Source organism: Hyalella azteca, unplaced genomic scaffold, assembly GCF_000764305.2.
Source record: "Hyalella azteca isolate HAZT.00-mixed unplaced genomic scaffold, Hazt_2.0.2 contig11277, whole genome shotgun sequence".
Classification (NCBI taxonomy): Eukaryota; Metazoa; Arthropoda; class Malacostraca; order Amphipoda; family Hyalellidae; genus Hyalella; species Hyalella azteca.
Genome location: NW_025941278.1, coordinates 258091 through 381632, shown reverse-complemented (window position 1 = coordinate 381632; position 123542 = coordinate 258091). Strand labels below are relative to the sequence as shown.

General features: G+C 37.2%; 7 protein-coding genes across 14 annotated transcripts; 4 read left to right on the top strand and 3 right to left on the bottom strand.

Annotated features, from left to right (window-relative positions):
• Positions 1 to 2259: 2259 nt before the first annotated feature.
• LOC108678801 (calpain-A) lies at positions 2260 to 11489 on the top strand. Of its 2 annotated transcripts, none has more exons than XM_018167278.2 (11): positions 2260 to 2400; positions 2865 to 2978; positions 4178 to 4315; positions 5349 to 5480; positions 5776 to 5969; positions 6493 to 6667; positions 6987 to 7159; positions 7328 to 7508; positions 7839 to 7950; positions 8216 to 8373; positions 9151 to 11489. In XM_018167278.2, the coding sequence occupies exons 1-11, from the start codon at positions 2302 to 2304 to the stop codon at positions 9370 to 9372; spliced, it is 1698 nt and encodes a 565-aa protein (XP_018022767.1). In that variant the 5' UTR covers positions 2260 to 2301; the 3' UTR covers positions 9373 to 11489. The 2 variants fall into 2 exon arrangements, with proteins under 2 accessions (XP_018022767.1, XP_018022766.1); XM_018167277.2 differs by having other exon boundaries at positions 2260 to 2406.
• A 543-nt stretch (positions 11490 to 12032) lies between these two features.
• LOC108678800 lies at positions 12033 to 38345 on the bottom strand. 4 transcript variants are annotated; one of them, XM_047882777.1, is made up of 5 exons: positions 38204 to 38345; positions 21745 to 22343; positions 17914 to 20624; positions 17542 to 17755; positions 12033 to 17253 (listed from the first exon to the last, which is right to left on the bottom strand). In XM_047882777.1, exons 2-5 carry the CDS (start codon positions 22151 to 22153, stop codon positions 15728 to 15730), a joined length of 4860 nt encoding a protein of 1619 aa, XP_047738733.1. In that variant the 5' UTR covers positions 22154 to 22343; positions 38204 to 38345; the 3' UTR covers positions 12033 to 15727. The 4 variants fall into 4 exon arrangements, with proteins under 4 accessions (XP_047738733.1, XP_018022762.1, XP_018022765.1 ...); XM_018167273.2 differs by having other exon boundaries at positions 17914 to 20615; XM_018167276.2 differs by having other exon boundaries at positions 17914 to 20225.
• A 12905-nt stretch (positions 38346 to 51250) lies between these two features.
• On the top strand, positions 51251 to 55378 carry LOC108678788. The gene is made up of 3 exons (XM_018167255.2): positions 51251 to 51843; positions 53888 to 54010; positions 54300 to 55378. Exons 1-3 carry the CDS (start codon positions 51267 to 51269, stop codon positions 54962 to 54964), a joined length of 1365 nt encoding a protein of 454 aa, XP_018022744.1. The 5' UTR covers positions 51251 to 51266; the 3' UTR covers positions 54965 to 55378.
• A 1068-nt stretch (positions 55379 to 56446) lies between these two features.
• LOC108678793 lies at positions 56447 to 62410 on the top strand. The gene is made up of 6 exons (XM_018167261.2): positions 56447 to 56485; positions 59058 to 59308; positions 60178 to 60291; positions 60655 to 60785; positions 61172 to 61312; positions 61551 to 62410. Exons 2-6 carry the CDS (start codon positions 59104 to 59106, stop codon positions 61659 to 61661), a joined length of 702 nt encoding a protein of 233 aa, XP_018022750.1. The 5' UTR covers positions 56447 to 56485; positions 59058 to 59103; the 3' UTR covers positions 61662 to 62410.
• Positions 62411 to 62783: 373 nt separating this feature from the next.
• On the bottom strand, positions 62784 to 78204 carry LOC108678821 (E3 ubiquitin-protein ligase CHIP). Of its 3 annotated transcripts, none has more exons than XM_018167310.2 (11): positions 68914 to 68978; positions 68566 to 68585; positions 67907 to 68004; positions 67258 to 67377; positions 67002 to 67080; positions 66549 to 66676; positions 66156 to 66366; positions 65675 to 65895; positions 64732 to 64788; positions 64495 to 64611; positions 62784 to 64017 (listed from the first exon to the last, which is right to left on the bottom strand). In XM_018167310.2, exons 1-11 carry the CDS (start codon positions 68961 to 68963, stop codon positions 63892 to 63894), a joined length of 1227 nt encoding a protein of 408 aa, XP_018022799.1. In that variant the 5' UTR covers positions 68964 to 68978; the 3' UTR covers positions 62784 to 63891. The 3 variants fall into 3 exon arrangements, with proteins under 3 accessions (XP_018022799.1, XP_018022800.1, XP_047738737.1); XM_018167311.2 differs by having other exon boundaries at positions 66165 to 66366; XM_047882781.1 differs by lacking the exons at positions 68566 to 68585; positions 68914 to 68978 and adding an exon at positions 78180 to 78204.
• Positions 78205 to 80438: 2234 nt separating this feature from the next.
• Positions 80439 to 86374, bottom strand: LOC108678792 (urea transporter 2). 2 transcript variants are annotated; one of them, XM_047882782.1, is made up of 10 exons: positions 86144 to 86374; positions 85725 to 85850; positions 85285 to 85404; positions 83845 to 83999; positions 83288 to 83537; positions 82463 to 82610; positions 81938 to 82122; positions 81556 to 81705; positions 81329 to 81376; positions 80439 to 80900 (listed from the first exon to the last, which is right to left on the bottom strand). In XM_047882782.1, the coding sequence occupies exons 1-10, from the start codon at positions 86165 to 86167 to the stop codon at positions 80724 to 80726; spliced, it is 1383 nt and encodes a 460-aa protein (XP_047738738.1). In that variant the 5' UTR covers positions 86168 to 86374; the 3' UTR covers positions 80439 to 80723. The 2 variants fall into 2 exon arrangements, with proteins under 2 accessions (XP_047738738.1, XP_018022749.1); XM_018167260.2 differs by having other exon boundaries at positions 80834 to 81128.
• Positions 86375 to 92093: 5719 nt separating this feature from the next.
• Positions 92094 to 121021, top strand: LOC108678822 (allatostatins). The gene is made up of 3 exons (XM_018167312.2): positions 92094 to 92187; positions 118448 to 118669; positions 118931 to 121021. Exons 2-3 carry the CDS (start codon positions 118475 to 118477, stop codon positions 120101 to 120103), a joined length of 1368 nt encoding a protein of 455 aa, XP_018022801.1. The 5' UTR covers positions 92094 to 92187; positions 118448 to 118474; the 3' UTR covers positions 120104 to 121021.
• Positions 121022 to 123542: the final 2521 nt, after the last annotated feature.

The window sequence follows — 123542 nt, the reverse complement described above, 5'->3', positions numbered from 1 at the left end:
CTTCTGATCGTGATAATTCCTGCAAACAATCAATCCTTCATCTTTTAGATATCTGATCTGCGTGATCACTTTTGTGAATCTGAATGAGCGTAGTTTTTGATTTTTTGATTTTTTGATTTATTTATTTATTCACACAGGAGCACACGTTACAATGAAAACATAAAAAGAGACGTGAAATAAAATAGCAAGGCTTCCAGGTGAATGCCCATAAGCTAAAAAAGCTTCGCAGGCAAAACAATAGGTATGTCTCGAATGCAGGATTTTTTCAAAGATCTTATTAAGAAATGGCAAGGTTGATATTGGACGATAATTACAGACATTGTGCGGGTCACCGGATTTAAAAATAGGTATGACGCGAGCACGTTTCAGTGAATCGGGATACACACCACAGGATATACATAGGTTGAAAATATGAGCCAAAACTGGTGCTACAGTGTCAGCTACAAGATACAACATTCTTGGATGAACTTCATCGATCTGAAGTGGCTTGCCCTTGCACAACCGTAAGAATTTCTTAATTTCAAGTTCAGAAGTGGGGAAAAGAAAGCAAGATGCCTCACAGATAGGAATTTCATGCGACACATTATTGTTCACTGGACCTAAGTTTTTAGTTAGTTAGTCTGAAACTTGAAAGAAAATCGCTTGGTTAAAAAATAAACCACTATTTGGCATGAAGACAGTTTGGTTGGATAATGAAGATTGAATATACGATGAACTTTCAAAGTAATTAGAAAGTATTGCTTTTCCGCAGTTAATAAATCTTGTGTCTCAGTTTAAGGAAGTTAGTATGCTGGTAAGAAAAATACCAATTAATACAATTGTTTTTGATTTGTATTCACCTCATTTTAAACAACATAAACAAGTTGCACATTTGCGTTCGCAAGAATATATTGACGAGAACAAGACTTCAGTTCCTGACGGAATATTTAAAAATTAAATCTAAGAAAACTCGGAATCCAGGTCATATCATGAATATTCTTTGAGGGTACACATGAACGTAGAAAAATTTAATCTATTGACAGATCAAGAATTGACTGATGATTGTTCTGGAGATTGTAAATGTCACAGCATTGCTCGAGCCTTGCCAACGGATCAATAAGCAAATAAACATTTCTAGGTATTGCACAAAACCTTACCAATTTGTCACTTGAAATCAGCAGGAAGTTTATCTGGCATATATATAAATATATATATATTACCTGAGACCCTGTATTTGCTTTACAATACGTTAATTTCATAAATCAATCGAAAAATATTAAAACTGCAGTTTTTCGCACCAGAAAGTTCTAAGGATTGCCAAAATATATAAAATTAAAAAAAATTACATTTCCTGAATAAAACTGTTTACCATCATTGTTCGATCCAAATCAAAGTGATTTTTCTATCCAAATCTTAAAGTGATCTTACACAGGATAGAGGCATCTTCACACGTTCTATTTCATTAGCGCTTCACTCTGCTAGACAATCGATGGGGCAAAGCGCGGCACAATCTCAAAGGTGCTGCGCGATCGACTTGCTCCCGGAGGTGGCATAGAAATTGGTCTTGGTCAAGTACACTTGACCATGAACCATTTCTATGCATTCCATGACAAGTCTCTTCAATACCAATCATTTACACTGTGCTAATTACAGACTGTTATTAATTTATTAATGCATATCTAATTGATGACAATTACCAACCAGGATTATTAAAGTAAGTAAATGTTGCGTTTGAATATTATTGCAATCTATTATCATTGTGTGCTCATAATGTCTTGCAATTTTTTTACCTTCTCGAAATTCTTCAATTATTAGAACGTTTGACAGACAGCATTACAGTAACGTGAGGTACTCAAAATTTCTGACAAAATTATAATATATTTCTAATATACATGCAGTTATAGTTTATCTTTTCTTGCCTACACAGTACACATTCATTTTTATTGTCATTGATTCAGTAAATCAATAACCTAGAATGAAATGAATCCTGCGAAAGCCGGTACCGGTATTCTGTCCTGGAAAAATGTGCATTTCTTTAGCAATCAATCGTTTACAAAGACCTCACTGAGCTACTTGAAGTTCTGCATCATGAATAATAGGGTAGAGGCAAAAATATTTAAATTAATAAGTGCTCTCAATAGTTAGTAATGATAAAGATTCAAGAATATTCACGGTCTCAATCACATCTTGAACTTAGAGTGTGGTTTAACAATTCAGATATTCTGTGCAGAATATAATAGAAGACATCAAGTTTAAAGATATTGTAAATAATATAATAATATATAGAACATAATAGAACACATTAAGTTTCAAGGAGGTACGATGGGAATTTGTTCGTCAAGTTTACCGTGGGAGCAACCGACCTCGGACGGTGGCTCGTATGGTGACGACAATGAGAGAAAACCCAATGTTTCGAAAATGGTGAGAGTGAGTATCAGTGCACATTAAAAACATTATAATTATATTATCATTACTATTATTATATTCATGATTAAAATTTCGTGATCTATTTACAGTTATATCATTTTTTATTGAAAATTTTCATTTATGAGGGTTACTATTAATGTATATTGTATACTGATATGGGAAATAAATTCATAAAGTCAATTCGACATTTACTCCTCCACAGTTTTACGAGAAGCTCCTGGCTATGCACAAAATTATTATAAATATGTTTTTCTTTTAACTCCCTATTGGAATACTAAAACCCGGAAACTCGAAAAGAACATCTAAGCTTCTTCATCGCTTAATTTAAAACAAAAATGGGGAATAATTCTCTCGGTTATTTCATAGCTTCATCAAATACATTATAATTTCTAATATTCATTTTGATAAGAGTAAAAATTAAATTGTTTAAATAAATACTACGTGATATTTCCACCCAGGGAGGAGGCAACATACTTCCCAGCGACACAGCTGATGTCCGCCCCAAGACTGGGGAGGAAGGGGAAGAAGAATTACCTCAGGGGAAATTCGTGAACGGGAATCTCGGTGTTGTGGTGGGTAATGGACTCAATAATCCAATAAATTGTTCCTGAAAATGTGATAAAAGGTAGAAGTTTAATAAAATCGATTATGCAAGACAGAAATATTTGGAATAGTTAGTCACTCAAGAAATCGAGTCAGTTATCACCAGTAATTTATTAAAGGTACCAGAAATGATGCATCTAAATCGGAGTTAAACAACTTATAATATTGTTTGCTGCTAGCCGAATTGATAAAATTTTAATTTTTTCTTGCCGGGAGAGATTTTAAATTCCAAATCTAATAATTGAGATTAGCAATGCGATAACCATCAGAAAATCTGAACTTTTTATGATATAAATGAAAATCAGTTTTTCTAATAATATAAATTAATTCATGTAAGAACTTTCTGTTCATATAACAAAGGTGCACACGGGCACATATATATTTAGAGAATTCCCCATGTACGGTGTGATATAACAAATTTTAGTCAGACCAACCTGAAATTTAGTGAACAATAATTGAAATTTGTATATTTTGAAAATGATTAAAATTAATTAATTAACGACATTCTGCACAAGGGAACACAGCAAGGCACGTATTGGTCGAGGGTTGCTGGTAGTCAAGCAACGGTCTAATACACAAGCCACAGCGTTTGTGACCTTATTGATCACTCAGAGCGCTTTTTGTTGAAGGCTACCTGACCTATGTACTGGATAAAGTATGATCATAGATTGATAGACCACACGCCAAAACTTCCGTACTCTAATACCTCGTGCTATTGGAAAATTGTGTGGTGAAATCGGCAAAAATCTTTCGCAATCGGGATAAGGACGCTTGAAATTTCCCAACTTCTGAACACTTCATGCATCCGGGAATGTTTGATTTTCTTTTAATTTAATGAATATGTCCACAGGCCTGTGTCCAATCCAATTAACTAAATTTTCACCAGCTAAACATCACCGTTAGGTCATAATGAATGTGTGTACCAAGTTTCATTTAGCTACGTTCATTACTTTGAGAGATTTTCCTTGTTCACTAAATCTGAGGAAACTGGCCGCGGTCCGGCTGCGAATCCGGCCGTAAAATTTTCCGACACGTCATTGACTGAATGCCCAAGACATGATAAAACAAAACAGTTTTATATACCTTTATTAAGCAGTATTATCTGCGTTAAACTAATGAACGGATTCAAACAGCGACCAGTTCCGAGATCCTGTGTTTTATTTACCAGGAGCCGGATTACGTGGTGCAGCTGCAAAAAAACCTCGCCGACGGGGAGCTGTTCGAAGACCCTGACTTCCCAGCGGTGATGGAGTCGGCGTTCTTCTCGAGCCGTCGCTCCACCACCATTGAGTGGCGGAGACCGAAGGTCAAAGCGAATCTTTTGAATTTCTATTATTATTTCATTCATTCAATATTTATTGCAAGCCAAAATTTTTGCTAGTCGTTGTCCGGGATGGAAAATTCTTGAAATTTGATAATCACATTTTTCCAAATCCCGTCATGCTGAATCCGATCATTCCGAACCACATCATCTCAAATCCATGTAATAATTCTATACTAAACTACCGTAACTAAACATTGCCCTGAACAAATCTACATTTAGCTCGGAACTCACAATAGATAATTTTTCTTTTCGAATGAAATCACGATTGTCGAAGTAAAAATCATATTTTAATTTTTAAGTCTGTTTCTCCCCCTCCATCTTTCAATTTTGCGGGATTTCACCATCATATAAATGAAATTCCTTGGAAATGTCCTGAAACGACAAGTATCACGATCGCGTACCGAGACAACCCCTGTAAATTTACGGTTCCTGGCTTCAAGCTCTCACATATATATATACATAAAAGAAAGATTTCCTTAACGAATATATTGTTTATTACTAATACATTAAACACGAGGCATTCGTGATTATCGATGACTATTATTTTGTGCTCTTTAAAAAACACCCCGGAAATTGTATAATAATCGAATAAGCTGGCTCTCATTCAGCTCAATCAATCTGTTCCTTGTAAATTGGACCATCCTGTCCGGCAACCCATGCTGCTCCCAGCATGGATTGCTCCAGCATTGAAACAGCTCCATCATTTAAACAGCCCCAGCATTTAAACAGCTCCATCATTTAAACAGCTCCATCATTTAAACAGCTCCATCATTTAAACAGCTCCATCATTTAAACAGCTCCATCATTTAAACAGCTCCAGCATTTAAACAGCTCCATCATTAAACAGCTCCAGCATTTAAACAGCTCCATCATTTAAACAGCTCCAGCATTTAAACAGCTCCATCATTTAAACAGCTCCAGCATTTAAACAGCTCAATCATTTAAACAGCTGCATCATTTAAACAGCTACAACATTTAAACAGCCCCGTTGTGATGTCTGTTTCCTTCTGTTCAGGAGCTGGCAGAGAATCCTCAACTGTTTGTGGACGGCATCAACAGAAGAGACGTCGTACAAGGCTCGCTAGGAGACTGTTGGTTCCTGTCATCTTGCTCTGCTGTAGCCAGAGAAAAGAAGCTCATTGAAAGAGTAAGTTCTGCAACGTAGGTGGAGAAAGTGAAACTAATAAAAAACTGAGAATTCGACAGAAGTAGGGTAATTCATTGGTTATTCCTTCAGAATTCAAACTATATCATACATGAATCGCCTTTTCCATTCTCGAATTACCATTCCACGACACCCTTTCATAAAATTATGACAAACGATAATGAGAATGACGATAATAATGATAATGATAATGATAATTACGATAATTAAAATGATAATGATGATAATTAAAAGGATAATAATTAATAATTATAATGAATACCCCTCTTTTCATCAGGTGTTGGATCCAAATCAAGCACTGCACGGAGACAAGCACACAGGTCTAATCGTCTGCAAGTTCTGGCGTTTCGGCAGCTGGGCGACGGTGTGCATTGACGACCGCCTACCCACGCGGGGCGGCAAGCTGCTCTTCGCTCGCAGTTCCGATGACAGCGAATTTTGGGTGGCGCTCCTCGAAAAGGCCTACGCAAAGTTAGCCTATTCGTTTACTTTTTGAATATGAATATATTGTTCTATTATCTTTCCAGAATTAAGGTAGGTGTTCAATCAAAATTATTTATTTAAGAGTGAAACATACATTTTTTTACCGAAGTAGTAATTGCGTCCCATTAAATTCTTGATCGCGGGTATCCATGGTTTAAGAGATTTAATATTCTCATACAAACACAAGTGGCGACTGTCTCGTCTAAAATTTTACCCTTGTTTGAAATTGCTTTAGCTAGATTTGTCTATTTTTCATACTCTTTCTGTTTCTATTTTCACTCTAATATTTTGTATTTTTAACGTTAATGCCTCTACACATGTGAGTATTTTTGGGCAAAGATAAAATACAGTATTGAAAACGAATTAATCAAAGTATGAGTAGGTTACGCGAAACATATACGTTAGTTAGCAATTACGTTGTTAGAAAAAAAAGTTAGTTATCAGATAAATATAAGTATCAATTATTCATAATATTCAGAAGCTTTGCATCTGATACACTAACCTAAAACAGACTTCACGGTTCGTACGAAGCCATGGAAGGTGGACAAAGCATGGACGCTATGGTGGATCTCACTGGAGGTCTCGCCGAGCGCCACGATTTCGACGAGAAAGCAAATCTTCAGAAAATTTTCAAGCACATGTACAAGCTTTTGCGCAATGGAGCTTTCATTACCTGCTCACGAAAGGTGAGGATATCAGATCCTGAATAAAAAATACAAAGAAGAATTGTGTAAGAATTATACGATTAATTTAAAAATAAGCAATTTTGGCAAGGACCTTCCTGTACCATATAACTACAAACACGATACATTTTTACTCATATTCAGCTGGCTGTATAAGCTGATATATGAACACTACGACTACTTTTCGGGAATCCAACATCAACACAGTTTCATGACTTTTTTAATTTCGATTCAATGGAAGTGCGAATAAACACAACAATTTTTTAACATTATTTTTGGAGTGATTTGCGATTTACTTTAAAATTATCCGAACTCAAAAAAGGGCGATTGGCGCATGGCGTACAAAACAGACGAGAACGGCCTCGTGGAAGGCCACGCGTACACGGTCACGGCGGTGACACGCGTGCGTCACAAAGACCTCGGAACCGTCAACCTCGTCAGGATCAGGAACCCCTGGGCCAACGATGCCGAATGGAAGGGAACATGGGGGGAAAAGTGAGGCTTTCGTTAGATCAATTAATCAATGAAGTTTCTTCTGAATCTGAAGTGTTGGTTTTATAGATTTTTTTTTTAGTACATCAGTGTACCTGTTGTGCTCCAATAATTGTGGGAAAGTTTCATTAATAGGAAGAGCATTATATAAAATTTTGACTTGGTACACAGCGATCGCGTTTGGGAAGGCGTGTCAGAGACGCAACGAGCGAAGCTGCGTCAGCAAGAGCAGCATGGCGACGGCGAGTCGTGGATGTCGTACGAAGATTTCGCGAAGCAGTTCGAGGAAGTGAGCATCTGCATGATGGGACCGGACTTTGACGCTGACGGCGACACGGACAGAGTTGAACGGGTGATGATTGTGACAAAATAATTTCATTTTGAAAAAAAAGTATCAGAGATAAGAATTAAAAATGTCATTACTTGCAACATTTTCATTAAACTACCGTGATCGGTTTTCCTGCTCGTTAAAACCGCTTAACAATGTTAACAACCTGGCGAATGATATATGTCTAGATTTGTTACTTCATCTTTTGGCATAATTTTTGCGTCTTATGAATAACCATGAGGAACTAGCTTTTTCCAAAACGATGTACCTACAGTCTTTTTGACAATTGGAGTATTTAGCGAAGAAATAGAAGACATTTTTCTTTTTTGGCAAATCCGACCTGGACATCATCAGACTCGCGACATCCAAGGATCTTGGCGAGCAGGAATTAACGCGGGGGGCTGTCGTAACAACTTCGAGCTTTTCTCCACGAACCCGCAATATCTACTTCAAATTATCGACACTGGTGAGCGTGCTGACAAAAGTTATCTTGAAGCATATTTATTACGGGAAAACTGAGTCCGATATTCTTTCGCAATTGTTTACGTTTTTTAGCTGAAGAAAAAGCGAGCTCAATACAATATTATAAATGATTTTCTGTGGTATTATAGCACAATCTATATCTTATTTCATAAAGATAAGAAATGTGAAATTCCAAAAATTTTCTCTCGTTAACAAATGTTTTTCAACTAAATATGTGCGTTATGTTAAGCGGTGGTTTTTGTTCGTAGGCAGTAATAGTTTGAACGAAGAAGACCTCGATGACGAGGAAGATGATGCAGAAAACAACGGCAAAGCCAATGTCCTGGTAGCGCTAATGCAGGAGCACCGACTATCCATAAAGGACACGGGAGTGAAGATGTACCAAATCGCCGTGGTCATCTACAAGGTACGATCATCTAGTTGTGGTAAAGTGCGAATTGTCATGGTCGCATGTAAGCTCCGATCGACTCCGAACTATGGTACGATGCAGATGGCCGGGTTCATCAACGAGGTGCGATCTATTCCAAGTCGGGGTACGTTACGGTTCGACACTCAGCGGGCTGGCACTAAGTCAAGTGCTGTATATTTGCAGATTCGAGCCTAATTTGCTTGTACACGGGGATAGTGCAGACGGCTAGTAGATCTGACAGTTGCCAAATGTCTGCTGCTTTGTGTCTATCACGCAAGTAAGATTAGACACGAGGCAAGTTTAAGGTGCCGCCGTGCCGGTATCTAGTCGTTACCGGCACGGCGGTAGACATTTGGCAACTGTCAGATCTACTAGCCGTCTGCACTATCCCAGTGTACAAGCATTTAGCTATGTAGCTAGGGCAAAATTCTGTTCGTTATCGTCGAATTGGCAGGGTGGTTAAAAATTGCAAGATTGAATCCGTGAGCAGTAGGCTTGAGAGCCAGCTATCTGTGATAATTCTGTGATACCTGGAGTCGGCAGGGCAAAAATAGCCCTATCATGGGCAATTTAATGGTCCAGAAATTGCTTATCTACTGCTGTGTTATCGTCCACAGTGTGATCCACTTCAAAATGAGCTTCCTTTTATTTTCAGTTTAATTTTGTTCTATTTGGCAATAAAATTAACTCTGGTAGGACCAGAGTTAATTCTGAAGCCATAAGAATAATATGAAACTCTGCTCTGAAGCCATAAGAATAAAAACAATTTTGCAGACGGCTGACCCCGACCACAGGCTCCCGAAGAAGCACTTCATGTACAACTACGAGGTAGGAACGTCAGGAGTTTACATCAACTACAGGGAGGTTCTGGCCAGGCTCGATCTGGAACCTGGATACTACGTGATCATTCCAGCAACTTTCGAGCCCCAGTGCGTCGGAGACTTCATGATCCGTGTGTTCTCTGATGGCAATTTCACTTTAAAAGAACTAGTGTGATGAGATATAAGTGTTGAGGATAATTTGCAAACAACAAATTATACAGTTAAAAGACACCCGAATAGCCGAAATTGGATACATGCACGTGATATTCCTAGAAGTGCTAACTGACGGGTTTGTTGCTATTTCAAACTGATAGTTTGTTATTTTTTTATTTTTTTTTATAGTTCCCAGAATTTCTTGTTGTCGTGTCCCTCTCTAAAAATTACCGCGTACCGAGAACAAGGCATATTTGTTGCAAAAAATTAGTATACGTTGCATTTTATTTATTATCCGCTAATGATGATCGCGTCGAGTACGAATAATGTTTGAATTTAATTAACGGTTGCCGATGGAACCTGGTTGAAGACGTAGAGCGGAAGAAGAATAATCTAATTCCAGCCAGATTATCTTTTGTTACTTAGTGAACATTTTTTTATGTAATGGATTACTAAAAGTAGTTCGTGTCGATTGAGTTTCATGACCTCGAAAGTGTTCGCGAATCACATTCTGGAAGCTACTGCGTTAATGATTCTACTTATGAAAGTTGAAACTTTTCAAATTATTTCAGTCTGAATTATTGAAATCAAACTTATAGTAGTGTGCCATTTTCAGAATTTAACGCTAAGAGTCTAATAGTCTAAATCGAGGCTGGATGCCAAATTGTATCTTAGTGGATAATTTTTAGACTTAGCCAAAGGTATTATGTAAAGATAATAATTTGATTGCAACTAACATTACGTAAGCACAAAAAATATAGAACGCGTTGATCACAATTCACTTTAAATTTATCACTTCGTTAAGAGTCGACATTGTTTCTTCATTAGTTGTCTTAGTGATCATCAATGTAAGCTTACATTCGCCATTTATTTACTTCATTAATTTAACAGGCATCATTCGTTTATCTAAATCCTTTGATTTGCATTACACGTATTATAAGAAGACTGACTCAATGAAATTTCTCTAAGCATTGAAGAATACGTCATTTCAAACGATGATTATTCAAACATATATATTCGCTACGTAATGTTTATTGTCAATAGAATAGCTGGGATGCGAGCTCTTGTAGATGACGAGCTAATGCACAAAGAGGGACGCTATTGTGCGTCCAGTCAGTTCAACTACAAATTAATGTATATCAGTTATTTACGGTTTTCGATGATTTTTATAGTCAAGAGGTGATTTAAATCATAACTATGAAGATCTATAATCGATAAATTTTCGTTTATTCTGAATCTTGCTCTATTATCGCATGACATTTAAAGATTCTCGTCTGACATTTGATGATCATAACGGCGGCGTTTTTGTGCTCTCAATCTCGACCAGAAAATAAGATTGTTTCACTCGAAACTGATGCGGAACACGAAACTTTGTCAATTATGAATCAACCGACACCTTGCATGATAATTTAATCTGTGATACCTTCTACAGGCTAGAGGCAACTTTGTCTCTAGCTAGAAGTAAGTGAATGGAAAGACTTTGTTTACTAATAATACTGTGATCCATCCTATACTTCATACCATGTTGACGGGTAAGATTGTGAAATGCTGGCCTAGTGTATCAATGATGTTAGATGTTATTAGTTGCCTATCTGCTGGCGTGCATATCAAGTTATCAACAGCGTTTTCTAACGATTATCTGCTGACGTGCATATTAACAGCGTTTTCTCACGATTAAAAGCTTTTATCAATTTTATAAATACCCTATCTGCAATAAAGTCAGTCACCACTGGACTCATTTCAGCGCCTGTCAGCAAAAACTATATAATTGTGGTCTATGTAACTTTGTGGCTCAGATATGTAACTTTATGGCTCTGGGTAAAACACAAAATGTGTGGAATCTTGTTTTCAGGAGAGTATATAATTTCGTTTGTAAGATATAACGTTTCTATAGAATAAGTATTAAAGTAGTAGCTTTTCTAGCGCTTCAGAAAATCTATTCTATTGCATGACGCAGACCTGTGAAGTGAATACTGTAAACTCGAGTGCCATTGACGGTAGGCACGCTAAAATAATCAAATTTTTTCCATCATTCTAGTAAGCGTGTTCGAGCAGTTTTCCACGCAAGTGTTCCGATTTTTATCAGGTCTTTACCATGGAGTCTAAACACGAGCGTGTTCTTCGACGAAAAAATTTTCATTCGGTTCCATGCTTTTATTTCATGGCAATTCCTTGCAGATTTTCGGAATTTTCCGGTTGCTTCCATCAAAATGAGCATCTACCTTATATTATTCGACCTTAAGGCGTACCCGAAACCATGAAATCAGTAGCCCGAGACCGGTTTTAAGCTAACCTCAAGTACTTCGAGACCATGTTGACGCACGTCTTCAAATAAAATTTCGAGGAAATGACGAAACTAAATTTCTAGGAAATACTATTCCGCGTGATATGTATACAATTAAGCCTTATCCTCGTGAATACATGACCAACCACTTATTTCTCAGAGAGCAATTAATATACAATGAAGATTACGGTGAAAATGTCACGTAATGTCGTAATGGAGTTAGAATTCGTTTCAAAACTTCTTTGCACCTGAGAATTCTGTAAAAAACAGGTAGCAAAAACTTTGCCTCAGGGCTGACTGTCGTCCAGAGTTGCAGCAATCGCCTAACAAAGATGACATCGCTCAGCTGATGATCAAGACCGAGTGATGAGGTATGAAGGTAGGATAAAAACAAGACGAATGTTCCATTATTCATTGGACACGTCGACAGAAAGATAACATGGGAATATTATGACAAGACGATGTCCTCAGGTGGACAAAATAATATATCAAGCATTGAGTAAAAGAGTTTAAATAATAATAAAGATAACAAGCAACCACAACTGAAACAATTAGAAAATCCAATACTTGGCTAGCAAAAAAGAAATGCACTGTGAAAAAACCGGTAAGAGCCTCATCGATGCTTCAAGCTGTGAACAATAATAGCTAATGCGTGATAAGAGAATTAGTACATCCATTGAAGTCCGAACTCATTTCCCGGCAGAGATTAAATAACTAACACATGTCACGGTCATTGACAAGACAACCGCAAGTCCAGACGAGGTAGGCAAAGTTTGAATCATTTCGTGATCTTCAACATCCGACTATCGTCATACGCCCTTGTCAAGAAGCATCCGTACGATGAAAAGTAATGAAACAGTTATTAATTACGTATCACTGGAGAATTAATACAAAATATGAAACGCCCACCTTGTGATACTTCAACGGTTGAAATAATATCAACAGCTGCCTTACTACTGCATCCTGTCATCAAACAAATTCAACCTCCTTCAGCTATCGAGCCTCCATGATAGTGTTGATAAAAATTCCTCAGCATAATAACAAAACGCTAAAGTTAGGAGACAAAACACATTGAAATTCGATGAAACAGCATGACGTGACGATCGACAAAAAATTTCAAGCCTAATCGAGAACGAAATAAAGTTCAAATCAAAAACAGTTTTCCGAATTTGAACATGAAGTTATGAGACCGTTACGAGGAAGAAAATAAAACCCATAACAAATTGATTCATGAGCATAGGGACATTTAATTAAGTCACTTATGTGGACGGACGGACGAACGCGTATGTAAACCACTCCAAGATTCGAGTTGTTCACAGAACGAAACAAACAGCCTTTCTAACCGGTCAAGGACACGTCGACTAACCCAGCTACATCTCACTAACAGGTGAATAATACCTCATTTGTTGTAAGTATATTACTATTTACACAAGAACATGAGACTACAATTTGAGGACCAGCCCGAGTATTATACTGCTTGCACGTGCTTAACCAATAGTGATGTTACGCATTACCAAGTTTCTAACAGCACGAAAAATATCCAGTCAGTCTAAAAGCATCTAAACAAAAGCATTCCCTGCAATTTGAAGGAAATAATATCAAATGTATAAAAAATATTAATTAAGAGTAAGTAAAACCAGGAGTGCTCACCAATAACCAAACACATTGCATTTAACGAATTGCTAACTTGAATACGTGCTCGAACTAGTCTGGCTGACTAGACATGCCATTAGGTGCAAGCTATCCCGCACATCACATCATCCGATCACGCACATCGGACACCACGAAGCAATTATATTGGTAGAAAACGAGATGAAGCTTTGAATAACTCACATTATTCACTACTCGGTGTAAGGAAGCCAACCATAGATGATCAGCCGCCATCATTTAAATATTAATAATGTTCACCGATGGCTAGTGTAAACAAGCATAGTATCTAGAATGAAATTCACCGCATTTGACAATTGAATTCAACCATATTAAAATTTAATTTGTTCAAATCAATCAAGATTAGTTGGAGCGCAAATTTCCCTACCAATGTGCAACGCTTCTAGCAAAGCTTAATGAAATCCTTCATTCCCATAGGACTAAATTACATAAAAATGCAATCAATCTGAAAATGGACCCAGCTTTACAAGAAACAAAACATCGCTAGAGATCAGCTCCTCTAAGTTTATAGATGAACGTAAGTAAGAGGTTCACGGCTGCATCAAAAATTTTATTTACAGACCAGCTACGAGTTTCATGGAGAGTGCACGATTATCTACCGAAATATTAGGACTCAAAAACATCAGAAAAGCTAAAACCTGCAACCATTACTCAGAAATAAGAAGCACACACCAGTGAGCAGCAACACCCAAGGTTCAGACGTCCACTGAAGAAACATCATCCGAGTGACATTAAATAAGTTAAAGAGTTCAGAAACTTCCTTTAGAGCGGATAAAACCAACGGTCATAGCAAGCAAAATTAATAACATGCCAGTGTGAAATAAGAATGTGCATTGCCAGAAATGATTTTGGTCATTCAAACGCCAGGCAATAAAATAAAAGTATATAGGTACATATATTCACCCACATTATTATATCAAGTTGAGCACGCAAATTTATATAGCGATTCATAAGCAAACTCCCGTCTGGTCATTGATCATAAAACAATATAAATTTAAATTACTGTACTTCCAATTAGTATTCCCTTCCTTGCACACAACGGCATGTGTGTTATAATGCTACGCTATCAAGTGTGGACTTAATTATTCTTAAGCACACGAACAGTAATCGCCCATTCGAGAAAAACTTCAAAGAACTACATTCGTAAAACATAAGACGATTTTGGTCACTAAATTATTTTTCTGACCTTCACAATTCTATGTCTTGAGAATTTCATCGAGTGATATTTAATTAAATTGGATAGCTAGGGCAGGCGCTAACAGCTACGATTTACACTCGATCGTCCAACGATAGTAAAAGACGAAAAATAAGGACCAGGTTGCTGAGACCTTAGGAACTATTAAAGGTAAGTATCAATTTATACAGCTTAATTTAATTCTTAGATATAGATCACATTCTCCTGCTGACATACAAAAATTAGGAAAAATTAGTTAAGTTCGCCTCCAGCAACCAGAATAAACTCAGTAGAGTATAGCCTATACAAAGATAGCAAAAAATGACTGAAGTCGTGGAGTGCTAAACAAAAGCAACGAAACTTGAGAAAAAAACACAGCCAGAAAGCCTTACTTTGATTTCATTTCCATTAATAATTCTGTTGTACGCGGAATCAAAAGCTGAAAATAACTCTTGCAAAGGCTGATAATGATAAACCTTTGCACTACAGATTATATCAAGTCTGAGCTTTTCAACTTCAAAATACTACTGAACGAGCTCGTCTGAGTTGCTGGAGGCGAGCATCATCTCGATGCTGTCATCATGAATAAGTAGGACAAACTAGATACAAGATATCAACAGAAAATTACATTAGATACCAATTGCTAATGCAACAAATAGCTATCAGGTGAGGTCACCAGTAAGGAAGAGGCAAGTGATACGGCGATATTTTCACTTGCAGTAAAGGTAGGTATATTCTTTGTAATTCACAGTATAATTTGAAATAACACGGTTGAAACGACACTGTTAACGTCTCTTTATCTAAGTAATGCACATGGACCTAATGATAAAGGGTCATAATTGGAGTGGATGTAAAATAATCTAATAGAATAATTCTATTAATTATCAGGCACTACTTTATCTAACACTCGTTCACAAAACACTAGGAAAGTCTGGAGCGTTGCAAATGTCTCAACAATCAGCAACGAACCAAACGACTTCACGACGCAGAGGGAAAATCAAATTATAACTAATGAGGCACTCGAGATATTTAAACCACACACTGGTAATAATAGCCAGTTTCAATTCTAACAAAATTCACTCTTACTGGGAAAGCTAATCACAGTATTCACATTAAATCCAGTCTCGATTGTCTTTGTCTTCAAGTTAGTACACTTGTATAATGTAAGTTAAACTACAAGAAAAGTTTGATAATCACTATCAACTCACTTCCTAGTCTACACGTTTGAGATTTTCAATACTAATTTTCCCACTACTTGCTGACGCCTTGCTTGCCTTTGAACTGTTTCTTTTCTTGACGCTTGTTATTATTTGATTTCAACTGACTCAGAGATTGAGCATTTTCAATCGATTTCCTCTCAACTGAAGTTGGTTTGCCATCTAAAGATGACTTTCGAGAGTTGTTCGCGGAAAATAATTGGCGGTCTTCAGCAGCAGGTTTATCTCCTAGCTCTTCGTGACGCTCGGTCGATGATGCTTTCTCTGAAGAAGAATTTCTCTTGTCTTTATTAATTCGACGACGGTTAGGCAAAAGTTGGATGGCAGATGGGGCAGTGCCCTCGGCAAAGGTATCAACTCGTCTGTAGAATAAGATGTACGGAACACGAGGAGCGTAAAAGCGTTGCAACTCGGCTGAAACGATAGGTTTCACACATGAATCATCGTAATGAAGCCAACAATGATAGCCTGGATGATAAACATTGCAAACGTAGTGGCCTTTGTTGGCGTCCTTGCCGTCGTGATAAATGACACTCACGAGTTTATATTTCGTTTGTTCGCCAGACAGCTTCTTGCGTTTTTGCGGGGAGATGAGATCCTTGCTTATCTCGAGGTCGATCGAAAGAGAAATGTCTTTGGTCACCTTCTGCAGGCCGCCGTCTTTGCTGTAAACAAAACGTTTTAGCTGAAGTATCAGTACTTGGGGAAGCTGTTCCAGCAGGTAATGGCTGCTGACAGCGAGCTCTTCTTGAGTGTCCGTGCAAGTGTAACCAGCAACATCGGCTTTACTCACGAACTGGTTCAGTGCTTCTTTCACACTTGTTACAGCTTCATCTTGGATATCCAAAGGCAGTGTAATGAATGGCTCCAAGTTGTTGGTAACAGGCGAGTTCCCTTTCTTGATAATGGCGCGTGACTCACCCCAGAATATTTCACTGATGGGCGAATGCGAGAACTGCGTAGTTCTAGTGATGCAAGCCTTGTTTTTAGGCCCCATGGTCACCCAGTCATCGTTGTTGTCATCGGCTTGACCGTTGGGAAGAACGACAGCAGAGGGAATTTTTTGACCACTCAATTTTTCCTTTTCAAGAGCAGCCAATTTGATGCACTCGTTGAATTCATCATGACTGGCATTCAGAAGAAAAGAGAGCATCTCTTCAGCATCCTGCTGATAGCCTTCCTGAAACTGGGCGCCTGTCTTCTGCAGTAACATCTTCTGCACTGAAGAAGGCTCAAAAGGATCACCAGACTGCAGCTCCGGTAAGTTAACAACGTTCTGGCCTGCTTTCTTGCGAGCGCGTACGTTAAGGTTGACAGCGCTGGTGTTCATTGGCCTAAATTCGTTTAAATATGTTATGATGCTATGTGAAATTGGCATTGTGTGGGGAGTAATGAGGGAACCAACACGTTGCTGCATTTCGCTGTAAAGGTTGACGAACTGAGGGACAGCAGTGAGAGATTGCAGAACTGTGTTGGAATAACACCAGTAGTTCTTGTTAGTCAGGCCCCGAGGTTGAAGCATCACGTTACTGCTGTCAGCCTTATACTCTGACAGGAAATCTGTAACGTTGAATTTAATTAGAAATAGTCTAAAATAGTTGAGAAATATTCTTATCACTGAAATGTCTGAATTACACGTTAATGGTGACAAATAGTAACCAATATAACCAACTGAAACCTTTTCTTCCAGTATTTAAGAACTTTAATAAATTGCATGCTTAAATATATTCTATTATTAGAAAACACAATAACTTTAATTTAGTATAATTACACCAGATTTCATGCTTTCATTTTAGCTAATGTGAGTACGGTGATCATAATTATAGAAGGCTACAAATTTATACATACCGCCAATTTTAGTCTTGTCCATTTTGATAGCTGTGTCATCGACGGGGGGCGGTAAAGAAACGGTGTTGTCGAGCAGCTCGGACGCTGCGGTGGATGCAGGCCCAGCAACAACAATGGCCGAGCACGTGGCAGCAGGAGCAGGCCTGCTTGAAGGCGTTTGCTCGTCTTCCAACTCCAACGCCCCGTTACGCATTATTGGATGTATCACGGCAGTCTGCTCGGTAAACAAAGTATGAGTCACATAATGGCACAACTCCCATGTTATCATGCTATGGTTCAGATTTTAAGAAATAAACATGGGGATGTATAAAAATTCGAATATACACACACGCACCCATTAGGTCCCATTATAAACAAACAGAAAGAGCTTACCTTGACAGTTCGGCCAGACATGTTGCCCTTGAAAGTTGCCTCCCAGTTTTTGCTCTTGCCCCAAGCTGAAGGAGCAGCTGGTTCATTAGCATTGGCAGCTGATGAAAGATGAGAAGATTCAGAGACAACGGTTCGTTGCTGGTCCTCCTCTTGCACTTGCTGTTGTTGCTGTTGCTGCTGCAGCCGTTGCTCTTGTTGAATCCGCTCACGTTGTTGCTCTTGTTGCTGCGGCTGTTCAAGTTGGTGCGGTTGGTTTTGTTGCTGTTGAGGTGGCTGCTTCTGTCGTGGCTGCTGTTCTTGTTTCTGCGTTTGCTTTTTATTCGCCGAAGGAAGAGGAGGCTTCTCAGCTGTCCCTGCATGAACATGCATCACAGTAGGAGCGCTCTCGCTGGACAGAGCTTCAGACATCACAGCAGTTGCTACAACCGAAGTGACTTCAGCTGAGCAAGGCGAGGCGTCTGCAGAGATGGAGGTTGCATGAGGTGAAGATACCAACTTCTTATCGGAGGACAGCAACTCTGATGATTTTACGGAAGAATTTTCCAACATTGGACTCGTTTTGGAACCTGAAGCTAATGAGGGAGAAGTGATGCCCCCGCTAGACTTTTCTGCAGTTACTCCGCCTTGTTTTACTTCATTGGAGTGCATAGGTGCCAGTCGATCAAGATTTTTTTCAGGTATTTCACCAAAGTTGAGAACAGAATCGCTGCCAGACGCCATAACGGATGTGGTATCAAAAACAGGATTTGACGATGTTATACTGATATTTTTGAATGGCGCACATGAGTTATGATCAGAACGAAGCTTGAAATTTTCACGCTGATTTTGACTTTTCCGAAGTTCCTCAGTAATGCTCTCAGGAGAAAACTCTCCAAAACTAAATGAAAATGAATAACTTTGCTCATGACTAGTTTCGAAAATTGGGATGATTTCAGAATCATTGGCCTCGTTGCAAGGGCTGCTAGGTGTTACCTCATAAATTTGGGAGTTGCCATTTGGAGCTTCAGAAGTTTGTGCTGTGATGAAATCACCCCCGATTAAACTTGCAGCGTCGTTCCCAGCTTGGCTTGTATCAACTTCAATGTTAGCATATTCATGAGCTAGCTCTTCCATCAAAGGAGCATGAATCGACTGGTGGCTTGAAGTAACATATGCCGCATACACAGGAACTGCCTCGTTCTGCGAGTCTCCAGCAGTTGTGACTACATATGAAGCAGTATTTGAAGACAATTCTAGAGTGTCCGAAGTTGCAGAGGTGAAGTTCACAGAACAGACTGGTGACGCTAAGGAAGACGCAGTCATATTATCAACAGAAACTTCCTCTTGTGAGAAATTATGCATGCACGATGAGTTATTGCTCTGATAAATCATTCCTGTATTCACTGAATTGGACGAAACAGTTGTGTATGCATTATCATGATGATCAGAAGGAACACAAGACTGAGGGACCGTCACGAAAGCAGTCATATGGTCAGTATAAGAGGCAGATGTGCCAGTATTGGGCACATCAAGATGGTACGTCATAGAGACATTTGGGAGCATCGTGCCATGAGCCGGTATCGGCATAATGTTCTGCGTTCTGGACATGTTATTTTCGCTGATGTAATTCGACGGAACATTAGCTATCAACGGAGCAGTGACGCCAGCGATACCTGTAGTCTCACATGGCGAACTACAGCCGCTGTCTCGTGCAGTGTCATCAACCTGAGGAACATTACTGATCCCCATAGGTACGCCAGGAGCAATTGCAACAACGTTGAATGGAAGCATGTTCGAATACACATAACCATCATTTCGAGGTTGATAAGGTATTGTAGGAGTCATAAAAATGGGAGCTCCTTCAAAAACATTCAGCGAAGCATTGTTGATGTTTTGTGAATCAGTTATCATCCTGCGCGCTCCGTGGACATCTCGGTCATTACCAGGGGCATTTGAAGAGAAATCAGACTCGTTGAAATCACACATCTCTTCATTGATGCTGTTCCGGTCCACTCCACTGCCTATAGATGAGCGGTCGCCTTCACTGCGTCTGGGTAGGCGTTGAGCTCCCGTTTCTCCTCGATGAGACGGCAAGCCCCTGCCACGGGTCATGGCTCTGGTGGCACTCAAGGCTGCATCGCGCGAGGCTTTGGCTCCATGCGGTTGTCTGGAATGTGCTCCGGGAGATGGATAATGAGGTTCATGTTGAGGCTGTACGTACGACATGCCAAAGGGGTAATTGGAGCCAGGCATCGGAACGGCATGATGTAGGCTCATGCCAGGTTGCTGCATCATCGCGCCTGGATTCGCGAGAGGTGAAGCTTGTGCAACGCCTGTGTAGGAACCAGGTGAGTTAAACAGTGAAAGATTTACGAATGAATTGTTAACATGAACCATGGCGTTGGCACCAGGGTTTTGATTGGTTTGCACCTGTGGTGGTTCATGATGACGGTTATTCGGTCCCAATAGATTGTTAGGCACAAATGAAGTCCTGTTTAACATAGGCTGATGTGGGTATCGTGGCAAGGGGTGTTGGTGAATAGAGGAAGTGTCGGACATGCTTGAGATGGGAGGGGTGGAAAGCAGAGGAGACGGAGCAGCAGCGGAAGCTGAAGTCCGAGGTAGAGGCAAAGATGTGCTGGTGGAGGTAGTGGCACTGCCCACAAGGGAGTTGGTCGAGGACGAGTCGACCAACCCAGCATGACCTTCCTCTCGAGCACCACCTGCACACACTAAACCAGCTGCACTACTCGCGTGTGCCTCTGACTTGTCCAACCCACGTCTTCCTTCCCTCTTAATATAACCACAACTCCTGCCTGCCTCTGCTTTCCTTCCAACGCCCATGGGGTCACACATAACGAAAAATTGTGCCAAGTTTTAAGTTTTAACCACTTCCCTGATAAATGGCTATTAATGGTTACTAAGGGTAAACTTTCAATAACATTACTTTTTCATTTGACATTATACATATCCAGTTTAAGCAACAGTCGTCAAGGTCATCAAATAGACAAACTGATGGTCTGAGTAAAAATATAATAAGGCATTATGAAAACAATATGATTGATCATGGCACTTGATACCAAGAAATGAGATATTTCAAGAATTATACAAGATGATATGCTGTATATATGGCCGTATTATGAAAATTTCTATTGGTCCTTTCCATCGAGATTTTAAACAATGTACCGTATCCCCCCATTGATTTCAGTTACTAGTGAGAAGAAATGCTTGGAATTATATTTTTGTACAACACAACTCATAGTTGTATTTTAGCAACATCCAAATTGAAAAGCAAGTCACAACAGGCTGTGATTTAATTACAGAGCATAGTCTTACATTGCTACACTCCTGCCGCTTGCAAATTAACACAGGCAATATCAGTAACAAACAAAAGAAAAACCTAAGTGCGAGTCAGCCTTCAGAAAAATTTGAATTATGATGACTTTAAATCATGCAATTTCTTGGCTTCATCAAGGAAGTGGTTAAAATAACTAGCCAATTAAAAAGGTGAAGCCTAAATGAGAATTTCTGTTTGAATTCATGACCCTGAATGCTTCACAATATCAAATTTAAAAATGAGAGCATGGGATATCCACCAAAGTTTTCAGTGTACACGCAGACTCAAATCAATCAATAAACTGTCAATTTCAGCTATATACAATAATACCATATATACCAAATTATCAAAGATGGTCAACATATGAATTTTCATGCTAAATTTTAAAACTAATATGAATCCAGACCTACTCGTGAGTCATCCTAGTATAATCAATTCAACAGCAGCTAAAATACAAATATTTCGTCAAGATTATACAACAACCTACTAGCTATGCAGATTCTATCAGTACTCACCCTCAGGATGCTGCTGAGCATACAGATCTGGTCTGTGGAAGTACTGGTGCTGTAACAAGGCAGGCGAAGGATAGTGGTAATACGGCGGCATATTCGCCACATACTGCATGGATGACGGGTCGTAAGTTCCGTAACTACCGCCATTGGTAACTGTGTCTTGGTTTGCGTGTTCATGATACTGGTCCTGATACTGCCGGTCATACTGCTGCTGGTAGGAGCCGTTGGGGTATCCATTGAGAGCTTGAGCGTGAACCTGGTAGTTAGGGTTGCGTGTGTTGATAGGAACGTAGGCGGGGCTATTGGCATTCAGGACTGAACTGCACACTGTGTTTTCGTCCGCGCGATATCCGTTCGCGCGAGGTTCGGGTACCTCAAGATCGCCGGACATTGAGTTAGTTCGACTAGCCATGGTCGTGGGAAGTTAAGAACGGCAAGGTAAACTTGAATTTTCAATAATTTAAAATCTTGGGTTCGACATTGGTTCCAGCAGGCTCAGCAGCTGAACGCGTTCGCTCGTGTACGAGGATGTGTTGTGTGTTAGTGTATATATGTTTGTGTGAGCTTCCTCACTGCAGGAGAATGCACCCGCAACAGAGATCCTGAAACAGATAAAAACTCATTAGGATATGTACTTTGTTGCTTAAAAAATGCTCCAAAAACTGATGCTTATTCGAAGAATTCAAAGCAACTTGAATGCAGTCAGAGGAACGCGTAGATTTTAGCAGTGTAACCACACCAATTTATTCTTCACCGTAAAATTCTTCAGAATACATAAATGGCGTATATAAATCATTATGAACGATGCGATAACACGTTAACCGGCGCTTTCGTTGCGTTCTTGACAACACATAAGCTCTTATAACATAATAAGGAACATCTTCGGTCAAATCTTCAACATTTTTAGCAACATTCACCGCACCACTTTCCGACACAACTAGAAGAATAAACAGTTTTCTGTTCTGAACAGCACAGGAGATAGATTTTAAACACATGGTACGTGTTGTCCAGAAGCCACGAAGTATCGGAAATAAATTTATATCCATGCGACGGCAAATTCTTCGTAGCAGCAATTCATTGGATGCGACAGCAACAATTTTCTTCAAATAAATTCTTTCGAAGTTAGAAATAAATCAACAAACTAGAGCTTCTACACTTACTTCGAACAATTTCTTTTTCTTTCGTTGCAATCAAACTGTTCTCAAGTGGGTTTTCTTTTCCGTACGAACACCAAATTTAAAGTTTCGAACAAGAATTATATTTGATTCTAAATCCATTTATTTAAGGATCACCAAAGAACGCGAGCACTTGTATCAATGATACAACTACTACTAACACTTCGCGAGGCAGGTAGGTGCGCCAAGACGAGCGGTACGCAGCGAAGTCTTAGCAGCGATAACCGCACAAAACTAGCGCCTGCAGCAGCGTACTTGAGCTAACACGTGGCCGCGTGTAAAATTCAAAATGGTCTCCCGCGAACGAAAGAAAGTTAATGACGACGACAAACCGCGAATGAGTCGATAGGAAAAAATAACATCGCCCAATAGAAATCTCTCGAAAAATGTGGCATGCCAGGGAAGTGCGCAGAATTGGGCATCAATATATACTTAACACAGGAATAGCGGCTGCTAAGTCGTAAGAGTTAAAGACAAGGGTGCCTCAAAACAATCAACCTACATTACATTCACATGTCAAACAAAAACTGGTTTCAATCGAAACCAATCGTCATACAAACGATTAGAACAATTTGGCCGGAGCATAATTTTCTCCAAATATTCGGAAACACGCTGATGAAACCAAGAGGAATATTACTAGAACACATTCTAATCCACTTTCAAGACTTGATTATTATTTTCAATCGATTGAACAAACGTGGTGCAACAACTTAGCGCACGTAATCAACATCAATGCGGCAGTTATATAAGTGACTCACGAACTTACCGGTTACTCGACAGAACAAATTTCGGAGGAAACTATAGTATTCTATGGAGTGAACAATAGGCACAGCACAAGTACACGTTTCAGTCACCGAAGCTGGACTGCAAGTGAACGATTTCTTGTTAATCTCCTCCAAGCGCGCGGAGAGGCGACCACGCGTTAGGCATAACATGCTCACCAGAAAGGTCGTGAACAAAGATCTGGATAGAATCTCAAGAAAATGACCGTAAAAGGTACTAGCAAAAAAAACGTATTCCCGCCCACTTTGAAACCAGACTTTGAAACACGTGTGAACAAAGAAAAACATGTCATTAGATAATGTAAATTAGATCGGAAATGATTAGCGTTCGCGACTACATCAAAAACTTTTACGAGCTCTTTAAGCGATTAATATAACAATTAATGTTGCATTGAGAAGAGAGAACAATTGTTGCATTGAGATTTAATTTCTTTCGATAGTATTTTTGAATACTATGCGTCTATACATAATTTAAATCACTTTTCCTGTTAAGTTTGTGTACTTACATACATTAAAATACGATTTTTCAAGTGTACGAATATTTATTTCCCCCCACTGTATAACAAAGTAACTGCAAATATTTCAGCCACGAGGAAGACAAGGTCGGATTTGCTCACATTGATCGAATTGGTAGGTCTCATTTTCCCGCCGCATAGTTAGAACTAGCTTCCATGCCGGCAAATGACATCAAACAGTGACCAAATAAATGGAGTATGAGCGTTCGATGAACACGTTCTTATATTTAAAACAAAACTTAACTAGGCAATGAGAGAAACTTTAGCATACATATGTCTAGTACGGTAGGTATACAAAATATATACACAGCAATCTAACTGAATTTATTTCAAGCCAGAATATAGTGCTGGAATTAGTAGTAGCTACAGTTGATGCAGAGAAAAAATATAAATGAATCCTAGAACGGAAGGAAAAATATTTGTTAGTAATCAAAAGTCTTTGTTCGCTGAATGATTGGGATCATGGTTGAACTGGTATAAGGTTGACCCATGAGAGCCTTATTTTTAAATGCAAGTGATGTATTTAGAATTTAGAAAACATTCACAGTAGAAAGACTCACTCAAGAAATTCATTCAAGTAAATAAGACTTGAGTTAGTAGTTTAAAACTTTTACTAATATTAAAAATTACAAATATATCACAATGCAAATGAAGTAAAATTTTGATATGAATAGAACAGTTGACCAATCAAAAAAAAAAAAACTACAATTTTGCCACACTCAATCTTCTAACATTTCAACTGGAAATGCATCTATGAAAATGCTGACATTGATACACATGTCACTATCAGCCTAAAGCATGAAAATGCATTCTGTTCAAAATTCCTGGCACAGATTAGGATCCACAAACCTATGTATTTTTCACACATGATAATTAGCAACCATTTACTTTTCTAGAGCAACAATATAGTTTTCTCGGGTTTTCAAAGTAAATTTTTATGAAAAATAATCATCTCTTGGTACGAGGACAGTTTACAGTCATATATTCATTTATATAAATAATCCCTTTAATCATTCTACTGTTGAGTAGTGAGATTTCAATGGTTAGACTGAACCATTTCTGATGATATCCCAATGAAGCTTCCCATAAATTCAGACAAAAATTCAACAGTGTAATCATGGGATCTACATGATTCTCTCTCATGGAATTACTTAGGTGCATGTTTAGGTTGAGTTTCTAATATCAACATCCAAGGTTTGTGACATCTTATTTCAATGGTTATGCAGGAGCTAATTGCTGATTTCATGCGTTGCTATTTTTGAAAGTTTCACTTTTTTAGATTAAAGATTGGAGCTTGCAGACCTTTATTCTATTTCATCACACTTAATGTCATTTGAATTGCTTCATTTTTCATGATCTGACTGAATCTTGGTGCTCCTATTAGTTTTATTAATTGCATTCATTTTATTAATTTCATTTATTTGATTAATGAATCAAATCTTGTGATCTTGATCCATCTTGATTTCCACCCCACAAAACCTTCTCCAAGGTATGGCAAACATCACACCTACATGTGTAGGTGTGGAAAAAAAAAACTCAACCAAAATTGGATAAAATCCTACTTTTACCAAGATAGTCACTTCAAAGTCATACTACAGTCATTCCTTCAGGAATGAAATAACACAGCTTAAAAAGTCAAGTATTTTGGTTTGATTAGAAATATTGCATGCGTTATTGTTCCAAGAAAGTTCCAACATAAAACAGTTCAGTATGGTGCTACTACCAAAATATCCTGTAGTGACTGCACCCAGAACATTTTTTAGAAATCTAATATTTGAAGTCATGCTAGACTTCAATAAAACTGTGTTGTTATTTACACAAAAATGCAAAAAAAATTGCTTCAACCAAAAATTGTTTTGCATACAATAAAATTTCCCTTTTTTGGCAATTTCTCAAGTATCAAAGATTTGACAAATGTGTGCACAGCTAGGCAATGAAATTGAAGCCAGAAAATTACTTTGTAGCTGATAGAAATGCACAGGTTTAAAAATCAAATTACTTGATTGCTTTTCTCACTGCAGCCAAAGGTATTGAATCATGGCTCTAAAAACCCAGTTGTGCCATAGAATGAAGTTTTTCACATCAACTCAAATCTGCTTGAAATACATTTTATATCCAGTCATGTATGTAGCCATGATGGTGTGGAAATTATATAAGTATGTGAATAAGGAGCACTGAGGTTCTAGGAAAAGTTGTATTTTTCCAGCCTAACAGTTGCATGGAAGTTTGTCTAATGTTGGTGCACTGTATGACAGGCAGCATGGTTAAATTTTGGAGCAAAAACATATAAGAAACGGAGCTTTTGGGATATTAAAACTACAAGCACTTATCAAAGAATAACACATGCCCATGGCTGCACAAACAGGCACAAATTAAATTTACTTTCAAACCACTTTGTAAAGCTTTTCCATTATTTATGGCGCAGTAAGATTAGGACTCCAGGAATTTTCACCAATCTTATTACTAATAAAAATGCATGCTCATATGTTGTTCTTGATAAATAGAGTTTTGCTGAACTGAATTTTTTATTAACCCTTAACGGCCGGCGCAATGAATTGTTTTGTAAAAAAAATATCGAAGTTGATTTTTGGGCTTTACTGACTCATAATAAGAGTAATGGATGATCAAACCTAGAAAATTCACTTTCACTAAAACAATATTAATGGTGTACGAATTAGTACAGTCAGGACCACACATGCACCAAAGGAAACATTGAAAATACATATGTTATCAGAAAAAGAGCTTTGCTGTTGAATTAGAACCAATTCATTTTCTTATGCACATATTTGACTGCAAAAATACATGATTATTTAGAAGTTACTTATCATAGTAGCATCTTATCGACTTGTAAATCCTCTTTTATTCACACAGTAAATCACAGTAAAAAAATAATAAAATGGCACCTGTTACAAATTTCACAGCCAGCACTGAGGCAATATCCCAAATAAATATGCTCCTTATAACATAAAGCTGCAGGAAAAATATGAGCAAATTTGATGTAGACAGAGCTGGGCAGTGATACTTTGAAATGTAGCGGCCGCTACCGCTACCGCTACATGCTCTAAATGTAGCGGCGCGCTACCGCTACCGTTACACCCACTAGATCGTAGCACCGCTACCGCTACTGAAAATGTAGCAGCCGCTAGCGCTACTGCCCACCTCTGAATGTAGATCAGCTGATGTGACATTCCAGCGATTGTGGAATGCAACAAAATGATTTGTCTTGTTATTGAAACAGAGATGCACATTGCATTTTGTGCATGCAACATTCGAGCGATTTGCACAACCTTCAAACGGCGAATGCGACGAGCTTCTGCAACAAAGGGCCAGTGGCCAACTTGATCATATCGAACAGAATTCTGAGAGACAACTGTTACATGCATAGTTTTTCGCCTCTTACTCTCAGGAGTTTCACAAGCTGAAGGCCTTCCTCTTTTATTGATTGATTTGCCTGCTTCCATGAGAGCAAATGCTACGTGAAACTTGAAGTCTGATAGTGCAAGGACACTTTTACGTGGCATGTCTTACAAAATTGTATCTCGCTTATATAAAAGCCAGCTGTTGACAAGAGCCATGTCGAACATGTGGAACAACATCTTCAGGTAGTATTTCTTTGACTTCAATGGGGTTCTGGTGATGGCAATCAGCTGATCTGCCTTGTCTACTCCACCCATTGACCGATTGTAGATTTGAACAATGTTTGGAATAGTGACTTTGATGACCTTCTGTTTTTGGTCAAATCTATCAACTTCAGAAGTAAGAATTTGAGCTGGCAAACGATGACAGCATGTTCACAACACGGTTGTCACACCACCGTACATAGAAATATCGCATGTTTCGCTGATCAGTCTCTTCTCTTCAAATGCTCCTCTTCCTCTCTTCATCAATTGTTTACCTTCTTTTTTAAAAATTTTCATTCCAGGCACGCGATTTGCCCGAACTGTTCCACAGCAAAAGATTTTTCTTTCTGCCAAGTGTTGCTGCAAAGGCACCAAAGTAAACCAATTATCAATGGGCACCTGCATCTGTTCTTCACTGAACCAATGGGCACCTGGGCAAAACGTTGGATCTGAAACACTGTCATCATTATCGTAGTTTTCATCAACATCGCTCGTATTAGCTGCTAATATGTCCATCCTTTCAGCAATAGATGCTTTCTTGGCAGACAATCCATAAAAGAACCAAGTAGCCATATCTAAAAAAAATAATTATGAGAAGGACTGCCAATCTCAAAACAGAGTTTGGCATGCTATGTCTATATGGATGTTATGCCTAAAACAGTAATATAGTTGCATTTATCTGCATTTAGGTGTAAAAAAAACAACGATTACCTTGATACGACGAACTGAACGATTTTGCCTATTTGTGTCTGGTAATGAATGGTGCTGTCCGAACTGAACTAATTTGTACTCACCAAAAAAGGGCGTCCACAATATAAATATAAGCTCCAAATAATTTAGCTAGACCTTATATCACACATATGAATCATGCTCATCTCACTGGTATTTTTTTCGTTGGGATAACTAACCTCCCTGGGAGTCCATGATGGACAAAAGTTGACAAGATGAAAGGTCGTCTGTCACGCTACAACTTCCGTGACATCAGGTTGCCTATTGAGCACAATTCCCCTAATTGAGCGATGTGGCGGTGTCTGGCATGTTGTTCTGGACTGTACCAATGCGTTCACTTCGGACTCAGAATCCACTCGCTAATATTTTCTCTATAGTATAGCTTTGAAATAGACTGAACGAATTCGTTCACTACGGCCGTTAAGGGTTAAAAAGGAACTTAGATGCTTAAAACATGAAGTCTTTCTGCCTATATTGAATACCTATATAAATTTAAACAAAACATTTTTTCATATATATAGCACCTTAGGCCAGGGTAGCATTCCATATTAAATGAAAGAACATGAGCTTTCAGGAAATTCAAGCTTTCTGTCATAATGTAGAGCACCACATGTCGCTACCATCAAGTAGAGTAATAAGGGACAATTTTGAGCATTTTTCCTCTAACAACTTCTTACAATGAAACATTTCATTAATAAGTTTTTGCTCATTTTATATCTCTTTCCTCTTGTGCTCATTTTATAGCCCTCCCTGAATTTTCTGCTGACATAATTATCAAGTACCTCCAGGACATCAACATGCTTGACAACATTTAATGCCCCCAAAGACTGCTGAATGGGGGCACCAATACTTCAGTAGGTGACATGCCTCATCTTAACCAAGTAACCAAGTAAGTAAATTGATGAAAATGTTTAATGTTTTCTGAGCGTTTCAAGACATTCTACATTGATGGGTTCGGTGAAAAAATACTGTAAAATAGGGTTACTTCGACTCCCGGGGTAACTTTGACCACTTTTCGTTTTTATAACAAAAACCCCCCAAACTCAAAAACTATTTGACATAGAAAAATTTTGTTAATGGGCATTAAAGGCCTAATACTGAGGCTACATAACACAATAGAAAGATTTAAAAAGTTTGCATATCTAATAGGTTAAAAAATTAAAAATGTTACCCATGAAAAAGAGCTATTATTTAAAGCTTGTCTGAGTACCCCCTCCAATCTTTTTATTTTTTGGTAAAATAAATCCAGGTTTTGATGCATTGTAGTAGAAATCTTCTAGTTACATATGCAAATGACAAATTTTAGGAAAGTGTCATAGTTTGCAAATGGGGGCACTGCCCCCAAATGGGGGAACTTGGACCACCTAATGTCAGCCCTGACGGGGTAACATAGACCAGCTAGGAAGTTAATATAAAATTACCATATATAACATATTTTATGTTTGACAGCCTATTTATGTATTTTCTTCATGTCTCAGACTCTACAGAGTCTTATATATGGTAATTTTAACTTAATTTCCAAGCCAGTCAATATTTACCCTGTCAGGGCTGCCATTAGGTAGTCACATTTCCCCCATTATGGGGCGGTGCCCCTAGACTCCTGCGTCTCGAAATAATTTTCTCGAAATGAACCGGGACAGACGAAACGAGACGAGAAAATTCCGGGAAAAAAATTACGGGACAGAGGGTAAAATTTGTCCCGGAATAAACGTATGAACCGAGACAAGACTTCTGTCCCGGACTTTAAAACTTGTGTCCCGGTAAATTATGAACCGGGACGAGACAGTACTTAATAGTATTAAATATTATTTAAAAACCAGCATGATACATACATGATATAAATTACAGAATAAAACTGTACGAAAGTTTTTGGTGTAATGTTGTCAACCTCAGCCTGTTACTACTTACTAGTATACGTCAACATGTTTGTTGTTACCAGAGGTGGGCTGTCTCGTCTCGTCTCGTCTCGGAATAAACAAAATGCCAAACGCAGGAGTCTAGGTGCCCCCATTTGCAAACTATGACACTTTCCTCAAGTTTGTCATTTGCATATGTAACTAGAAGAGTTCTACTACAATGCACCAAAACCTGGAGTTATTTGGAGTTATTTTACCAAAAAATATAATTGATTGTACCACCTGGTCTAAGATACCCTAAGAGCTGGGGTAACAAAGACCATCACTTTTTTTGAAATTACATAAAGACTATGAGAGGCAGGAGCCAGCAATTTATGGTGAGTGAAACTAGAGTATAGACCTGGTTTTAGCATGTTTCAATTCAAGTTTAATTTAGCTAGTAAAAAAATGGCATCATTTATAAAAAAGGTGGTCCAAGTTACCCCATTTTACGGTACTATGAATTAACACGTTAGGAGAAATCTGTTTTTTTTTTTCATTCAATTCTATGTTTTTTTCAAGTATAATCTAGTTTTTTTAAATAGTTGCTGGCACTGCCGCACTGGTAGTGGTATTCTTGTAATCATAAGTGGCAACTTGGGAAATACTGTAGTTGGCTACCGTTTGAATAAGTTAGGTGTCAGTAATGTGGCTGACTAGATAAAAGTATCACTAGTCGCTACGCAGTTGCAGACTTCCAGTAGAATGAGTCTGAATGACTAGTGACTACAAATCTCCAATCAGTTCAATCAAGAAAATATGTCAATTACTACTTATACATGGAATCAGGAATGATCATGACTAAATATTACTTACTAAGGTACTATGCTCTGCAAATAAAGTTAGTTCACACAGTTATCTGTAATCCGGGACAGCAGCCGTGGGTAATAAAATTGACTCGTAAACAGGCCCTGGGCCCAATGCCAACCATCAGCATGCAATATCTACACATAGCCTCAGTGCCCTCAGATCAACGAGCTGTGGGTAACTCCAGCTAACAGTAAATTTGCTTTGCACAACACAGCCACTGCTTCACAGCGCTGGAGCACAACTGGCTGGAGCGCAACAGGCCCGACCGCAACAGCAGCGCAGGTTAGGTTACGTTATGAGTAGCTGTTGCAGTAGGGCCTGTTGTGCCCCGGCCAGTTGTGCTCTGGACTGTATGCGCTCCGGCCTGTGACTGAACGGCACTGTTGTGGTGAGCGTTTTGTGTCAAAAGCCGTGTAGATGCTCGGCTGTGTTACGCTCGGGAAGGTATATGAATCGCACTGTGGACTTGGGCTATGCTGACCTCTAGCTATCCACCCCGACAAACTGGAGAAAGATCCAGGCATGATGAGGCATCCAGCACTTCAACTCTCTAGTCTCTACTGCCGTAGGTCACACTCCGGGTCCAGAGAAAGACAATTGTGCATAAACAGATACTCATATCATGACATAACCTTAACAACCCATTGTTTGTTAAATTAAAAACTCATAAAACAATTCAACTGATTTTTTCCTTTCTAATTTCTATTTGTTTATAATTTTCTTGTTCAAAAATTTTATCACACCAATTATATCATTGACTTAGGGTTTGTTTAAAGAACTTTGAAAGCCAAGGTAAAGGAAATTCTGGTAAATTTTAATCCACTGAATCAACTCTTCTGAGATGAAGTTTAACTGAAAATGTTCCACGTATACTTTTGTTAAATCAAAACCAGTCTTGACCTAATAAAATTAAGCATAGTTTTTTCCCCTTCAATATTATTTAGCAAACTAAATGCTACTACCACCTGTACATGCAAGAGTTTGTGAAATTACAACCAACAAGGAGATAATTAGCAACTAAATTATGTATTGACATAATTTTTTGTGTGTTGTCAGAATTTTCATTGCTATGACTTCATTAAGGGCATTGAAAGCTAATTTCTAGCCTGATGGAACATACGGAACACAAATACGGAACATATTTGAACGAAACTTTGAACAAACCTAACCCCCAACAATGTCGTTTAGCTTGTGACAATTCTTTTTTATTTTGTCTTCGTTTGTGACTTATACCGCTATTTGTATGCAGGTCTTCGTCAATTAAAATTTAAAAAGTTGCCTCAGGAATGCCAGTAGTTTCTCCATGTATCCGTATAACTTGCAAAGAAGGCAAAATCGAACAAATTTTCACAAGCTAAACAAACCTAACCTGGGAGGTTAAGTTGGTATATTGAGAAAAAACTCACAACTGAAGGTGACAGAGAAAAATTGTCACCAGCTAAACATTACCTTTGGCATGTTAGGCATGTATATTCAAAGTTTCATTCTAATCTGTTCAGTAATTTAAAATAAATTTCTCGGTCACTGCAAATTTTGACACAAATTGCCATATAAATCACAAATGAAGGCAAACTAGAAGATTTTTCACAAGCTAAACATCACCGTTAAGTCCTGATTAATATGTGTACCAAGTTTCATTGAGCTGCATTCATTATTTTTGGGAAATATTCTTAGATCTTTGATCACTGAATTTGGATATTGGCCATAGGACCAGCTGTGACACCGGCCGCGAGTCCGGCCGTAAATTGGTCCGAGACCTGACGTTTCTAATGAACTACTGAATAGGTTTGAAGGAAAGTTTGAATATACATTTCTAACCCCTCAACAGCGATGTTTAGCATGTGACATCACAGTTAGGTTCTAATGAATATGCGTACCAAGTTCCATTGAGCTGCTTCATTAGTTTGAGAGATATTTCTTGATCATTGAATTGGGATATTTTATTTGGAGACTGGCAGCAAGTCCGGCAGACCGTTTGAGCAGGGCTCACTTACCTCGATGTGTGGCATGGCTAATTGCTCTCAGTATATTTCATCTTTGTGGTTCGATATTCCATATGCTACGACATGAGGATTGTGTCATTGCAAGCACTTTCATATCAAATACAATAATAGCGAATCTTGTTACTAATTATTCAACCAATAATTATTGCAAATGATAATAGAAATTAAGATCCAATAATTCTTTTCTATTTTATTGAAACTCAATTTTTTATCTAAAAATAATTTGGAAATCATGTTATATCTATAAATGTTTTTACGTAAATTTAGCCCTCCTGTCTCAATTCATTTAGCCCTGTCTTAATTTGGCATGATTTATTATCATTTAGAAAAAAATTTCAGACATCTGTTGAGATTATTTAAAAATATATTATAACAACGAAATTCTTATTGAATTGAAAAATTGTTTTCTATTTATTTTTACAAGAACTCGGTCCATGACAGTGGAGTTGCATCCTCTTTTCTCATTTACTTCAAGTGAAGTGTCAATAATCTTCAACAAGTTAAGTGTAATTAGCCAATGACTTTATCTATTTTTATCATTTTGAACTGATAATAATAATATAATTATTGAAATAATTTCTGATAGGTTATAGAAATACTTCTTTGCTTTTCCTCAAGTATTTTTTAATTTTACTGGGTATTTCGGTTTAAAACTTATGTAAATGATTGTGAAGTGCAATACAGCTTGCCATCTTGCCTGATCAACCTGTCATTTACTAAATAAAAGTAAAAAGCATTAAATTTATGAAGAAATACATGTAACTGAGGTCAAAATTATTATTAGCAAAAATTTTTCTGTGCAAACCAGTGTTTGTTTAAGGAAGAATGTTGCTTTCATTAATTTATAAATGATCTTGAAGATTAGAGTCATTTTGCATCCCGTCAGTAAGTTAAGACTGTGTTTGCGGTCCATGAATATTTTGCAATTTGCATTGATATACCGCTTACACGACGACTGCTGTGAGCGCAATCTTCAATGCGCAGCTGGCAGCCGCACTGCCACAGGCAGTGTTATCTAGACTGTCAGCGTGGTAGGTTGTCTGCTGTCGCGTCTGGTTGTCTGCCGGAGGCTGCGAGCCGTTCCTCAAATTTAAGTTTGGCGTTCACAAAACTCAAATTACCAAGGTAATTTAAATTGATATGTAATTGCACCATTTTCAAACATTGCTTGTACAGCTAATGTTTTACTCAAAACATTAGCTGTACAAGCAATGTTTGAAAGTTGTAGGCAAAAATAGACATTTTTTACAATTTTACAGTAATTTAATCACTGGAATAAATTAGGAAAATGTCATAGTACAAGGGGATAGAATTGATTATAACTCATAAGAACAAACACTTTCATCCCATAACCCATTCACAGGTTGCTTCTGCCAGATTTTTCAGAATTGATTCCAATATGATTCATCACCTGCCAGGCTGCCACTTGGCTGAAATTTTTGGTTAAAGCAGGTGATCAAGCTTTTTAGATCAAGGTTAAATAATGGACCACCATTCCTAGAATTTGAGCCAGCAGCATGTGCAGCATGAATAGCATGTCAAGTTAATTCTGATCCAGTGTGAAATTCCAGAGGGGTAATATATTAACTGGTAAACATAGCAAATTGGGAAGCAGGACCCAAAAATCTGGAACATCCAGCACACTTCCACTTTCCGTCCATCATCATCACTGATGAGTCTCTGCAAGATGCCACAGCTGTTTCATTGAAAAAAACAGTGCTTGCATCATCACAGTAACAAGAATGCAATCAATGCTTGAACGCGTCCAACATAAGTAACAAGAATCCAATCAACGCTTGAAGGCGTCCAACGTACTGTCACAGGGATCCAATCATCACTAGAATGTGTGCAACGTCACAGCCACTGGAATCCAATCAGCAATAGAAAGCTAGAAGGGACCGCCTCAAATGCACACAATGTTAACGCACTGATGCTAACTTAATGCGTAATGCTACAATTCTTATTTCACGAGTGTAATACAATAGCGTAGTTATGTCATTATTGATGGAAATCACAAAGAATAACATCTTCACTATGTACACTCACTCACAAATACATGAAAAACTGCCTATGATTCAATCTACAAATACAAAACTGACCACCAATGCAATCAGCTGAGACATACAATCTCCTTTCATTGCGAACAGCTGAACAAAAAATGTAAACAAAGAAGGTAACAGGGATACCAACTGCACTGGCAACCAATGTGAAAACGACATAGATATAGTCATGTGAAAAAATTAATGATATGAATTCTTTTATATTAAAAATTCATCAGTAACAGACATTCAACAGAACTCAGAATGATTTAATAACCTTCATAAATATTATACTGCATGCAGAATCAATTGTGTGCAACAGTGGCAGGAATCTAATGATGGTTAGTGGTTAGTTCTCATTAGCAATCGGTGGCTGACGGTGGGTGAGGTAACTACAGAACATTACAGTCATTACTGCAGATTAAGCTCCCGAACTTCGAGACGATAATTGAGTGAAAACTGTACGTGATATATTGTGAGCCTTCACAAGTTTTAATAATGAAGAAATCACAATGTTCACAGAATCTAAAGGAAAGAATCTAAAGAATCTAAAGAATGCTAAATTTATGACTTTCGAGTACTTTATTGACTACCTATTGAGTCTATTCTAGTCAGTCAACTGTGAAGTGTCATGTTGTTTGTTGTGCATTGCCTTTTCTTCGAGAAGTTTCTCCAACTGCCTATGAGTTTCTCCTCAATTTGAAAGCTGAGGTAATGAATAGGTGCCATATATGTTTTTTTATATTTAATTTGAAACTATTATGTTGGGAGTAAATAGTATTTCCTTCTGTAGATCCATCCCTCTTGCTTATCTGAGAGTGAAGCGTGCAATTAACAATCTTGCATGGGACCTTCTCTGTGTTGCCCGACGGCTGACTTGACGTTCATAGGATCATAGCTATTAGCTACTGTAACTGAAGCCAATTTCTGAGTCTGACGGCCTGCAAACCTGTTTCTAGTTGCCTAGAACGTTTTTTTTAAGGCAGAACACTTTTTTTATGTAAACCACAAATTATAGAATTCCAGCCTGTTAATAAATCTGATCTAGGGTAAACGCAGTATATTCCGTCACATTAAGGATGCATCGAGAAATGAAAAACTATAAAAAAATAACCGTATGCGTTACTCAAGTTCTGTTGGCTATAGGTGACTCTCAAAACACCATACTACGCGTCGGCAACAATGAAACGTCACAAAATGTTGCCATATTTATGTAAAAGCCTTTAGAATGCAAACCTACCAAATCCCTATATTCTGTCACTGTGTGTGGCAATATTTGGCACATGGTGAGGCGTATTCCGTCCGCGCTTCAAATTCTACTGATACGTAATGCCGTCATCCACGTGTTCAAATTCCATTCGCTGTGTGAGCTGTATTGGAATACATTAATACAACACAGCTTTGAATTAGAACACTAATGAATATTGAACACTACTTAATTATGCTTTTATTTAACAACTATTAAGCTTTTAATTAAGCAAATTTTAATTTTGTACAAAGCTAGGAACGATCTGTGTGTGTCCAATTCAAGTTGTGATGGAATTAGTTTTCATGTGTCTAAATCCATTTCTCAACTTAATCATCTATTAATTTATTTACCACTTGGAATCAGTGGATACATGTATACTTAAAGGATTCCTAATATATTCACAGACGTATTTATAAGTCTCAAACCATAATATTCTTCCTATACAAACAGTTATTCACTATTTTGTACTGCAAGGTCAACTGTCAAATTTGACACATTTTTCGATGATGTCACTGGGTAGCGTGCATTGTCTCTTTGGATCTCAAGATTTTCCCACTAGATGGCCAAGACCTAGTGTTTTGGCAGTAGTTTGAACTTTGACGCACAAATGTATGACGTCATCATTTCAATTTTCAACCATCAACGAACGCATGGAACCATAGTGGCAAACCAGAGCTTTTTTAGAATCAGTTCATTTTTAATTTCCTCATTTACTCAAGATTTAAACCAATTTCTTAAGTATGATAATGCTGGTATCCAGGATACTTTACTTGGCTACTTATAGGGCTCAAAAATGAACTTGTGGGAGAGTCTAAAAAACTCTCTGCTTTGCCACTATGCATGGAACTAAAACAAAGCTTAATATAAAGGAAAAGCTAGAGAGGTGATGGAATTACCCACGATGACGGAATATACCGCATTTACCCTACCTAATTGTACCTAATGTAATTCAGATTCAAAGATATAGATAAAGCATTTCATTTCAATTCATTACACATCAAAAACTTTGAATCAAATTTAAAGTTTCATTCCAGAAAGATGTAGGTATGAAACTCAAGAGATGATCTTTCTTCCTGTCCAAAATAAAGAAAATAAAAACAATCACTTTACCCGTGCTACAATTCACTGTTCACTGTTACAATGGCATTTGATGTCAATATCTTTCAAGATACATGCGTAGAAAAAAGTTGCTTTTTTAATGATACCTAAGTAGTAATAAAGTATTGGTTAAAACCTTGATATTTATGAAATGTAAACTTCTAGAGCAGATTTAGAAGGAATTCAAGCACGTTATGTAATAAGCCAGAATCGAGCATGTCGATTTGTGGACGTAAAAACCTGACGAAAAATTAGTAAATACTCTTAATCCGATTAGTAAATGAGGTCGATTAAAGCAAATCCTTAAGATAGACCTACGTTTAAAATTAGATACGAACCGGAACGTTTCTAAAGCGATATCGATAATCGAACGCCTGATAAACGTTTCATCCTCGGTGCACGAGACTACGGAATGTGGTGCAAGTATCAACATGGTTAATTCCTCGCCACCTGGTCACACGTTGCACGCAATAAACAAGTTTTTACCTCATGCTTACGAGCCACGAAAACTTGCTGAACAAATTCACATGTAGAATTGGCGACTTACCTATTGTATGATCATCTGAGAGGATGTTTGTTGACACAGGGGTTGAAAATCCACCATCACTGAAATTCTATGCAATGGCTGCAAGTCACCAGCCTCTACACAACATCATGGCCAACTGCCTTCTAATTGGTTGACACAAAACGCGCGCGGACATTTCTCGTGTTGCCATATGGGAAGCTTCTGAAATTGTTACTGAATATGTATTAGGACCAAAAACCTAAACAGAAAATCCAAAATAAATTATTGATGATTTGCAAAAATTTTTATTTTGAAAATAAAATCACAAAAATTTATTGGTTGCAACGACAGAGTGATGATGTCGAAGTCGACAACGGAAAAGCATTTAGGAGATGAGTTGAAATTTTCTAAGCACATTGAAGGTCAAGTTAATAAAGCCAATAAACGACTTGACTGATCAGACGCCCTTTCGAGTTCCTAGATTCAGAAACGATGAAGCAGTTGTTTGTTGCTGTCGTGCGCCCGAACCTAGAGTTTGGAAACGTCGTATGGTCACCGAAACTTGAAAAGGACAGAAATTTAGTAGAGAGTGTTCAAAGACGCGCAACAAAAATATTTCCGGGCTTGAAAGGCAAGTCCTATGAGGAAAGATTAAACATTATGATGCTTCCAAGCCTCAGTTATTGACGTCTGCTTGGGGACCTCATTGAAGTATACAAGTATACTCATGACTTATACAAGGCCCCAGAAGGGGTACTAGAATTTGAAACATGAACCAACACCATGGGCCACGGCTATAAACTAAAAAAACAGCGTTGGAACACATCCATGCGACAACATTTCTTCTCGCTTCGAGTCACCGACATGTGGAACAGCCTCCCTGATAGCATCGTTGACGCTCCGAGTTTTAACATCTTCAAAAACAGACTAGACGAAGCTATGCAGGAGCATATGTTCAGTCTTAAAGGTCCTAGCAAATTACGGACCAGGCAATAAGTCCAGCAGCTATCTCAATCAATCGTCAGCTATGGAAAGATCGGGTTCCAAAGGCCGGATCCCTTGTGAATCAAGTCACGAAAAGTTCAAGAATCGGCAACAGGCCATGGGCCTATTTCTTCAACGCCGACACTTCTATTCTATTCTTATAAGATGATAAACTTTAATTTTTCACGGACCTGTAATAGCATGAGATGGAACATAAAGTAAATTCAAGAGATATCAAATCCATCGATGGTCCATCCTTGTCCATCAAGATTTGTTTCCCGGAGTTCAAGTTTTTATGTTTTCAATGGCAACAACTGCTGGTATGCGCCAAGTTGCTCAGTTTAAATATGACACATGCACTTTGTAGCCAAGGCAACGTGATCTTTAGTTAAACAAAAGTTAAATATGTGTCAAATTACTGCACACAACCACACGGAAGCAAGTTGAGAGACGAAGAAATTATTTTTCACGCATATAGTCTCAAACAAACGATTGATCAGTACTGTTTACATTTAAGACTCGAAATAACTGAGGAGATAAAAGCCTGCTAATTCTTATCAAGTTATTTAGTGATTTACTGGGAACTTTCGAGACGCGTACGCTGTCGAGTATACCAAAGTTGCATTCAAGTCCGCTGACGATTTGAGGGCGAGACCTCTCGGATACTTTTACGGCCGGACTCGCGGCCGGTCCCCAAGTTTCAGTGAGTCTGAACTAAAACTAATGAACGCAGCTCGATGAATCTTTGTAGGTACTAATGAACACAATACGTGTTCAATAGTACCTAACTGTGCCGTTGAGGTAGTGATCTTTTTTTTCAATTTCGTCTTCGCCTTCGAGTTATACGGTCATACGGTCAAAAATTTGCAGTGAGCCTGGTATATCTTCTATCCTACTGTACACATTTTAACGAAACTTTGAATATACACTCCTAACCACCAATAAGTGATGTGCAGGTCGTCAACATTTTTTTTTTTTTCGATTGCGAGTTATACGGCTATACGGAGAAACGACAAGCGTTTCTGTGGCTGATTATCATGTTTGCCGTCAGCCTAAAGTATATTGCAAAGTAATTTACGAAGTTCGATGAAACTTTGCACATGGACTCAGTAGGGCCTAATGGTTATACAGTCCCGCAAATGGCTATACGACCACCCAGTTTTCTCCAAATATTTTTTTCTTGCACAAAAAATTATGGGATTCTAATTATACGAGGTTGAACTGTGTTTAAAAACGATTCCAACGCTATGCAAAAAAAAAATTCTCAAAATATATGAGAAGAAATTATGAAAATTAGAAAAACCTAGGTGGAAATGGTCATAAGACCAGGATAGGTTTTTCTCCATGTTGCTATCTTTCTGTAATATTTTCACTTTAAAAAGTACAGCAATATAAAAAAACCTGATTTTCGTCATTTAGGGCCTTTCTGGTGTACTTCTGGTGTAGTTCAGTGTCCTCACTTATATTTTTATTGAAGTAAAAAAATATGCCAAATGGGGCAAGACTCACTGAGGCCGAGAAGGCGCCGATTTTCGGCTTTGTGAAATGCAGTAGAAGCCAACGGGACATCTCAATGGGTATAAAACGCTCAAAACCCATTGCACAATCATTTTTTTGCTAATCCGGACGGCTACGGGTGAAAAAAGCACACTGGACCAACCCCAAAATTAACCGACATGGATCTTAGGAGACTGTTCTAAGGCTTCGAACTTGCGCTACGTACCTCTACCTCTATAAAATTGGCCACTGGAGTTGAGGTGACAGCACGACGCATCCGTTAGATTTTGCATGACTCGAAGAATTTCAAATACATGACGAGGAAAAATGCCCCTGTGCTCCAACAAAAGCATATTATCAACCGACAAAAATTTGCTGAAAAAATTTGCTTATTGGTAAGGGATGGCACAAGATTATCTTCAGTGATGAAAAAAGTTCAATCTTTATGGTCCAGATAGATGGCAATGCTATTGGCACCACTGGACCGTAAGCCTGAATTTTTTTCCAAGCGGCAATCTTGTGGTGGTTCGGTAATGGTTTGGAGGGCGTTTAGCCGAAAGGGAAAATCAACTCTAGCTATTTTACATGGGAGACAAGATTCCGAGGCTTACAAGCACACGCTGTTTTACCAACTTCTCCCTTTTGCCGATGAGAAACATGAGGGATCATATGTTTTTCAATATGACAATGCTTCGATTCACACCTCAAAATCAGCAAACATGTGGTTCCTAGAGCAGAATATTACTCTGTTGCCGTGGCCGGCGCTTAGTCCTGACCTCAACCCCATTGAAAACTTGTAGGGCATCATGGCGAGGGATGTTTACCAAAATGAGCGACAGTTCCAATCTGTGAGTGACCTGAGCACGGCGTCGGCTATCCTTCGTTCTTGGGATAATATTTATCAAAAGACACTGGATTATATGGTAAATAGCGTGGGGAGAAGATGCATTGAGGTAATTATGGCGAAAGGAGGTGAGATTGCCTATTAAAATGAGTGTATGTGATCCACTAACGGAAAAACATATCTTGGTTATATAACCATTTCCACCTAGGTTTTTCTAATTTTCATAATTTCTACTCATATATTTTGAGAAAATTATTTTTATCGCATAGCTTTGAAACCGTTTTTAAACGTAGTTTAACCTCGTGCAATTCGAATCTCATATTTGTTTGTGCAAGAAAAAATATTTGTAGAAAACTGGGTGGTCGTATAGCCATTTCCGGCACTGTATTCAGGTGGTACTTATTTTGTCGATATCTCCTTCGTTTCAAAGTTATACGCAAAAATATATGCAGTAGGATAGAAGAAAAAAAATTAAGCCATTTGGGGAGCGCAGCCGTGCACCACCAATTTTGTGCACCAATAAGCCCTGAATCGAACGCCTTGGATTTCTCCGGACATCCACCAATTGGCAGTACAGCGCTCGGCTTTGTCCTCCTCTGGCCTTGCATAAAACCTGCCGTGCACCACCAGGTCACGGATCGAATATGACTTCCGGGCATCGTTAAATTACGTAATTTCACGTTTACCGCATCCAAGGTTAAGTTTCAGATAGCATAGTTCTGTTCCAAAATTTATCGTCCTTCGACAAGCGGCCGTTTGAACGAGGGTGGCACCGTTATAGGCTAATAGCACCGTTATAGGCTAATAAATGCATGTGCAAAGTTTCATCGAGCTGCGTTAATTGATTTGGAATATATTTCAGGCTCGCTGCAAACTTGACAATCGGCCACACGAATGCCAGTCGTGGCTCCGTATAGCGGCATAACTCGCGATCAGAGGCGCAAACGAAAAAATTTCACACCTGAACCTCACTGTTTATGTAGCCAGCAATGTCAATGTATATTACAAGTTTTGTTCCAATCTGGACAGTATAGTCGGTAGAATAGAAGATTTCATGTCAATTCATCCCATAGTATGGCACTGCAGAATAGACCTGATGTGGCCAGTCCCCGATCCTTGTACCTCCCTTAATTATATAATATATAATAATAATATAATAGCGGTTTCAGCGTTTATTAGGCCGTAGGCCTGTCGCCCATTCTTAACATCGCAGAACATTCACAGCATTTTGCGGTCTCGAACTCGCAACTCACTGCTACAATTCTGCTGTGTTTAACCGCCCGGCCTCCTCGCCGATTCTGACCAGAAACTGGCGCACAGAGCTGGGATCGAACCCGCGCCTCTCTGCTCCAATCCTGGTACTCTGAACTGTAACCAATGAGCAACCCGGCCCTGCATTCATAATTGACTTGTTCATAGGTCCTCTGACCGGGTCTTTTCAAAACTGACGATAGTTTTAAATGGCTACTAGACTTCCACCAGTTTCGATATGGTGCTAGGCATTATGGTGGTATGGTAACCACACGGTGTTTCCACAATATAGGTTCGGGCGTCCAACAGCGACAAACAAAAACTTCATTGTTTCTGCATCTAGGAACTCGTAAGAGCGTCTGATCAGTCTAAGAAGTTTATTAGATTTATTAGCTTACGTTTCAATATGCCTAGAAAATTTCAGCTCCTTGTCGAAATAAAAATCTTGTTGTAAAAATTATGTTTTATTGCATCGTGCTTTATATTATTCGGAAACAATCAAGTGGCCCCAAATAGGCCTCAAAATGAACTTTTTTTTATATACCTACATCTATGAAGGGAAATGGAATGTGCTATTTAAAAATAATATGCGTTTAAAAATTACTTTTTAAGGACAACACTTGTAAAGAATCCAGTGTTTCCGATGTTACACATGTACAATGAATTTTTGATTTGATTTTTAAATATTAAAAAATTAATTTTAATATTTTTTAATGTATAGAAAACATTGAAATTTTCAAAATTATTTATTCTTTCAATTTATTCATGCAATGTCTCCGACTTTACGCAAGTGTGAAAAATTTCAGATCGATTGGACTGGTAGGTATAGAGGTGTGTTAAATATCGATTATAAGATATGTAGCAGACAAAATTATTTTTTCAGATTTTTTTATGTTAAAATTTTTTTTCCTAATTTTTAAAATTATATATTCTGTCAATTGATCCATGTATTATTTCCAACTTTACGCAAGTGAGCAAAATTTCAGATTGATTGGAGTGGTATAACTTATAAGTATGTTAAATATCGATTATACGATTTGTAGCAGACAAACAAACAAACAAACAAGAAGTGAAGTTAAAGAGAAGTGTTGTAAAATAGGTGGTAATGTAGTCGTTAATTTTAAAATTTATTGTTCTATAGTTTCAGTATTACAGTTCTACTTACTTAAGTCCTATAAAATACTCAATTGCTTAGTTTGTACACGGCATAATTATAAAAATCAGCATCTAACATCAATACATTATGAACACCTTAATTCGAACAAGCTAACTTGAAACTTAAATCGAATACGTACCGTATAAAAATTCTCCGAACTGAACGTTCTTTTAGGTAGCACGCCCGTAAAACCCGTTGTCAGAAATCCAGAATTCCGATGCTTCCGAACACAGAAGTTAACAAAAAATTGACAACATGGTCCTTTTGTTGCAGGGAAATATGTCCCAAATGTCTAAAAGGGTCTCTGCTCGAAATTGTTGAGATAAAAATTATTGTCCTTAATCGTATGCAGTACCCACACGACTCTCATGGTCAACGCTTTTTATTACATTTTATTCGTTGAAATAACTCGCACATTATATTTAATAGAAACAGACATACTTTTTCGTGTTCCTAGAATTTAGAATGGTTTTGTCTAACCGGGTTGTTGAAACTATCAATACACCATATTATTTTATTATTTGCTTAAAATTCGATTTAAATCGAGTGTTTTTATACATTCTTTTGCACTTTTGGCCTTTGGTTTACCACACAAACTGATTTTTTTAAACCTTTAGATGTAATTTCAATTTACATTGACTGTACGAATACCCCGATTGAATTCGAAGGTGAATTATTCAGATTTGATTGTAAAATGACTGCATATAGCAATATTTCCTAATATAGTGGCGTCAGCTCTGAAGTTTAAACCACGTATTGTTCGTCGCCCATTTTAGGCGTGTCATTTTTACACCTAGCTGCAAGCTTGATGTCTGCTCCAACAACTAATTTATTTAATTTGCCTACTCATAAATATATTAAATATAAATATATGGCCATTAATGCCAGGCGCTAAGATAAAAAAAAGACAGACGTGACGATATTCCGTGCGCAGCAGAGCAGCAGGTAAAAACCTATAATTGTGTCTGTAAATCAGATAAATTTATATTGGCCAAGCTTTGTTGAATAATCTCAATTGTGATTGTTCGATGGAGATTGCTCTAAAAAGCGGTAGTGAGTTATTAATTCTATCAATATTTATGAGTACATAAGCTTATGATTCGCTAGTCGTCACAAACTGTTACGTCTTATCAAAAGTCGTTAGCATGCAGAACGTAACCGTCATACGTGCGCGATGTGTCTCCTATGGTTAATCAAAAGTTCCATCGGTGAAAACCCCACATTCTTGAACCGGGGATTTACTATAAACGTTTGTGTATTTATTGTCAGTCAGGATCATGGTTGAACTATATACTTCTACTACTTCAACCATGAGTCAGGATCATCACTATAGGTTTTAGGTCCGGAGGGGGGGAGGGAAGTGAGAGGAGGAGTTAGCCCAATAAGATTTTTGATCACAATTCAAGTTAAAAATAATATGCGTTTAAAAATTACTTTTTAAAGAAAACACTTCTAAAGAATCGAATGTCTCCAGTGTTACACATGTACAATGAATTTCTAATTTATTATGAAATATTAAAAACTTAATTTTTTAAATTTTATTTTTAAGTTAAAAAAAAGTTTAAATTTTTCAAAATTATTTATTGTCAATTGATACATACATTTTCTCCGACTTTACGCAAGTGTGCAAAATTTCAGATTGATTGGACAGGTAGAGTGTGTTAAATATCGATTATAAGTTATGTAGCAGAAAAGTTTTTTGTCATTTGTTTTAATATAAAAAGTTTTTTTTTTAATTTTCAAAATTATTTATTCGGTCAGTTGATTCATGCATTGTCTCCAATTTTACACAAGTGTGCAAATTTTCAGATCGATTGGAGACCTAGAAGTGTGTTAAATTTAAATTATAAGATTTATTGCAAACAGACATACAAACAAGAAGGGAAGTTAAAGAGAAGTGTTGTAATGACTTCTTTTATGATTATTTATTCAGAGTATAAATATTATTTATTTGAAATCATATTCAGGACACATTATATTGAATTTGCCGGTATTAATAGTAAAAAATACGAATAATTTCAATAAATTAACATGAAATAAGCCTGTTGACAGTGGAAACCACTGTTATAAATTATTTTATATGTTTTGCATTGACAGCGGATGCCAAGATCAAGTCACTCAGTTAATCAGCACGCACGTTTCAGCTGATGTGCGTGTTTCAGCTGCCTCGTCTAGTGAATGTAAATTTATTTTGTCATTTTTAGAAGTGTATTTTTATCGAATAATTGCTCATGATCACATGACATGGTTCTTAGAAAAATCAGTCTAGGACTTAGAAACGATGGTTTGTTTTACGAATAAAATGAGTGAATTGTTTTTATTTTTTACGTTGAGATTTAAGTTTTCTCATGTTGGATGAGTGACTCACTGACGCTCTGTGAGCACGATACGCTTACTCTTGCACGCTTCCGAACGTTAGTCATGGTTCTGACGGTGTAGGGTGAGGTGTAGTAAGATGCTTCGATAGAAGCTATCCCACGCACACTTGTTGTTGCCATTGTTATACGGTGACATTTATGATTCTTGTTTCACGATCAAATTTAATAGTTTTACGAGTAATTTCAGCATAATTTTTAGCCCATATACTTCTGTTTTCCAGGTATATTTTGGTGTAATCAGTTTTGAGTTAGAAAAATACTTCAACGCAGTACGGGTTAAACTATTTATCCACGAAATTCGTATAATTAATGCTTGTCTGAATAGTGATGCAGGAAAATGATTGTGCATAGCTATGGTATATCATGTGTTTTACATTTCCGCCGGCATTATTTGACGGTTTTTAATAATTTCCGTGAGTTTAAAAAAATTAGCAATATTTATCTTGAAAAACTTCCGCTTGAGTCCCAATATGCCACGTTAAACTTTCATAAGTTCATATTATTCGTTATTCAAGTGTGCCGAAACAGGCGAAACTCCATAAATTTTAAAATACAATTGAGGTTACAATGCTAAAGAAACTTCACACTTAAACTCTAGACACTGGCAAGGAAGCATTTATTTCAACCTTTCACGTTGGCTCTAAAATAAAGTTCATTGTCATGATACTCCTAATCGTCAAGCATTTCTAACATCGACTGAAGAGTCTTTCGTAATCAATACGGAAATGCCGTGCAGCGGCAAACATTTTAGGGGAAATATAAAAGAAGCTTCGTCCTTGTTCCTTTGATGCTTGTGGTGTACTCAGGAAGGAATAACACAACCAACTTATATATCAAGTTAGGACGTGTAATCACTCGTAGACTTGAATGAAATAATGAATAGTTGCAAAAATGCGCATGCTCCACAACTTTATTTAATTATGCTCATGATTGTGGAATAGTATTTTATTTTTGAAAAGACATGAGCTGCGAATGGAAATTGACCACGGTCTTTGAGCGCTGAGGAGTGAGGTCTGTTGTTAGAAGACGTTGACCTTGAATCGGTTGATCTTGAAAAGTCGTTGACTGCCAATGAGGTTATTCACACGAAAATCTTTACTTACCTTTTATAATTTCATGTGCAAGTACTGCTTGCAAGTTGCCTGATTCCATTTCTCATCTTAAACTCGACATGGCTTCCTGTTTTTCGTGAGCCAAAACTATTGTTTCATTCTTGTTATGATTTTTCTCCAAGTAATTTATATTTGGCATTACCGAATCACAAACCTTATCTATTAATCCCTTAACCTTTTTAAAGAAAATTCTCAATCTTAATCGAATTTTAATTAATGGATTTATGTTCCTGCACAATTCATTGCTTGGAGGCAATAGGTCAATAGGCCGAACTCTTGTGGTCGTTGGTCAGCTTTCAGTGTCGAAAGGCCACTGGAAACTGTCCAGACGCGGCCATGATAGGTCTATGTGGTACGTCATCTTGTTTCAGATATTGACGTCATGGTACCGGAAACTAGGTGCTGCGTAAGGTATTTAGGTACTGCATATTTTAAAGTCAAATTGAAAAGTACCTAGCAAGTAAGTCGAAAAAATGCTTTATGTTAATCATTAATAAGTTTCCATTTTGACTGACTTTTTGTCGTTCCAAACACGTTACGCAAGTCATACCGCACACTAATATCAAAAAATTATGTGTCATACATTGAAATTGAAAAGTATGTCATTTGAAGTCTTGAATGATCAATTTACCATTTTGTAACGCTTTTTACATAAAGCACACTTCATGTTTTCCCTGATCTTTATCATGATACCAATCCGTGCTCTAAGCTTGCTTACCCATTTCAAAATTCAAATCGTAATCAAAACAATCGCAAGTGCCAGCCAGCGTCACAGCACGCGGCACGTAGCACCATCCTAGTCTGCTTGCCGTGCCACATCTTGTGCAACCTTGAACAGAAACGCAAATACTGTTATGTGTATGCGTTGAACTACTTCATTTAATAACGAATCGAAGCACTTTTCTCTTTTTTACTATCCCCATCCACTTGAAGTTAGTGTAGTGTTGCAATAGTTCATGCTAATTAGCGTCTAAGTTTATCGTGCTGACAAAGGGCATAGGCATTGACGAACATCTCCCTCGCATAGCTTGAACGTTGCGACAGATTCTTTGCTCAGGATTCATACGCTCTCACTTTCCTCTTCCTCATTAGAACTTCGTCGCGCTCGCCAGATGGAACTTCCTTCTAGTTGACACTCGATAAGCTGCGGCTCCAAAGTTGGAGTTATCTTCTTACTAGGGACTGACTTAAGAGATGCTTCGAATGTGCTTTTGAATTTGCATTTTGGCATACTTTTCTTTGCTGCGGAGCAAAATTTCTTAGGTGAAAATCCCTCTATAATTGATCGAAATTCGTTCGGAACACTGAATTGTAGATTCACTAATCTTTATTCATTGTAAACCAACTTCTGACAAAATATTATGGTTCTCGTCAGTAGTAATTTTTCCTTTTTTTAGGGAAGAAAAATTGACGTTAGGCGCATCTGCAAAAAGAAAATATTCTCTTATCAATGAGTGAATTCTCGTTTGTCTTCTAATTTTGTGGAATCTTAATAGTTTTGGTTGATTCTATTGCTTTGTCTATGAATATTATTTTATTATTATAACAAATTACCTCTACCGTTAAATTACGCGTCCCTTGATATTTCGGCGTACCTGATCGACGCCCGTTACCTTCCCTCCCGATGGACGTTACCTCTCCCTCTCTAGTCTCTACGTCATTGTGAACCATTTATATGAACACGCAATGAATACCATTTATCCAATTATAGCGTCTGGTAGGGCTGAGATCTCGTTCGGTACTCCGTTCCTCTCATGTCTTGCGTAATTTCACTGGATATTTTTTGTATCGCTCGCAGCTTTACTGTAAATTTGTGTCCTTTGGGAAACGTTCGTTCCATCTCCTCATACGAGACAAATGACTATTCTGGGAGCTCGTACAACCACTTATTCTGGCGCAGCAGAAGGCTATCATTATCATTATTATAACATAAAAATTGCATGCACAGTCGGCACTCAAAGAGTCGTAAAAAGTCTAAGCCTGGAGGGGGAGGCTGAGTTGTTAATGAGTAACGGAGCTTCGCTCCTGCCCCGCCCTTTTTCAAAAAACGAGCTCTTGATTAGGTGACGAGATAAAACACCCGCAGCGAAGAAATCCATCAGGGTTCTTTGCTTAGTGAATTGGACGATTACACACACATTGCAATAGTACTGTATGCTGAATCTGTGTTGTAAATGTCATGATGTGGTAAGCCGTTTTAGTTGTCGAGCTTACTTTGGTCCTAAAATGCGCAACCCTCGCAGATTTAACGCATGGTGGATCGCATTCACCACGCCCAACCGTTTTAAATACCTTGAGTTGAATTAAATTTTGTTGTATCTCTTGCATCAAAGACGGAAATGTTCGCGATCAAGGAGTTACGGCTTTAAAACATTAACTGCACGTTACTGCATTCTTCATGGTACTTAAAAAATTTATTCTTTGTTAAGCAATTCTCATATTCCGCATTCCATTGTTGTAAGCTATGGAATTCGATCGAAAATTTTTGTTCTGTTCTCTCGTTACATGAATTTAAAAAGATGTTGCTGCTACTCCTTATGTTTTGAGGTTTGATCTTGCGGCGTCTGCGTGATATAATTTGATCGTAATTTTATGGGATAGAGTTGGCAACTGCAAACGAGTTCTATGACGCAAAACTGTAAGAAACGTCCTTGTCCCGTTAATGGGTCTACTACGTATAGGTGCTTTTTTGCTCAACCTAATCACTAGGTACGGGGAAAAGGTAAATGATTAGTTGATTTTAGCCGATGTTCGATCTGTTATGACGCCAATCTGATGAACGAACTGAAGAAGATGCTTGAAGAGAAACCAGTATGCGGTATATGTCTTTGAATAAAAAGTTTAGCTATTGTTATGAAATTATCGTTCTTCGTTCTTTTTAGAAAGGCTTGCAAGTTGCAAGATATTCATTATGCAATATAGTACCGCCTTGTGTTTATTATCTGTAACTGGAGAATATTGGATTCAAATTTCAAAGTGATTTCTTAAATAAACATTGCTAACATAAAATAAAAAAATTAAAATTCCAGTTAAGAAAGCAGCGCAATGTAATCAGCAATCAAATGATAATATTGCTTGGTGTTCGAGATTAATCTTGGTATTTATAAACTTATTTCAGCACTTTCAAAAGCCAAAAATATTAGGACAATTAAATATGATATAGAAGACGAAAATTCTATCGAAATTTCACTTTCCTTTTAGAACATTAGTTTGAGTAACCTTTCTCTGTACAGTGCAATTCATCAGACTTTGCATATTTAGTAGCTTCCTCGTTGCAAAACAACTTTTCGTTTATAAACCATCAGATGTTCATTAGAGTGTATACTCCAATAAAATAGATCTTCTTAATTCACGGATCATCTTATCAATGATGTCTCGAAACAAAGAGAAAACATCTGCTATACCCACCTGGATTTCGAGGTCGTGTTTGAACGAAGCAGCCTTTGGCAACGGTGCAGCAGTCACACGGGCAGACCAATAGCGAGTGAAGGTCCCTAGGTTTCCCTTCTCTGCCGGAAGGGGAGGCAATTGATTATCACTTTATTTGTTCACTGAACGCAAACACGGTACAGTTTGTAGAATTCTGAAACTCGGTAAGAGAACATGGGAAAACAGAATAAGAGACTGAACGTCAGAAATGAGGTCTGGCACTACGAATAATGCTGACTGGAATCAAAGTAAAGCAGTGCGGAGTGAGTTAAATATGAACGAAGGTAATAAGCAGCAGTTTTGTGAGACTATAAACTTGAAATAATTTGCATCGAAATAACAGTGTTATTTACCGAAACATTTCTGTTTTATGTTATTATAACGAAAACAAATACCATGTCTTATTTTATTACGTGCTTACGTCAAATTTCCAGATTTATGTTAACTTGTCAAAATGAAAGTTGCTGGTTCGTCTTGGGTCCTTGTGGGACTCTACTTGTTTTTAACTCTAGTCGTCTGTGTATCTCTATCTAATTCTAAGCTGAGGGAGAACTCTTGTGCTTCTCTTAGAAAGAACGATTGGGCTCATGGAAAAAATCTTATTGAAGAGCTGGCGATTGCATCACAGGAGCCTGGGAAGATTCTCAATTGGATGAGTAGTGATCTTACGGAAAACTATGATGCTACTCCGTTCTGGTACAACCTAATCCAAGCCATTGCTTTGGCATCCGGCATCACGCCGACCACGAACTCGAACGTTCATGACCTTGTCACGTCGTCTTTCAGCGGCGATAATCTTAACTCATCGCTGAAGGATGTTCTCGTAGCCATGGAGTGTAGTGATAACTTTGCTACAGGTGTTGAGGAAGGAGTCATCACAGATTTTGAAGTAGAAAAAGAACAACAAAACGTTAACTTGGCAACAGCCTCATTGAACTTTGGCGATGCCGTGCCATCGAGTCCAGCAGACACCAGCAAGTTGGAAGAGCTGGGAACGCGGGAGCAGGAAGTGCTCGGCAACTCGCTAGCAGGTCAGTGTGACGCAAGTCACCACGCTGATGGTGTGTGGGGGTGAGCTCGGGTGGAAAAATAGGCAAGCATGTGTGGGGGTGGATGCTTAAGAAGGAAAATGCAAATCATAGGCTACTAAATGATGATGTATGGTATGCGTAAAAAAGGTAAGTTGCGATCTCTGTGATTAGAAATTTCATTCGCCCACAGATACGTTGATTATTGAAATGCCGATACCTTACTTACTACAAGGAAATGCGTAAGATACGCTTTTTAGGTAGAAACTTGATCACAGGTGCATTAATGGGTAATTTGCTTGAATTTATTATTTAAAGTTATAAGTTTAAAGTTAGGCCTATTTAAATTTATCTACGAAATATAATAAATTTGAAGAAGTTAAATATTAATAAAAATTCAATGTCCATCTTTTAAATGTCTTCAGGCCTCTGTGTCAGTGATATTGCTGCTGCTGATGAATTTCTTTGACCACACTCAGGCGAGTGAGCTGTTGATTTGCTGAATGATGTCCCGTTTGAAATATTTTATAATATCAGGCAGTCAAAATTTGACCTTCATGCCAGTCTCTTCAAGGTTTATTCTATATCATTCACTTGATTTTTTACTTGTGTTATAGGCACTTGTTGAATGTTGAATTAAAACAGTGTTGAATTAAAATCGGAGAGTTCAATTTGGACGTTTCAGCTAGCATTTCTTTTTTGTGTCCTGGAAGAAAGCAATCGAGAGCTATTAGACTTGAATATCGAGGTTAGCTTGACGGGTGACTAAAACGAGAAAAAAAACGGTGTGCACAAATATAGCCATCATCATTTCATTGCCTTTGCTGAATGACCTGTTGGGACATATTAGTAAGAATAGGTATCATCGCATACATGTATCGTCACAGTCCTATTCATGCGGGTATTAATAAACTGTCCGTGTCTCGATAAACTAATTGAGACACGATGTCACTCTTAAATATTACTTGCAGTCGGGGTATTGCCAACCTACGACCCTACGGCCTACATGCCGTATTCTTCCCGCTTAAGGGTCCGTCTCTTTTTGAGAGAACATTACCAAGTTGTCCAACTGATCGTTCTTAACTTGGAGTAGGAATAGTTGTTTAAAATAAGATATCATTTTGATACCTTATCTCTGCTGCTATTAGTGTCTTGTATTCCAACCTCAGTTGTTAGTTTCAATTTTTTAAAAGAAACTGCGCGGCAGTTAACAACAGTCTGTTGCATAGAAACAACAGGTTCCCTAGAACTTTTCTTATTTCCAGTAACCATGATATAACTAAGTAATACCGTAACTCATAGAAACACTACCGAGGATCGCCACCAACAATCAAGGTAATCAAACGTACCCTGACTCGCTTTCTGTAACAGTCTGTGGCTCGTGAGGTAATACTATATCTTCTAAGTTTCGTCCATGGACGATACAAGGTAGATGTAGACTGTGTTGGCATGAATGAAGCAGAAAGGCGGAAAAAACGCAATTTAAAATCTACTTTCATTTTAATTTAACAGTAGGTTTTCCCATTTAAAGTTTTGGCCATCATTTCTGAAATTGTGCCTTAATATATAGCTTCCCTGTATAATGAGAACAGTTTCAGGTTTTGGCAGCCGAACAGCAGAGAAGATAAAAAACCAACGACGTGACCATTATATCCTATTTCTCTAAGCAGCTTCTAGATTATATTCAATCGGTTCGACGTTAGCAACGACTTTAAAGATACGAAACAATCACAAGATTCCAAAACAATTCAAAATGTAGTTATCGCAAACTAGATATAATTAGCAAAATAATGATGTGCGGTCTGCACCTTTGGTATCATAAGCCCGAAATAATTGATTTATTGTAACTGTAGTCATTGTTTGGTCAGTTAAATGTTTCTAGCAGCTTTTTTCTGGTCCTATTTTTGAATGAAAAATCTTGCCACATCGTTAGATGTGCAAGATTGTCATCTCACTGCGGAGTTATTTTGTTCGAAATATCATCGGTGAACAATTTATCCTTAATTCTATAATGATATTGTTTAAGTTCACCTTGATTTGTTCACAGACGATCCTTCACAAGGGCGATCCCGACGAGAGTTAAAAGATCGGAGACGGAACTCCGTGTTGCCTGACATGCACCAGCCCTTCTTCATGTCAGAAGCTGTCCCCTCATCCCTGGTTACGAGACGTAAGAACTCGAAACTTATTTTTGTGTGAAAGAACATTTTTAACCATTGACTTTTCTCAGTTTTTCACGGTGATTTATTTAGAAAAAGACAAGTGGCTAGTGAAAGCGACCATCATTATTTACCATGCATCTTCGTAAATTTATTTGGATGATTTTACGAGGCTGTAACAAGTGACTCGTTTGCACCTGCAGAAATATGAATGAAATTGACAGATTAGAACGACTTGGGTATCAACTTTCATTTTCTTCTTGACTGATATTGTTTTGTAATGTATTCCATTGTTCGCAGATCCTTCGATAATTTCTATTAGCGGATGCCCATCTGGTCACATCCAGGATTTACGCGGCATGTGCCGTCAGGTTTTCCAGTATACCGTCAACTACGGGCAATCCAGTCACCCCGGCAGCGGGAATTCTCAGAACCAACGCCCCTCTCCTGCCACTTTCAACCCTTGGCTGGCGGTTAGACGTCCTCTCGGCCAACAGCCTGGATCTATTAAAGACTTGGTGCGCGAGAGTTCATTCTTCAAGCATTCCATCATGCGGGGATACGTTCCTCCGTTCTCTTTCCCGAGGTTCCAGCATGGACTAAATTCTGGGTCTCCAAGACCGAAACCTATCATGGATACGCCTTTGAGTGACGTCAGAGACGATACTAGACCGGCAGTTGAAATCAGTAATCCACAACCAAAAATTGTCTTGATGGGGACAAAAACAGACCTCCAATCATCCGTCACGCTGCCCCAACCTGAACCTGTCCTTGACACGAATCTCATCAATGAGATGCTAGAAATGTCAAACAAGAAAGCAAAAGGCAGCGGAAGCTCTGAAAAATCTGATACTTCTGCTACTCGCGACGCAGAGAAGAAACTAAAAAAATTGAACGAGGAAATCAGTCGTGTTCGAGCTAGGCTTTCCACAACCACGCAATCCAATAATGATGACGATGATTAGTTAATTCCGTAGTTGATATATTTATTTGTTAAGTGTACAGTGTTGATGTAAATATACTTTACTTGCAAATCTCCCGTCGTGTTAGATTAATTACGAATCATTCTACTCTCTCTCCGTACTCATAAAGTAGGTATCTTAGATTGAGAACCTCAAAAGGACACAATGAAGTGGGCTAGATTTACTCTCAAATGGAATTTTTTTATGTGCTGTTAATTTGTCCAGGCTGTCTAACAATTTTCTGCGCCATCAGATATTTTATGCCTACCTTAATTTTCACTTAAAATTCATAAGTACATGAAGTTTGAAAACATTAAATTTTTCTTGGACGTGTTTGCCGAGATGAACACATTCTCAATGAAACTGGAATGAAATGAAATACTATTGCATGTCACTAGAATGAAATGCAATTGTAATTGCAACTGCTGAAAAATTAATAAACTTTGCCACTTTACATGTGCGTTTCTAGTTTTTAAACCTCTTCTGACTGTAATACATATCATACCAATTACGTAAATGTTCAAATTGAGATTTTTTCCAGTTTTTGATGAAAAGAAACTCAATGTAAACGATTTCGTTTTCTATTCAAATATTCTGTCATGCAGAATATTAACGGTATCATAGCGGACACAATGTTTACATTCGTTAATTATTATGTATCAACTTTAAAACAAATTCAAAATTTCTAAGCGCAAGAGCTGTGATTCTGTTAAAAATAGTGGATACATTCACGCATACATCAGAACACTTTTTTCGATTTTTCAAATTGTCGTAGAAACGTGCGGAAGGTTTTCACGCAGATGAATAATCAAGGGAATATCTCGTCCCTATTTAGTAACGTTGAATCCTGCTAATATTAATAATCGTTATTGTGACATCCAGGGCTGTGGTAGCCATCGGCATTGACTAAAGTCAGTCACCGGCTTACCATTATCACGAATTTACTGTTTTTACTGGCTTTTTTGGATCCATATGACTTTTGTTCATAAGGCGATAACTAAGAACGCATAAAATCAAACTTGGTTCTGTAAACCTAATAAATTAGGAAAAAGTGTAATATTCAGAATACCTTCAAGACCGAATGGCAACTTGTACTGCATGTTACATACATATTACAGTTAGCCTAACTACCAGTTGCTGTCTGGCCAGCGAAGTGTCGGCTGCGTAGGTTGCTGTGTTAACATTGATCGGTCGAAGGGCGACGACGGAGGCTTCGGTAAAAAGATTTAAATATGTAATGTATACAAACTAAACTTCATAAAGAAATTATTAGAACAAGTGCTTCACTGTGCTTAGAACAAGTGCTTCCTTCGATTTCATTGTTAAAAGTCACTCGTCTGAGCTTTTTACAGGAGAAACAGTGACCTGCGCTACAAAGGGGACGTACGGTAGTTGAATCGTTTAATGTACGACAGCTTATTCAATTAAACTTTGGACTGATCACAAATTTCGTCAATACAAATGTTACATTGAATTATAATTTAAGGTAGAGCATTATTTATTGGATCGCTTCAACTGCCTAAGGTAAGAAAGTTTGTTGTAACTTTCCGATTTTATATTTACATATTATATGGAGCAACGCATTTTCCCTACCGTTAGTACAAAAAATTTAAACTTGACAGTTTGAGCTAAACTGGTGTCTCGGCAATAATATTTCATCTTCGTCTATACACACGTTATTAGCCTCAAGGGAGAAGTTGAACCTACTATAATATCGTTTATGAACATAAAATTCACATCAATAGCCCCAACTGGATAGAATTCACATCAACAGCTCACACTGCCAGTTAATTACAATGTAAAAACAATAGCAGTTACGGCATTCTCTTCAAGGTAATGTCATGAAATGACATGTCATTAAAGTTATGCCCCTGTGCAGAAAATGTATGTAATTACGTGCGAATATACTTTGAATTACCTTTTTGTCGTATTGTTCAGACAATTTGACATATATAAAGAACAGTGGTGAGGAATTCAATCTCTTCAATGGTAGTTCTATAGATTACGACTCCAAATATTAGAGAATGTTTTCTTCAAATGCGGCATGTTGGGCTAGAGCTATTTCGTGCGCAGACAGCGAGGCTAGCCCAGGGATCGAACGGTCGATGTTGCGTGCTTGGAGTTATAGAGAGAGTCCTTCCGCCTTTGGCGCCGCTCGTGCTGCAGGAACGAATGAATCCAGTATTTTGTGCCATCCGAAATTCGAGCATTTTTTCCATGAAAGACGTAAGCTTATCAAGTTTATTGGTATTATTGCTTTAGTAAGTCTTTTCATATACATTTTCTATTCATTTGCTGGTTGTAGAATGTTGTTCTCTAACTTTGCCCGGAAAATTACAATTTCACTCTGGGCAAAAATTTGTATGTCATCTCATTATAGGACTACATACTATTGAATATCTAACATTCATTTGACGTCCAGATGGAAAATTTCATATGAATACTAACTGTTTTCTAATGGCAAATTGATGCTGGTCTGAATTGAAGGTATCAATACCTGTCATTTAGAATTGTGAGCGTGGCGTAGCATTCGTCATGCATGCACAAAAAACTCAATTCATCGTGCAAATAGTGGCGATGCCCGCACCAGACTTCACTGTGGAACGTTTCTGCAGAACGCCTAACAAGGACGTCCTGCATGTGAACTGGCTCGGCTACGTGTAAATCTTGACTAGGTTTTCATTGTGCTCAAAATATCCAAATTTAGCAGCCTTTTTGGCTTGCGCCCAGAGTGGCACTTGATTTAATTCCTCTCGACCGTGTGTACCAAATCAAGGCGCTATTATTCTCCACTGCTCGTTAAATTCTTATTACAACACTTCTCTTCAACTTCACTTCTTGTTTGTCTGTCTGTTTGTCTGTCTGTCTGCTACAAATCTTGTAATCGAAATTTAATACACTTCTACTTATCCTATCGATCTGAAATTTTGCATACTTGTTTAAAGTTGGAGACAATGCATGAATCAATTGTCAAAATAAATGATTTTAAAAAGTAAGAAATTTTTTTTTCAATATTAAAAAAATTGAAAAAATAATTTTGTCAGCTACAAATCTTATAACTGATATTTGACACACTTTTACCTGTCTAATTGATCTAAAATTTTGCACACTTGTGCGAAGTCAGAAGCAATGCATGAATCAATTAACAGAATAAATAATTTTGAAAAAATTTATATATTAAAAAAATTATATATAAAAAAATTGAAAAAATAATTTTTTTAATATTCGAAAATTAAATGAGAAATTCATTATACATCTCTAAGATTGGAGACACTGGATTCTTTTGAAGTGTTGTCTTTAAAAAGTAATTTTTAAACGTATATTATTTTAAAGTTTTTGTAACTGCATAATGTGCAAGTAAATCTTTTTGTGATGCGTTAATGTCGATTACATTAATGGCACAAATCATTTAATCCGGCATTTAATTAAGATGGATACTTGAATAATGCAACGAAAGTTGTTTGACATGTCGGTCCACGAAGAATGGCCGAAATCGTCAAGCGGCAAAGATCCCAAAACCAGGCTGCAAACCGTGCAACCCGGAAGCATTCCAAGCGCACGGTCAGGAACTGTCAAGACGAGAAAGCTCTTCTTTCTATCGTTCCATGACTTCCATCAGGACCACGAACTTGACCAGGAAGAAGATACACCGCTACAAGAGCTAGGAGATGAGTACACGTTATACCACGAAGAAATTTTCTCCATCGACAGTCCTGTTACTACTCAAAATCGAAGCCGCCGACGCTGTGTGAACATTTATTCTGAAAACGATTCAAAATGAGTCAAAAAAGCTGATCCAAGGGAAAATTTCTCATTCCTCCGGCGGTTAGAAGTGATAACAAAGTAATATAATCGTTATTCGTAGGTTAATAATCCTTACCAGGTTTCCTCTATATCCATGGCCCTACTATGAAGTTTTTGAGTTTCGGTGTTAATGTTTTGTGTTTAATGTCACGATCTATCGTTCTAAAAGAGTTGCTTTATAATTATGAACGAGCGATTTTTTAGAGGTGTATATTTCTTTTTCTTGATTACTAAATCTAAGGAGACATCTGTCGTAGGAAGTCACCAATGTAAAAACATTTCTCGTTTACAGCCTTCAGTCTAGTTTCACATCATCTCGTTTGGGGAAATCGCCCGTGATGAGTCTCACCGCGGTCGCTGGCCCTTCGACGTCGTGGGACGATGACGAAAATTTCGTCCTTATTACGTTCATTGGAAGGCAATCAGGAGTGCGACACTTCGGAGAGTCCCTTCGTACATTACTTGAGATAGCAACGACAGTTTTGCCGAGCAAAGGCAAAATTTTCAAAATATGCGAAAAGTTCGATACATATCAAAAAGGAGGTTAATTTACTTTTTTTTTATTTTCAATAATTCTAAGAGGCAAACTTTGTTCTTGTTAGTGAAATAATTTTACAGACATTGAAAGCTAAATGTAACAAATTTACTTTCAACATCAATTTAGATCAAATTAATTTTACAGTTACAATTAGTTGTGGATTCTAACGAATTTTGAATAATTGTGGAAACACTGTAAGTATCATAGTATTAACGTTCATGACATTTATAACTCATATGACGTGCGATGGATTCGTGCAAACGTGATATCGTTAGGTTGTCAGTTCTGCAATGAAATTGTAATTTTTATGCACGGAACAAGAGGCTTCGCAGATTTAATGGGTCCAATAACTTTTGGGATCATTTAGTTAACTCAGGTGAAGGTATTTCGCATGCCTTATCACGATCATCAGTCGTGTCATAGAAAACACATTCCCGTTTTTTTTATACCTGACCTGTATAATTTTTCATGAGCTCAGGGACTAGTTTTTATAACGTCTCGGAAGAATTTACGGTATAACTCACGAATGAAGGCGAAATTAAAAAAAATTGTCACGAGCTTGACATCACCGTCAGGCCATAATGAATACGTGTACCAAGTTTCATCGAGCTACGTTCTGTACTTTGGGAGATATTCGATGTACACTGAATCTGGAGCCCGGCCGCGGGTCCGGCCGTAAATTCGTCGGAGACGTGTTTTTATACAGAGCTATTTTTGTGGTTGGTTTTGATAGTATGTGTCCAGTTTTATTTTTCAAATGAAAAATAAAGTGACGATAATGATTCATAGTTACTAAAGTAGCTTTCATTTTCTGGAACAGAAATATTAGCCTTATAGCCATAAAACAAATGTGATCACTGAGTCCCATAATCAGGGTTGTTCCCGTTGCTTCACGTGTGTGGTGACCGCAGTGTGGTGGAGCGATATCAACGAGAAGAAAATTTCGCAAATTACTATGACTTGGGCGATGATCATATGGTTGACCAAGGCATGTATGACAAAAACGTGGTTATCCTACTATGTTTTTTTTTTCTCTGATATACTACTGTACATGTCATTATTTTTAGTCACCTCGAGATAGCTGATGTTCGTCATAGTTGCGTGAGTAACGAGCCATACCAGTTAATGTTTATTGTGCTTCTTTGACACTTTACTAAACTCAAATTTGATTCTACTCCTGAAAAATCTATATAGAGATATTTAATAATTTTGAAAAAAATACTAAATAGATTTACTGGTCAAATTGTGTCTTTATAGTAAGAATATTTGTCAAGCCTTTTCACAAATTTCAAGTTATTATTCAGTATAATGGAAGTCGGAATTTTTACTTTCTCTTTCTCGCCCCGTGAAGCCGTTTTCCGAGAGATCGCGCACATCGATCCCCCGTGCTCTGGACGCCGATGCAGAGACTCTGTGATAACTGTCTCAGCATTCCGGAGTGTGGATAAAAACACCAGTGGAGTGCTCAAGAAAAACTGGAAAGTGAGTTCAAAGTGACAGGCAGCCTTTGCAAATGAATTTTCTCCTTCATATTTGATTTTTTTTTTTGTATATCATCTTGAAAATGGCTTTGTAGTACTAATGTGGTCTGCTCAAGGAAACTGATAAAAAAATCGAAAAATATTTTCTTAAATTAATATTTATATTTTTGTTTTTAACTATTGCGTAATTTCAAAGTTGTTTTAACATTTTTATTAGGGAAGTTTGAGGCTTTGCATTGTTCACTGATAAGTTAATTTTAGGCTTTAGCACAACAGCATAATAACTCGTATGCACAGAAACTCGGAACACGGTGTTATATTTAATTGGAGATTCAAAAAGCAGGTTACTTTATTGTACTTCTGCCAGTTCGAAGTATAATCTTGCAGAGCTGGACTGGGGCCCGGGCGTTGGTGCTGGACATGTTCGAGGCGGGTATCGAATGGCATCAAATGACATTTTATGCCCGGGAGAGGCCGCTCTTAACAGAGGAAGACACGCCTGGCTTCTATTACATCTTAGTGTGTAAGGTGCGATAAAGAAACCAACAACTCAATATTAACCATTGATATTTACTAGTTTTATCCCCACTTGAAATAAGATGCTTCGTTTCATCCGTAGCTCCCACCCGACTACCCGTGTAATATATAGTTGCGGATTACTTTAAACGATGGAAGAATTCTAAGTGAGTGAGTTACTTCTAGGCCTAATGTACACGCTAATTAACTGCAATGCATATTATACATTATGATTCTTGTTTGACTGTAGGTGGGAATTCGTCAACCCAGCGACGAGGGGTTAATCGTCGACGTCCTGCAGAGGTTTCGGGTGGAGCGATGGTTTGGGTACCAGACAATCTACAGAGCCCACGACTGCTAGTTCGCCTCATTTGTTGAAAATATTACGATGTTCAGTATTTTGCCTTTTAATTTATTTGATATAGCTAGTAAAAGGTATATTCCCGTTACTTGAATACGTTAGATCTTACTGTCAGGCTTCAAAGTTTCTTCTTTAAAATTCTTTAATATAGTCAGCGGAAAGTATAGTTCTGGTGGGGGCGCAGCCGTAGGCCACAATACTAACTCTTAAATACGCCCTGAAGCCAACGCCTAGCTTCATCATGCAATAACTTACGCAGAATACGCTATACCACTTTAATCCAGGCCAGTGACACACTGCTCATAGATAATAACGTCGTAGGTCTTCTGCTAGCACTTAGCATGCTCACTCTTAATTAAGCAGGCACTTCCGCAGTTGGCTGCACCTACTCTAGCCTAACCTATTCACAACCTTCTTGCAATCAATGACCTTGTACTGAACAGTCAGTACAAGGCTCTACCAATTACATATTAAGCGACCTTCTCCGGAGCTTTGCATTTGATAACCTCGATTCAACGACCATTCACTCCTTTCAGAAATTCGAATAAATAAAAGCATCATCAGGTGAAAGTTGAATTATTTGATCACTTTTCCCTTTGCACACGAAAACATTTACCGTCTTTCCTGCTATTGAACTTTGTAACTCCAGTTGGTCAGTCGATAATGGGCTGCATAGATGAAAAGACTTAATGCGTAGGTTTAAAAACCAAACCTTGCTTCATTTACCCAACAGGCGAGATCACATTAAATTAAAGCAGATAAGTGACATGACTTACGTAGATATTTTTAATATGGTATCTATGTCATTCCATTTATAGCCACCTTCCACTTCCAACAAATTTGTAAAATGTGAAGAAAAATATATAACTCGGTACTCACTGCAGTGAGTGACAGAGAGAGAGCGCATTTTCTCGTCGACGAAAACTTGAGGTCACGGACAGACGGACATGACGAGCACAATAGTGCATTTTTTCCATAAATGAGAAAATGCTCTAAAAATTGTTAGATCGAGTTGGAAAATTTTGCCAGGCACTCGCTTTGAACCACATTCTGAATTTTATCAAAAAATGACAATGTTGATAAATGAGTCATTTTCTTCCAAAAAGGTTAATAAAAATTAAATACTTTTAATTCGGCGTTTATTCAACAGGATAAGCGTAATACGTAGTCTACTGAACTCACATGAGGTAAGTTCCATTCAAGATCTCGAACTCGGCACACCGAAGCTAACTTACCTTCACTAAGTACTGTACCTATCTAACATGTATTTAAGTAACACAGCATTATTAGATTCTAACTTAGCGCTCACCTTGCCATTAACATTAACTGTAGGGTTCTTCAAAGTGCATGCTCAACGATATAGTTTTTAGTACATGAGAATACTAAGCTCTCCATGTTGAAGCGAATCAGAAGGTGTTACAAACATTTTTCAGTCTTAAACCAAGTACTCGTCAAAAGAAAAAGCTCTTACTTGAAATTACCATATTCAAGCGGAATTCGCACAGATTTGTGGATTGTGACAAATAAAATACGCATAGGGAAAAGATCACAGCTGAATATACAAAATACACAAGAAGTAAATAAATGCACGCTCATAATATGATTGAATTTGTTAACACTCATGAAACAACCAGTGAAACATTTCCAGCTGTACGAAGAGCCTATTTAAAGAATACAATGGTAAATCTGTAGAAAAATATGATCAATTCTTTATTGACTTGAACAGAATAGAACGAAAAATCGACTAGGGCGCCCCGGTTATTGCACTATCAACTACAACATCCTAAATTCGAGTAATCTGCAATGACAACGACGCTGTTTATTAATAAATTAAAACTAAGTATGTTAATGCTTAATTAAAAGGTAAGCAGAAATATGGGAATAGAGAAGATCACACCAACGCAACGCTTCGGCCTGCCTATCAGCGCATCTTTGAGCATCACATAAATCTAACCGCTTCTACATGCTGCCTGTTGCAAATAGATGATAGAAGCCAACACAATCCTACAGTCAAGGCATAAAAAAAAATGTATCAAGATAAATTTCAAGCACTGTATATCAATCAAACAGTGTGATTCCCGTCATGTCTGCCGAGAATAATCTGGGGCGTCATACAGACATAAATTAGAGTATCAGACCTAAATAGATCAGGGAAAGCGACTACCAGAACAGAAGTGCAGGCTTAGGAGGCTTTTCCGTTACAAGTACAGGAGGCTTAGAGGTTTACGTCTCAGTAGTCGTGAGCCCATTCATTCTCTTCAAGAAACACGTCGACAACCTCCTTGATGGCGAGGTTTGGTACGAGCATGTCCACCGTCAGGGCAGTGCGAGTGATCGGATCAAAGTGACCCACTCGCTGTGGTGGAACATTATTAGATACTCTCTCGACATTTAACTAAATTGTAAACAAAATACCAATAATTCTGACTAAATAATAAAAGAATAGATATCGGTTTATACGTTGAATAAGGTAACAGAAATTTATTTTATGCAAGTCAACAAACACCAGCTTTGTTAAAAAGGATTCCGAATCAAAAAATTAATTTCACTCCTTGTCTTTACGGAAAAAAATTAAAAACAATATTAGACTTAAGCCATGTAACAAGAAAACAATTTTTTTAATAGACCATTCTATAGAAAACGCTGATCAACTTATGAGAATTTTATGATGCAATACCCACATTTAAAATTGGCATCAGTAGCGTAGGAGAATCTAAAAATTAAAATAAATTATCAATATTTTGCCGTTAACGCTACAAATTTTTTTTTTTTTCATTTGATATTTCTCCATACTGGGTATAATTTATTGGGAAGGGCTAAATCTGCAGCTTACCTGCAGATGTTCCTCTATGTCTTTCCTGTCGTAGGTGATGCCGCTGGGAGTGACCACAGGTTCACGCAAGATATCAAAACTTATTTTGCCACACAGGTAATCAGGCACCTCTCGTTTCTGTAGGAGGAAGCAGCGTAAATTCCACATCATAGCAGACGGTCAAGAAATACTTTTTATTGATTATAAGTCAAGACAGAATATTGCATTTAAAAAGTACTTTAAAAGCACAATACTCACTCTTCTTCTTTCGTCCAATTTGGCAAACATATGATTGAGTTCCATTAAATAGTCCTCCTGCCAACACAAAAAAATGCAAGTTAACATTATATTCATGTTTCATCTCAGTCGTGATGTGCAAGAATTCGTTTTTAGGTTAGATTTAAATAATGAAATCCTGAATTAATGATAATTACTTACTCCTTAAAATATCATTAGTAGTATAATGTAAACTGATTAGGTAAGCTAATGACAAAAATATAAACACTGAAAACAAAAATGAGTACACTTAATTAATTTTTGCGCTCTATAATATAACAAAATATACATAACTTCAAAACAAAGACTTGTTTAAGTCATCAATGAACCATAAATTTCGTACTTTCTTATAAAAAATTAAGATCTATATTTATCATTGATGAATTATTTAGGAAATATGTAGAATCATCATCTACTAACAAGTTAGCACGCCACTGTCCGAGAATAATTATCCCAGCAAACTTAAAATGCTTTCACCATAAAAAATATGAATGAAATAATGTACATATTTCAATTGAATAAAATCTTGCTAAAAACAGATTTCACATAGAAACCAAAACTCCCATATGATATTAGTTTCAAAATAAAGAAATAATTTGCGCTGATCAAATGAATTTGTGAAAATCAATCCAAATTTAATTTTTTTTTTTCAAATTCTCATTTAGCATGTCGTAGCAAACCGACCATATATATTTACAAAGGCGCGATTCTAACACCATAATTCTTGGCCAATTTACTGAAGAGTTACAGAGAGCAGCAAATTTCCATTATTTATTAGAAAAAATTGACGATTGCCTGCATCAGCGGACTACTTTTCACGCTATTCTCAGCACCCATCTCCCTGCACTTATTTGCAAAAAGCCCAATCACATCAAATATTTATATCAAACCCATAGATTACCTATATGTTCATCTAGCAACTCACAGCTTTCTTCGAAATTTCTTCTGGACTTCGGTACTGTTGGCCTTCAAAGTCCTGAGACTTCTCGCCTGCATTGAATGGATGGCCTTCCCCAGACGAGGACATTTTATGAACGTCCTCATTGTGCGAATCAGATGTACCATTCACCAGCGATTCAGACGATTTTTTGTGGTCAACCTCCTCATGACCACTACTGATCTCATCAGGAGTGACGGGATTTGAACCTGAAATTCAAGAAACAATGCAACATTCCAGAGGACAGGTATTTACATAAATTGTAATGTAACATTTTTTTAACTCATGACTCCAATTGATTTCATGTTTCACATATAGGCTGAAACAAAAAAATGAAATTCTTTCAATAAACATTCACCCCTAAAACCTGGGTTAATTGACCAGAAATTTTCAAGCCAAAAAATTATAATCCGTCATGCATGGCTGGTGATCAGCAAATGAGATTTCAATAGGACTTTACCCGGCTTACCTGGTTTACCTGGCTGATGATTTTCTTTGTCACAGTCGGGCGGTGTGTAGAGTGGATGTGGTGGTGGCACTAAAGGTTTATTGTGACTTAAAGGTTTATGGCTTGTGGCAACTTTGGATGAGGATGGTGACATCAAGTTCTTGCTGGTGTGATTTTTCGCTGCTTCTATCTGTCTATCTCTGTCTTCAATGATCAACCTGTTAAGATAAGTCTGCAAAAAAACATATCCATGTTTCATGAAACTCATCAACTAACATCTTTATCCAAAATGAACAAACAGCATGCCAAGAAGTGACAAGTAACAGATAGAAAGCCCACAGTTTGTTGGGAGGTCAAGAATGGATTAGCTATATTGTATTAGGGCATAGAACAATATGTAGAGTAGCAACATGCCTGCAGTTCAATTTCTTGAGCCACTCGTGCTTCTTCTGCAATAGCAAAGCGACGTTTGCGGGCTACTCTGATGAGCGATGCAATGTCATCACCATAGTTGACTTTCTGTTCCTTTGCCAGGTCTTGAGCTGAAAATAACAGTCCAATATTAGAAATGGTATAAAAATTACATATGTCAACAGATAAGCACTTCTTGCATAATGATAACATATAAATAAAGAATAAGTATGAAAAAATAATTATGTGGGATTTGCATGTAAAACTTAAAAAGAACTAATTGTTTGGAAATGTCTCTGCATCAACATGGATAGGTAACATGCCATTGAATTTTATGATTGAAAAGCCCAAAATATCAGCAATTGCAATTATATCTAACAAATAAAACTCCCAAACAATGATATTCAAGTTAATCTGGCTACATCTATTTAATCAATAAACTCTCAATTTTATCACCTCTTTGGAAGTGGCGAATGGACTCATCATAGCACTGACTTTCCAGCAATGCTTGGCCAAGAAAGAAATGTGCCTTTACCTGTGAAGGCAAATTTCAAAGTAATGTAGTTTAATATTAAATTTATTTGTTTAATGAAATATATATACCTATATATACGGTATACGTGGCAGATATTATAGAGCCTAGATCATAAAAATACTCAAGTTTAGAGCAAGTAAGCAATTTGAAACTCAGAATTATTGCAGCCATAGTTACCTGCATGGGGTCAATCTCCAGAGCTGCTCTGCAGTCTTGGACAACTCTGTCATACCGACGGCTTTTGAGATGACACAGAGCTCGGTTAGTGTAGTAGATGGATACTCCAGGCTTTTTGGCCTGTGATGAAAATGGATAAATTCAATCATTTGTATACCGTTTGAAGTATGACTACATTATTTATGAGTGTATACAGATGGCTAGTGATGTGAAAGGATTGCATACAAAAGAGAATAAATAAGGCACTAGTCAGATGTAAAGAAGAAATATCAACATCCAGGGTCAAAAATGCTTATGTAGTCTTTCCAGTAACATAATTATAACAAAGGAGCAAACGCAATCAACCAAGGCACTAAATTTGCATATGCACCAAAAAAATACACAATCAATATCTACATACGGTATAACATATTTTAGCAGCCACGGAGGTCTGGACATTTCAAGGCTAGTGCATGACTTCAACTTTACAGCAGTGTAAGGGAATTTGACTCTCTATAATGACAAGAATTATTCAGAAACCCTACATTTTTCTTAGCTTTGTTAATTATCGAACAACTGCAAAATATTTCATAGCATGTTTTCCACAGTCAAAAACATTCACTGACATCCTATGTATAAAACTTCCAGATGACAAATAAATCATACTTACAATTGCTTCTGAGTAGCATTTAGCAGCATCATCATACTTCCTTGCAGCAAAAAATTTATTACCCTTATTTTTCAGCTCAATATCATTCATGATTAAATCTGAAATAAAGGACATGGAATACAAAATACAAGTTAATTTGAATATAAGCTTAAAAAAAAACTAGAATAACCTAGATGCATCACACCACAAAAGCAAGGCCCTCAATATAAGATATTTGAATCTTCTCAAAATTTCTATCAAGTTGTCTGAACTCAAGTCGGCCTACATTTTCAGTTGCATGCCCATTCACAAATGATAAGTTGATCTATTAAAACCACAAGGATAGGTATCTGCTGCTGCTGCACTGCAAAATTTGATTGTTATTAATCACTTGCATCCAGTGTGATGCCTTGCATCCATTGTTATGAAATATGTCACTTTGCTCACTATGAGAGCAACAATATTCATCGAAACAGTAAGAATTTTCCCCATTTTGCAGTGACTTGTACACAGGAATCCTGTCATTCAAGAATTCCAATCCTGAATGACAGGATTGGAATTTTCTTACTTAGGAATGAAATTTTGCAGCTCCAGTGACAAATTTTCAATGCAGCCCTGGTCTTTCAATGTAGCCCTGGTCCAATTGTGCGCTTTGTTACCAATTATAGGAGATAACTCACCTAGCTGGAATCTCAAGGTTCTGAAAATAGCAGGAGAAAAAAGCTTTAGGCATGGTTTGAAAAGTAGATATATTCCATGCCAGCTTGCACATGCCAACCTACCACTGTGCAGCCACATGCCAACCTACCACCGCAACTACACATCAGAGTGGCAGTGGTCAGACTGCATTATCACATGTTCAAATGAGACTTGAGTGAAGACAAATGTTAGTGTTGCTATACAATGGTACTGTTTTAGGGTAAAATTAGTTATTTGGGGTAATACGTGCATGTGACCTTGTAAATAAGTTTGTGGCTTGTAAATCGCTATTCATTACCCGACTGAAATGGCTTTTCATTAAAAATAACCTGGTGACGATTTTGAAAATGGTTGGAGATGCTTTTGGCTTAAATCCCATATATTGTCAATGCTGCTTGCACCCTCTGCACCCTGGCCAACCTAAGTGATATAAAGGCAATATCAGGTAAACTACCATCAAACGGGGTAAAAAGGGACAGTTTTGAGCATTTTTTGTTAATAACTTCTTACCATGAAACATTTCATAAACAAGTTTGGGCTCATTTTAAAGGTCTTTTGAAAGGGCTATCATGTGGCATCTCCAAAAAAATTTCATATGCTATTTGTAAGGTGCTAGACGTAATATAAAAGGCTCCTGAATTAATCTGGAAATGGGGTAAAAAGGGACACTTGAAATTAAACTCAATTTTAAACATTTGAAGCATGCACGGTATACTCATCTATTACTAACAGTACTCTGAACACTGAAGTCCTCCTCTTCCTTTGTAGTTGTAGATGATGTAAATGTAGAATAAATGAAATTTTCTGGGATTTTTACTTGGTTTTTCTTCATTGATATAATATTATCTTATCCATACATTACCGTATTATTAATGTGATATTACAGTATCCATGGACATGCCATTGAGCATTGACAATGACCTTGTCCACTGCAAGCTTCATATCAGCAGCCATGTAGCATTTCTTCTGTATCTGTAAGCTTACAGGATGGTTTGTAATTTTGCACAATTTTAATCGAGTCAAGTGATTTCACTATAACAAAAAAGATTGTAAAAAAGTACCTGAAACAGGAAGGAATATTTTAGTGACAACCATCATATTTTTTGGAGAAATAAATAATAGCTCAGGTTAATTACTTTTCATTCTTTGTTGCCCAGTACTCAATTCTATCTATGACATTCTATGCAGTTTTGTGATGACTGATTCAGTAATTTTTTATTAAGTGAAATTTTTTTCACTGAGCGAGGTAAATGTAATCAAAATTCTTTGTTGTTAATTGATTTTTTTCATTACCTGGAGCCTTTACCAAACAAGGTTCTACTGTAAATGCAATTTTAGGGGTGTCCCTTATTACCCTGGGGGGGTGCCCCTTATTACCTCATCTTGCAGAAGTGGCCATTATTTTTTCAGGCCCTGGGCCCAACACCAACCATCAGCATGCTATATCCACACATAGCCTCAGATCAATGAGCTGTGTGTAACTCCAGCTAACAGTATATCTGCTTTGCACAACACAGCCACTGCTTCACAGCACCGGAGCACAACTGGCCGGAGTGCAACAGGCCCTACCGCAACTGGTGCAAATTAGGTTGGGTTACGTTAGGAGTAACCTGTTGCGGTAGAGCTGTTGCGCTCCAGCCAGTTGTGCTCCGGTGCTGCAAACCAGTGCCTGTGACTGAATGGCACTGTTGTGGTGGGCGCTATGTGTCAAAAGCCGTGAAGATGCCCGGCTGCGTTACGCTTGGGAAGGTATATGAATTGCACTGTGGACTTGGGCTATGCTGACCTCTAGCTATCCACCCCAAATTCTGTCAATCATGTTTTTAAGCCAACACTAGTGTGCAACTTTTATGTAAGTAAAATTTTTCAATACAACAAATATTTTTTCTGCTACAGACCTTAGCAGGGGTACTTTTCCAAAATCTCACTTTTTACACTTTTTTTCAGTGATTTTTTAGATGTAATAAATGTAAGATTTCTCAACTTGCTTTATGCTGCATAGATAGTAAAAATGTTGAATTTTACACCACTAATTTGAGTTTTGCAATATTTTAATTAGTTTAGCTGCTACAACATTTCTACAAAATGTTGGAGGACTGTCCCTTATTACCCCAGCCGTCCCTTTTTACCCCATTTGATGGTATTATGTCTAGGACTGCAGCTGCAGGTGGCTTAGGCTGTAAATAATTGCCACTAACTGTGCACTTTGCAGGATGCATAAAATAATAAATGAATTGAAATTGAACTTGGCACTGCTGGTCCTTTCTTACCCCTTGAAGGCTGCGATCCTGTTTTACTCTTACCCCATTTGACTATAATTTAATGAATGAAAAAATTCATAACTTCCAAACTTTTACTTGCATTCCTCTTATATTTTTAGGGTAAATGCGGTATATTCCGACATCGTGGGTAATTCCGACACCTTTCTAGTTTTTCCTTCATATTAAGCTTTGTTTTAGTTCCATGCGTTTGTTGATGGTTGAAATAGTGATGTCATACATTTGCGCGTCAAACTACTGCCAAAACACAAGGTCTGGGCCATCTAGCGGGAAAATGTTGAGACCCAAAGAGAGATGGTACATGCCACCCAATGAGATCATCGAAAAATGTGTCAAATTGACAGTTGACCTTGCTCTACCAAATAGTGATAAACTGTTTGTGTAGAAAGAATATTATGGTTTGAGACTTTTAAATCCGTCTGTTAATATATTAGAAATCCTTCAAGTATACTTGTAAATTGTAATTGCTGATTTCAAGTGGTAAATAAATTAATAGATGATTAAGTTGAGAAATGGATTTAGACACATAAAAACTAATTCCGACACAACTTGAATTGGACACACACAGCTCGTTCCAAGCTGTGTGCAAAAATTAAAATTTTCCTAATTACCTAAAAGCTTAATAACTGTTAATTAAAAGCCTAATTAAGTAGTGCTCAATATTCATAGTGTTCTAATTCAAAGCCATGTCATATTCCAATACAGCTCACACAGCGACCGGAATTTGAACACGTGGATGTCGGAATTACGTATTAGTACAATTTGAAGCACGGTCGGAATACGTCTCACCACATGCCGAATGTAGTCACACAGACACACACAGTGTTGGAATATAGGGATTTGGTAGGTTTGCATTCTAAAGGCTTTTAAATAAATATGGCAACATTTTGTGACATTTCATCGTTGCTGGTGCGTCGTGCCATACCCAGGATGGTGCCATTTTCCGCGGATTAATCCAGCGTAAACGAGGCTCCAAGCCCTTCTACTGGCGTACAACGCGGCGTACAGAGCTAAAATAAGGTTATTGGCGCACATGCCCGGCGTACATCCGCATCTGGCTTGTCTTTGTAGGTGCCAGGCGCCGGCCCTCATGTGTTTATCGCTTGCTAGTAGTCCAAGTTTAGTTTATAATGTAGTGATACTCTTTTTAAGCTTTAGCGTTTTAATAGAGATAGAATAAACTAGTTCAAGTGAATGGTCTTAACCGATGTTTTAATGCTGCTGGTTCAGCCAATAAAGATTTATGCAATTCCTTTAGGCTTCAGCTAGCCCTATCTCAGTCATAACTTATCGATTTCTTTGCATTTATTTTTTGTGTTTTCTTTATGCAATAACCCATGTCTTGTTTTTTTCTCCCCGGTGTTTTACAGTTAGAGAACTTGCAATGTGTTGTTCTAATGGCCGACTAGCATTCTGAAGCTTTGCACAGTGGTTGACCTGGTGAGTTCTGTCACCACTCGTTTGTGTTAACAATGGTTGAGTTGAGACATGCGTTAGTTTGGCTGATGTCCATCAAAGCTTTGTCCGTGATTAACCTAAGTCTGATGGATATATAATATGTGCCTCTCGCTTAATCAATTAATATTTTTTATACCTGAGTTGTTCTGTTAATGTTATTTAATCTCACTCTGCATTTAAATGCTAGTCAATCAGTTAATGAGTATATTTTTTTATGATGATTGCGCTAATGATGGTTTTTTTCAAGGTTCTTCAATTTACCCCTTTTTAAGCAAGCTAATTTGTGTTATTTCAGGGTTCTTGGTTTGGGCAAGACACTAAAGTCTGTCACTTATGCACCCACTTTTCCCTTTTCTTTGTTTACTTTTGTATGCTTCATTTCTTTTGTGTTTATATTTTCTTGTCAGTCACGCTCCGTGTTTCATTTTCCTTCACCCCATGGCTAAACCAGACCAGAGATGAAATGTTGAGCGGAGTCAGATATACTAGTTGAAACCTCTCCGCCTACATCTTGACGTATGTCTGCATCTGGGTGATCTGGCTTGTCTCGATGTACGTCCTCATCTGGTTTTGAGCATTTTAGTGCATACTAATGCGTTTTAAGGCAATTTAGGGCCTTCTAATGTGATCTAGTGCGTTCTATTATGATCTAGTGCATTCTATTACAATCTAGTGCCTTCTAATGCAATCTAGTGTGTTCTATTACGATCTAGATCGTTCTATTACGATCTAGTGCCTTCTAATGCAATCAAGTGCGTTCTATTACGATCTAGTGCTATCTAGTGCCTTCTAATGCGATCTAGTGCCTTCTAATGTGATCTAGTGCCTTCTAATGCGATCTAGTGCCTTCTAATGCTATCTAGTGCCTTCTAATGCGATCTAGTGCCTTCTAATGCTATCTAGTGCCTTCTAATGCTATCTAGTGCCTTCTAATGCGATCTAGTGCCTTCTAAAGCGATCTTGTGCGTTATAATGTGTTATAATGCATTCTAATGGTTTTTATTGTGTCCTAATGCATTCTCATGGTTTCCGATGCATTATACATAATGCAGTGTAGTGTGTTTTAACATGCTCTAATGTGTTCTAATGCATCCTAGTGTTTTTTAATGAGTTCAAATCTGTTCAAAATCATTCAAATGCATTTTAATGAATTATTATGTATTTTGTTGCATCATAATGTTGAGTTTATTGTGTGAGGTCTGGTTGCTATGTTGTATTACAATGTGTAATGTTATGTTATACATTATACAACCACATTATAAAGCAAATAACAGAACAAAATATTGCATGACATTATAATAGATCATAACACAACACATTGTAGCCCATTATAAAACCATATATGATAATATTACACAACACATAATAACATAAAATAACACAGCACATTGTAACACAATATAACAAAACCCAATACATCATCACACTTCATAACACAACAGAAAAATTATGGCAGCATATCATAGCACAACACATTCTAACACATCATAGCATACCATAACACATAAAACATAATAATACAACACGTCACAACACAAAGCAATACAACACACATAACAAAAATTATAACGAATCATAACATAGCACAGTATAACAAAATAACATAGCAAAGTATATCACACTTTGATTGCAAAGAGCGCGCATCAGTGTTGAGCATTGGGCATCGGCTATATAGATCGTAAAGCACGTGTATTTGTGACGATCGCCAGGCATCAATCGTAAAGTACGTGTGCCTGTGTCGATCATGCAGCATTGGTGAGGGTTACACTTCTGTTTTTAGCAAGCATATTGGAAACTTTCTTCCCTGGCGTACTGGCGTACATCCCAAAACGAACCTCCGGCGTACATGCTGCACCTTCCTGACCATGGGCGTCGTGCAGTGTTTTGAGAGTCACTGTGTCACATAAAGTAAACAGAACTCGAGTAACTCATACGGTTTTTTTTTATAGCTTTTCATTTCTCGATGCATCCTTGATGTGTCGGAATATACCGCATCTACCCTATGTTAATTTTCTAAAAAAATTCTCTTTTCAGCCATATAATTTTCATATAGTTAAGCAAAAAAATATTTTGTTATGCACCGGTACACTGACAGTTGTGAAATTGAAAAGATCCAGTCAAATGATACCATTTTAGATCTTCTGTGAACATAACACAAAAAGTTCAAGAATTGGCAACAGGACACATCAGTCATCACTGACTGACTGACATGATGTCATTATTATTATTGATGTGACATTAGGCCTACTCATAGGTAACTCATTAGTGCAGCGCTGCAGACGCAGACATCACATCACTATCGACACTATGTAATATTATTTTAACTGTTTTTTTTTCTTTTGGCTCTAGAGTAACTAGCTATCTGCAGGGACTGTCTGCAGCCAAAGTAAGCCAATGACAATGAGGTTAGGCCACACTCAGGAAGATGTATATAAACGGGGAAATTTCTCGCGTAAATCAATCTAATTATATTTTTTTCGCGCAGACGTTCGTGCAAATCACGGTCATTGATTCCGCGCCGCGCAGCACTCAGCGCGGGCCGCGGTGTTACCGGGGGTAATCTTAGGGCAGACCAAGCTCATGTGTTTCAGCTCACAAATGTCTATTATCGATTTCATTCATTTATTGTTTTAACTTATTACAAACATGGTTATTATTTGTTGTCTTTCATGCTTATCATGCAAACTAATATTATTTCATGCATTTGTGTCTAATGTCGCCCTATGTTTTTTTTGTCTCGTTTCAGGTATTGAACGACCCCATAAACCTAAATTAATGCATGCACAATAAATTTATCTTGAGTTATCAGACAAACCTGAAACTCGCACCGCCATCACCAGTTGGTGAGTTGGCTGTTTAGTCTACACTTCAATTATCAATTATTTAATTATCAATTATGTCTAATGTACATATTTTAGGCTAATTGTTTTATGCATTTTGGTTCTTATTCATTCTATTGTCATTTATTGTTATAATGGTTCTTTTCATGTCTGTCAGTTTGATTAATTTTTAGTGCGATGCTTGTGTTGCAATAATTACTTTAATTGTTATCTCAAATCATTTTTGCACTTGCATTTGCTCTTGACTGTTTTAACTCTATAATATATTCCTTAATTCACTCCTATTTTGTTGTTCATGTTTAAAGTCAAATTAATTCACTAAATTCCCTCGCATAGCAAATAAATTATTATGTCTCTTATTGCATGTATATTTATGTTCATTTGTTTGTTTCAGTTGCTGTGTGTTTCACATCACCCATTGTTTCATTCCATAGTTTCATGTTTAACGTCTTAAGTTTATTTGAATGGTTATCGATTCGGTTTTGATTATGAGTTTGGCAAACTATTTCTTATTGTATAAAATTTTTAACATATTGGCTTTCCTTTTAATAAATGAAAATAAATACTCAAATAAAAGCAAATATCCCGAAGTAATTCATTAATTCCTGTTTTCTGTGACGAGCACTAAAAGAGTAATTTTCAGTAAGTGAACAACGAGTTTGTTCCACCCGCTAGTGCGCCCGGTTACAGCGGAGCCGTCCGACACAGTTCTGATTTAGACACAGTTTTCATCTGAATGGAATGGCAACATCGTCTGTAGATGATTTCAAGTAACGCTGAACCAGCATTGCCAGATGGTATATTTCTATACCAGATTTCACAAATCTGGTATTTTCAAAAGGTGTCTGGTATGAATATTTTAGATCTGGTATATATGCCTAAATCTGGCATTTTTCTGATTTACTGCAAATTTACTGCATTTAGTTCCACCTCTGAAGTTAGAACTTCCTCCAGCGTAGGCGTGGATTATATTATTATTTATATGAATTGCCTTCAGAGCGGCACGATTAGAGCTTTCCCGCCATTTTTGGAACTGCAAGTTTACCGAAAGTTTTCATGTCAACCGGAACTCGAACACCACAGCAGAGAGTATTTTATGCAGCTAATGAATTTCGCCAACTTTGCTGGAAGAGAGATTATTGAATTTTAGAAAAAAGGCAGGATAATTCAATGAAGGCTGGTGGCAGAGCTGCAATCTTGATACTCTATTGTGATTCGTGCTATGATAACCTACGTAACAATTTTCATATGATAGTTATAATTATTGCACATTCAAAGTAAACATGACATAACATAACGCACCCAGATTTGGAAACCGTTATTGCTCAAATGAAGCAAAAATAAATGACAGACCATTGACTTATCTTGCAAATATATATAATCATATTATGTATCACATAGCATAATTACGCTCTGTAATTATGCCCTATTGACCTAATTTGAATAGTCCATTTACACGCATTGTTATTAGGTATTGATCGTGTCGATTTTGCCGGCCGGGAGGATGTCGGTAATGTAAATGTAGTCATAACATTGGCATGCAGGATCGTACTGTTGACATACAGGTTCATTATCATACCCTACTTGCCGCAACCAGTCCAGTCATTCATTAGAAGGCACCGATGGCACATCTAAAGCCATGTTGCGTTTGTTGCCTTCTTTAGTTCTGTAATTCATGTCCGATTGAATTGTGATTTATGAATGAATATTCATCACTGTGCTGACTCTTAGAACCTGAGTCCTGAGTTGACGCGGTAGCAATCTAGTTTCGTATCCAACCACAACACAGTGCGGATACACGTTTGTGTGTACGGTACAGTGTGATTACGTAATTTGCATTGACCGTGATTGACGCGCGTCCATATTTAAACTATTTTAGCTTTCTAAAAGTACGGCGCTGTCGGCGCACGGCGCATTTTTTTTACCGGCATAGTATGGCGCACCGCGCAGGTCGCTAAAATGACAATATAAATTCCCGCGCACCAGGTATGGAATATATCTACTTGGCGAGCCGCGACTGAATTTTTTGAGCCGTGATTTTATGGATTTGCCAGCCGTGATTCCATTCACCGAGCCGTGAGTTCCATATCTCGGCCATGAAAAGCCATTTACAAGGTGCGAATTTATTTACAAAGTCCATGCACGTGTTACCCCAAATCTCTAATTTAACCCTTAAACAGTCAAACGGCAACAATAAAATTTGTGTCTACTGTAAGTTCAGCACACGTTAATGCAGTCTGATCGCTTTGACATGACCGCAACTATGCGCGATCTTCAACAAAACGTTTCATTGATTTGTTTACATTACAATGTTTATGTTTTTTCTGCAAGATATTTTTGGCGGGAACGGTAAAGCAATGCGGATTGCGGAAATTGAAAACTTTATGAAATGACATGTTTGCGAAGTGCAAACCGCGATTTTTTAATCAAACAAAAATTTATGACATTCGAGCCGCGAGATTTCATACCTACTGAAATTATATGATATTTGAGCCGCGATATTTCAGACAAAAATAGGACTTTTCCAGACTAGCCGCGCACCTGGCACATCTTCCTGACCATGGAGGTTAGGTTGAGTCTGCTTAGCTAGCATAGTGGCAAACCAGTGATTTTTTAGAATCAGTTCATTTTTAATTTCCTCATTTACTCAAGAATCAAGATTTTAACAGATTTCTTATGTATGATAATTCTGGTATCCAAGATACTTTACTGGTCTACTTATAGGACTCAAAAATGAACTTGAGGAAGAGTCTAAAAAACTCTCTGCTTTGCCAATATGTTAGCTAGATTTATTTTGGGTGGAGAAATATTACAACTTACATAAGTTAGGCCAGAAGGAGAAGAGGTTTGGCAGAAATATGTTAGGGTTACCGTTAGGCCTGAAGTGAATCCTGATGCAGTTGGCCATGCTTACATTTAGCATGCATAAGAGGTGGCTGTGGACATCTGGCATACGATTTTGAGTAGTCGAGTTACTCGAGTACATAGGATACAGTGTCCTCTAGTGTTCTTACCTACCTCCCACGTAAAGCAGTATGAACTATGAACACAACTACACAAGTGAGAAGTTGGGCAAAGAATGAAGGATGGCCTGGGCCTAATGTCACGCACACCGTACGACTGTTGTTCCTATGGGAAAAGTCTATGTCCACCATCGCGGACACCCTCGATCTTTACAACTTTATGGCCAGTAATTTGTACCTCCTAAAATTATTCGGAATTTGGTGCTGCATTGCTAATTGCTAAAATTATGCTCATGTTTGTACCAAACTGACCAATAAACATACATCCCTAATGTTATTGTCAGTTTTCTGGAGTACCGTAGATTGGAGCCCATTATTGTATAAAACAGTTGCAAGAAACCAATAGGAATTTTCACGTAGTCTTAGACTCTATTTTAATTCAAGCCAAGCCACACATTGAAAGCGGAGCATTAGCTGAAATGCGTTGAAATAAGTCAGGCAAATAGCTGTGGTAGCTACGAACATATGTAGAACAGCCTCCCCGATGACATCGTTGGCGCTCCAAGCGTGAACGCATTCAAGAACAGACTAGATAAAGCTATGGAAAAATATATGTTCAGATTTGAAATGCCTAGCACCATATCGAACCCGGTGGAAGTCGAGTAGCTATTTCAAACTTTCGTCAGCTGTGAAAAGATACGGTCAAATGACACGATTTTAGATCTTCTGTGAACAAGGCACGAAAAGGAAAAGAATCGGCGACAGGCCACATCAGGCCTACACTGCAGCGCCGAGATCACTAGGTTATGTTATATCTTGGTCGCTATTACGCCAATCTGATGCTTACGTTTGCTAGTCATATGACTTCAAAGTCCAAGCTAAGAAGGAAGATGGGCAGAGACGAGACTATAGGTTTGGGGAACTGTATTTGGTGGAATCTGTTAGACAACTGAAAGAAAAAGGTTTTCTGGCCTTACATGACATACTATTGACAATACAATAGTTCAATGTGAATTTGATTGTACTGTAGTACGTAAACACTTAACAGTTTATTTGACGACCCTAGCTACAACACACGCTCACGACTTTCAGAGTGCCTTACTGCTGCTATTCTTTCCCCATATACCTTTTCTCGATATCACTTTCTGCCGCTGATCCCGATTTCATTGTTTGAGTCCCAACGAGGAGCTAATCAATTATGCCTTTGCAATAGTATAATCAAAGTTTTGTTAGCGCAGATCGGAGCTTGCCAGGATATTTTATGTTTGAAATGGTGCGAAATCTATTTTCTTTTCCTATTTTATTTACAATAAAAAACATATTTATTTATATATTTGCGTATTTTGGTTTGCAATAAAAATAAGTTAGATTACAGTTACTGTTTGTTAGCATCATTAAAATAACACGATCACCGGTGCACGACGCTTTCTCGAGATAAAGTACATAATCCTACAGGCTACAGCTTAGGGAAGGAGTCTGTCAAGTTAGGACGGTCGGCGTTAACGCTTACTCCGGCACCGTTGTGTGTTACCGTCACCGAGTAGGATATTCCATTGTATAGCTTCGGTAAACAACCTTCATTTGGATATAAATAATATAGAACAATGATCAACGTGTTAACATTACCCTCGTCAGTGCTGGAGCGCAGGATTGGAACTTAGACCCTCGGGTCAGGGCTCGGCATAATGCTTTACCAAGGCTACAGTAACTTTTGCAGATGCATTGCAAGCGAATTGGCTTTTCATAGTTAATTTTTTATATTCTGTGCTAGTAAGCCAAATTCACCCATGAATTTTTCATTAAAACCACCTTAAAAGTGAACAGGATGAAAAATTCACATCTTCCCCAACTTTTTACAACATTGTCGAGAGATTAAAGGGGTTTCATGAGATAACGTGGCAGGTTTCGAAACGTTCTCAGTTTGGTACAAAAACGAAGCCAGTTGTCGCTGAAGCGGTTCAACCGAAGTACGAGTACACATGTCAATTCAGTCACTAATAGCACTCAAGTAGAAAGTTTGTCACTGTCACTGTTTCACACTCGCGCCTTACCTTACTCTTTCATTCCTACTCGTTTGGATGTTTTGGTGGCAATGGAGAAAGAAAGAGCAAAGCAGAAAGGACTAAGCTAAACCCCCTCCTTCAGCGAGAGACCGGTATTTAAGAAAATTGTTCGACAATAACGATGTTGATCACTACCAAGTGTTTAGTGTCAGCCAATACACCTTGGAAGAATTCTACACCTTTCAAGACTTTATTTTATATTTTAACATATTATTATTATTATTATTATTATTATTATTATTTATCCTTTTAATATTATTACTTTTTATTCTTACTTATGTAGCTTATCTACTGGCACGTAACAGATTTTGCCCCAGTGAAATATATAGTACGGTATTTCAAATATTACAGTGACATTCAAAACTTTCTGCTTTCAGGTGTTGCACTCAATGCGGCTGAATGAAAAACTGCTGAAACCTTGGGTCATTGCTGATGCTGACGGCACCATCATATCAGCTCACTGCGACTGTGGCAGGGGTTGGAGAGACGTGCACACATGTTGCAGCGGTGTTATTCAAAGTCGATGTCATTGTAAGTTACAGAGAGAAAACAACAGTCACTTGTCGACGTCTTGTGATAACGTTGAGAACATCGCTGCCCTGGCCTTCCTTCACTGCTGATAAACTGAAGAAACGCATTCCATTGCCAAGTTTTCTGTTTAAATAGTCGTGAGAACGACTGGTACATCCAACAACGGCGCAGTAGCGTCCCATCTTCAAGCAAAAACTTCAATAAGATTAAACTTCAAGCGCAGTAGATTGAACACGTAGGCGAAAGCTAGACCATGCAACAAATATGGCGGCCGACCCATATTGCATCTCGCGATTTGGGGCCATGACGTCATCCTTGCAATCCCGTATATACGAGAAAATTAAAATTGTATCATTAAACAACTAGAATTGCTACGTGAACAATTGACTTATTAATGTCAAATTTCAGACCTGGAAGCGCAGTAGATTGAACACGTAGGCGAAAGCTAGACCATGCAACAAATATGGCGGCCGTACCCATATTGCATCTCGCGATTTGGGGCCATGACGTCATCCTTGCAATCCCGTATATACGAGAAAATTAAAATTGTATCATTAAACAACTAGAATTGCTACGTGAACAATTGACTTATTAATGTCAAATTTCAGACCTGGAAAGGCTTCATCTCGGGCGCATTTTCATCTGCATTATTGTCAGCCTGCAAAGAAAGAGCAATCAATGTCTTTTAGTTACCTAGTATATGGCCTGGGAATTTTTTCTAAATTATTTTTTTTTTGTTAATTTTGTTCCCACGAACCGTTATCAAACTGTGTCCTCAAGCAATAGTTTTCAGTGACAAATAAAACTGAAACAGCAAAATTCATCCGAGATAAATACCTCGCATGTTCCTTTGAGACGTTCATAAATGTGTTGCTCTGGAAAGCTTCTATTGGTGAGCATTGTGAGGGTTGTTCCTCTCTGGGTTGAGATTGCAAGCAATATCGTGATGACAACGTTGAAAGGGTACGAAAGCACTGGTAGCTGCGTCTGAAATGGGAAGTAAAAAAAAAGGTTTAGTTTTCATGGCCAGATTATCGACAACAATATAATTTTATAATGTAAGTTTGTGTGTCAAATGATGAATTAAATCTAATAGTAATAACATTCCTCTTTACTTTAGTTCCAATTTCACACAACCGTAAGAGGTTGTGCATTGTAAGGGTTCTAAAAAAACTGCTTTCATAAAAAAATCTATTATTCAGTTCCCGCAAGCACTCACGGGTGCAAAGATATTCATGACTGCCGCCTGGGTGAAGACGGCCATGCAGGCGCCGAGTACGGCAACTACCGCTACATGCAACGACGGCTGCAGGAAGAAGACTGAACCTCCGGCAGCCAGCATGCTGTTGTAGCTCCACAAACCCGCGTACACCTCAGACAAGCTGCCGGGGCTTAGGAAAACAGCTGAAAGGTTGGTAATTTATTTATTCTTATTTGAGATAAAAATAATTTTATAAATTTCTATGAGAAGCAAATCATTGCGACAATATAGGTTACTGGAATTTATAGGGGTTTGCTATCCTTACACATGCTAATGAATAGGGGTTTGAAGAAATTAATTTCAAATGCCAATTGAGATTTTTAGTCTGTTCAAATTGCTAAGAAAAATATTTCCATTTTTATTTTCATTATTGATGTTTTAGTTCGAAGTCACTGTCGCAAAAAGTAGCTTGTAGTTGTAGACAACTATTACACGTCTGAGTTGAGCATGTTCTTCTAATTCTATTGATGGAATAAAACTTACCTAGACAACTGCCGATGATGCTTCCGAGATAGAAAACCACAGATAAGATGGGAGAGTAAAGGAAGAAGGCGAGCCAAATTATAATGGACGACGCCATGTTGCCAGCTCCGTACACCTGTCCCGCCGCCAGCACGCTGCCCTCCAGCACCTGATGCGTGTACCAGGGATGGACTTAGCCTTTTGTGGACTGCCGGTATCTCCTGCTACAGGAGCCTTAATATCTAAACTCGCGTAAGTACACGTAGCAGCCGCTTTCTCGTATGTGATTGGTGAGTTTAGTTTGAAAAACCGCCAGTGCTTGCCTGACGGAATTACGAACACGTAACCATTTCGGTTTCTGAAGGAACGTTCACAGGCCTCTAGACTCGGGTAGCATTGGTGACGGTCAATTGATCCGTTTCCACAGTTTAAAACTTCAACAACGGATGATATCTTTCGTTAACGAGACTTTGATACGACTGATATATACGACGGTTATTTCATCGCTTTGTATAGAGATAATACGTTCAAAATTTTCCGAACAAGTTAATTATTTCTTCATGTGACCTAGTAATACTCGACGAATAACTCGTTTGTTAAATGAAATTAATGCGGTTTCGGCTTCATCAGAGCGATAATCGAGCTGAATAATATTTACAGTAAAATAATTGAATATGTTCCTACGATAATGATATTTAAGTCGGTAATGTGCGAATAGTTTAGGATGCACTATTTTAACTGAAATCTTCCTACTAAAATATCACGTTAAGCTATTCGGACGCAAAGATCATAATAAATTAAATTAATCCATCTAACATTTTATGTACTCTTTTTATGTACTCTTACCTTTACCCACTGCAATTCAGTTTGATCCCCTTCAAAGACTTCTGTTATATCTTGCGCAAGTGTTCTGAATGCATCGTCGTACATTTGTCCATGCCCCTGCGTGTCAATGCCGTGAATTTTCAAGCCATAACCATACAAGCGGCCTCTCAAGCTAAGCACCAAGCCTGTCGCCACCAGATTAAAAGGTATGGACTGCGCCGGCAATTGGCAAGGGCTCATTAACGAGCTTAGTCCGAGGTCCACATAGCATCTGCACTCAAAGTTAACAAGGTTAAAGGGTGTGTACTGCATGATAACCGACTGGAGCTCTTTAACGAGTTTAGTCTTAGGTCCACATAACATCTACATTGGAAGCCGAAAAAATGATTTGGAGGAAAATGAAAAATGGTAATTGAATTCCAAGTTGATTTCAGCTGAAAGCAATTTGCCGTGAATCTCACATCTGAGTGCATGAAGCGACAGGAACTTAAACAAGATTGATGCTTGATTAAAATTGGACGCCAGCATTGCTGAAAGCGGAACATTATTTTCAAATGTACCAAATAACACAAACTTACGTTATTATTGAGATGGGGATGGAGAGGAGAACATGATAGAAGTGCAGTTTGAGATTCAGCAAGTCTGGCAAGACTGCGGTGCATATGGCGCCGACCAGAAGAGAGTTGAAGGCAGTCAGGCCATCGCATACCAGGTGGTCGGGAGCTCCTTGCAGCTAAACAGGTTCAGTAAGATTTCTTAGAGCAACAAAGAGTTATATGAGTGAAGAATTCTTAGAGCGACATGAACACGAAGAGTTATATGAGTGAAGAATCTTATGTGAAGTCCCTCAAAAATGTTTAATCTACACGAAAATGAAGAATCTTGACAGTCAATATTTTTACACAATATTGTGGCTTGCAAAATATTATTAGACGTTTTTGACAATATTGAACCAATCTTCAATATTTTTTACGAACATAATTGATAGAATTTAATTGAAGCCCCTATTCTATACGAATAATGTAGGTATAGAGTAAAGTGCACGTTTTTCAACTCTTAAAATTAAAATTTTTGAGTGAAAAAACTACAGACGTTAGGTATTATTATAAATACCATTCGAAAATTTAAATTGTAAATTAGTCATAAAATAATTTCAATTTCTTAAAATTAACGAGCTTATAATACCCAACTATACTAACATTCCCTATAATAACCAATGAAATCGCCATCACGCGATATGAATTTTTTAGTATCAGATGATGTGATGATGTCCGCCAGATGAGTAGTTCTCCCACGTTGCGGTATTTAGTTACTGATAACTTATCAATGACTGGGAAGCTGACGTTTGAGTCTATCGTAGTCTAAACAGAAAGCACTATCGCATATTATATCGAAAGCACTATCGCCTTCGGTAAGCTTATGGAAGTGTCTTTCATTTGCTATGAAAGTTTTCAGGTACGGTATATACATATAATTAGTAAGACAAATTATACATATTACAGGGCTTGCTGAGGGTAACACATGTGTGTTCATTCACGTGAGCTGATCTTCTCGCTGGATCTCATAACACGTGGTTTTGAGTCCTGTAAACGCGTGGTTTTTGAGTCCTGTAAACACGTGGTTTTGAGTCCTGTAAACGCATGGTTTTAATCCTGTAAACGCGTGGCTTTGATCCTGTAAACACGTGGGTTTATGTCATGCAAACACTTGGTTAGTCCTGCAAACGCGTGGCTTTAATCCTGTAAACACGTGGGTTTATGTCATACAAACACTTGGTTTTGAGTCCTGCAAACGCGTGGCTTTAATCCTGTAAACACGTGGGTTTATGTCATACAAACACTTGGTTTTGAGTCCTGTAAAAGCGTAATTCTGAGTCCTGTAAACACGTGATTTTGAATCATGCAAGCGCGTGATTTTGAGTCCTGTAAACACGTTGTTTTGAGTCCTGTAAACGCGTGGTTTTGAGTCCTGTAAACACGTGGTTTTGAGTCCAAGTAGTTTTTTTTTTGTATACTCACTTTGCTGCATATTACTGCCACGGTTGCAGATAAGAGGCCAGCTACTCCAACGATAACGTCGCTTGCCATCATGGCCGCCATGATGAGAAAACCCGACAGCGGGTTGTTAGCAAACGCCACCTCCATGAATTCGATACCAAGTCTCATTATTATCTCTACATTAGGTACATTTTTAGTACAAAAAATTATAAAGACTACAAACTGCAAAATTAATTTCAATTAGAATCTTATTAGCATCTGGAGATGCAAATGTAAGGTACTGAGAAAACTCTGAATTTCCCTGTAATTTATTTCCAACAGTGATATTTTAGGCTTAATATAAATCTTCCGCTGCACAGATCTGGGAACTCGAATGAATAATTTTTGGAAATCAAGAATGGTATGATGTCACAACTAATAAAACCCGAGTTTGTGTTTTTATCCAAATTATCGATACTCACGACTCCGAACGCACGCAAAACAGCGTTCGTCAACTTTGCTGGGAACCAGGGCGACCACCAAGACTTGCTGAAGAGGAAGCAGCGGATGGCGTTCATGTCCCCGAACCATCGCAGCCATTTGCGAACCTTAATTATGAATTACTTAGAACGACTAGTAACGATTATGACTTCATTAGTAATAATGTATGCATATATTATTATCAATCAATGAATTTACTAGCAAAGAAAATGTAAATAAATTTCTTTACTTTATTTTACTGGGTCTTCAATTTTGGCTCATGTAGTTTACGTGAAAATGCGATTCAATTTGACTAAATAATATAAGTACTTGCATATTATCTATACAATAATTGTGAAAATGCCATTATGTTTGCAATAATAGGGAAATAATAGCGAGCAGTAATGTGTTTCACAATTACCTGTGAATTACGTCGATTGGCCATAGATGTAATATTATATAAGTTAATTTAGCACGCTCAACAGGTTTCAGTGTCTTATAAAAAGCGTATATTTTTGTAATTAACAAGGTTGAAATAGATTATTTCTCCGCAATTGAACAAATGGCGAGTGATTGAGAAATTTACGTGTTCTATGAATGATTTTGATCACTCTTTTATAATTTAAATTTCTACATGTTATAATGTGACCTGAAACGTAGAAAAATATTAAACATAAATGTTGTAATCTTTTAACATTAATGTCATTACTGTAAGTCGTAAGAAAAAAATATTGACTTTGCGAAATATGTCCTATAATAAAATTGTTGACAAACAGTATTACGTTTCCGTATGAGCTCTGTTTGTTAGTTTAGAGTTTGAGTCTGAAGTTGCCAGGCGTTGTTGTTAATTGGCCTGAATTATACGTTCTTCGCTTGCCTAGTCACGTAAGACGCCGAACTTAATTAGAATTTTAAAGTATTTCCACGTGTACTCAATATAGAACATTAGGTGTGCACAACTCTAATTTGTAAAACAGATTTATACAAAAAAAAAACAATTGCTTATTTTTTGTCCTACTTTAATCATATACTATAATTGTCACTTAAATCCACCAATTCTGATATAAAATTATGTATAAAAAATTATACGTGCAAAAGTTTGAATAAATTTAAATTCCAAGCATTCTTCGATGCAACAGTTTTCATTTTTTAGAAAAAAAGTTACAATATACTTCGACGTAAAAATTAAATAAAATAATTAATGTTCAAGAGAACATTTTGACAAAAAATTTAATGTAATAGAGAGATGCACACACCACATTACTGAAGTTTTTTACGGAAATGCATAAAAAATCATTATTACGCTGGATTCTTACAGGTAAAATAAAGCTGAAGGCATAACTGTTTCATTTTAGGTTAGCCTTTAATAATATGGGAGGATCAATTTGTAAATTTTATAAATATATATTTTTAAAGAATTTCCACCTTTTCCGGCATTCGTTTCCTTTCCTAAGTAAAATATATCATTTTATGCGTCAATAAAAAGAAAACAGTTCAGAGATTGTTTTCAAATCCTCGTCACATCAACTATTTGTTAGTACAAAATGATTTGCAATCGAAAAAAATTTATTCGTATTACAATATGCATGCAGTTTAAGACCATGGCAACTGCTGGGAGAAAACACGGCTAAGAATTTAAAAGCAAAGAAAAGTCCACAAAAATTCATATCTTTATTAATTTTGTGGACTTTTCTTTGCTTTTAAATTCTTAGTTAATTTGCGATTTAAGCAAACAAGTGATATAAATTCATTAAAACACGGCTTCTATGTGTGAGAAAGTGTTTGCCGGTCAGTGGGCACTGTCATGACCATGTGTTACCCACTCAATGATCGGTCTTCGACTGAACTCAGCCAACAGTGCAAGGTAGGAAAACAACCTCACATGAATTAATTACCAACAAAGAATGAAAAAAGTGAATTAAACGAAGTGTATTTGATTCAAGTTAACCCATATGTCCGGCATTGCATGTGGCACATTCAGTTGTACAATGGCGTCAAGAAGCTTGTTGTTCTGAATAATTCTTTGAAAACTAAGATAATTTTAAGAATTACAAGGCAAGTAGCGCTCTCTGGAGGATGGTACGTGAATCTCAACGAGATTGCAAGTAAGTTGGACCGAGCATATTTACAACCGCTTGAGCATGTTTCCTAGTACGAGACTACCATTAAAGTTAAGTCATCTGCACTGTAGATATTCATGAATTATTCATACCGATGTATTAATAAATGAGGGCCAATTAAGAAATAAAAAACAGACGTATCGGACTTATTAATTCTCAATACCGTGAATACGTTCAAAAAATTGAATTACATTTTATTTATTATCATTTTGGTTATTTAAATAATATATTTTAAAATCACAATCGAAGCAACCGCTAACGGTCCCATTCACTGCCTGAAAACCAAAGTCTAACTGATCAGAAAACACGTGGGCTACAATACTTTGTAACAGCAGGCAGCTGAGCCTTGACTTGGTAAGCGATTGCTTATCTTGTGTAAAAAATAAAAGAGCACAATAAACGCGTACCTTACGCTGCATACGGACCTTGGAAGTGATTATACTCCAAGCTCTCCGTGTTGGTTTTATGAATGAATGCCAATTCTGTAAAAATTACAGACATTGACCATATTTAAGTGTTCTATTTGGTGATTAAGCTTTTTTAAATGCTCCTAATTCCAAGTTGCAGGCATTTCATCATCGGACTGGAAACCGAAAAAATATATATTTTCACCAGATCATGCCTCGATCAGAGTTTCAAAATGTGTGGTTTTCGGGTGGTTTTTGCATTTCTATAGTCAGCATTAAGAATTAGATATATACAAAAAGCAAAAAATTTCATTCATTACCCCACTCTCATTTTTTAATAACCGATTACTGCTTTACCGTCGAGGAATATCCAGATCGAACTCAGAAAATTTCCAAGTCAAAGCCTTGCAAAACTCAGAGTTTTTTCTGAAAAATTATATCAAGCGATTTTTGTTACCATTCACGTCCTATGCTCCCAAACACGGCACCAAACAAATGCTAAACCCTAGGTATTTGATTTCCTTGCGATTTGCTCAGTGAGATTCTGTCTGACTTGAAAGAGATAATTAGCTCAAGCCGATGCATTTGCGTTTTAGATTAGCTCGAATTTGACGTTTTGCTCAATTCCTTTAATCGTTTCTTATGTTAATAAAATAAGTTATTTCCTTGAGAAAAACTTAGCAGCCCTATTGTAACAAAATAATTTAATAAAGAGCTCCCCATTTGAATATTATCAATCCCATAGGCTAGTTAGGTTGGTGAAGAAAGTCTGTGACAGCTATGGCCTATGAACGGGGCTGAATTACCTTAAAGATTCAGCAGAAAAATTGCTTGAATTTTTTTATACTTTATTCGTTATGAGAATCTCACAATTTTCTTGTTGTTTCAAAATCAATTTTTCAGATCCATGAAGTAAAGTCTGTTCAGTAAAGAAGTAAATTAATTAATTATGACATGCAAACCCGACTATCATTACATCAAACCCGACTTCTCGAAAGTAAATGTAAGTATCCAATTAATTTAAGTAACAGATTAAAAAATTATGCAGATGGCATTGTTAATGACAGGATGTTTTTTGATCATTCTCATACGGAGTACCATTTTGATGCTCGTTAAATGATATTTTCATCGTATTTTTAGGTCAGATACACTACAGTCAATAACATAATAATTGACAGCTTATACCAGTTTGTAGTGAATATGTATAACATGAAGTTGAACACGAGCGTGATGAGATGCTACACAACATCTCGTCACCGAATGCCTTGAGTTTGTTATGGTTTACGCCTGATTAGTGGATCGTTAAACAGAAAGTGAATGTAACTTTAGTGATTACCGGAATTCAATTTTCAAGGTGAAAAGTAGGCGCGAAAATACATAATTCTTTACAGGCTCGAAAACAGTTTTTGAGGGAGTGAGCAGAGAAGGCTCATTTCCTATGTACACATTTTTCTATGTACTCATTTCCGAGAGGGCTCATTTATTATTTTCTCAATATTTTTTTCAGACGTTTTTTTCTTAACTACGATAGTTAAGTTTCAAAAGTATTGACTTGATTCGGGACGACGAAACTTGGAATAACGGGATTCTCATATTACAAAGATAATCTATACTAGCCTAGACCAAACTAACCAGATATATATATACAATGCCCAGTCAAATGAGCTCCGTGTCATCTAGACAAATGTTCGAACAAGACCTCCATGCATGACATTAACCAGATAATTGAACCAATACAACTCCCAGAGTCTCGTTATAAACTGCCATGGAACTCCTTTTGGTGGCTCAGCATTGATCTCACAGTGGCCATACAATCTCATCATTAAGACTCTAGAAAATAAAATCATTTCGTTTGCAAATTAGCCTCTGGTAATGAGACACAATTATGTGTCTCATTACCCTACACAATGGTAAATGAGACACAATTAGGGTGCTTTTCGAGGATGGTACGAGAATCTTCATTGATATTTTTTTGTTCTCATATCTAAGTGATTCAAAATACATTGTGATGCAATGACTAACTTGTTAATTATTGACGGTCATGACCCTAGGTGACGCAAGAAGATTTACTGAAAATAAGATTTTCTAAATAAAAATTTCAATGGCTTTGCCAATGCTGAAATTCACAGAATATACGAATAGGAATTCGACACCTAATTTCTCCGTTTAAAACTTCACAAATTTTGGCAGCATCGGCTCGGTGTTCCCTAACAATGTTAGTTTCAGGTTCCCTTAGAGAGATGAATGTTCATTGGGTCCATAAATGGAGTGAAGAACCGATACGGTATTCTTGAGGATCAGTATTGCCCGAAATGTTTTATTTCGAGAACATGCGGTGATGACTCAAAATTAACTTCTCATGCTTACTAGTTTTACGTCTAATTTATAGCCGTTGAATGTTGTTCCAATGAATTTATCTTACTTTATGGAGTAGTGGAGGTTGATATACGAACAATATTACTCATGTTCTGCAATAAACAATATCAACGGTAATCCTAATTGCAATCTCCTACAATAACGATGGCGCTAACAATAAATTGATCACTTCTTCCTTTGTATTAGAGCCCTATATAGATTCTCCGTAATCTGTGCTAAGTATGAAAAGTAAGGAATCTTATATCACTGTTAACAGTCAGCAAGCGGATCTCATTAAAGAGTAAGATTTCAGTAATTCGGAATTAATAAGGTCGCCAAGCAACCATTTTTACGAGGTTCTGAATGTCATCGGGCAACGTGATTAGAACATGCTTACACAAATTATAATTTGCTAATTATGTTGGAAAATATATAAACATTTTTAGCGTCGATGCCTAATCTTTAGTCTGAGATTCTAGAGGATGACCTAAAATTTTTAGCGGAAAAAATTACAGATTTGTTTTATTCTGTCTTAATATCTCAAGGATATTACTGAAAATACGCATCATATTCTGGCGAATATGTTTGTTTTTGGTTGTAATTATGGATGGCGTTCAAAATTTAAGTCTGCGTTTTGAAGACCGTTTTCAGTCTGCTGTTTGGAAACAACTCCGTCGATGTCATCCATATATTCTATATTATTATTAAATGGTTGACAATGACCATATTTTTTGTCATCGAAACATTGCGTAGTTTCTACTTATGGCAGTCTTTTTTGCTCGATGATTTTCGGTGGTATTTTTCTGGTTCAAATTTGGTCACAGTAGATGTACGCGTTCCGACTCTTCATTCATTTATTTTGGAAATCTTACCTTGTTTTTGAACGTTTTAATAGTAGTTCCTATTTATTTATTTTCATCGCAATCTTGTCAAGACTCCAGCAAATAAAAACTCAACAATTATGTTATAATTTTAAACTTGGATTAAAATTCAATTGACCACAATGTGAAGAGTAAGAATTTTTTCTTATTGGGAGTAGGAAGTGAATTTAATTTATATTTCTCAGTTGAAACAAAACAGTGTAAATTTTGTTTTCAGGTATTGAAAATCATTCAGTGACATGGATGCTAAATTCACAGTTCAGATCCTAAAGAGAAAGTCACAATTGTGCCAGTCATCCTAGCCTGCCATGCTCGTCTCTAATGACGTTTCAGCTGTCGGCAACCCAAGCTTCAGCGTACAAATTATGGCCAGTGTAGAGGATCCGATGCTCAATTCGGGGCCGTGGGGGCAAAGATTGAACTAATTTATGTTTATGATCACACGGTAGTGCTTGTTTATTTATTACAAGCTGTGGCCCACGACACGCGGGGGATCGTGCGTAGCGCCCCGAGGAGTCACGTCATGTGGGGTATCCGTGCAACACGTGGGCCGCTGCGCCTATAAAAGCACGGGACCTGCCTGCGTCGTTCCACTTCTGCAGTAGCGCTGGTGACGGTGACGCGGTCTTCAACACCTCCTCCTCATCCTACTCCTCACTCACCTGTTACTTCCAACTTCTCACTTTTGCACCCTTTCAAAAAGTAAGTACAATTCTGGCTGAGTGTTAGACGTTATGAGATATTTAAATGTTCGGTTCGTTAACCGTAGACTTTTAGAATTTTCGAGCATTGTAACGATGTCCTACTGACTGTTAAAAAATAGTAATTGTTCAACGGAATATCGTAATTGAATTTCACGCAACTACGACTGAAAAAATAACAACAAAATGTTATAAAAATTTCTACCATTAAAAGGTATTTAACTGCAAAACGCGTTAAAAACTTTCTTATATACGTTGAGACTTTTAATTAAAAGTTTATATATATTCCGAAATTTTCATTCCTTTCCGTGAAATGATGATACGGCTGCGTTACTTTTTGCGTTATGGTAAAACTTTAGAAAACGGTGTTTTGCTTTGAAATATCCTATGGGGAAATTTGGAGGAACTTCAAATGTTTTATGGAGAATAATTAATTTGTCCCAAAATTGCCAAAATATCATGTAATTCCCAAACAACATGTGGAAACTTGCAAATTTTAGCAAGTTTCAATTAAAAAATATTTAACCTAAATATTAGGTTAAAAAAAGTCAATTAAAAATATTTAACCTAAATATTTTTCTCCAGAACAAAGTCGCAAATTCTTAAAAAAAAAGTTCCTTCTGCAAAAAAAATGTTAGCAAGCTACCTGGAGATTTTTTGCCAAGGCGGACAGGCTTTCAATTCAGCAGCAATCATTATAAACTTTGTACAATCGTTGGTTACAGGAAAACAAAGGCTTAATTAGTTTCATTCAAGTTTTTACAAACTTCGAAGTATTGCTCAAATTTTTTTGGGCATGTTTCGTAATGATTTTTAGTCCATGTATTCTGCAACGCGTTTTTTTTAAAGTTCGTTATTGTTTTGAAATTTTCAAATACTGTGAGCATTCTATTCTAAATTAAATTTTAAAACCCAAGCCGAATAATCTTGGTCTGATATCTTGGTGACATCATACATCTGCTTTGAAAACCTGGACTTATGACCTCATTTCGTTAGAAGTTTTTTATGTACGCGCGAGTAATTAGAAACGCGGAGAAGCTCTACATCGTAAACAACTTTCACATTACTAATGATATTATTATCACAGTGAAAGAGTTTCAAAGTCAAAACCACTCTTTATGAAGAAATTTGAACGTTTTTGAGCTACTAAACTAACTTTCAAAAATTTCAAAAATTTATAAAATTAACGTATGAATAACTCGTGTGTGTATTTTTTTTAAAGGCTTGGACTCATTTGATACATAAGGCCACCATACACAAAAGTATTATAGCCTCCTTGCTTCAATCGAACTATATTGAATGAGAAGGATTTGATTTAGGATGTAAAAATCATCTTAGACCAATCTTATGTCATCCAGATTTCATCGCAAAGAATAAAGAAGAAATTTGATAACAGGATTCAAAAGTTATAGTTGAACATTTTAACTAAACGTCCTTTTCTCGATATATTTTTTGCGTTTTCTCGTCATCGCAAACTAGTTACACGAATTTAAAGTGATGCACCAATATGGTGCATTGATGACGCCTCCGTTGATGAAAATAAATAAAGTTAATACACCGATTGGTCTCCATTGATATTCCATGAAGTAGTATCCAGTAGAATTCGGTTAAAATTTGGTAGGTTTATCGTTTTTTCGTTGGGGCATTATATCGTTAAGATAGTTTGCATTACTATAGGAACGCTCATTGTTACATTCTGTTGCTGTCGAAGCCTTTGCCACCGTTCGCATAGGAATCGGCGTAATAATATTTGAATTGTTTTTGAGAAGTATTGTTCAGTCTATGATAACCATGGAAATAATCTATGAGTAACTGAGAGTGAGTTCATTTGACGTGTTGGCAGAGGCGAACCCCAGTGACGTCACGGATGATTATTATGCCTATGGAACGCTTGATGCCATTTGCCTTACTGGGAATCTAATTCCTAAGAGCAAAACAATAGCGTTTGGTGTGGCAGATGAAATCTTTAATCAAAATACCAATTAGTACGTAATGTAAATTGATAGAAAGAATCCCATGCATAAAGGAAAAACCAAGGCTTTGCCTACATTAAGCTGAAGTTAAGGTTGAGTTGAATGCCAGTACCAGCCCGAGTATTTTGAACAAATGTTTCGGTCTTCATGAATGCTACATTTTAAAGTCAAGTTTCACTATTACAGAAATCTTAACAGATATTTTTTCAACACTGTGTCCTAAAATTCATTCAGATCAATATTTTCATGTTGACTAACATGGTACAACAAAGATTAACATGCAATAATAAATGATCCTAAAATTTAACAAGTATGAACTTATGACAACTTGTGTAGAGTGAAATTCCAACTAAATTTATATTGCAGGACAGATGGAACTCTTGGAATTTGCAATTTCCAATTGACCTTTAGCAACTTTTTGGCAATAATCTGGCTGCGAATACCAAATATTTTCAGTGCAGCTCAAATTAGTTATAGTAATAAACACCATTTCAGGAAAAATCCTTGAAGGTGTTGCGGGGGCAAGTAATTTAGAATATTCCCACCAAAACAAAAAATAAAAAAATTTTCTCAATTCCTGATGAAAATTCTAACAGCTTCTCTTCTTTAGTTGGGTCAGATGAGAGAGCTATTCATTCACGATTTGCAGCCGTAGATTTTTCTTTAGTTGGTACGTTCCGAAAAAAACAGCATTCTTCCTGATTCATCACAGCGTCGAGATTGAAACTTTCCTCAGAATAAAAATTCTCTCCCGTCTACATGTGTCAATGCATAATTTTTTCTCCTCTGCTAAAATTTTTCAGATCAACGATTGCTCGCCGAGAAAATATTCTCTGATCAGAAATTGACAAATGACTGAGATTTTTTGCCAATTTCGGATGGTGGAACTTGAAAACTAACTGATGGATCTGCTAGCAAATTGTTATTTATTATCTCATGAGCAAATTCTGCAATTTTCACCCTTGGTTTAGCTTGCAGTACAATTTATGCTCTTTTGCATATATTCGTTCGAAAATTCATTTGAATAACTACAAATTTTCTCCAACTGCAATTGGAAGTGACTGTGAGATTTTACGGGCTCTAAATTATCATATTATTAATTTTAACAAACATCAAGAAATTAAATAATTAAGATAACTTTATAAATAAGTGGTATGGCCTTCATACAGATTTTTAATCAATCTATGACATCGAGGTTCTTGTTTTAAATTCTGACTGTTCAAAATTCTAAAAAACTTAGAATTTTATGTTATTTTTGATACTCTTCTTAAAATCAAACCGTGACTTCGAAAAAAATGTCGCGGAAAAATAGTACAATGATATATAGTATAAAACATATGTATACCATTATATTTAAAAGTATCTTATATTTAAATTAAACAAGACAAATATATTTTTCTATGCAATAGATTTTACACAACAAACTGAAACGGGAAAGAATCCGACTATCGAATCATATTCCAACAGGTTAAAAATCTGCGCATTCAACGTTATGAATCATCCCTCATTCCATTTAGAAAGACTGGCAAAAAAGGCAAATGACAAACCATTGTAAAATTATAAGAAAGATTTTTGTACTATTTCCATTATCAACGCGCTACGAGAAGTAAAGAAGCAGAGGCATCGACGCGATAGCCTCCCATTCGAGCACAGGTAATCCTAAACCCATACAAGCAGCTATCGATCTCTAGAACTGACCTGCGATCTACGGCTGCTGCCGCCATCACAAGGCGAAAAATTATATGTTTTACGATGTAATTAATGAGCTTTGAGTCGTTTTATAAATATATATTATTTACCATTTACTGTAGATAACTGTTGATAAAAATTATTGATGATAAAGCTTGTCAAAAAAATTAATCTTTTGTATCCAGAATTTTACGCTGGAGGCGCTCGTGAGGTAAGTACAATTTCTCAATAAACTCCAGATGAACGATCTAATGCGCTCCAAGTTGGAAGCAACTTCAGACATGCTTCCTTCAGCAGTCCATTGGGTTTCTCCAAGTTGCTGTATTAGGATTCTTTGGTAATGATTTAAACTAAAATTTTTAGCACTTCTGCTATGAATTTGAGTTTATTTATGACTCACTGCATTGCCTCTGGCTTGCAATAGTCCAAATGCAATGGAAAATCAGATAATCGGTGAAATAAAATTCCATAAAATTAAAAGCTGCAAGAAACGAAAAGTATGTTTATTTTGTCGAGACATATATTATCGTTATTTTGTCTAGTTATCGAGACATATTTAAAGGTGTATAGTGTATACTTTATTGGAGAAACGATATGTCTTCTACTTTTTAATAAATATATAGACACATCTTTAACAACACTTGCTATTAAGAACGTTTCACATCCAAAAAAGGACAAACGTAGTTTTAACTATTATTTACGGTAACTAACAAATAATTCGTTTATTAAGTGAAAAATTTAACTTCGAGTTGCAAATCAGTTTACACAGAAACACTACCGCGCTGCTATATCTTTTCAAAAATTGTCTCTCCGAACTCCTTTATCTCTTTATCAACAAATTTTATTGTAAATACAAAGCATCACATAGAATCCATTTCCAATTGCGGAAATTTACTCATTGGGAAAAAAATTATATACTGTATGTCCAATGTCCATCTGTTCATAGTGCAGCCTAAAATTAAAGGTGACATTTTTGTCCATTTTGACGAATGATCTTCATACGCATATAAAAGCAAAACTTTTGAAAGGAGACGAACTTTTCTCGCCATTTCGTGAGGCGACAAAATTTTTCTCGCCAATTTGAAAGGCGACATTTATGTATAGCTGGACTCAAAAGGGACATATTAGGTTCACCTGATTAACTGCGGCTGCAGCTATTGCATGCAAATGTCTAGTGTCTTCAAATGATTCTGATATCTTAATGTTTATGCCCCACGATGCCTCCACACTCAACAGCCTTATTCGTATTCCATATATTAAATCTACATGAATACAAAGTCTTAATACATTCCTATGAATGCGACCAATTATTCGTAGAGCTACTGCAAGTTATTTAATATTAAATATGGCTTCTTTAGTGTACTCAAATATGTATTCCCAAACCCCGTCACAAAAATTATTATTTTAGCTATTGTGGTCAACCTTAACCGATCAAAAATTATTGAATACTAATTTTAAAAGTATTGGAATTATATTTATTTTCTGCCGATGAATCTATTTTTCCACGTTGAAGAAGAAATAAAATTTAAAAAACTTTAGAAATATACCGTATACGTTTTGCTGATTTTTTGGTTAAGAAGAAACTGATTAAACATCCTAAAGGAAGGGAGTATAATGGGAAAGCTTTTATAAGGGAGCTCGCTGGTTTCTATCCAGTGGATATCTTGTTTTCTTTCGCCTAATTTATTCATGAGCTTTAATTAGGAAGAGAATTTGAAACAGTAAAAAGCAAGCACATGCAGAACACTTCGGGTCTATCAACTCTGCTTAACCAACCTCTGAAGCTTTGATACCAAGAATTCCATGTCATGCTATTGTTACGATGATTTTAGCAATAATTCGAATAATTTTCCATTCCCAAAAAAATGAACGTAATATTTGTACAAGCCCATTCAGTAGTTAAAACAGGGCAAAAATTCACCCTTCGTCGTTTTATTTGAAACATAACAGAGTAATAGTCACGTTTTACGGGAAATTTGGTGCCAACTGATGACATTTGCCCATATTTACATTAAAATAGGATTCGGTGTTGATAACATATTAGTAATTCTAGATCAAAAGCATTTCCATACAAGCCACGAATATCCCCAAGTGCCAATGAAATAAGAAGCAGATTATTTATGAAATCGCCGTGAGCTTTCGAATTCTGCAATGCAGTCTTGTCTTGGGATCGATGATTCGCGATCAATTGAGGAGTCCGGTTCGTGGGCTAACCAAAGGTTAATCATGACTAAGTAAGGTCGGTAAAGGTTTAGGGGGCTTTTGACGCAGCGAAGTACGAATGACGCATCTCTTATTGGCAGTTGTTACAAGGCTTAATAACAAATTCAACAACTTTGTATTTTAACCGTTGAACGCTAATGACTACAGAATATCTGTGATCGGTTAAAAAAATAAATGAAATTAGCTAAATATATATTTATTATAAGCAATACATTTTCGAAAAATTTCCATTCATTGTCACTATATATCGTTCTTACTGTACTGGGCGGTTCTCTTACTGGTTCGAAAAAATAGAGGCCGCTCAATAAAAAAAGCAGCATATATATAAAGTATCGCCTGAGAGACGAAACTAAAAAATCAGAAGCATGGCTTGAACTAACGCTTCATAAACTATTGTAGTAAAAATCCTGCATTTTACTGGCAAGCCTCAAATACAATATTAGCGTGAAACAAAATCATGTTTCATGATTTTGGAACTCATTAGAAACTACTTTTTCATTAATAACTTAATAACTGGTGCACTGAGGGCCATCACTTGTCCTAATAAATAAGGACAAGAACTGTTTTAATCGTCAACGTCTTAACTCGGAAATTATGTCAGTACATTCCTTGTGTAAAGTTGACAGGATTGCCAGGGATCCGCGTCGATCGGTAAAAATTAAAATTCATTTAAAGACTCAAGAGTTAACATTTTAATTTTTTTTATTTTTTATGAAAAAATACAGCTCCAATTTTACTCACTTCCTCAAGCGAGTGTTCACTAAATTTAAACGCCGTAAAATCTTCTAATAACGAAGAAGTATTGATCTAGAAATTGATCCAGGAGATATATTTATACGTAATGCATGAATTGCATGAACAATGCATGAAAAATGCATGAACAAGAAACCATTGATGATAAGACTCAGAAAACATTTCTTCTTTCCACGTGGCCGCTTATCCTAACATTATGTATCGTTTCCGTGTTTTGACGATCACATCGACAAGCCTGACGACCTAACGAGCTAAGTTTTCGAACTCTCCCTTCCGTGATCCCATGGCATCTAATTGGCTGCATTCGCTCTCTCGATCTCAATTAAATTTTTCTACGTTGATATACGTTTTACAATACCTTGTCTGAAAACAAAAATAACGAAAATTATCTTCAATGAAAATATTTGAAACAAACTATACGTGCGTAGTCGTCTGCAACAAACTAAACGTGCGTAGTCGTCTGCAATGCTTGTTTCGTAATGTCTGCTCATAGCTACTGCTCATAACATAACAAAGGGCTCAAAATTTTTGAGGTCAATTATTTCCTGATAAAATACTAAATTAGTAAACAAATTTCACTAGCTTTTGTTTCCAATTTAATCGAAATCGACAGTTTCCAATTCGAATTTAATTTCAATTTTTTTAATTCAAATTTAATTTTAATCATCGAACACCATATGACCGAAATAAATCAATGTGCGCATAAGCCATAACCGCATCTGCATAATTTTGTTCGCACATTTGAACCGCATGCCTCGCCTACATATCTTGGGCTTTTATCGAAGAGCGTGGATTATAGAATTATATAAAATGCAAACATTGGTAAATTTCTCGTTTATTTTATCCAGGCTCGTATAAAAGTTTTCTACCTGAACTGTCCGGGGCATTTTTGAGGCGAGGATGAGTTACAGTAATTCCTTTCTGAATTCCAGCAAATCATGAATTTCCCAGTAAATCTCGCTAAAATTCACGCATTTTAAAAGCCTAAAAAATATTAGCCAGGTGAATAGAGGCCACCAAAAATGTTTAGTTTTCATGGAAAATTTTTATGCGTTGATGTTTAGATCCGTCCGATCATTACCTCTAATGTATTGATTTTGGTTTTGGAGGTTTTACCTTGGCTGATTTTAAATGCGAATAGATATTCTTTGGGAGAATTTTGGGGCCAACCCTTGTATTCATCTTCTCCTGCATAAAAGCCTGGAGCAGCGCAACGTTTCCACTGTGCTTTATAGTTATCAACATTAAAATGTGAACGTTTTACAAACATTGAATGTGTTTCAAACGAGTAGTTTCAAATAAGAAACAGATTTTTTAACGCATTTTTGAAAGAAATATCTTAACGATGCCAATAATGACCAATTTTTTAACTCGAAGTGGTAAGTTGGAATCCTGAAAAAAAAACAGGAGTAGGGGTAACGCGGAGTGAATCTCGTATGAAGTCATGAACTTTGCGCATATGAGCTGCCGGTCGAAGTTCCGCGACGCTGCGAGCGTTCCTCGCTAGCACTTGCATCCGTCGGATTTTTCTCCTCACTCTAAGCAAACTCAGAGGCACCGGCCAAGCTTGTGTTTTGCTAAAAAAATTAGCACTGCTAGGTTCAATGAGCCACTCACTTTGAAGTATTTTTGAAATTTCGATGTTTCTATCGTTCATTCGTAGCTGACAGCCTAACTTTGCAATAATGATGCTCCAAAAAACTTTGAATTCATATCGTTGTCAAAAAATGCAAAAAAATTATCTCCGGTAAATTTGTAAAAAATATAACTCAGTACTCACTGCAGTGAGTGACAGAGAGCGCATTTTCTCGTCGACGAAAACTTGAGGTCACGGACGGACGGACAGACAGACAGACAGACAGACGGACATGGCGAGCTCAATAGTGCATTTTTTTCCATAAATGAGAAAATGCGCTAAAAAGAGATTGTGCATCTATGTCTGCATAAATCTTTCAATATATTCCCCGAAAGGGCAGCTAAATCTCCTCATGCCCCGGCCTAGCTGAACCTGTACCGTCTTGCTTAATTCTTGTAACTTTAATTTTTATCCTGCAACTCGATAGTTCGTGTTTGGTGCTCAAGTATTCCATCTGCCCACCACGCCATTTTTGTGGCTCCCCGAAAAGCTGTCACATTCTAGGAAGCCGTCGCCCACACGGCAGCCGATAATAAAAGCGATTGATCAATTGACTTCATCAGGTTATACGTGCTACACCCCCTGCAGCGTGGGGGCATAACCGACACGCAGAAAGCCTTCCCTCCGATAAATCCCATGCACTTTCGGTGCCAGATTTTTACGCTGGCTTCATTCTGATTTAATTACCTGATCAGATGATATTAGATGACACATATTATGACATTCATTCGTCACATTTTTAGGCTGTTGAATAAGGTGATGATGTAGCGAGATGATATGCTATGTTCCGGGCTTCTGTCCTTGGGCCACTTGCGCGGATAATAAAAAAATTACTGGCAAAAATATTAGAGGAAATGTATATATACAAATTTCAGATAATTTTGAGAAATATCCGCAGGTCTTGGAAATTATTCATATTAGCATACATCAATAATTCGTCTAATAGCTTGTCATTGTGAGACGGTCAGACGTGATGAAACTCAAACCACTGAAGGGCATGAGGCGGCCAAATTCTCAACCGTTATACAACTTCTAGATTACTATTTTTGCTCCCTGTTCCAATTTCTAAATTCATTTTTTAAATTTCATGTGCGCATCTAATTAAAAAATTAGCGAGTAGCCCTGATATCATGATCACTACTTTTCGATGGTTACGGACAATTAAATTGTATTTAAAGCGAGCTGCTATAAACATGATGTGGTGTCATTCCATGCGTCGCATAAAGGTTTGTACGATAATATATTTGAGTTGCTTTTACAGTGAATTTGTTTTTACGAATGATTTCGGATAATGAACTTAAGTTGTTACGCAGACTTTACGAAAACGGACTTGATTTGTTTTCATAGTGATGTTCTTACCGTATGCAGACTTTACGATATAGAACTTATATATATATAAGTTTTTTTTCAACAGTGACGTTCATACTGTTCGCACACTTTACGATAGTGACCTTAATTAAGTTGTTGTTACAGCGATGGTCTTAAGCCAATTCAGTGGGGTCCATCAACGCGCGGGCCTGTAATGGATGAAACGAGCTAATAAGACAATACTAATTAACTAATTGATCAGATTTAAAGCTCGATCCTGTTAGTTCTTTCCAGTGCTCTCGGCGATCAGAATGAATGTCCAGCAGGGACCTGATTCAATGTAGCTCATCTAATGACTGGCCTTTCAATCTGTGTGTTCGGTACGGTTTCTAAAGGCCCAGGCATGACGGTATAGGCTCTTTATTTTTAGAGAAATTATTCAGACGCGGAGTATTTCTCTAAAAGTTACACTTTTCCTTCAATTGATTTGTTGGTTATTTAATCAGAAAATGAAAAGTCGTGTCATATTTTGGCATATTTTTGGCTTGTGATACTCGTGCAATTTTTACGGAAGTTTGATCAGGCGGAACGAGATAAGGTCACCGCAAATGAATATATCATTAGAGTGTTTAGAGACAAACTTAGGGAAACTGACATCGTTGAAAAATAGCCGAAGTAAAATTTTAATTAAAATGTCGTCGTTAAACTTCATGGTTGAAAATTCTACGAATCTGGCCAACGAAGATTCGCTATTATTATTCAATCGAATACTTCTTACGTATCATCTGTGAAAGTTAGTGCGCGCGTTTGTTTGAGTGTTTGATGGCCTGACAGAGTCAGCTATATGAGTAAGTATCCACAATACCTAACATACCGCGGTTATAGAATATATATCTAACATTTCATTTCCAGTTCCATCGTGAATCCGCTAGAGAGTGGATGGATGCAACAGCTGGAGAGTAGATGGAGTTGGATGCAACAGCTAAAGAGTAGATGGAGCTGGATGCAACAGCTATAGAGTAGATGGAGCTGGATGCAACAGCTAGAGAGTGGATGGGGATGCAACAGCTAGAGAGTGGATGGAGTTGGATGCAGCAGCTAGAAAGTAGATGAAGTTGGATGCAACAGCTGGAGAGTAGATGGAGCTGGATGCAATAGCTAGAGAGTGGATGGAGTTGGATGCAACAGCTAGAGAGTAGATGGAGTTGGATGCAACAGCTAGAGAGTGGATGGAGTTGGATGCAACAGCTAGAGAGTGGATGTAATTGGATGCAACAGCTGGAGAGTAGATTGAGCTGGATGCAACAGCTAGAGAATGGATGGAGTTGGATGCAACAGCTAGAGAATGGATGAAATTGGATGCAACAGCTAGAGAGTAGATGGAGCTAGATGCAACAGCTAGATAGTGGATGGAGTTGGATGCAACCGCTAGAGAGTGGATGGAGTTGGATGCAACAGCTAGAGAGTAGATGGAGCTGGATGCAACAGCTAGCGAGTGGATGGAGTTGGATGCAACAGCTAAAGAGTAGATGGAGCTGGATGCAACAGCTAGAGAGTAGATGGAGCTGAATGCAACAGCTAGAGAGTGGATGGAGTTGGATGCAACAGCTAGAGAGTGGATGGAGTTGGATGCAGCAGCTAGAAAGTAGATGAAGTTGGATGCAACAGCTGGAGAGTAGATGGAGCTGGATGCAATAGCTAGAGAGTGGATGGAGTTGGATGCAACAGCTAGAGAGTGGATGGAGTTGGATGTAGCAGCTAGAGAGTGGATGGAATTGGATGCAACAGCTAGAGAGTAGATGGAGCTGGATGCAACAGCTAGAGAGTGGATGGAGTTGGATGCAACAGCTAGAGAGTGGATGGAGTTGGATGTAGCAGATAGAGAGTGGATGGAGTTGGATGTAACCATAAAATTTTGTTATACTAGTAGAAGTTAAAAGTAAATTTAATTATTTAATTATATTTAATTATATAATTTTAATTTAATTTAATTATTTAATTATATAATTGTAATTGAAAATCATTCTAAATTTTGAAATGATACGGAAATGGAAACTAAACCATTTTCAAACAGATAAATTTAAAAAGGAAAACGGACAGGTATCATCTATACATGTATTAAAAATGAGGGTGTGTTTTATAAATTTATTCGATAAATACTGTACGCAGCTTGACCATAAATTAATTTCTGTGCAATTAAAAACGACCTTCGTAAATCCGTTCTCACCGAAGTATTCATTTAAAAACATCATATCTCGTTGTGGGGTCGGGACCTAGTTAAGCTAAGCAAAGGTTCAAGCCATGGCCATTGGCCAGCGATCCATCAGAGAGACCACGCACTCTGTTGGCCGTAGGTAAGCAACGCACCGACCACAAACAGTGCGTGAAGTCATCAATTTATTACGCATCAGAAAAACAAAAACTTTAAACTTCGACCCAGTTTCTGTAGCAAGGACTGGTCCCAAACGGCTAGTTTAAACTAAGGGAAGCAAATACAGAATACATATGAATTAAATTGTATTTCATGGCACGATCGAGGACGAAACCTGTTATTGTTCTCGAAGCAGGTACAATCTTATTTCGATTGGCAGAGAAAAACAACGATGTTATGTTCCACATAGTTCTATGAATATTTCCTTCTTATTTTACTTGTGATAGTAACTACACGTATAGTAAAACTTCTGTTTAAAATGTGAAAACCGACAACATATGTAGAGCCTATCGTTGTCGCATAACGTTAATAAGACGACATGTTGTGTCACGTTAGCGATATTGCAACATACGGAACATGTGCTTCAAAATGGTCTTTGCATTGTGGCTGGACGAGAGAGCTATCCAATCACGCCTTGGACAGCTCATTTACCTCACCACCAGAATGCCGGGTTATGTGTTTGAATTGTTCGGATTGGTATCTGAGGTAATTATGTGTTCTCAATAGGTTATGATACTGTGCTGTAGCTCGAAGAGTTGAATAAATGTTTTGTAATGTAAGTAAGTCAGGAAAATTTGTTATTTACTCTTACACAGATGTTATAAAATTTTATTGCTTGTCAGTTGCGTGAATTCCTCATGATCCCCTTCCAAACTGACTATCGATCATCTGACGCTGAATTTTATGTTACAATTTATATAAATTTATATACGTATGATATATTATGTTATAATGTATATAGCAAAATATTCATTCAAAATTATAGGGATATTATATAAAATCTCGATGCTATAAATGAATAGTTCATTGTGCGTCCACGCATTTCGTCGTCGTTCCCCGCCTCCATAGCGCCAGTGCCTCATCTTATGCTGCCCACGAAAGTGCGGCGCTCAGATGCAGACAAGTCCTGAACACGCAACTTGCCGTGTAGGTGAAGTTTGCGCGCTTACTTAACTTTGTTAGCCCTGGCATTGGTTACTGCTAGTTACTGTAGGTGTGAGATCCTGGGGACTATGCAGTATTGTTATACAAAAGCAAAAATGAACAAAACATAAACATAAACTGTCTCGATGTATGGAAAACAGACTTTACTCAAAATTACCTGTATAAAGTAGTTCGATGTTGAACTCACAGGCTTCCCTGTCGAGATATTCCTCATTTGTGTTCTGTTCTTTGTCTCTGACTATCATTCTGTTCAATTATATTTCAGATAAAGCTGCTTATTCGTATTCCTTACTGGTTTCTTAAGTTAAAATTAGGCTGCATTTTCAGGGCAGAGCTATGATTTACGTAATCGAACCTCCTTCAGTCGCCGTCGATTTTGCCGTTCAATATACACGGTGTCCCAAGAAAACGATATTCAACTTTGAATGGCTGTAACTCGAAAAGTAATAAAGTTAAAAAATTTGAAAGGTCAGGATTTGTTCCCTATGTTTTTCTCTATCTCTCCACCAAAAATCAGACAGATCGATGTAGCCATAAGCGTTTGATAGAACTTTCAGTGACATGTGCTAAAATCGTGCTTGCTCAAAGTTTTAGTAAGATCATTTTGCATAATCGTTACGTTGTCTTGACATGTTTTATTTTCGCTGTTTTATTTTTAGCGCATTTTCTCATCTATGAAGAAATGCACTATTGTGCTCGCCGTGTCCGTCGGTCCGTCCGTCCGTCTACCAGTCTGTCTGTCCGTCTGTTTGTCCGTCCGTGACTTCATGTTTTCGTCGACGAGAAAATGCGCTCGTCGACGTATACTGTATACAACAATCTACAGTATACGTATACTCGTACGTATACTCGTACAAATGCGTATACTCGTACAACAGGCTCCATTACTTGAAGACAGATTCTACATCGTTCATCAAGCATCGTTCACGCAACATCGTTCACAAAGCGTCGTTCGCGCAGCATCGTTCACGAAGCATCGTTAGCGCAGCATCGTTCTCGAAGCATCAATCGAGAAGCATCGTTAACGAATGATCGTTCGTGCAGCATCGTTCTCGAAACATCAATCAAGAAGTATCATTACCGAATGATCGTTCGCGCAGCATCGTTCACGAAGAATCGTTTCTGCGGCATCGTTCTCGAAGCATCAGTCAAGAAGCATCGTTCGTGAAGGATCGTTCGTGCAGCATCGTTTGCGAAGAATCGTTTCTGCGGCATCGTTCTCGAAGCATCAGTCAAGAAGCATCGTTCGTGAAGGATCGTTCGTGCAGCATCGTTCGCGCATTATCGTTCACGAAGCATCGTTCGCACATGCAGCATCGTTCGCGTGCCGTAGGCTCATGTCATTACGGCACAACGTAACTTGAAAAGAGATCGCACTGTTGCGGCTTCCGTGCCTAAAGAGTCCCATTCCGTGGGAATTATATTACGTACCCAGTGCAAATCTAATTGTATATTTTGTCTTAAGAAATAGCAACATTTTCTTCTGAATTGAGATTGAACACTTTCTTAAGAATATTTGTTATAATTTTAGGCATTTTATTCCTGAAATATCTTTAATAAATAACATTTATAGTTAGCTATACAAGGGTGATGACAATTCCATATTTTTATATGTATTTCCAATAACATATAACATTTATTTTCAATTTATTCTGAAGAATAAAAACATGTGCGAAGCCTAGACAATATCTGGATTATCGTTGTTCATGATTAGGAAATGTCATAGTGCCTTCATCGTTTCAGATATAAAATCAAGCTATTCTTTATTTATTTCTATTGAAAGGTGTAATTTCTGTTATCATTTTCCGGATACTTTCGTATCATTAATAAATGAACCTTTATAAGAATTCGGCATAAACTGAACGCATTTTCTCACTGATTTGAACCTTGCCTAATCCTATTACTCCGCACATGAAGAACCTTTACGATGCCACGACTGAAATCCGTATAAGAATTCATTCGAAATGAAATTAATTACAGCGAGTATCTCCTACTCACAAATTGAAAAGAAGATGGAAAATTCCAGTCTCGTAATTTGACAGGCAGAGAGTGTGTTCCTGTGTAATAGAGATTAAAGACTGTAGCCGTATATAAATATATATTTATATGTATATATGACTCGTCACAGCATTGCAGATTCTCACGTTTGCAAAACATCTCTTGGATTAGATTGTGAGCTTTAGATGTAGGCTCTTAAACATGATTAACGGATGGAAGGTCATTCATTCACAATGATTTAAATTTTCAAACTTTCTCTTTCAGAAAACTAAAAGATGATGCTGTCTCATAGATTTAAAAACAACCATTTATACGTAGATGCTCACGCCAGCCTGGATTTTCTCGCACATCGAGTTGATTATCCTGTTACAGTCTCTAATGTTGAAACAAAAATACTGGCATTGCAGCCGGTCAAGTTTTGATGGAGTACTGAGGGAGGTTATGCCACGAGTTCTTCTTACCAAGGCGCTTTCCTTGCCCGCATAATTAAATGCTTCTCTCAGTTATGCCTGATAAACAAGTTCCTCGTGAGCTGCAGCAAAGCGTGCTAAGCAACGGTGAGATTATGACTCAGTTTTGATGAAGTCACAATGGATGTACGGCACTAATTATATTTTGGCTCATGTAATGAGGTTGATGTTTATTCAGTTCCAATAATATATAAGTTATATAATTATGTATTTTATGTAGAAAAATCATTACTAATTTCATTTTTGGGTGATTAACACAGTTCCTTTAAGGAATTTCTCAAATTATGTCTAGGGTGAACGCAACCGTCGACGACTGATAATAATTGAACCTCAAAAATGATCCAAGACCAGAAACTTTCCTCAAATTTAGATAAGAGAAAAGGAATAAATGCTGTTGTACTAGAGAAATACAGACCCCATCACCTCGAGGAAGAAGAAAAGACTCCGCGCCTCTCCGAGATCAGGATTTATGAGGGATCGCTTGAGTGCGCGGGTGTGTACGGGGGCGCTGATCCCGACCCTTGCCTTGTCTTCACGTCGCCCTGAGGCATGCCTCTCGATAGCGTCCCCCAAATAATTACGAAATGTAGGAACATTAAAACTGAAGAATTAATATATTGAAATAAAAGCCTGTCATCAACGATATCAACAATAATATGCCTGCATTGACCCTTTCAACCATTAACGAATCTAAAGCTCGTCTAGGCTACCTGATGAGCTTAACAGTAAAGGATTGTGCGTTTGGAAATTAACATACTAGTCAAATTACTGTTTTTGGAATTCAGTATATCAGTTTTGTTGAAACAACTGTGTTCGGTATCAAATATTAATAGTTTTAAGATGAGGATGTTTGAAATTAAATATTAGTAGTGTTAAGGCACGGTTGTTTGGAATTAAATATTAGTAGTGTTAAGGCACGGTTGTTTGGAATTAAATATTAGTAGTGTTAAGACCAGGTTGTTTAGAATTAAATATTAGTAGTGTTGAGACAAGGTGGCTTGGAATTAAATATTGGGAATGTTAAAAGAAGGTTGTTCGGAATTAAATATTAGTAGTCTTAAGACAAGATTGTTCGGAATTAAATATTAGAAGTGTTAAAAGAAGGTTGTTCGGAATTAGATATTAGTAGTATTAAAACAAGGTTGTTCGGAATTAAATATTAGTAGTGTTAAAACAAGGTTGCTTGGAATTAAATACTAGTAGTGTTATGACAAGTTTATTTGGAATTAAATATTAGTAGTGTTTGGAAGTCTAGTAGCTTCTTCAAACTATCGCCAGTCATGAAAAGATCCGGTCAAATGACACGAGTTTAGATCTATGAACAAGGCACGAAAAGGAAAAGAATCGGCGACAGGCCACATCAGGCCTACACTTCAGAGCCGACATCACTATGTTATGTTATGTTATGTTATACGGCTAACATACAGACACCGCGACTTGCCAACTCTCCTAAGTGGAACATCTTGTGATCACAAGCCTTGTATTCTCGAGTCCTTGGCAACATTACTAGAATTATATAAAAATGTAAAGCTCATTATATTCCTATCAAGCAATGGGCGTCGAGTGTATAAGCTACAGCTTACAACGAAGGGAAATCTTGACGATATTATGTTGGAAATTTACGTATTGGTAGATATTCTAAAATCTCTGCAATTCATGTCTGGACGTATTTTGGAAGAACGTTAAAACTTGCCGATAAGTTTTTCGGACACAGCATCACAAAAATTGTGTGTGATGCTGTGTTTTTTTAATTGAAAAAAAGCCTTGTAGAATTACAGCCGAATTCGATGAGATTAAATAAAAAAATTTTACGCTTGAGATGCATTTCGGCTAATGCGAAAACTTTATTTTAAATCTCACAAGGCTTGTCCAGCCAATTTATATCAGGTACGCACTAGCCTGTGAAATCCACCGACAGCGCGGCTTTCACGAACCACGTTCAAACAAATAACAAAATTCACGAAAACGTTGAAAAAAGAAAGACCAGATAAATCTAGAAACCAAAATAAAAAGAAACACATTTTTGGTCTTTTCGGATCTTTTGGATGGCAAGGATCTTCCTACTTACTTTTGATAGTCTTAATTTAAAAAGAATCTTCACAAAGTGACTGATCAAGAGATACATTTACTCTTTTTGTGCATACTATTTGGATACAACATTACGACCTGGAATAACGTGTATGGTAAAATTTGGCGCATCATTTCATTTGCGCAAAGTGCATATGCATGTCTGCATATGCAATGTGAGAGCTGCCGTACATGAGTCATTAAGATTAATTCTTCAATTTTAAGGGAAGCTATAAAAATATGATAGCGTATAAGTCGTAACCTCAACAATTCAACATTCGGAGAGTTTCAATGTTATTGTCAATATTTTGTTTCATGTGGTAGCCTGGCGATAGCTCGCCGATGGCCAATTTTCTCAAGCGACTGGCTTCAAAAAACAGCTGCAAATTTCTTCATTTTGAGCCCTGAAGCGACGGTCATGTTTAAATTTTTCTAGGATCACATTTCCTTGGAGAAGGGATTCAATAAGTAGCATGATTGCAGAAAGCTCGCCTAATAGAGCATTCCATGTGCAGGAAGTAATTATTTGATTACAATTCCTAAACCAGTCGTGAACGGTGCATATTATGCATTAGCACTAACAAAAATAATTGATTAATATTGAGTTCAGTTTCATTTGATATGGTCAATTTAGCTGCTATTTTATCATTATTGCGTTGATAAATATGCAGTAGAAGCCACGTGAATGATATGTAATCTTCACGTGAATAATTGATCGGGGTTTGTATCTTGAAACTGTATACACGCTTTCAAAGTCGGGAAGGGTCAATATGTATATTGGGGAAGTAGAACAAGGAAGTCGGGGACGTGTCAGTAAATTGGTCGCTTTAGTACATTTAAAATTTTCTCTCTCTCTCTCTTGACTTTTCTCTCTTTTCTCTCTCTTGGAAATCTCTTGACTTACTCGCGGAGACATGAACTCTACGAGGCCGAACGTCAATAACAACACAACGGCAGATCAATGGCGATGCGAGCGGCGTTCAAATAATTTTAGTTAAAATTTTCAGCAACTTATATAGCAATATTTTATTGACATAAATATTCAAGCCAAAAAAATGTGAAAATATAAATGTTTTTCCTTCGAGCAGCGTTATAAATGTATCAAATATTTTAATCAAATATTCAGCAAAAATTTTCTTTATGGCAGCTCTCCGAGGTGATCATACGTGTCAATGTAGCAACGACAGCTACAACGTACATAGCTCAAGAAAAAAATGCTCACAAACTGAACTTCTGACGCCCGCCTGAGAATATTGTTATTCGGCCTCGGCATCCTCGCCCCTATATACGCCACCACTTTATTTTCGACACCAATGCTTTTGTGTTCACCAACCAATATCTTTGGCAGCCACACCGAACACAAGCTGAAGCAGACGCCCTGGTAATCCTGCAGCACATTTACTACGTCGGGCGGTAAAAAGCCAAACTTTCGTCCCTGGTCGGAAATTTTCTTTTGTCGGGGCAACGTAAAAACCAGCACCAGTCCTAGTCGACACGTGGGCGAATTCAAATGAGTAGAGTAGCGCTTTTGTCAATTTTTATTCCACTAATCTGGGTTTGAATGCATCTCATCCAAGGTCGGGTATATACGTTGAAATTTCTGTGTTTAATAATTAATTGGTAAAACGAAGGTGAATTGTATCACAAAATATTCAAAAACACGATCCGATTTTGCTGTCATAGATAGCAAAATTATCTTAATTCAGTGCTATTTGCTGAATTGTTCCAACATTTACTATCAATCTGAATATTTTTCACAACCGACCATTAATTGTCCGGAAAGTTACCTGCGTTCATAAATTATAGTTTTGGCTTTGTGGCCTTGCACGTCGGATCTACAGACCAGCATCGCATTTCATATTCTTCAAAATTTTTTATAGGTTCTATCTCGGGCAGCGCGGAGTTGCGCTATCGTCGCGTACGATGAGGATCGACTTTCACTGCATCTCAAGACGCTATTGATTTCTCGGGGGGACTCATCCAGTTCTACTACACCGAGCATGCGCTGCATGCGGCAATTTAACGATATATCATCATGAGATTTTATGAGCAATAAATCTCGTCCCATTCTACCAATCTGAGTCACCTGGTCGTCTATAAAAAGACTTAAGAAAGAATAATCAATCCATTGTACCTTGACGAATTCATGATCAGAACCCACGCTCGACTCGGTGTAAGATTATTTATTCGTGCCTTTTCCTAGCATGAAATATCGACGCACACTTCATTAGTTACAGCTGGAAAAATACGTTTAACTATCTGACTTCAGAATAAATAATAGTTCAAATTTCTCAATTGATTAAATCTTAATACATTTCTTGTAAAAGTTCTCAACACATTTTTTTTTATTTTGATTTTCATTACATTCATGACAATTTTAGAACTTAGCCGTAATTAAAGAAAGCCGTAAAGAAATTTTTTGCTCCAAAGATAATAAATACTAATTTTTTCCAACATTAATTTGACTGTAGCTTCAAGGGCATTATTTTCAGCTGCATATTACCTCATTAAATATTAACGATCCTTCTCTTTTTTAATTAATGTACGTGTCTCTCTAATGCGTTACTCAAAATTGGCAATTCCCGAAATGGTCGACCCACTAATAGACGTTTTTATGGATCACACACGACGATAATTGTGGTCAGACTCGTATCTATTTTTTTGGTACGAAAGCTTCTACCTTCACAGATAGTGCGTTTAGAACTAAGGTACGATTTAAGTAATTGGAGGCATTATTTTAAATTTCTCCTTCGTGTGCGGTTGTTCTGTCGCTTTGAAAAGCGTGTATAACTACCACAGCTTTCAAAATTCGAACTCGCATCAGAATACCCAAAGCATTTAATTTAGTTTGCGCAACTAGCAAATAAGCTTGTATTTTTAGCAAAAAAAGCTTGCAAATAAGCTTGCAGCCTCGTGCGTCGGCATCGCGCGTCTGGCCATCGGTGAGCCAAACCCACGGTGCAAAAATTTTGCTTCAATGCCGCGCTTTTCGTTCGGACATCAAAGTTGTGTCACTAAAAGAACTTTGCACACACATGAAGAACGTATAAATTTCTCGGTTGCTTAAATGATACTGATGGATTATTTCGAATTCTGTTTCCATTTAAATAATTAGAAATTGTAAACAGATTTTCTGTTTACAATTCTTCCGCGACATCAACAGCTAGTTCATGAGAAATGTCTTTGAAAATATGTTGCTGAATATAACATATTTTGGAATTTTCTTGACAAAGAGAAAACACGCAACTTCATAAATACATATTCTATCTTGGGTCTCATTTAACTCAGAGCATCAGTGACGTTTTAGATCCATGGAACTTTTGGTACACAGTCGTCCCTTACAGGAACATACAATATTGAAGGGTTACCAGAAATTTGTGAACATATTATACAATTTTACATTAGCAGAAATTTTTTCGGCAGGAAAATGATGTTAGGTGCAGTCATTAACATGAGCTAACATTGGCAGCAGGCGGCGGTAGAATAAATTATACCATTCATGTATGAGACGCCTATTGTAATGCTTCGGGTGCCATTATATTATATTATATTTTTATTATATTATATTATATTATATTATATTATATTATATTATATTATATTATATTATATTATATTATTTTATATGAACTCATGTTTGTGTAGAGCTTATGAGAATTTCTTCCCTGACACACAATGAAACGGCACAAACATGGTTTTGTTTTTCTAAAGTTACTCCAGAAATAAACTATCATACTTCCTGAAGTTTCAATTTTGTTCACCGAGTGTTTCAACGCGTTTAAAGTTAAATTTTCTTCTTGGTCAGCCCCAAAAATCTTGCATGTAATTACAATAGATGTTTTATTTCTCACTTGCCAGCGAACTAGCGAAATATTTTTGTAGTCTCAAACTGTCAAGACAAAGGCCAACACCTGCCCTCACAAACTGGGGCATATTCTAAAGAAGCGAGTCTCTGCCTTTATTACTGTTTCTGAATGCTGGAAAACAACAACCTTGTTTTCGTGTCCAACTTATTTAAATAAAATTTGAATACATAAAGATACGCCAATGAAAAGAAGTTATTCCCTTTAAAAACACTGGTACAGTGTGAAACCTTTCAGGCAAAACAATTTCTTGCGTGTCTGGAATTCCAATCAAAACGCATGGGAAGGTGAAGTTCAGCATATTTTCTACAAGCGTTGTGCAAACATTTATTTAGATTTTGTTTTGATGTACTACGAAAAATTTTCTCCCATGCTTTTTGACCTTTTTTATACACCTTATTGATTTCAGGCTCAGAAACAACTCTGTTCCGAAAGCTTGAGTTGGACAGGAAGGGATTGCCCCTCTGGCACACTCGAATATCACCGAGTTAGTAACATAACACTAGAAACTGAAGGGAGAGTCGAAGTGACGCCTCCTGCAGCTCGTCCTGCTGGGAAAAGGCGTCATAATTTACTGTCTAGTTATTACAATTCAATTCACATCGCGACGGTCTTTTTTGCAGCTGAAGATGCCTCGTTTGGCAATGAATTATTTCTATTCCTCTGGATCTTGCACTGAAGGAAGGAGGTATTAGACCTCCAGTTATTGTTACGCCCAGTTTTTTGTTAAGTTTAGTACGCTAATTCCCGACTGAACATAATTAAACGCATTTTTTTCAGCCAAATCCCACTAGTGTTGAATAATTAGATTCGACGATCAGCAGATCGGTGTTTGTTCCAGTCGTATATATTGGCCACTACCGGGAAGAAAATGAGCCTCAGGTTTGTTATTTCGTGCCACGTGATGAAGCATTCTGTAGCTCGAGTGTTGACGTCGGGTCAATGTTTCCACCTGTACGTCGGCCAAGCCCGCCCTGTCAACAAAAGCGAACGGTCGTCGTTAACTTTGCTCTCTTAATCTATAGATCTTGCTGTTTTCTACGTACCTTCACGCACTGCATGATTAAAAGGAATGCAAGCAATTTCAACTACGTTGCTCAGCTCATTGTGGTAATTTCTTTGCTCACCTCAGAAATTTGGGACGCATTTATTTGCGTTTTATATATTTTTACTGCCTTATTCCATTAAATCATCGTTATTACTTATTTTTAGAACTTAAATAAATATTACTAAAGAAATACATCCGTATTTAAACTTGATATAAATTTTACTCAATTGAGATTATCAAACATTTATTGCGACACTTCTCTTTAACTTCACTTCTTGTCTGTTTGTCTGTCTGTCTGCTACAAATCTTATAATCAAAATTTAACAAACTTCTACTTATCCTATCGATCAGAAATTTTGCACACTTGCGTAAAGTTAGAGACAATGCATGAATAAAATGACAAATAAATTATTAAAAAAAAAATTTCTATATTAAAAAATTGAAAAAAATAATTTTATCAACTACAAATATTATAACTGATATTTGACACACTTTTACCGGTCCAATTGATCTGAAATTTCGCACACTTGTGTGAAGTCAGAGGCAGTGCATGAATCAATTGACAGAATAAATAATGTAGAAAAAATTATATATTAAAAAAATTTGAAAAATTAATTTTTTAATATTCGAAAATAAAATGAGAAACTCATTGTACATTTTTAACATTGGAGACACTGGATTCTTTAGAACGTATTTTATTTTTAATCTAATCTCTGCTACTTGATGCCTCTTGATTCTGCCAATAAAAATATTAATACGGGACCAATTAATAATACATATATCTTGATTATGTAAAATCCTTATGTATTTTACAACACTTTTCTTTAACTTCACTTCTTGTTGTTTGTTTGTTTGTTTGTCTGCTACAAATCTTATATTCGATATTTAACACGCTTCTACCTCTCCAATCGATCTAAAATTTTGCACACTTGTGTAAAGTTGGAGACAATGCATGAATCAAATTTCAAAATAAATGATATTAAATTTTTTTTTTAATATAAAAAATAATTTTGTCAGCTGCAAATCTTATAACTGATAATTGACACATTTTTACCTGTCTAATTGATCTGAAATTTTGCACACTTGTGTGAAGTCAGAGGCAATGCATGAATCTATTAAGAGTATAAATAATAAAAAATATATATTTATATATTAAAAAAATTTATATATTAAAAAAATTGAAAAATTAATTTTTTTAATATTCGAAAATTAAATGAGAATTCATTGTACATCTGTAAGATTGGAGACACTGGATTCTTTTGAAGTGTTGTCTTTAAAAAGTAATTTTTAAACGTATATTATTCAGTCTAAAATTTCCCTATAGCCAAACGCTATTTCTATATATAGTAGCAGGCCAACCGCGGGCATTGTTTTTGAAGTAAAGCGTATTTGGTTAATCATGCAAGTTAACTCTGAACAACGCTTCTTAGCTTAGATCATCAACCTCAGCTTAACTGCAGTCTGTTTTTCAGTTTCCTGGTGTATTGTCTCAGTCTATCACGTGTTCCACCAGCGACAAGAATATTCCAGATGTGTAGACGAATTAGCTTTAAAAATAAAAAAACTCTATCTGAGGTCTCGGAATGGATCGACCATTAGACTTGAGAACCCGATTCTCCCTAGGCGCGTTACCTCTAACCACGTTCTTCCTAATCGCGTTAAATCCGAACTCGTTATTCATAATCACGTTACCCCTAATCTCGTTATCCCGAATCGCGTTAACTTTAATGCACTTGATTTTTCGTCTTACAAAATATTCGCATTTCTTGATAGATGAAGCAATTTTGTCCAACAAAAATTCTTAAGATTTGTTCCCACAAATTAGCTTGCCGTTCTATTTCATCCACGATTCGCGTCTGAATGATGAACGAACGGCACAATTAAGCCGCCGGCAACCAAACGAACGGCAGAGAATCGTGCGGTCGCCCACTCGTGTTCTAACATTCGTGATATGACAAGCGAAACAATGCCATGGAAATGAGGCTCGCCTCCAGCACTGTTATCTCCCAACAGTGATTCATCACTCAATAAATACAGAGACGGAACGACGAACCGCTAATAAAATCAAGAGGATATCACACAACGAAAACTTTTTCAATGCATGTACTGATGAAACATCGGTAATTCTCTGCAACGATTTATTTCGATTGTACATAAACAATCATCAAATGTTTTCTATTTTATTATAACTTTTAGAGTATTTGTAAGTTGATATCATTTCATTTAAATGATGTTCCAAAAAAGGTTTAAGGGTTTCAACAAAGATTTTCTCGCGCAAATAATAAACTATTCGACGGCTTATAACTTACCCTAGACCCTCAGTTGTGCTCGACAAGTTCTGTGAAAATTCATGGAAAAAGTAACGCAGGTCGTCATGCAGGTGCGGAATATTAGACGGATTTGCAATGACAGACTTCATGCATTTAAAGTTTCTGGGCTCTATTTTAAAGTTAAATTTTATGTAAAGATCAAGATCACACATTTTATCGCCGTTTTTTCCAGTGAAGTTTCAGGAGACAAATATTGTTATATAAAAGATCGACAGTGGCGGAAATTTAACTCCATCATCAATGTTTTGAAGAAGTTGGTTTGTATTTTTTTTTACTCAGCGCATAAATGATATGGTTGAAGTCCAAGTTAAAAAGCTGTACTAATGGTTATATTTTTAACTTTTTCAGGTTTAAAGTATAATATAGTTTCCACTATTTACGTTTGCGAAAAAAATCACAGTCACTACTATGAGAACTATTTTCAATTATTGTCAAGAGAATTGTTATTGCAGGCTGCAAGAATTCTCGCTTGGCGAATATCTTTCGCAATATCGTTGCGCTCGTCAGTAACTGAGCTTTTAATTTGACGTAGCAGTACGGGACAGCTGCTAATTTATGATGCATACTGAGCCTCGACTCAGAATATACGGCAACATTCCAACATAGTCAACAATATACGGGAACGATGTATTTGGCTTTGCACGAGCGTTATTACTCTCCTCGCTGAATGGACACTGGTTCAGTTTTTCCCATTTATGTACTATTCATAGGAAAAAGTTTATTATTCCGAACCCAATTAACAATTCGCAGGCAATATGAATTCAAAATATTCAGAATAAAACATCTATCAATAGTTTTGGTTTATTGCATGAATGTACGTTCCTCAAGATTCATCATAATTAGAGAAATTTTCCAATTTTTAAACGAAAAAAAAAATATTTAATTTATTTGTCGGAGCTCCGTATGCATATATAAATATTTTGTTTCAGATTTTTGGACAAATCTTCATGATTTAAACGACAATATGAATGTGCAAAGCTATAGAGAAAATTGCGTAAATTTGTGTTAAAAATTCTGTTCTTTAAACGTCATATTACTTTATTTCCTTGTTTCAATCTCAAATCCATCGAATCGATGAACGCAGAAAGGATGACATGAATACTTGGGCGTTCAGAAACATTTTCCAATTTCAGGTGGCTGACCATGTCGTATAATTTCACGCTGTTGTAATTTTCAGTGCCTGAGCCACGCAGGCCAAAGCGGAAAAAAACTTCAAAGTTTTCGACGAGTTCAGATGCCAGTTTCGCGTGCGGAGCGTCAATGTAGGTTGGGCGATAATGTCTTGCAATTCCAGGCCCTGAAAAACAGACTTCGGCTTCTATCCTACGATACTCACGATTACCGTGTGCTGCGAACAGTAAATGCTTTTGTCGGGATTCTTTGTGGCACGTTTAATGATTGTGCTACAAGGTCAGTATTGAAAACCGGTGCTGACGTAAGTGAACTTAACACATCCGAGAAGGTCATGCACCTTCAACTTATCAATTGATATGTGCATAATCAAAGAATCTTTATGATTTGTTGCAGAGGCTGTGAAGGCTGCGGAAAAAAAGGATGAGCTGCAATGCTTTGGCCTTCAAACACACGAAGATATTTTCTCCTCACGAGTTCCGCACCGGCAAGAAGGCTCACCGTCTTGCCATCATATCCGTAATTGTGGTGCTTGGACTGGCGTCCTCGACCACCGCTAGCCCACTCTACGACGAATACCACTCCAAACAACTGGCTTTTCTACCTCAAACATGGCAGGTAAATTCCACCAGAACTTACAAAAATTCAAGAAAATGCATTCAGAGTTGAATTCAGTGATATCATTTAAATCGAGTACAATATTTTCAACGTAAATTGCAAATACAGCCCATTTTCGAAAACATAATCTTAATCAAAAGTTTCATTGTATCAATTTGATGTTGGAATCTGAGGACTCAAATGGAAGATAAATTAATCTTTTATTTCTTACGGTGTACTGACATTATAATTACAGTATTACCAGAGCTGATTATTTTTCAGGAATTACTGGAGACTTATTACCAACCGTGGGAAGCAGCACCTGATGCTAGAGAGCTTGATGACCTGAGCACGCATGCCAAGCGTCAGGAGGAAAGCTCGTTTGACATGGACGAGAGAAGGCCTGATTACTCCTTTGGACTTGGCAAACGCGAGAAAAATTACGCTTTCGGATTGGGAAAACGTTTGCGGAATGATTACTCCTTTGGTCTGGGAAAGAGAGGAAATGGGAAAGACTACGCGTTTGGATTAGGCAAGAGAGGGAGCGTGAAAGAGTATTCCTTTGGGTTGGGAAAGAGGCTGAAAGACTATTCTTTTGGATTAGGCAAAAGAAGCAAGAGTTACTCGTTTGGACTTGGTAAACGAGCCGCAGACGTCGAGACGGTAGATGATATTGCGGGAAATCATTCGACAGAAACGGCTGAACCAGAGATGTCTAAGCCAAGCTCGGGTCCGCTAGATGAAAATGATCATTGGCTTAGCACCAACCAAGATGAACACCAAACGAGGCATAAGCGAGAAGTAGATATTGATGACGAAAGGGACGTTGATGACGAAACAGACTTGAGCTTAATCGACAAACGTAAAAATCTGTATGGTTTTGGTTTAGGGAAGCGGAATGCTTACGATGACTCTGGAAATCGTGGACACAACTTCAACTTTGGATTAGGCAAACGCAGCATATTGCCATCGTTTGGCTACCCTAAACGTATGCCTGATCACTATTCCTTTGGCCTTGGGAAACGTTCGCGTCCCCCTTTTTCTTTTGGAATTGGCAAGCGTATACCATCGAAGTACAGTTTCGGTATTGGTAAGAGGCTTTCCAATGTTGAACAATCAAGTCCTACCTACCAGTATCCTTACTCTCTACTCAAATACCTAGGCTTGAATCAGACTCCTTACTCTCCAGCTCCTAGATTTGGTAGACGATCTTACGATTTTGGTTTGGGCAAGCGCGCGGCTGGATTTCCCGTCTATCTTCAGAAAAAGAACAGGAACGATTATTCTTTTGGTCTAGGCAAGCGATCTGAATCGGGCGATGAGAAGGAGAGTGAAAAGTTGGTGAATGGAAACAATCCAAATGCTTATAGCTTTGAGCTAGGAAAGCGGTTCATTGAAGATTATTTTAATGTAGAGGACGAACATGACGCAATTTCTGACGAATATTTTGATTGAGATATGAGAGCTTTTCTTGTGTAGAATAGCATTCGCCATATTTTTATTCATTGCTGAACCATCTGAGACATAATTAATGTAAGTTCCTAGATATTTTCATATTTGTCTATGCTTAATATATGTTCCAGACTAAGCAATTGGTTGTCAGTTGTCATTATGAATTCCATACTTTTGTTAGTGCCAATGAAAAGCGAGATATCCTTAAAAATTAAAAATTATGCTTAGTAAATTAATGAATATTGTAGCTTTAATTTTTGCTGTGCATAATCTTTTAGAAGACCTTGGGCTGCCAGGTGAATTGCATTCCTCGTCCCTATATTCCAATTGTCCAGATATTAATGTAGTACTTGATAACCGACATGAAGGAATATTGATTGGGTTCTCTTGTTGTTACTTTTGCTAAAAATTACAATTATATGACACGGTTTCTTAGATTAATTTTCAATTCCACTCTGAAATAGGATCGAGTTGTATTTGGGTTTATAATATATGTCTATTGTGGATAATAAGGAGTCGACACTGAATTTTTTATCATATAAAGGGAAAGATGCGAGCATTCATATCCTTCTTCACTCCGTTGATAATACTGGTGGTCGTGGAAATAACTTTAGTTCAAGCCCATGAGTCAGTTTACCATGTGCGTTACGATTGATCGACTCTACATCCAATTTAACAAAGTTATTTTTTAATCCAACAGTGTAAGTTTTGGTACTGAATGATATTAGCTCATAAAATGCGTACGATTGTTGTATGATACGATATCATCTACCTAGTTAGTTTATCGAGCTGAGTTGTAACACTTAACACTTAACAGTGTGAACTGAAAAATTTTTAATCATGTCTAAGTTAGTGTTTGTATTATACAAATTGAGAGTTCACAAGTATATCATGCATTGGAGTCTTCATAGTTTTATTTCCTGCTTGAATACTGATGATCAATCAACTAGGGAAATTAAGCGAATTTTGACCAGTTTCAAATTAAAGTGCGACTGAAAAACAGAATGAGAAATTTAGCCATCCACATATTTAAAAAACTGAATAAGCAAAAATTGTCTACTAATTATCACCTTAATTTGAGTGTTGAACGCCTGTAAGTGGTGAGCGAAAAAAAAACGACAGCATTGCCGAGTCGATTTATGTGTAGGCATTAACTGTTACTTTCTATCAATTGGCTGGACAATTTCACGGTAGTGTCATCTCCAGCGCCCGAATTTGCATTGAATCACAAACCCACAATTTCTAAAAATTGGGTGATTACACACGATTGTTAGAAAACTAGGATAATGTAAATTAGTTTTCAAGTCGGGACTGTTAGAATCTTATTCAGAAATGCGTATAAAAAAGGTAACTAATCATTGATGATAGAAAGTCGCCAACTCCTGGCTCTTTGACCTTCAAGCCGAAAACTACCATGGTTACCAACTACAACATCGATATTTTCAGGCTCGCCAGCCTTTGGACAGAATGCGGAACAGGGCGGGCGCTTGAGTCACAGACTCGCAGTCCACGTGCACCTTGGCAGGCTTGGCTCTTGACCCCCTTGAGTCTTGAGAAGTTGAGAGTTGCGATAGAATCGGTTTCCAAATTTGCTCTTGTCATGGAGCCGCATTGGACAAGTCTCCAGAGTTTCCCGCAAATCATCGCATTTATCAATAGTTCAAGTAACGTATCGCTAGAGGGCAGAGGCTTGAGTCTAGACCCTTTCAATCTTTTGTATTAGGTAATAGGTATATTTACCGCAGTAACCGTACTTCTACGGTGTAGGCCTAAGGCTGTACCGCTGTACACTAAGTGTACAGACTACAGCGTTGTAGTTTACCGGTAGTTGTTGACTGTTGTATTGTTATAATGATTGTAGCATTTGTAGGCTATGCAATTCGGTACCACAGTAGAGTAGACAGTACCAGTGTACGGTGTACCACAGTACCACTACCACTGTTGGCACTGTACTACTGTAGTATTACCTATGCTAATTGCTAAGCACTAGCAAATCTAGCATTAGCATAGTACCTAAATATATCTAGTCTAGACTCTATGGTTCGAGTTTATTGCAAAACACAAATTGAAGTGTACAAAAGCTGACTGCTAAAATTTTTGCCCTTGTTCATTTTGTAGTTTCAGATTTCTAATGATTTCAACTTTACATTAGATCAAGGCTTCAAGCTCAGCTTATACAGATGAACCAGCATTCCTAGTTCATACATCCTCTAGGGTCTACCTGGTCTAGGAGACTAGTCTCAGGCTAGAATTCTGCTACAGCTAACAGCAGTACAGTACTACAGCAGATTGAGCAGAACAGCTAATCCTAAAGATTAGTTATAGCTTTTAGATCCTTTATATCTGCATGATTTCACAGGGACTTTTGATGGTTGACCTTGACCACAAGATATCCACAAGACCACAATGACACACAGTCTTACCCTCGTACTGACTGAGTCATAGCGGCCTACTCAGGCTGAGTACTCATACCATTAAGCATTAACTATACATGCTTAATTATATAACTGCAACTTTCAGTTCTATAATCACATACCGTAAAATGGGGTAACTTAGACCGGCGGGGTAACTTAGACCACTTTTCGTTTTTTTTACAAAAACCCCCACAACTCAAAAACTATTTGACATTGAAAAATTTTGTCAATGGGCATTAAAGGCCTAATACTGAGGCTACATAATACAATAGAAAGATTTAAAAAGTTTGCATATCTAATAGGTTAAAAAATTTAAAATGTGACTCACGAAAAAAAGCTATTATTTAAAGCCTGTCAGAGTACCCCTTCCAATTTTTTTATTTTTTGGTTAAATAACTCCAGGTTTTGATGCATTGTAGTATCACCTAATGTCAGCCCTGACGGGGTAACATAGACCGGCTTGGAAGTTAATATAAAATTACCATATATAACATATTTTATGTTTGACAGCCTATTTATGTTTTTTCTTTATGTTTCAGACTCTACAGGTACAGAGTCTGATATATGGTAATTTAAACTTAATTTACAAGCCAGTCAATATTTACTCCATCAGGGCTGCCATTAGGTAGTTACATTTCCCTCATTATGGGGTGGTGCCCCCCATTTGCAAACTATGACACTTTCCTCAAGTTTGTCATTTGCTTTTGTAACTAGAAGAGTTCTACTACAATGCACCAAAACCTGGAGTTATTTTACCAAAAAAAAAATAATTGATTTTACCACCCGGTCTAAGTTACCCCAAGAGCTGGGGTAACAAAGACCATCACTTTTTTTAAAATTACATAAAGACTATGAGAGGCAGGAGCCAGCAATTTATGGTGAGTGAAGCTAGAGTATAGACCTGTATTTTGCACGTTTCAATTCAAGTTTTATTTAGCTAGTAAGAAAATGGCATCATTTATAAGAAAAAAAGTGGTCTAAGTTACCCCATTTTACGGTAATTCACATTATTACATTTACATGCAAAT

Coding starts and splice junctions, on each gene's coding strand:
- LOC108678801 (XM_018167277.2), top strand. CDS start 2,302: ATGGGAATTTGTTCGTCAAGTTTACCGTGGGAGCAACCGACCTCGGAC. Junction 2,979..4,177: donor ACGGGAATCTCGGTGTTGTG/GTGGGTAATGGA, acceptor TTTATTTACCAG/GAGCCGGATTACGTGGTGCA. Junction 5,481..5,775: donor AAAAGAAGCTCATTGAAAGA/GTAAGTTCTGCA, acceptor TCTTTTCATCAG/GTGTTGGATCCAAATCAAGC.
- LOC108678800 (XM_047882777.1), bottom strand. CDS start 22,153: ATGGCTAGTCGAACTAACTCAATGTCCGGCGATCTTGAGGTACCCGAA. Junction 20,625..21,744: donor TGCTCAGCAGCATCCTGAGG/GTGAGTACTGAT, acceptor CAGCTGGTTTAG/TGTGTGCAGGTGGTGCTCGA. Junction 17,254..17,541: donor GGACAAGACTAAAATTGGCG/GTATGTATAAAT, acceptor TCAACGTTACAG/ATTTCCTGTCAGAGTATAAG.
- LOC108678788 (XM_018167255.2), top strand. CDS start 51,267: ATGAAAGTTGCTGGTTCGTCTTGGGTCCTTGTGGGACTCTACTTGTTT. Junction 51,844..53,887: donor GCTCGGCAACTCGCTAGCAG/GTCAGTGTGACG, acceptor ATTTGTTCACAG/ACGATCCTTCACAAGGGCGA. Junction 54,011..54,299: donor CTCATCCCTGGTTACGAGAC/GTAAGAACTCGA, acceptor CATTGTTCGCAG/ATCCTTCGATAATTTCTATT.
- LOC108678793 (XM_018167261.2), top strand. CDS start 59,104: ATGAGTCTCACCGCGGTCGCTGGCCCTTCGACGTCGTGGGACGATGAC. Junction 59,309..60,177: donor CGATACATATCAAAAAGGAG/GTTAATTTACTT, acceptor TCCCATAATCAG/GGTTGTTCCCGTTGCTTCAC. Junction 61,313..61,550: donor ATTACATCTTAGTGTGTAAG/GTGCGATAAAGA, acceptor GTTTGACTGTAG/GTGGGAATTCGTCAACCCAG.
- LOC108678821 (XM_018167310.2), bottom strand. CDS start 68,963: ATGGGATTTAAGCCAAAAGCATCTCCAACCATTTTCAAAATCGTCACC. Junction 68,586..68,913: donor ATTTTCAAAATCGTCACCAG/GTTATTTTTAAT, acceptor TGCTATTTTCAG/AACCTTGAGATTCCAGCTAG. Junction 67,378..67,906: donor AATGCTACTCAGAAGCAATT/GTAAGTATGATT, acceptor TTTTCATCACAG/GCCAAAAAGCCTGGAGTATC.
- LOC108678792 (XM_047882782.1), bottom strand. CDS start 86,167: ATGGCCAATCGACGTAATTCACAG. Junction 84,000..85,284: donor TGGCAGTAATATGCAGCAAA/GTGAGTATACAA, acceptor GAACCTGTTTAG/CTGCAAGGAGCTCCCGACCA. Junction 81,377..81,555: donor GTCTCAAAGGAACATGCGAG/GTATTTATCTCG, acceptor CTTTCTTTGCAG/GCTGACAATAATGCAGATGA.
- LOC108678822 (XM_018167312.2), top strand. CDS start 118,475: ATGAGCTGCAATGCTTTGGCCTTCAAACACACGAAGATATTTTCTCCT. Junction 118,670..118,930: donor TTCTACCTCAAACATGGCAG/GTAAATTCCACC, acceptor ATTATTTTTCAG/GAATTACTGGAGACTTATTA.